This window comes from Nycticebus coucang, chromosome 2, assembly GCF_027406575.1.
Source record: "Nycticebus coucang isolate mNycCou1 chromosome 2, mNycCou1.pri, whole genome shotgun sequence".
Classification (NCBI taxonomy): Eukaryota; Metazoa; Chordata; class Mammalia; order Primates; family Lorisidae; genus Nycticebus; species Nycticebus coucang.
Genome location: NC_069781.1, coordinates 38666609 through 38777848, shown reverse-complemented (window position 1 = coordinate 38777848; position 111240 = coordinate 38666609). Strand labels below are relative to the sequence as shown.

General features: G+C 41.6%; 1 protein-coding gene across 4 annotated transcripts; it reads left to right on the top strand.

Annotated features, from left to right (window-relative positions):
- The first annotated feature begins 21066 nt into the window (after nt 1-21066).
- Nucleotides 21067-70938, top strand: TGFBR1 (transforming growth factor beta receptor 1). 4 transcript variants are annotated; one of them, XM_053567734.1, is made up of 9 exons: nt 21067-21235; nt 46597-46836; nt 49132-49374; nt 55101-55331; nt 59357-59524; nt 61249-61405; nt 63484-63608; nt 64585-64715; nt 66467-70938. In XM_053567734.1, the coding sequence occupies exons 1-9, from the start codon at nt 21151-21153 to the stop codon at nt 66590-66592; spliced, it is 1506 nt and encodes a 501-aa protein (XP_053423709.1). In that variant the 5' UTR covers nt 21067-21150; the 3' UTR covers nt 66593-70938. The 4 variants fall into 4 exon arrangements, with proteins under 4 accessions (XP_053423709.1, XP_053423718.1, XP_053423738.1 ...); XM_053567743.1 differs by having other exon boundaries at nt 21078-21235; nt 49144-49374; XM_053567763.1 differs by lacking the exon at nt 21067-21235 and adding an exon at nt 21887-21987.
- The last annotated feature ends 40302 nt before the right edge of the window (nt 70939-111240 follow it).

The following is a 111240-nucleotide window of genomic DNA, read 5'->3' as shown; positions in this document are numbered from 1 at the left end:
GGCTTCAGCGATTCTCTTGCCTCAGCCTCCCGAGCAGCTGGGACTACAGGTGCCCGCCACAACACCCAGCTATTTTTTTGTTGCAGTTTGGCCGGGGCTGGGTTTGAACCCGCCACCCTCGGCATATGGGGCCGGTGCCCTACTCACTGAGCCACAGGCGCCGCCCAGCATGGCATTTTCTGTTCATCCATGCACTGTGGCTTTCTTCAAGGCATCCCCACAAGCAGGAGAGAGGCTGACTTAGAAGTTCTGCCATTGATCCTACTCTGAGTTTACCTCCAACATTTCCCAGACTGCGGTGATATGTGTTTTGGTGTCCCACAAAGCAGAGTCTGAGATGAGGACTTGATGCCAGTGACTGAGAGAAACCAGACTAAGAAAATGAGGAAAGAAAAATGTAGAAAGAGAAAAAGCCCATGGATAGACACATTATAGCACTCACTGCTGTTAGCAGTGGGAGCTCAGTTCCTCCAGGACCCCAAGAAGTGTGTAGGATATCTGCCCCAAGTGGCTACTTGATGGACAGGAGACTGAGGCATTTGTTCACTGGCCACCACTGTGCGTTGGTTGAGGGATGCCCATGGTCTCCTAACATCACGCTCTGATGTTAGGAGAAGGCCCTGGCCCAGAATGGAGGCAGACGAGAGGCGTGAGTCTTGGGGTGGAACACCAGCCACAGGAGCTGAGTCAGACTGCCTATCTCAGCTATGACTAAAGCCAGAGATTGCTATCCCACCCCTGCCATCTCTCCAGCATTGTCCCTAATTACACACATCCTTATAGACCTCTGGGGAAGTATAGTAGTTAAGGTCCATTCAAAAGAGAAACAGCACTTGGGGTTTTTGAAACAGAAGGAATTAGAAGCAGACAATTAGTTACACGAGGGATGGAAAAGCCCGGAAACTGAACAGAAAACAGTCAGACTGTCCAGTATTACCAAAAGAGAGGCAAGTGGAGGAGGAAGCGGGATCAGAGACCAAGAGTTGGACCGGGCAAGGCCGGGAGTCATAAAAGAGGACGAGTCACAGTCAGAACTCCACTGGAGACAGAGAGAGTGGATGATGAATACCTTGCTTCTTGCCTTCCTCTTGGTTTCCGGTCGCTGAGCCTGCCTTTGACTGCAAAGCCAGACGTCAGCTGACCCAGCAGCTTGAGAAGCACAGCCTGCAGGGCAGCAGTGGAGACGGGTGAGGGCAAACAGGCCCAGGACAGAAATGAGGAGATTCCATAACTTCCTGATCATTAAAATCCAGTCTACTTTAAGACTTCTATCTCCAACTCCATTTAAACCTCTTCTCCCTTCCTGGCCCTTACACAGAGCACCCTCAAGCTGGAATCCTGACTTCTAGAAACAAAGATGGGAAAGGAGGGTGTTTGGGGTCTGAGATGTCCCCCCCTTGCCTTTTTCCAGGCCCAGATCTTCCCATATATTTGAGGTGGGCCAAGGAGAAGAAACTCAACAAGAGTCTCTGCTCATCTGGCCACAGCTGCAGTCCTTTCCGGGTTGGCCGTTACTGCTTTTCTGGCTAATGCTGGCCATTGACACTCTCCCTGTGGTGGACATTTAAATGTTGAACTAGTCCTCTGGAGCACCTGTGGGCCCAAGGCCAGTTATCTCCTGAAATATCCACTGAGCCCAACCAGAAATTTTCCTTTCTAGGGCAACTTTAGGCGTACAGGAAGCTCCCCCTTTACCCCTATTATTACTTTGAATTATGCCAATTACTTCTAACCTTACTAAGACAAGTCAAAGGCAAATTGGAAAATAAGATTCAACTTGGGAACAGCATACTAATTTCCCCTTCTTTCAGGGACCCCCCCCATGGCTGATTCTTTGGACTCTCCCCAGTAGTTGACATAGAGAGGGGAGTCACCTTTCATCACAAATACTGTGCTCCCCATAAGGCAGAAGAGTCTGGCCTTGACTCCCCTCTTTTTCCTCCTCCCAGCCATCTCATGAAGACTGGAAAGCAGGGGCGAGGGAGGCCTGATAAGGGTGGATCTGACCCTGTTTAGTAAGCCTTCTAGGAGGGGAATCTGGTGATATGGTGGCAACTCTATTGAGAAGGTAGCATGCTTAGAACCCCTTTGTCCTCACTTCTGGGGTGTAGCTGGAATTCCCCACAGGAAAAGTCCCATAAACATCCTGTTGCATTTGGATGGAAAGGGGGCAGGATCACAAAAACCAGGAGGAAGAATGTCCAGAACGAAGGAGCAGCACATGTAAGGGCCTGGAGATGCAGAGCAGCGTGGAGCATCTGCGGGGCAGGGGGAAGCGGGCGGGAGCTGAGTGAGAGCACGTGGGGAGGAGGCAGAGCCAGAGAAGGAGGCTAAGAAGGCAGCTGCAGACACCGGATCTTACAGATGATGTAAGAGGTTTAGGTTTAGGGTTTATGCTGCTTGCTCTGAGAAGCTACTGGAAGCAGTTTATATGCTTGAACTGATTTTTTTGTTTTTTGAGGCAGCAAATTCTGTAACTGGATATGTCACTCTGATGCTTTCCACTGTCAGAAAAAACAAAAACAATGCTATGTACACAAAGAGAGTCTCACAAACACATATTCATCTCCTATGGCTAACAACGCTCACTGCATTGTTGAGATAAACACAACTATTTAGACTTTTTTTCTCTCCTCAGATCCATTAGGTTTAACAGTATATGAGCTGATTATTGTTTTGAAAAGTCCACTGTGACCTCCAGGTGCTAAGTGGGCTGTGGGGGAAATGCTAAGGACACGCAGACCAGTTAACAAACTGCAGCAGTGACTTAGATTAGCGATGCTGATGTCTGGGCTCTGGTTGAAGCAGTGCAGGAGGTGAGGGGCAAATTTGGGATAAATTCAGGAGGGGATCCTTGGCAAAAGTCCTGCGTGACAAGAGAGAAATTCCTAGGATTTGGGCCTGCACTCCCCATGAGGCAGAAGCGTCTGGCCTTGACTCCCCTCTTTTTCCTCCTCCCAGTCATCTCATGAAGACTGGAAAGCAGGGGCGAGGGAGGCCTGATAGGGGTGGATCTGACCCTGTTTAGTAAGCCTTCCAGGAGGGGAATCTGGTGACATGGTGGCATCAAAGCTCCCCTGATATGAGAATGACTCACGAAGAGCAAGAATTATTTGTGGTTATTCTGTTGTTTTTTTCATTACTATCGCCCCAGGAGCTAGAAAATCATCTGCCCCTGGTGCTCAAAAAGTATGTGTTGAATAAACGAAAAACAATAGCTGGACAAGGATATAGCTGAGAAACTTACCGGACAAACCCTGCTCCTGCCACCTGCGGCTGACTGACGCATTTAACCCCTGTGTGCAGACAGTCCCCGACCTGACGATGGCCCAACTCAAGATTTTTAGACTTTATGATGGTGTGAGAGTGATACACGTTCAGTAGAAACTGTGACTTTGATTCTTGATCTTCGCCCAGGCCAGTGATATGTGGTATTATACTCTCTCACGGTGCTGGGCAGCAGCAGAAACTGGGGCATCCACAGGGCACAGAACCAATTCCACACTGCGCTGTACTCGACAAACTACAGGAGCTATTCAGAACTTTATTATAAAATTCTCCTGTTGGCCATCTGATGACCATAGTGATACTCAGCAGTGAGGCTACGTAGCACTTTTTCTAGGATGAGTTCATGAACTTAACTGTTCAGCCTTGTAGGCTGTGTGTCAGATGGCTGCCCAACACTGCTAAGGTAAGTGTTCTGGGCACATTTCAGGTAGGCTAGGCTGGGGTGGGTTAAGTGTATCAGATTTATTTTCAACTTATAATGGGTTTACTGGAACACATCATCAAAGTCCATCATAAAGAGTACCTGTATATGTTTGCAAAATACCTATTTAGAAAACGGGATGCTATTCCAGTTGTAATCAGCTAATAACCGATATCTTTCTGGATAGGGACAGCAAAGACTCACTTTGCTAGCAGAGGAACAAGTTCTTTCTGTCCTCCTATGGGTCCTACCTCTGGGGGACTTGGGAGGACTCCACGGAGCAGCAGTAAACCAGTTCCACAGTGGAAGGAACTCTGTTCTTCACCGTGAGCCTCCAGGAGTGTCCATTCCCCAGCGATGCAGCTTCCTGGCCTCAGCTGCCTTGAAGCCTCCAGTGATGAGGAAGGTCTACACGGGCCCTGGGCCTGTTGTTTCAAGATAAGGGGTTCCTCTTTACTGCAGTTCCTCCAGGGACCCCACACGCCCAATCAGAATTTGCTTTTTCAGTTGAGGAAAGAGACCACTGAACGCTCTGCACTCTTGGAATCTTGCTGCAAGTGGAAGGAGCCTCTCTTTTACCTGCCTGCTGTTCCCTTCTTCTTTCCAACAGCCCAGTTTCGACAGAAACATCCTTTTTAGCAGTTCTTTATTAAAGGGAATAATAAATAGCCAACCCATTCCAATGTCCTGACATCTTTTGACCTCAGACCTCTTGAAGCAGCTCCTCACTATCTTCCTTGCCCTAGCCAGTCCCACATTGAAAGTCCATTACTTATAAAGTCCTCATTTGCAGGTATCAATTTCTGTATTATTCTTTAGTTATGTTACAGAAGCCCAAGTCAAATTAGCGTAACTAAAAAAGGACAGTTGGCCTTTGTACAAAGGGTGGGTCTGGCATCAGCAGGCTCACTGTGTTCAGATAAACAAATGATATCGTCATGTCTTTCTCCTCCCTTCTCCCAACCCTTCCCTACGTCAGTGGTTCTCTGTGCTGCACTTCAGATGGCTTCATCCCGGCAAGGACAGGGCACAGGAGGCACAGCCACCAGAAGCTCCTGGCTTGTCTTATTTAGCTCAGCTCTGCCCAGGAAAAAAGAAGACTCCCCTCCCCTCCCCCTGCTTTACTGGACATAAATCCTGGTCGACTGGCCCTGCTTTTGTAAGTTTCCTCACTGAATCTCAGCAGGTGGGGGACAGTCAGGGCTAGGTCCCATTATCATCTTCGTAATCAGGCAGCAAGGATCTGTGATTGGCAGTCCCACTGGAATCAACTGCATGGTTGGAGCAGGGGAGGAGCAGATCTCTAAAGGAAAGAGGTGGGGACAGTTGTCCCTGTTAGGAAGGAAAGAGAAGGCAAGCCGGCAAAGACAGTGGATCTTCTTCTCGTGAGTCAGATTTAACACCAGGACCCAGGGAAAGAGTGAGCATTCAGAGGCTTGTTTTTGTTGTTTTCTTTCTTGACTTAAACAAGAAATGACTTCAGTGGACAGGAACTGTAATGAGGAAGTGAGCATCACTTCTTTCTTCGTGGAGAGGTGTGCTAAGGGGAAGTGAGGCGAGCAGGCCCCACCTTTGCCAGCTGGGCTCCGGGCGGCTCTTGGAGAAGGAGCCATCTCAGGTGATGACTCCCTGTCATGGATCAGGCCTTCCTCAATTCTGCTCTGTCCAATTCTCCAAAGCCAAATAAATAGGAAGTGTGGCAGACGGATTCTTTATAGTAGCAGTACGCTTGGGTTTGTTTTCATGGGCATGAGTCCACTGGAAAGCAATTATTTTCTCTTGCTTCTTTGCTGCATCAGAGAAATGGAGTGATTTTAAGGAGAGATTTCAAAGAAACAATACTGTAGTTTACAAAATGGGATCACATAGTGACTGGCAAGTTGGCTATGCTAAAATGTGGTGACTTGCTCTGACTATAGTGTCTCTTAGAATCTTAGCATGCCAGAATCAGAAGGGAGCTTGAGATCACAGCCAGCCCTCTCATGCTGCAGAGAAGGAAACTGAGGCCCAGAGAGAAGAACAGAGTGGTGTGAAGGACCCAGTGAGTTACAGGCAGAGTGAAGTACAATGCTGAGGTCTTTGAAATCACCGTACAAGGATCTTTCCATTAAGTCATTCAAGAATGCTTAATAAAGTAAATAATGGAGTATCTGCTACAAATGTGCTTCTAAATGTCCTTGAAAGCATTTGATGGGAAATTTCAACCTGGTGCTGCAAGTGAAATTGCTAAATGATTTCGATTCTTGCATGCCAAAAATATCTCTGCAAAGATGACTTTGGCATGGCTTAAACACTGGGCACTTGAATTCAGCCATGAAGGTCATGCCATCTGTGATTCTGACTGATAAAGCCACCTGAGTCCAACCTGGGATTCAGGCTCCCCCAGTCTCTGGAACACATTCTATTTCAAGAGGGAGAATCTTTGGAACCTACTCTCAGGAGTCTGTGTGTGTGCAAGTTCCTTGAACCTGGATGCCTCAGTCTTAATGGCAAATTATCACCTTATTCCTGATAACAAGCCTCCAAGAACTTACGGAATAAGTTCCTAATAAACCCCCCAAGAACAGGAAAAGCCAGACCTTGAGCAAAGAGGTTGCAAAGCTGTACCGGCCATCTGGACTGTCGTTCAGCGTGCCATATAGCAGAGGGGAAGGTACAGGGTCTAGTGATCTTGAAAGAGAGCTTACTTACTCTGGCAGCATCAGAAACCAGTGTTCCTCTGCTTCTTACCCTTGGGCTGACAAGAATCAGGGGAAGAGCCAGATGTAGTAGCTCATACTTGTAATCCTAGCACTCTAGGAGGCTGAGGTGGGTGGATTGCTTGAGCTCAGGAGTTCAAGACCAGCCTGAGCAAGAGTGAGACCCTGTCAAAAAAAAAAAAATAGCTTGACATTGTGGCAGGAACATGTAGTCCCAGCTACTTGGGAGGCTGAGGCAAGAGGATCACTTGAGCCCAAGAGTTTGAGATTGCTGTGAGCTATGACATCACGGCACTCAACCCCAGGGCGACTGAGTGAGACTCTATTTCGAAAAAAAAAAAAAAAAAAAAAAGAACTAGGGGAAGAGATTTGTGTCTGTGCTTGGGCCAGGGCACCAGAAGAAGAGTGCCTGCCAGGGCCCTGTGTGGAGAGGGTAGCGCAGGTGCTAACCAGACTAGAAGAGCCCCAGCAGAGGTGAAGCCTAGTAGTCCCCTCTCAGCACATCCCCCCAACAATTGCCCACTGGTTCAAGCTTCTAGACCCCCTAGTCTAGCTATCCCATAGGCTCTTACTCTCCAAGTTCCTGTTCTGACAATCACAAGCTCTTCAGTAATAGCCAGTGTCTTCTTTATCTCTAGCCCCCATTGTGCTAGACACAAAATATGTTAGATTTCTTAAGAATAGTTTGCAGTCACTTCCCACCTGCTTCCTTCAGACTGCCACTTGAGCACAAAACTGTGTGGGATGGCAGCTTCACAGAAGAAATAGACAGTTGCAAAGATCCCCAAAGTGATAATATTATCTCGCATGTTTTACAGTTTCACAGTTTGTCAGACATTTTCTCATGGATTACATACATATCAGCTGGTTCTCACAATAAACCTACTATTCTGTATATATACCTATATGTTTGCCTATGAAGTATACATAATATACCTACATAACACACATGTAATTGTCATGTTTGTATCTCTCTATATCAGAAGTACAAGGCTTCAAGAAATGCAATGACTTAATCAAGGTCATATAACAAGTCAGAATGGATTACCTCTTTCTGTGTCTGATGATCTCATGGGTAATATATTAATTGTGATTATGTCTGCCTTCCACTTGAGTCTGTGAGCTTATTAGCATAGGCTCCATGGCTTATTTTTTGTCCTACATACTGATAGATACAGACATGTGACTATGTGCGTATAAATACGTTTCATGTTGATGAGCACTGAAACACCAGCCACATGTCCACCACTTAGATAAGAAAGCAGAATGCTATCATTACTGTCCAATGTGCCTCTTTCCTGTGTCTTTTTCTCTCTCAACCCACTGACCACTATTCTGAATTGTATTATATCAATGCATCTCAAAAAATATATTGTTCACCTATCATTTTAAATAAAGGAGTAAATGACTTATCATCACACCAGCCCCCAATATACCCAGATGGTGTCCTAGACACAGTAGGTTCTTAGGCTGGCTTGGCTCTAGCATGACCCAGAAGCATGATCCACCTCCTTTCCATCATTTCCAAGGGCTTGCAGAAGTCTGGTCAGAGGTCATAGTTGGGTCCCGGGGAACAAAAATCATGGAACACAGCATCTCTGGGCACCCAGCTGGACTGCTTTCCAATGCTGCCGCTCCAGCGGTATCCTCTGTAGCCACAAATATGATCTATTCAGGAGGAAAGTCTTAGTGACTGCCTTACTTGTTCCGGAGTCCCATTTTGGAGATCAAAGCTCTCTTCCCCCAAGGACTTCATTCCGGGTCATTAGTGACAAGCAGCCCCTCATCCTCTAGCTCCAACCCCTCATTCCACCCCATATGCTTATTGACCCTTCATTAACCTAACTTTCATTTCTTTCACCTTTCTCTCTCAAATTCCTGGAGAATGTATGCCCGTCTTAACAGACATTTCAATATGCAAGCAGTTTATGAAACTTTGCCCTTAATAAGTGGCAAAGTTAATTTACTACATTCAGGCCACAATTTTTTAAAAAACGAAATAAAGCCAGGTAATCCTAGCACTCTGGGACGGTGAAGTTGGTGGATTGCTTGAGCTTAGCAATTTGAGACCATCCTGAGCAAGAGTGAGACCCCCATCTCTACTAAAAGTAGAGAAATTAGCCGGACATAGTGGCAGGTGCCTGTTGTCCCAGGTACTTGGGAGGTAAAAGAATCACTTGAGCCCAAGAGTTTGAATTGCTGAGGGTGACAGAGGGAGGCTGTCTCAAAAACAACAACAACAACAACAACAACACATGAAATAGAACAAGCAGCCAAGATGCCAAAAATAGGTTCCAAGGAGTAAGTGTTAATTTTGTGAAATTTTTGTTTTAGTCATATGTGTGTGTGTGTGTGTCCCTGGGTTACTGTGTAAAATCTATTTCTTACTGTAAATCATGTTCAAAAAATGTTTTCCAGCCACTGCCCAAGAGGAACCTTGCCAGGGACATTGGTTTCTTACTCACCTGCCACTTATTCCATCTCTCCCCTTCAGGGAGATAGCCTTGTGGTTTGGACAGGCCGTAGGAGTGGCCACAAATGGCGTAAACCCATACCATAATTTCAACTCAGTTGCTACCATGATTGGTTCAAAGATGGGCAATAATCCTAGACCTAGACGAACTTGGACATGTCATTTCCACGCCACAGTGGGGGGACACATGACCAAATTAATGCAGGGATCCATCTTCCAGTAATCCAACCAGATCCTTTGATGGGCCTGGAAATCTTACAAAGACATGCTTTAGAGAGGCCCCATCTTGTCCAAAACACAAAAGGCTGTTCATTGTTCATCCACCCCTACCCCAGACCAGAACTTGCTGGAGAGGTGGGGAGGGAGAAGAAAAGACTGAAAAACAAACAAACAATCGAAGACGCAGAGTAATTTCTAAATGTCATTACCAATAACCTACTTATAAAAGTCATAGTTTTGGTCCCTAAAGGGAGCTTTGTAGGTGACCACAGGTCTCTTCAAACTCTGGGCTTCCCCAATGAATAGTTTACATACTGAAAAAACTGGGGCACTTAGGAGGCTGAATTTCTAGGAAAACAGATTGGGAGTCACCAGCATGTCCCTGTCGGGGCAAACTGGGGACACATTTAACGCTGTCAAGGGAGAAGCACAAGCCAAAGGGGAGAAGACCTGGGGCAGACCCTGAGGGGCACATGACAGTGCTTTCTACTGGCAGGGAAAGAGTGGTCGGAGAGAAAGCAGATGCCACTGCCCTGGTCCTGTTGCATCGTGGTGGACACAGATAGCAACAGTCTTCCCTTCAGCGCCTCTCTGCAATCTGGTCTACATTCGTGGACCAGACTCCCGGGGCTTTTGTGACAAAGCTCTGGGCCCTGGGAGAAGTAGAGAGAGGTGACTGGATAAACTGCTAAAGGGGCCGAGGCCCTCTCTGAAGGAAAGAGGACATCCCGGGAAGGGGATGAGGTGGCACAGACCACGTTTTGAGAGAAGGTTTAAATCTAAACCCTCTAGTGTCACTGAACTTTTTCTTTTCAGTAAAAACTGAAATGACTTTTTTGGTGATTTCAGGGGGGAATGAGACTTGTTTCTCTTGATGAAATGTTATGACGAGAGCAGGAGGAGTGGTCAGCTACCTGGAGTATCAGTGCTCCGAGACAGGTGATTACTTGCCTGTAGCTGCCTCCCTCATAAACTGTGAGCTCCTGGGGTGGGGGAAAGAGTTGGGCTGAAAGCAGGTGATCTGGGAGTGTTTGAGGGAGGAAGCAAGAAAGGATGAGTGGAAAGATCTGCTTTTTATATTCTGCTCCCTTCAGGGGCATCTGCCATCCCCTGCCTAATCCCAGGAGAGCCAGGGAGCCTGACCCCACATTGGCTTTCTGTTGAAACCTGGGAAAAGGGAACCATCTCAGGAATAATATGGAGCCTTCTGTAAACAATACTCTAAAATAGGGTATGGCACAGAATCTCCCAGCAGCCAGACACGTGTTCTATGAGGTTGGTGGGTTTCTGGTGTTTTCATTTCCCTTACCTTCATAGTTACATTCCTTTGGAAAGTACAGAATTATCTCAACTTTCTTACTGGAAATGAGGAAAGGGTTTGGGTTGTATTCAGGGGGCTGACGGAGGAGTTGAGAACTGTCCCTGGGGCTGGGCACGGTGACTTGGCGAGAGCCGGGAATGCTGGTATAACCTGCCCTACCCACGCAGGGCTTGTCCACTCAGGGCTCAGGCTTTCAGAAATCCTTCCTAAAAATTCATCTTGGCTGATTGCTTTTGGCTCATGTGAGATGTTTCCCGGAGTCCAGCCCAGCCCAGTTGCTGCACCGTGCAGATGCCACAGTTCTTCAAGAAACAACCCGCCTTCTCTTTTTCTCAGAATCTGAAGATGGCTGGGGCTCTGGGACTCTGCTCTTTCCTGGAAATGTCATGTGACCTCCTGATGAGCTCACGTGTGGAAAATGGCATTTACCTTGGATAAGATGAGTCGTAGAACTTTTCTTCAATCTCTTGGCTGGTCCAGCAATTTCTGAGCTGACTCCTAGCACTGATAGTTGGGGAGCACATGGAGGGGCCGAAAACAAAGAGGTCAGGAGTCCTCAAATGCCACAAGTCTTCAGCTGGAGTTCTGGGATGTAGGATGCACAGTGGCTGGGATGGGGGTTCGGCTGGTGGGGAAGGTGGTAACCCTTTTCCCCTTGGGATGGGGCAGTCAACAGCTGTTGATCCTCCTAGTAATCCTCCCTAGCGTCCTCCCCAGTAATAGGAACCTGGTGTTAGTAGCTTTGGGAAATGACTCTCCTCAACCACCTGTGCCACATCAGTCTGGCAGGGTTCCCAAACACAGTGTCACTTTAGTCCTGACCTCCCCACAGAAGAGGGAGGAAGACAGAGGTGCCCTGCCTCACAAGTGCCCCAAGCTGCTGGCTTCAGAGACTGATAAAAGGAAGTGGTTCTCAAGCTAGGGCGGTCCTGCACCCTGCGCCACTGGTGATGGAAATGTAGGGGCAGTTTTAATTTTGTTGTTGTTGTCACAATGATTGGGGAGCACGTCTGGCAACTAGTGGCCAGGGGTGCCAAGCATCAGCAATGCCCAGGACAGTGCCCTATAACAAAGAATTGTCCTACTCAAAAGGCCAATAACTTCTCTGTTGACAAACCCTGGCCCAGCTGGGCATCTGGTCCCCAGCTGGGCTAATCAGTCCCCAGGTTTTGTCTAAGAATGTCTGGCCAGAGAAGGTCTCTTTGTTGGGGTTGCCCAAGCTAGGGTTAGCCTGAAGCAGCTTGGCCATTTTCTCCTGTCCCATAATGCAGGTAAGAAGCTATCTGGAGGCAAGAACAAGCCAGCAAAGAGAAATGCTGAGCTGAGGGATGGAAATGAGAGTCTGAGAGAGCCATGCCATCATCTGCCCTTATTCTTGTCACAGCTTACTTTCTTTTTTGTTTTGTGTGTGTGTGTGTGTGTTTTGTTTTGTTTTGTTTTGCTTGAGCTCTTTTGAATTGGATTCCTTTCTTTTGTAACTCAAAGAATCCTAACCATTCTGAGGCTTCAGGAAGCAAAGCTCCTCCTCCCTGGTGACTGGTGGAGGAAATACAGATTAGAAAGCAGCTTTAACTCTCCCCATTCTTCCCAAACCTCTCTCCATACTTTCTACAAGTAGGAGACAGGTCTGGAGAACAGTCACACAGCTAGTTAGCATCAGAGACCGCACTAGAAGTCAGGTGTCTTGCCTCGAAGCTCAGAACAAACCCTTGTTTAATAAAGTCAAATTTAAGCTCCTGTCCTTGGGGTGGGGTTTGACTCCGGCCTTAACACCCCCCTCGGCACTCAGGGGAGTGCTCAGATACGCAAAGGGGAACTTCATGTCCACTGGGAACTTTCACGCTGGTTGGGGCCACCATTGCAGCAAAACTCTGTTGATTTGGTGTAAAAAGGAAGCTATTCAGATGGAACTGGGCACATGAACTAAAGGGCAGAGAATTCAAGCTTGCTGAGGTGCGTCCTGGGAACTCCAGACGCATCGTCTCTGCTTACTAGGATCTCCTGTGTCCTGTGCAGAAGAACGGCAGGGGACAGTTGGCATCCCTCTTTGGCCCACAACGTTCTTAGCGGCTCCTTGTGGCCAGGGCACTATGTTTAGATGAAGATGGGATCCTCTTCCCTTACCATTCGGTAGGAAGGATTTGTGCAAGCCTGGTGCCTGCCTGATAGCAGAGGCTGCCCTGGGAGAGGTGGAGAACTCACTGGCTTTTTTTTTTTAGTTTTCCTATTTTTATTAAATTCTAACTGTATACATTGAAGCATTTATGAGGTTTAATGTGCTGATTTTATAACCTGCTGGCTTTGAAGTGCTTTCCTGATACTGGATGGACTGTCAGGATGTCACTGGCAGGATTTTTTGCAGCAGAATGCAGTCTTATCCGGTACAGCTGTTCAAGCAAAAGTGACTTGAAACTACAGGACAAGAGAAATTCAGCTTCGGATGTTATCTCCACTTCTCTAGGTTTGAGAACATGCTCCCGGGCTCACTCTCCTCCTCCTGTCAAGTTATTTCTACAAATGCTTGGATTACTGCACCACATTTTTTTAGTGTCTCTGAATGTTTTGTTTTCTTTTGACTGGAACTTTTGTTATGAATGTCCATCTTTACATATGCTGAGGACAGAGGATTTGCTCTCCCTGCCACTGTTTCAGAGTGATTTCGTGAGGTTTTCTTTATTTATTATCAAATTAATATGAATACCAGAAAACAGAAGGAGATTCTTCTCACTGTGTACATGAATTTGTGCATGAGATTGTGAGTTTGTGCATACTTAACCAGGGTCGTTCTCCTTGTTTATTTTTGACTGTTTGAGTTGTCTGATCGTTGTAGTAAGCTCCCTGCGGCATTCTGCTGTGCTTCTGTTGAGTTCTCTCATCACACGTGAACACGGATGTTGCTTTGATGTAGCACTGTACATATACAAGTGACTTTGTGTGTGTGTGTATGTTTGTACAATGAAACTTGTGCGGGTCTCCTACAAAGAGGCCACACGGGCATGGCCTGCATCTTCTTTTTTTTTTTGAGACAGAGCCTCAAGCTGTCACCCTGGGTAGAGTGCCATGGCATCACAGGTCACAGCGACCTCCAAATCCTAGGCTCAAGCGATTCTCCTGCCTCTGCCTCCCAAGTAGCTGGGGCTACAGGCACCCGACACAACGCCCAGCTATTTTTTGGTTGCAGCCGTCATTGTTGTTTGGCGGACCCAGGTTGGATTCGAACCTACCAGCTCAGTTGTATGTGGCTGGTGCCTCAGCTGCTTGAGCCACAGGCGCTGAGCCATGGCCTGCATCTTCTATGGCCTTCTCCCTCCCCCCTTCTTTGTACCTCTTCAAAACAAGTGATTAAAAGGAAATTTGAGCCAAAGGGAAAGGGTAGTGGCAATCTATTAAAAACCTTCAATTTATTTTGACAAGGGAATTTCCCTGACTGACCAGTGAAAAAGCCAGGCTCTCCATAAAACAAGGTAACTGTGTAGTGGAGACCCACAGGGAGGAAGATTGTGAGGCAATGTGCCTGGTCAGGCAGGCAGCAATCAAGGGCACAGTGACAGATGACATGCAGCCAGTCAACCCTACAGGCTCTACCAGAGAAGCAAGATGTGTGGACAGAGAGGGAGCAGCAGGTGCTTGAAAAGCACAGTCAACTGCATTAGAGCGGTTGGTCTCCATGGAACAAAACTCACCAGATGGGCCCAGTTTGGGCCTCAGAGTCCAGTCTTGGAAGTGAGGAAAATAAGAGGGAGGTTGGGCCAGACTTGGAGGAATTATGAGCAGCACAAGGGACCAAAGCAGCAGCCTAAGTGTGGACACAAGCAGAGGCCTAGGGGAGGCCGTGTCCCAGGGAGTGACATTGAGACTGCTTGACGTCCAGGTGCCTGAGGGCAGGACTGGTGCCAAGAACTGCTGCAAACAGGCACAGACTGCAGTTGTGGGACTGCGTCTCAGGGCCACAGGGAGCATGTTCAAGCCTGCCAGCCCCCAGCCCCTAACTCAGGGGGCCAGAAAGTCTGAATCCCATTTTAGTTCTCTAAGGAGGTAGGAAGGGTGGAGAAGGCCGCAGGATGTGTCTCCAGGGAAACAGATAAAGCAGTGGGGGGTATAGAGAGCTTAATACACTTTTGCCTGTCTTTGGCAGATCAAGCAGTCAAAAAATAATACAAGGATTAACTACTAGGATTAAATACACACACACATACATATTTGCACAAATTAAATATGTATACACACACGCACTCACACACAAATGAATGTACACAAAAAGCACAGTCCACTTCTGTTTTCTAATAGCTATGGGACAGTTATAAAATGAATCATAAATGAAGAAATAAACTCCCCAAAACCAAAAAAGTATTTATCCATGGGTCAAATTCTTTATACACAGTGTGTTTAAAGTTTAGGCATTGATGACAAAAGTCTAAGGGAAAACAAAACAATACAAAACACAAAACAAAATAAAACAGAACATTTTCCTAAAGTAACCCAGCATTTGGGGAAGCCAGCTTGGAAGATGGGGGTTAGGACAGACAGGCTGTGAACATATTTTTAATGTTAGAGAAGCTGCAGAGACAATGCCAGAAGCTGAATTTCTCTCGTACTGTATTGGCAAAATAGCTTTTGTTTCAATCCTTTTTAATACCTGTGCCAGTTATAACTGTGCTATGCTATACAGAGAATCTGATAATGATTTCTGTAAAATGGAGACAGGTAGTAGTATTGCTCTTGATAATTGGTTGGTTGAACCTCCTTGGAGAAACTCTAAGGCTGCAGGGGAACTGTATCTCCCTGAATGCATTTATGAGCTGGCAAGAAAGTAAGAGATCCTCCGGCCAAAATACTAAGTGAAAGGAGAAACTCGGGAGTACTGCAACTGGTTGCTGCTCCGAGGGTATTTATTGAATCAATGAACTTAAGCCTCTGATGTCTGGTCTCACAGGGCACCAGGAATGGAGAAGCAAGGATCAGGGGTCATCCAAGGCCCTTGAAAATTTTCCCTCATAAAGCTGAGATCCCAAAAGAACTACACCCCCAGTGAAGAGTGAACTAGAAATAGCTATTAACCCCATCAATCACCAGATCACAAGAACCTAGATGTTGAACAAAAAAAGAAAAATAGTGCTATCAATGAGAATTTGGAACAACAATATGTCTGTCTCTCATGTTGTTTAAAGCCTAGATTCATATTATGTGTGTAGTCCAAATAATAAATCAAAAAACTTAGGCCAATAATGCAATTTCCAGTCATCGGAGACTAGTAGTTGTCCAGGTGGCAAAAATAGATGCAAACCCTCAATAAAAATTACTTAGAAATAAATTTAACAAATGTTATGGAAGATTCCTACCAATGAAAACTACAAAACATCACTGAGAGAAATTAAAGACCTGAATAGATGAAGAACTATACCATGTTCGTAGAAGAGAGGACTAAATATAGTAATGGCATTGATTTTCCCCAAATTGATTTATAGCTCAATGCAATTCTAAAAAATCCCAGCAAGATTTTTTTGTACCTATTGACAAACTATCACTAAAATTTACTTGAAGCTGTAAATATCTTAGAATTGGCAGAACAGTGTTGAAGAAGCAGAACCAAGTTGGAAGACTTACTCTACCTGATTTTAAGACTTACCATAAAGAAATCAAGAGAGTGTTATTGGCATTCAGACAGACAAATAAATAGACCCACAAATGTAAAAATCGTTTTTGTTTTTTGGAGACAGAGTCTCACTATGTCACCCTGGGTAGAGTGTCGTGGCTATTTTTTTGTTGCAGTTGTCATTGTTGTTTAGCAGGCCCTGGCTGGGTTTGAACCCACCAGGCGCAGTGTATGTGGCTGGCACCCTAACCACTGAACTGTGGGCGCCGAAATGATTTTTGACAAAGAAACTAATGTAGTTCAATGGGAAAAGGAAAACCTTTTCAACAAATTATGGGTTGAAAGGATGTCAGAATAGAAAAAACTCAACTATGATTCATAACTTATGTTTTAGATAAGAATTAATTCAAGATAACTTAAAAGACTTAACGATAAAAGCTGAAACTATAAAACAGCTAGAAAAACGTATAGGAAAATATCTTTGTTACTGAAGTTATGGCAATGAAAATATCCTGTGTGATACTATTATGGTGGATTCATGTCATCGTATGTTTGTCAAAATCCACAGAATGTGTGGCATCGAGAACAAACCTAAAGGTAAACTCTGGACTTTGTGTTGGTGTAGGTCCGTGGATTGTACCAATGCACCCAGAAGGTGTGCGTGAGTGGGAACAAGGACTGTAGGAGAACTCTATGTCATTCCAACTCAGTTTGCTGCGAGCCTAAAACTGTTCAAAAAAAGTCTATTTTTAAAAAAGAAAGCAGCCAGAGAAAACAGATTTCCTACAAGGAGAAACCATTAGACTATTATCTGGAAAGCAGAGAAAGTGAAATAGTATCTTCAGTTATTGAGAGAAAATAATTTTCGACCTAGAATTCTATGTCCAGTAAGAACACTGTTCAAAAATGAGGATTAAATAAAAGCATTTTCAGTCAAATGAAAGCTAAGATTTTCATGATTCTTCCTAAAAAAAATTTGAAAAGACAAATTAATACTTCAGGCAGAATGAAAGTGATTTGAGATAGAAAGCTGGGCATGGGGGCACATGCCTATGATCCCAACTGACTCCAAAGGTTGAGGTATGAGGATCATTTGAGGCTGGAAGTTCAAGACCAGCCTGGACAACATAGTGAGGCCCCCATCTCTTAAATAAGTAAGTAAGTAATAATTTTTTTTTTAAATAAAGTCTAACAGGTAAAAGGAAATAAAGATCAGAGAAAGTAGTAAAAAGTTTGTAAAAATCAACATACTTATGATATCCATGACTCTTTGCAATGTGAATTTGCTGTTCTTTTTATCAAAAGATTAGAGTGTATTTTCCCACCCTTTGCTCAAGTCAATGGGATGTAGCAGAAATGATTTTGCATCAGTTCTAAACCTAAACCTAAGTCTAAAAGCTTGAGTGGTCTTTCTCACTTTTGTTATTTTTGGACCTCTGAACTGTCATGTTAACAGGCCCAGGCTAGCCTGCTGGAGGATGCAAAATCACATGGAAGAGCTGGCTGAGATTATTACAGGCCTGTTCAACCCTCAGTTTATCTGTCACTTAAGAGTCACTTAACAGAAAACTCCTATGCAAACTCAGCTGAAATCAGCTTAAATTAACCAGACCAGAAGAACTGTTCAGACTACCCACAGTCTCATGAAAAATAGCATATGGTTATTATTCTAAGCCACTAAATTTTGAGGTGGTTTGTTATTCAGTTAGGAGCACTAAGAGTTAGCAATAATTAATAGTGGTATAAGTCAATAATATCTTGTAAGTTAAAAAATAAGAGAGAAATAAAATATGAACAATAAATAGGATAGACAGAAGACTAGGATCTGAAGTGTTCTAAAGTTAAAAGAAGGGGTGTGTTTTTCTCATATAATAAGAAATAAATAAGCCTTTTAGAGCTGGCAAAGTCACTCAAGAAATTTATCAAGAACTCAGGGTCTGCATTTTTCTCTTTGCTACCCCTAATTTGAACTGTCACTGTTTACAATGTAGCTGCTGTTCTTCCAGGCATTGCAACTATGTTCCAGGCAGAAGGAAAGAGAAAATGTGATTAGTCTTTCTCTTTTTGGGGGGAAACATTATCTTTCCTACAAGCTCCACCTTGTGGGAAATATACATCTGCTTATATTTTACTGGCCATAATTCTGTCACATGGCCATACCTCAGTGCAAGGAGCCTGGGAAATTGATTTACTTTTTTCCTAGGTGAACCACTTTCCCAAAGAAAATCATGATTCTGTTATAAAGTGATTGTAGGAACGTATACAACTTAGGCAACTAGCAGTTTCTGCTCTTTATTTTGGCAAAAATATCCTACTTAAGGGAAAAATTCAAAAGGAAAAACAAAACATCCCTGGCATAAAGATTGAGAGGTAGCATTGTGCAAGGTATGAGATATGGGAGAGAGTCTTCTAGGTCTGCAGCTGACTTGTTAGGGGACTGAGTCTGAGCTTCTTCCCCCTTAAGTCAAGACATTGGAATAAACAACCTATAAGCTTTTTTGAGAACCTTTAGAGAGTGTGCAGGGAATTAACATTTATAATAGATTCCTTATGTGTATTTGCTCACTTAGACCTCACAACGAGTAGATAAGTATGTGTCACTATCTCACTTTACACTGGGGATGCTAATTCCCAGAGAGATCAAGTAACGTTCACAGTCCCACATCCAGTGAGTGGCAGAGTGGGAGGTCCAACTAGGCTCTGTAGCCCTCCAAAGCCAGAGGCTTCTTTCCACTGCCCATCCTTTCTCAAAAGGCAAAAAAGCTCATGCATTTTTATGTACTGAATTTTAAGTGAACCAGTGTCTAAACCAGTATCTTCTGAAGTTGGCCTAGTGCCACCTGAAGTAGAATCTCCTGGGGTGTTTATTACAAAGGCAGATTCCTAGACCTCATCCATATGAACTGAAGCAGACTTTCTAAGGACCAAGCCCCGAGAATCTGCATTGTTAAAATCTCCCCCAAGTAATTTGGATGTACTTTAAAGGTTGGGAACTATAATTTTAAACTTGTAACTTATTGTTCCCTTCTAATGTAGTTTATTTATGGATCTGTGGCTCATGGAAATTTCCTTCGAATATCAGGAAGATAAAATTCAAAAATAGTCTGTTGCTCCTTCCTTGTTCCTCATTTCCTATTGAATACACTCAGTTCCATGGAAAATGTTAAGGACTGGAGGCATGTCCTAGAAGATATCCTAACTCTGATTAACCTAGGCTCAGTAAGGCAAGGATACAGATACAGAACATGAACACAAATGCTGATTAGAATCATACAGAGCTAGAAGGATGGAAAGGAAATGCCATTAAATAAATATTTACTATGTTCCGGACACTGTACCAGACACATTACGTCATTTAGGAGACTCAAGACATGTGATTCAATCCCTTTTATTTATAAACGGGGCAGGTGCTGTTATTATTTACATTTTAGAAATGAAGCTAATAGCCAGAGCAAAATACTTTCTGAGATGAATCATTCATTCATTCATTCATACCATAAAAATCTCACTAGCTCTTCTTCTGCAAGAGACTGGGCATAGAGCAGAAAAAAGGCAAAATAGAGAGACCTCCGGCATCCCAAATCCCACTAAGTCTCCATTGAACAAGGGGAACTGAGAGGGCCCATTGGGCCTGGAGGCTGCCCGAAGCAGGCCCTCTGACTTGGGGGGCCTGAGCAAGAGAAGAGCTTGATGCTGGTGGTGCTGCTGCCCCCAGAGAGCAAGCTGCAGGCCTCTCAGCCTGGTGCACTTGCTTCACTAGTGTCCTAGCCTTAAGCGACAGAGCACCCGCTCAGACACCCCTGCCCTTACCCTTACCCTTTTACAGCTCCTGGAAGGAAGTCTTCACAGGTGGGGAAATGTCTAATTAATTCATAAATTAATACAAGAGGCGGGTTTTGATTGCTGCTATCAAAGTTCATTTAACTGCAACTTCAAATCACACAGAAAATAAAATTTTCTCCTTAAAAGGGTCTGCGGAAAAAGTGTTCTCTTCTATGGAACAGCCTCCTTGGCTGTGTTTGTGTCTGAAGAAAGGACTAGTCTGACAGGAAGAATTACAAATCTGGAGCTCATTTTGGCGTTGCAGAGGGAAGGTGGGTGGAGCTTCTCACAGTAAATTAGGAGTTCAGAATGAAAATGTAGTCAAGTTTATTTGGGTTTTCAGTGACACCTCGGAATTATGGTACAGGCGTGTCAGAGCCAGTTCCAAGTACTGAGGACTGCTCTCCCTCTGCCCGAGGGAGCTGAGTGCTCTGAAAGGGAACCCCTCTCCTTGGAGGGGTGGGAATGGGGACCCTCCCTTTCCAGCCAGGATCGGAGAGGGAGAGAGTGGCTTGGATGCCGGTTCTGTTCTGTGCCGGGCTGTGTCTGAGCCCAGGATTTGGGGTCCGAGGCTGGGATCTGAGGACTTTCTGGGTCTGGAATTGGGGATTGGACGCTGAGAGCAGGAGGAAACCGGAGACTGAGTCGCCTGAGAAGGGCTCTGAGGCAGGATCTTGCCAGTGGTTGTTGAAAGTTGAGGTGTGGATCTGGGAGGGAAGTTGAAGTGGACTCGGGGGCCTGACGATACCGCGGATCTGGGTGGTGAGCACGGGAGACCGCTGGCGCCCGGCTGCGAGTGGCGGTCAACGTGGGCCTGGAGCAGAACCACATTTTGGTGCCTAGAAGAGGCTAGAAGAGCGTCCAGCGGCCACAGCCTTTTTCCGAAAGCGACTCACACGGACACACCCTTGGCTCAGCCCCGCCCTCGGGGCAGAGGCTCGGCAGCTCCGGGGCCAGCCTGCTTCTGCCCCTCCCGGCCTCCAGGAGCCGGCAGCTTCCCGGCCCGGGGTAGGGGTCTGGAGGCGCGGCCCCAGGGCGTGGGGGCGTGGCCAGCGGCCGGCGCCCGCGGCTGCGGATTGGCTGCCCGGCGGGCCCGCAGGCGGGGCTCTCGGTGGGGTCCCGCTCGGCCGCTCGCAGCCGGCGGGGAGGCGGGGCCGGCGGGAGCCCAGCAGCCAATGGACGCGCGTCCCCGGAGCGGTTACAAAGGGCCGGAGCGAGGCCGCCGCGGCGGCGGGGGAGGTGGGGCGAGGCGAGGCTTGCTGGGGCGAGGCGGCGGCCGGGCCGGGCCGGGCCACGGGTGGTGGCGGCGGGACCATGGAGGTGGCGGCTGCTGCTCCGCGTCCCCGCCTGCTCCTCCTCGTGCTGGCCGCGGCGGGGACGCTGCTCCCGGAGGCGCAGGGTGAGCGACGGCGCGGCGGGCGGGCCGGGCCTCTGGCTCGCTCCTGCTCTTTCTCAAACATGGCGCGGGGCCGGGGGCGCAGGTGGCGGCGCCGGGGCCCGGGCTGGGCTTCCGTGGCCCCGCGCGTCTCGGCGGCCGCCGCGGGAGCCTGGGGCGGGGAGCGGAGGCGGGGCAGGGGCGTGTGTCCGCGCGCGGGTGGACGTGCCCGGCAGCCCGAGGCCGCCCCGCGCCGAGCTCCCCGGTGGCGGAGTCGTCCGAGGTCTGGGGCTGCCCTCTGGGGTGTGAGTGGGCGAGGGTCAGTCGGCCTTGCGGGTGAGGCTGGCAGAGCCGGGGCTGCCTCTGTGCCCAGCGGCACGGCGTGGCCTTGTCCTGGGCACCCGCGCCCCGGGAGCGTCGGAGCCCGAGGCCGCCGGGGCGGGGTTGGGGTCGCGGGCAGCTTCCCGGGCGGGACGAGAGCGCGGAGCCTCCGGGGCTCGCCGGAGCGGTGGGAGGGGGCGACGTGTGTCTCTGACTCCCCCGGGTCAGCAGGCTGCCCTGGACTTGGGCCCCGGCCCCGACCCTGCTGAACGGGGCTGCTTGTCCAGCCAGGGCGGCTTTGGAAGAGAGCTTGGGAGCTTTGTGTGAGAAGAAAGCAGCAAGACGCGCGGAATGTTTCTTCTTTCTGCGTCTGGAAGTGTTGAAGTGAATCCAGTAACCAGAAGGCTGTGGATTGTTTTCTTAGTAGGAACTTGAACGTTTGCTCACTCTGCGGGGTACGGGATTTGGGGGAAGGACTCTTAGAAATTGATCGAACGCTTTTATTTCCTCGAAGGAACGTCGCTTGTGTTCCTTTTCTTGAGTGACAGTGTTTTCAATCGGGCATTCGTGTAGCTGATTTTCAAGGGAGAACGTTGTTGGGTTTTCCAAACTATTAAATCAGGCTGAGGGTAGTTGGTTGTCATCTACCTCAGTTAAAGGTGGAGCGAAAACCTTATTAACAGCCAAACTAAATTATTAGGAACTAAAAGAGCCTTAGTATTAGCAACTAAAATACAGTGAAAGTGCATTTCTGTTTCTGAAATTGGACAATAAATGTGAGAAAAGAATTAAAAAAACTCAAGACTGAGGGTGTCAATTACTATTAGTCCTAATAGCTGTTGTCTATTAAGAGCTTACTGTGGTAGGCGTGAAGTACACCAAAGAACATCGTTTAATCCCCACAACTAAACCTTCAGAGCTAGTGGCATCTGTCCCATTTTACAGATGTGAAAACTGAGCTACAGAGAGGTTAAGTACTCAGTCATTAAGTGCCAAAGTTAGGATTTGCCCTTAGGGCTCTCTGAATATCAGGTTGGCTTCATTCTGACTCCCAGCACTTTTCTGAGTCCCTCTGGGTAGGCCTACCTTAGAGGAAACAATGGACTTTTGATTCTGACAGGCTCAGAATCAGTATAGTTATGTTTGGCCTGAGGAGGGAGGGAAGAACTGGACAGGCTCAGAATCAGTATAGTTATGTATCAAATACAAGTAACATTTCCACATCACTATTAATTTGGATAACATAGTTCTTTTCTGCCTAGGGTAGCACAAGAAATGTTCTTGTATTCCAGCAACAGTAGTGGACTTAGTTGGATATACAGAACCTTGTTCACTCAGCCCATGGCCTGGAGTTTAGCGTCTCCCTGGGCACATGCGCAGTACATAGCTGGTCCAGGTGCTTATTACTCTAAGCCCAGATTGCCTCAGCTTGTCTGGCTGCCCTATTGGTTGTGATGATGTTTCAGTCCATTGTTTTCATACATTCTGAAAAAGCGCAAATACCCTCCTCCCCCCTGTAATTTAGCTTTCTTTTAAAGACTTGAAGTTGTTTGTTATTGTCGGGGTATCAGTTTTATAGTTCTCTGCCTGGCTTCTGCTCTCTCCAACATAGATTTTTATGCAGAAATTGGGTCCTTGTCCCTAGTACACAGTTTAGTACCACTCTGTCTACATGTATATTCCATGTGAGAATGCTTTGCTTCCTTTCTGCCACTTTGTAGCTTTTTTCTTTTGAAAACATTCCTAAAAACCCAACTCTTTATATTAATGTGTCTTGAATGTTTCCTCCTTTCTTAGTTTGCAGCTTTCAGCTCAGACCTGCCTGTCATCCCCCAGTCAAGTTGCTTTCTAATGTTTCTCTCATCTAAGCTTTTCTGTGGCTTACTGCTGAGCTGATCCTCCTCCGCCATCTCCATAAAGTTTTGCATACTTTCCCATTTGTGTTCATCACTCCATTTGAGGTTTATGGTTAGGGCCATCTCTTGAGTATCCAACCAGAAATCCCATTTCACACTACTGCAAATCCTCAATTCCAGTAATTTAGGTTTTTGACTCCTGACTATTTAGCCTTTTCACTACATATTTAATTTTGCCCCTTTTGGGAAGTATGGAGAGAAAAGTTCTCAGTCCTGACTTCCTGTGCTACTTTAGTTCTTGAATTCTCTGTCTCCCTGAAGCGTACAGCACTTACAATTTGTATTATCCATTTCTATAATCTTGCACTGCTACTTAACTACACTCAGATATATTATAGGTCCCAGCAGTCAGTTTCTTTCCTTCATGGTATGGTCTCGGAACCTAGCACTGGGTTGTACATTCTGGTGCGTGTAAATGCTTGTTGAATAAATGAAGTCTATTTGATTAAGCATTCCTTTAGTATGTGTACTGTTAACATGTGAATTCTGTTTATGCAGTATCAATTTACAATTCTGTGTATATAGTTGGGAAAAGTTGTATGGTGTGGTGAAAGCCATCAGTTATTAATCTCAACTTCACCTCCAGTTATGCAGAAAACAGGTGTGATGCCTACTTTGCCTAATTTGTGAGATTGTGAACATCAATGAGAAAGTTGTATGTGAGTTTGTATATGTATTATTAGTGATAAGTGGAGCTGATGATCAAATAACACTTTCCACTGGGCAACATGTGTTTTGGTTAAAAATCCTTTCTGATGGATTTCTGATGATGAAGTTTGTTACCCTTGTAGTGCCAGTCGTGAAGTATTTTTAATATCATCCCTGTAGAGACTTATTAGTATTCAATGAGGAAAATGATTAGTGTAGGCTGAAAGGTGGGGGTGCCTAGAATTCAGATGGGCGGAGAGGGGATTTGATGAATGTTAAAGTTCCCCGTTAAGTTGTGTCCCCAATTGTCCTGCAGCCTTCTCAAGGGCAGGAATTGAAGCTTTTATTCAGCAAAAGTTAGGTTCCTTATTCTGTACTGTGGGATTTGGATGTATTAACCTCTTACCCTTCCCTCCCCTTAATCGTAAAAAACTCTTTAATATGTGACTAGAAATAAAGCAGAAAGGTAATCTAAATGGGATGAGTGAGGGAGAATAGCATCATGGTTGCCCCCCAGGTATTCAAACAGTGAGAATTACAAGTGTATTGTCAATTTCAGTTTACAGATGGAATAATGTAACTCAGATTAGGTGAATTGCTTAGGGTTGCACAGGGACAGAACAGAGACAAGAATTTTGATTTTCTGATTCCAAATGTTGTGTGCTGTACAGTGGTTTAGAATGTGAAGGACTTGGTGGGGAAGGAACGGGGTTAGTAGAGTAACTTACCTAAGTGAGGTTCGTCTTGAACGTCACACAATTTATGAAAAGTGAATTCTGAAGGTGGAGGGGAGGGGGAATGATTATAGGCCAAAAGTCTTCAAGGGAAAGATCAGTGTCTTTTTTATTACTGATAAAAGGACCTGGTATAGTCCTTACTGATTGAGAAAAGTAGTCTTATAGCAGTTTGGAAGATGGTCTTCGGGTAGGTAAGGTTTAATTGAATTGGGGTGTAATTTAAAGGCCTGGTTTATGTTTAGAATTTTAAATCTACTTGTTGAGATTAAAAAGGAGGATAAATCTTATTCCTATCAGGCGGGCTGCTCATGTGGGAAGACCCCTCTTCAAAGGTTCTAGGCCTAGTTGAAACAGCTATCTAGATTCAACACCATTCTTGTATGTCATTGTATTGATTGCATCAAATATGCTCATGTGTAATAGAGTCTTGAAAATGCTGTTATCCTAAGGATGACCCTTTTATCATGAGGATATGTCTCTTCAAACCACAGAGCCCCCTACAAATGTTGACAGACCACATGCCTTATTCTGTACTGTGGCATTTGGATTCTTGGTGGTGGCTTACATAATGCAGAGTTCTCTGAACAGATGGACTTTGGTTTGATATCATGTGATTGGGCCACATCTCTGCTTCCTGCTTCTGGAATTGAGGGCAGATGCTGGCATGTTTCTGAGGGATTTTTATGCTTTCTGCTGAAGAACTGGCTCAAGGACACTTTTGGAGTCTTCTCAAAATTTATGGTCTGTCTTGATATATCCTAACTCCAATAGTTAGGATAATATTTAATGCCTTTCTTAACAGAATTTTCTCAGTGTCAAATCCAAGCAGTCTCCATAAATGTTAAAATTTCCTGCTACTCTAAGTTAGATTCAATTTTACCTGTTTGGTTTGCTTTCAGCCCAAATAATGCAGGTGGGTTTCTCATGGCTATCCTTCTTCAGTATAAAGAAGGTTGAGTTTCTTGCCTTAGATATCACTTTCTCAAACTCTAGTGGAGGAAGTCTGATTGGTTTTATGGCTCCAGTTTTATAAAGCTCAGATCTGGCCTTTTGTAAAGCTGCTCCCTTACTTTGCAGCCTGAGAGCAATATACATGATAAAGAATGATTTCTGACTTTTTAAAAAATTGTGACTTAAAGGATATATGCATAGATTGCTTTGATATTTCCTGAAGGAATATATTACAAGACTGTGTCAGGCATTTTATCTACTTTGTCTCCTTTAATTCTCATAACCAGTCCTGGGTGGTAGTTGTAGTACGGAAACTTCTTACATATTTGCTGGTTAATTTCCAGACGATTCTTTGGAAGTTCCTTTGTTCCCAGTTCCAGGTGCCTAGAGCTCAGAAGATAGCTTTGATGACATTGGCTATAACCTAAGATTCTTTTCAGCTCTCTTCAACATTATCCAAAACTGTATTTTGTCTTTAATCTTCTAATCATAAATACATTTATAAACGGAAGACACTGCTTCAAATAGAATAGATGTAATAGTAGTCCAACCAGTAAGTGTCAAATGATTGGGTCTTACCATAAACCCCATCTGCCTGGGTAGGCAGAGTTGCCAGGATTTTGCTCAAAGAGGAACCTGGTTTTTATCTATGAAAGAAGAGCTTCTTTGTTCCCAGTTTATAGACCAGGAAACTGAGGTGCTATTAGTGAATGGTGGAGCCTGCATTTGAGCACTGCATGGTTTGTGCTCTTTCCTATACAAATGCTTCTGACCTATAGTGGGTTTACATGTATCATGCTGCTTTTATGTACAGTAAAGATATTGTTAGAGTCACTTCAGCAGAAAAGTTTCCTTTTTTTTTTTTTAAACACAAGAATTTGCGTTAGCTTGTTTTAATTACAGTTTGACTTTTCCTTTGCAAGTACAGGTTCCTTAGATACTTGCAGTCTTGCTTTGACATTTTTTTAGATAATTTGAATTTCACTAATGAGTCCAATGATAGTTAATCACTTAGTATTTGTATTAATTTGTATGTATTCATATCAGATTCCTTGCTTCTAAAAGTAACATAAGCATAGGACTGAAAATAACTGCAAATTTGAATTAGAGGGGAAAAAAAGCTATCCTCAGCTATCATTAACATTTTGGCTTATCCCATGAATTTTTTTTTAGCATAATAAACCATCTTTTATTCATTCTATTTCAGCAGTTTATCAAAGTTGATTAAGAAACGTTTTTAAGTTGACAAAGAGCTTCAGCTTATGGAAGAAATAGCTCATTTATTCTTGGCAGATATTTGGTAATGGTCAACACGATGGGAAGTTTAGGAAAAGTAAGAGGCAGGCTTGCTTTTAAGAAATAAGATGTTGAGGAAATAGGGCTGATACAGACTCAACAACAGCAACTCTGGGACTACATTACAGAGGTGGTAGGACCTGAGTTCCCTGCCTTGCGTGAGGGATAGGGCTTGGAATGCGTGGAAAGGATGGCATGTGTGGAGGAGCATGCTAAGTGTCAGGAGTTTTAAGGAGAGGAGTGGATGTTACCGATGTAAAAGATGGGCTCAGAGAATAATGGACCTTGGAAATCAGGCTGGTGGGTTTCAGCATGGAAAAAGAATGTGTAACTGTACTGCAGAAGGAATGAAGCAGGACAGCCAATTAGGGAGATTCTTGGAGTTAGCTTGATGGCATTGGGAATGGAGTGGAAGGGTGGCTCCTCAGTATTTCAAGGAAATGGGAGGAATTATAGCCTTGCCAGGCTATTCTCTTGCCTGCATGCTCCTTCCCTGCATACCTGATGGCTTCCTTCTATACCTCTTGCAAGTCTTTGCTCAAAGGTCGCCCTTTTCTCAGTGTTGCTTGCCCTGACCATCTTTTAAAAAATTGTCATCATGGCTTGGCGCCTGTGCTCAGTGGTTACAGAGCTGACCACATACACTGGGGCTAGCTGGTTCAAACCCAGCCCAGGCCTGCTAAACAACAACGACAACAAAATAGCCAGACATTGTGGGGGGTGCCTGTAGTCCCAGCTACTTGGGAGGCTGAGGCAAGGCTTAAGCCCAAGAATGTAAGGTTGCTGTGAGCTGTGATGCAACAGCACACTACGAGGGCAACATAGTGAGATTCTGTCTCAAAACGAACTGTCATTCTGCTGTATTTTTCTTTACTTTAACACTTAATACCTGCTAACTTACTGTATTTACTTATTTACTTACCACACATATTTATTTACTAGGTTTATTGTTCCTTCCTTCCTACCAGAATGTAAGCTTTGTGAAAATGGTTATCTTTTGTTTTGTTCACTAACGTATCTCAAGTGCATCGAAAGTGCCTGTGCATTATGGGCGCTCAGTAAATGTTGAATTGGCAGTGGGTCTTAGCTGTAACAAGGGGGATACAAAAATTAAGAGTGACTGCATGAAAAAAATGGCTCTAAGCTTTTTATACCTGGATAATGCCTTTAACTCATAAGGGATTATGGGGGGGAGAGAGAGAGATTAAGGGGAAATGAATTCTGCTTTGAGCAGGTTGTGTTTGAGGTGAAGTTGTTCAATAGGCAGCAAAAATAAAAAATTGGAACTTGGTTGGAAATAGGAGAGAACCTTAGGCAAAGAAATGACTATTAGTATTTCCCCTTCACTTTATTCTCTCCCTCCCTCCCTCTCTCCCTCTCCCACTCTCTTTTCCTCTCCCTCTCTTTCTTTCTTTCTCTTTGGATTCCAGTGGCCTAAAAAGCCACCTTAAATAGAGGATCCAGAGTCCTGCTCATTTCACTGGGGTATTTTTCCCTCCTTCACGTGTTGTTTTTTTCTGTGAATCACTTGTGCAGTTATATCTCTAGGCCACCTTTATTTTTTTCCATTTGGATTCATCCAAACTTAAGCTTGTTTTTCTTCCAGTTTTGAAGGCAGATTTAATTCGTGTGACTTGGTTGCCATAAATTTAATAAAATCTTTGTTTACAGGAGTAGGTATATAACCCCTGACATCATTTGTCTGGAATTAGAATTAGATCAGTGTATCTCTCTTGAGACTCACTTTTCAAAGGATAATAATTCCTAACTTATGGGATCACTGTGAAGATAGTGTACAGTGGGTATTCAATAAATGGCAATTGTTATATATTTAAATGACTGAAAGAATGTCTTTTGGAAGAAGAAATACATGTCTGTGTAATGAAAAACTAGAATTAATTGGTAGACTGAAAGGCAGAGTTCAGCTCAATATAAGGGAGAACTTTCTGTCTCTGGTAGCTGCCATGAAAAGGGACATTGTAAAATTAGTCGTAATCCCTGTCACTGAATATTCAAGCAGAGGCTGGATAACTTTCTGAGAAATTGTAGAAGGAATTTCTTGCATTAGGTGAGAGGGTGGACTTAATTGTCCCCAATCTCTATTTCTTCTCTAGAATTCTGTACTTGAGGTGTATAGTCCAAGCTTCCTTCCTTACTCTTTATAGCCAACTTAAGGGCTCAGCTTCTTCAGGATTCATGGCTTCAAGGTGGGCGCTATGTTGTAACTTTTTGTATGAGAAAAGCTTGTTTATTTATTTTAAAACTTTTTTTTTTTTTGAAAAGTTTATTGATTGACTTGTACTCTGGACATTTTCCAAAAAGGACTTAGAAAGCTTGAAATAAAAACAAACTCACTAAAGACAAAGCTAAAGACCATCAAAGATAAGAATCAGTAAGTAAAGAGGGAAAAGAAAGAGAACAGTTATCCATAAACTTAGCTGAGGAAAGCTTTAGCGATTGAGCACAGCACTCAGATCTGAGTTTTCTAGCAGCAAGGGCAAATAAGCAAGCCTGGTAACTGGCATCGATGAGTTTGTCTGTGATGAGATTTCCTGAGGCGGCTGCCACCTTAATAAAAATGGAGCTCCAAACACCAAGATGGCAGGGCAGGGAAAATCTCCAAGTGGTAAGGGAGAAGTTTTGTTGGACCTGACAGTGCTGATTCTTGTTCTCAGGCTCACTTTAACACATATGAGGTGTGACAGTTAAGTTCATGAACTTGCCACTGTGCACTTACTCTGGCAGCACTGTGCAAACAGCTCAGTAAAGTTTCATAACCTTTGTATATCAGTGTCTCACAGCTGTGTTTGTGTTGCTGTGTGGTGATGTCTTGCTGAGTGGCGTTCGTTATTGTGTGTTTTTGGGTGCTGTCGTAAGAATGGGAGAGCTTGAATTAGAGCAACAAACAATATTAAATTTCTTGTTCAACTTGGCAAGAGTGGAAGTGGTAACAGGGACATACTAGTACAAGTTTATAAGGATAATGCCATGAAGAAATTGGCAGTATACAAATGGATTAATGTTTTTCTGAGGGAAGAGAACTGATGTAGAGAGGTCAGTGGCCAGTAACGAGTAGAACTGACAAAAACATTGCAAAGATTCCTCGAACGGTGCATCAAAATCATCAGCTGACTATGAGAAGCAGGGCAGACCAAGTAAACATCCATAGAGAAATAGGACCATCTTAACTGAAAATCTTGGCCAACAGTTCATGGCTCTTGCATCATGACAATGCACCAGTTCACACAGCACTGTCTGCAAGGGAGTTTTTAGTAAACAACTAACTATATTGGAATGCCCTCCCTACTCACCTGATCTGGCCCCCAATTACTTTTTTCGTTACCCAAAGGTAAAGGAAATTTGAAAGGAAGACATTTTGAGGACATTCAGAACATCAAGGGTGATACAACAATAGTTTTGATGACCATTCTAGAAAACAGTTCCACAGTTGCTTTGAAGGGTGGGCTAGTTGCTGGCACTGGTTAATAGCTTCCCAAGGGGAGTACTTTGAAGGTGACCATAGTGATTGATACTCAGCAGTGAGATATGCAGCGCTTTTTCTAGGATGAGTTCACGAATATAATTGTCAGACCTTCTATTGCGGGTTCAATTTAGTGCTGCTGCCACCGTCTGTCTTCTCCACTTTAAGGCTCTGATCCTAGTATGGACACACTAGTCTTTGCCTAATGCCAGTGGAACAGCTTATGAAAGGCTAGGACATTTAAATCAGCTAGATGATAATGAATAGAGAGCAACATGAACCTGTTCAGTCTGGGTTACAAAGACATTTTTCTCATGTCCTTATCTTTTGGCCTGTCTCCATTTGGTAGACTTCATCCGAGTATTGCTACCAGAGGAGAACAAAGCCAGACATTTACCTTTCTTTAAACAGGTCTCTTAAGTCAGCAAGATCCCGAGTGTCTGCTTGGGTTTCATGCTTGAAGAACTGCATCATTTATAGGTGTGGATGTTGGTAATGATTACTTTTAGGAGAGACCAGAGGGTGTGGCCCTACTGTACTTGCCTCACAGTAATCCCAATTCATGTAAAAGATATGCACATACGTAAGTGCGGGGACTTTTTTTTGGTTAGAAACATTATGATTTTATCTTCATTTAAGGGTCCATTGGGAAATAAAGTGTACAATTTGGGTTTATCACTCTCCATGATTTACAGGAATTCACTTTCCTCTCTTTCTGCTAAATACTGAGCGGATTTAGATCTGTTCCAGTGTTTTCCTGTTTCACCAGTAGGACTGAACCTCCTTATTTTTGTTCAGTTGCTTCAGGGTAACCATTCCATTGAGATTTATTTCCTAGGTGTGAACCTCACTGATTACATAATAGGGTATATTTATAGTTGTAGGACACCTAGTGCCGGCATCCTATTTCATTTCTACAATGTAAGTTCCTTAAATATGCATGGAAATACAGATAGCCCTATGGGCAAAAGCAAAAACAAATGGCCTTTTCTTTTAAAAACCAAGATTAATATACACATTTGAGAGCACTGAACATGGTGGGTAGAGTTAAACTTGAAGAAGAGTAGGGAGCTATACAAGTGGGAACTGGCTTTTCATTTGTGTATACACACACTCATTCACAGCAAGTGATACAAGTATGCTTCGCCTTTTTTTTTTTTTTTTTTTGCTTGATGTATTCACTCCCAAATCGAACTATAATGTCTATAATGTGCTCTAATTGAGTCTCTTTGTTTAGCACATGGCTGTTGATTTGAGTGCTTTCTCCAATTGAAAAACCAACATTTTAATTTTGTTATTTGTTGTGCAATAGAGTTAAATAAAAACACCAAGATTATGTATTGTAGATTCCCTTCAACAATAATTATATATAATTATTTTACTAAAATAAGCAAGTTAAAGTAGTTTTACTTGTTTTTTTTTCTCATTTTACATTTGGGAAAAAATTACAAACCAAGGGCCAGAGTTTGCTCATGTTTCTCAGTGAGGAAAGATAAGTTTTTTGATTGCCATTCCCACCAAAACATTGGTAAATTAACATAGTGCTGTAGATTACTTTTCTGTGAACAAATGCTCTATTTTTTTCCTTCCCTTATTTTGCTTTCCTCTTTTCCACTGTGCGTTTTACTTTTGTTCTCTACTCTCTCACATACTCTTTCTCCCTACTATCACCATTGTTTCTTCTGTTTGATTCTTAAGAAAAAATAAAATAACAAGGATACACAAACATTTTCTCTAGATCTCATCTATCATTTAAGTTTTGTCAGATCCAGTCTGCCCTTGCCTTTTGATGGGAGAGGGAAAAGGAGGGAGGAGTTTGAAGGATTTTAGGCATCAGGCAGGAATCTTAGGGGGTACTCAGCAAGGACTAACTGGCTCAGAATTAGTTATGCATTGAGGACAGATGGTGTGTCCCTGAGGAAATGCTGTAGTCGCCCTAAGCAATTAGGTATTTCCATCCAATTTAGCTTAGAGTCCCTGTAACTGGCAGGGAAAAATGTCTCAGAGAAGAAATGGGTATAATCACTTATGAACCATTATAAACCATAGCCTAATAATTATTGACTTGTATATAGATGTTGTAATTCATCAATGTTGTATCTTCAATTCTTTGAGGGATAAATGACATCAAGACCCTTATACTTCTGACCCCGACAGACCCTTCTTATCTTTCAATAACCAACCCCCTGTTAGAGGCCTTCAGTAACCCAAGGTGCTATCTGTACTTGGGAACCCATATTCTGAGTGCCAAGTCTTTGGAAGTCTAGACTTTAAGGTCTGAAAACTTTATCAGCTTACTTGCAGTGGGTCCCAAGCTTCAGTGTTCATATACACATAGTCTAGTCTCAAAGGGCAAGTGTTCCCCTGAAAGAAATTTGGTGAATGCTAACTGCTTGCATCTTCATGTCCCGAGGGAGTCCACAACTCGGTGGTTAGAAACATTATGAAAATATAAATATGATGGAAATATTATAAAGGCTTTTGCATTTTGGCTGGTATTTCTATCCTTGCTTGGTTGAATTCAGCTGTGTTCTTCTGAGAGATGGCAGTGAGAATTGAACTGTATGCTTTGACATTTTGTTTGACAAGGGACATGAACATTTTAGATGGGAAGGCAAGAGCATTAGAGCTTGTGTATCTGTGTACATGTGTGACTCACAAGCCTCAGACTTCTGACAGTGTCTGTCTTTTGGTTAAGTTCAGTGACTTTTCTTTCTTCTGCATAGAGGTAGGAGTGACATAAAACTAAATATCAAAAGACAGTCAATTGAGAGTAAAATGTGTTTGCTTCTGTGGAGCAGCAAATGGGAAGGGTTGAATGTTGGGGAACTGCTACCTTTAAAAAAAAAAAAGAAAAGAAATGGTAACAGCCTTGTAGAACTATTTGTCATCATAAACTCTGTACTATCTAACTTCGATAAAAATAAAATCTAAATTAAAAGAAAAGGATAATTACATGGCAGCCATTAATCCATAAATGCTTAGTAAATCTGAAGGGTTAAGTTCTCTGCTGTAAAGCAGATTCTTAGATTGGATTAACACAAACACACAGAGGTCTGCAAATCTAGCTGTTTTTTCCAGGAGACACTTAACATGACACCAAAGTGTGAAAATAACAAAATAGAGAAAGGAATATCTGACAACAGCAAAAAGGTAGGTATGGTAAGATTAATACCTGACAGAATTCAAGCTACAAAGCATTAATGGGAAGAAAGAAGTCTGTAGTGTATTTTATATCGAAAAGAAGTACCATTCCTCAAGACAGGTCATTAATCTGTATGCAAGAAATAGCCTCAAAATGTGCAAGACCAAAACTGTTAAAAATACAAGAAGAAACTGGTAAAATTCATGGTTCATAGGTTAAGAAAGAATGATTTGAATAGCAATAAAAGAGATTTGATGTATTCCAATTTTAAAATCATAAACAGCATTGCTCCAAAATACTATTGGAGTTTTCTGGGAAATTGATTATGTGAAGTTTCACAAAGAATGCTCAAATTAGAAATTAACAGCAGCCGGGAGCAGCGGCTCACACTTGTAATCCTAGCACTCTGGGAGGCCAAGGCACGTGGATCGCTTGAGCTCAGGAGTTCAAGACCAGCCTGAGCAAGAGTGGGACTGCCCTCTCTACTAAAAATAGAAAAACTAGCTAAGCACTGTGGCACATGCCTATAGTGCCAGCTACTTGGGAGGCTGGGGCAGGAAGATGGCTCACACCTGAGAGTGTGTGGTTGCTGTGAGTTATGATGCCATGGCACTCTACCAGGGCAACAGAATGAGACTGTCTCAAAAAAAAAAAACAAAAAACAAAAACAAACAAAAAAACCAGCAAGTTTTTTAAAAAGGCAAAAATAATAATATGTCTACTTGGAAATGTAAGATTACTGTTCTTTTAAAGAAGAGTTAATAGCTGTAATTTAAAAAAATTTAAATAAATGGACAAGAGCCCTACATCCCAAAACTACTGGGAGTTTTGCTAAAGCAGTATCTAAAGGAAAAATTGAAAGCAAGAAGTTTGAAAGTCAAAGTAGAAAGGGAACAGCTAAGTAAATACAAACACAGGGAAATATAGAAAAAAAGTTTAAAAATAGATTTGGTCAGTAAAATATGAAATTGTTTCTTTATGAATGCATTATTAAAATAGATAAATATTTGACAAATCCAAAAAAAGGGACAACATGAATAGAAAAATGACAAAGAAGAATAGTGTCTTTCTGATGAACCTTAGTGTGTTTTAATGTAGTCCCAACTTCAGTTACTTTCTCATTAAGGTTAGTATCTTTTGAGTCCGGTTTGATTAATCTTTCTGGGCCCAAATGTCTTTAAAATGTTTTCTTATGTTTTCATCTGAAGGGTTTCTTATTTTACCTTTCATATTGAGATACATAGTCCATCCTGAATTTTTTTATTATGATATGAGTTATATTTTCTTTTCATTTTAAAAACATGGGTATCAGGTTGATTCAGAACCATGTCTTGGTAATACCTTCTTTCCCCCAGCTTACTACACTGTCACCCTTATCGTGAATCAAGTGGTTGTGTATGTATTGTATTCTGTTGCTGGAATCTGTTCTATGCCATTGGTCTGTTTGTCTGTCCTTGTGCCATTTCTACACTATCTTAATTATTGTCACGTTATGGATCTCGATATATAGCAGTGTAGGTCTTCCATAAGTGTTGTTCTTCAAGATTGCTTTGGTTATTCTTGAGATGTTGTTTTTCCATACACATTTTAGAATCAGTTTGTCAGTTCTCGCCAGAAAAAAACCTGTGGGGATTTTGATTTTGTTGAATATACATATCGCTTTATGAAACTTCGACATATTTATAGGTGTTGTGTCTTCCAGTTAGGAACTTGGCATGTTTGCTTCTTTATAAATAGAATTTTAAATTTTATTCTATCTTCTTTGTAATTTCTATCAAAAGTAATGTTGTGAACCTTTCACTGTAGAGATCTTAGCATGTCTTGTTAGATTTATCCTTAGTTTTTGATATTTTTAAATTTTTGTTTTCTATTGCTGGTTGAAGAAAAGCTGATATTTTTTGTATACTGAGTGACCTCATATGCAATGATCTTGCTAAATTTACTAATTGATTCTAATAGTTGACCTGTAGGTCCAACTTTTTATGTACAATTTATTTTTAATTTTTTATGTACATAATTGTCATCTGCAAATAATAAGGTCTATTTCTTTCTTTCCAATCTATTTTCCTTTTGTTATTTTTTCTGATTTGTTGTAGGCAGACGTCTAATATAATGTTGAGGATCAATAGTGATGGATATCCTTTTCTTATTTGTGATTTCAGGGGAAAGCTGTCAGTCATCATCATTAAGTGAAATGCTTGCTTTGTGCCTTTTCCTTAATTTGATTATTTCAATTGGTTCTTACTCTACAGTTTACTAAGCTTTTTGAGAGCTTAGTAAAGTATTGAATTTTACTTTACTCAGTAAAGTATTGAACAAGTATTGAATTTTATCAGCTTTTTGTTTAAATCACCCAAACTGCCAAACTCTCTTATTCCTACATATGCGCATATATATAATATTTTTGTATATAATTTTTCTGGAATGACTTTGCTGTCTTCATTAGCCTTCTCACATCTTAGTTTAGATGTCCTCTTTCAGAGAAATCTCCCTTTTCTGTTTTCTGGCTCTGAACATTACATCACCATTTATCCCTGGCACATTTGTTCTCTACATTGTGAACTTAAGGGCAAGAATCTCATCGTAATCCACTCTGCCTTCCTAAAGGTGTATTCTTTCTTCTTATGCAGGTTACATACGCTGTTCTTTTCTGAGAAAAGGTGTTCAGGCCCTGCTTTCTGCTTCTAAAATTATTAACTACACAGCTCCATGAGCTCATTTCCACTGTGGCCCCAGAAGGTCTTTGGCTGTTGGCTGGCCCAGGTGTTATGCTCCTCCTCTTTAAGTCAGTGGCAGCTGGGCGTGGTTACCACTTCCTTCTCTTACCACAGTTCTATTTCATGCGTCATTCTCCAGCCCAGGATGGTCTGCCACTTGCATTTATGTTCATCACTAGGCCTCACTGTCTCTGCAGCCAAGTCACACATGATACTGCCTACTGCTGCTCTTGTTTTCCAAAGGGAAAAAGTTGAGTTTTTCATCTTGTCCTATTTGGGAGTAGTCATTATAGATTTTTCAATAATTCTTTTTTCCTTTCTGTGCTGTTAGAATAAATCTACTTTATGTTGATGTAGGTCTTAGGACTTTTCTGTTTCTTTATCTATAGAATAAGGGGCTAGGATCAGATACTTCTGTTAAGGTTTCTTCTAGTGTGAACATTTCATAATTAACGAGTTATTACTTGTTGGTTAGGGGCATTACATATAAATGTGCAGGCTGGACGTGTTCCACTTTGGGTTGGAACTGAAAGCATACTTCCTGTAGGTGTCTCCTGTGCTGCTGCAGTGAAGTTCTTGAGCTGGCCCTGTTCAAATAGTCGTATTGCTGAAAAACCCTGTGTGAGTATCTGTGAGTGAAGAAAGAGAAGTAATAGATACCATGAATGTTGTTTATGTGCACATATTTCGCTTTGTCCTATGTTACTGCCTCCTGGAGCTGTCTAGCATCTAGAACGGGAACTGGCACATAGTAGGAGCTCTAGAAAAATGCTTCTTCGTTACGTGCTGGGCACTGTGCTAAGTATTCCCTATAATTGTCTCATTAAGTCTTGGCCTGAGGTTGGTGCTGCTGTATCAGTGGTTCTCAACCTTCTTAATGCCGCCATGTATTTTCATTGTTACAAAGGGGTCGCGACCCACAAGTTGAGAACCGCTGTGCCATATGTTAAATGGAAGTGAGCTGAGGAAACTTAGGTTCAAGTGAGTTAAGTGACTCCTCAGATTAAGCAGCAGCTGGCCAGCAGATATAGGAGTTGAATTTAAGTCTTTTTTGTCTCTGAATTCCATGAGTTTAACGCATTCTTTTAAGATCCACTAGCCAAACTACAGTCTAATAAGAAACTGTGTAGAAGTATGCTTACTTTGAGGGAAAATAAGAAATTCAGTGACTGTTTTAGCACTCACCATCAGGCTTCTCCACTGCTTGGAGCCTGGGGCAAGGCAGAGTGCACACATCTGCTGTCTATATTAACATTCCCCTCAACTCAATGAAGTGGAGCAAAAACAAGATTCATGGGACAGGATCTTAATTGTAACCACACTGCCTACAGCTTTACTTCCTGCCCTTAAATAGTTTGGCCAAGTCCCTGTGCTTAAACATGGATTCTAAACTATCAGCTCCAGTGGCTATACAGTCTTCCATTTATGATTGTATCGTAATTTACTGTCATTGTATTGTCATTTTTATAGGTTGTTTTAGATCAACCAACATCTGTGTGCTTATCTTTGCTCTCATCTCCTATCATTTCCTTAGACTAAATTCAAGGAGTAGAATTAATGGATTCAAATACAGCAACTTTTGAAAGGCTCTTACTGTATTTTGGCAGAAGTTTTGAAATCATCACCACAAAGTGGCTGAACTCCATAGGACAAATATGATGAATTGAGGTTTGAAGGGAGTGTAGGGAAAAGGGAAGGAGCATAGAAAGACATTTTAATTTTTCTTTGTAACTTTGAATAGGTATAATACACTCAGATTTTTCAAAGTTCAAAAAGATCAAGTGGGTGTGTTGTGAAATGCCCCCTCTCATCCCTCTTCTCGGGGCACCCAGTTCCTTTCCTTGGAGGCCAGTGTTACCTAGTTCTTTTGTGTCCTTCCAGAGAGCTGTTTCGTAATAGATGTGAGCCAGAATGTGTATACCTTTCTTTCTTTTTCTTCTTTCTCTCCCACATAAAGAACATCATTTTTTTAAATATGACTATATGATCTTCATTTTTTAGTGGTACTTTACCAGTTCTATTGTTTTATGCATGGGAAAGATTAGAAACAATCTAATATAAATATTTAGGAAATCGATAGTGTGTTTAAGCGGCTTTGTACATGTGCTACATTCCTTAACGTGTCAGAGGATATGTTCATTTGTAATTTTGAAAGTGTAATGTTGCCCTCCATTTATATGGAGGGAGAAGGTATTCTGGACAATGGGATATGTTACTTCAAATAGGCTGAAAGGAGATACCTCAGTGGGAATTTTGGATAATTGAGAGCACTGAGAAATAGGAAAAGGAAGGCAGGAGGGGAAAAAGAGGAACATTGCTTGATTGGCCATTTTATTGAGGATTCTGCTTGTAGCAACCCTGCCCCCCACCCCCCACCCCCATGGTAATGAAATGTTCCCTGGATTATTATTTTTTTTTTTTTAAGAACGATACACTGGACCTGTCCTGGGTGCCAGGTACTAAACAAAGATCTAGGAACACAAATATGCAGAAAGTACTGACCCAGTCCCTGGCCTGGAGAAGTTCACAGTGTAGTGGAGGAAACAGATAAACCATTATAAAATGAAGCGTACGGCTATAATTGTTGTACCTTGAAGATATGAACCTAAATTGAATTAATCATAAAAATGAAATCATGGATGTGTGAGTCTATGTAACTTGTAAAATAATAGAATCTTACTATTGTGAAGATTGTAGAATTTTAGACCAACCTTTCATTCAGTGAAGGATGTCCCTACTTCACATCTTTCTGTTGGTAATTAAACCTTTGGGAAGTCATGACCTTTGGAGGCAGCCAATTCCATTGTAGGGGCAAGCTATAGTTTTTAGGAAATGATTTTTTTTTTTTTGTAGAGACAGAGTCTCACTTTATGGCCCTCAGTAGAGTGCCGTGGCCTCACACAGCTCACAGCAGCCTCCAACTCCTGGGCTTAAGCGATTCTCTTGCCTCAGCCTCCTGAGCAGAGGAAATGATTTTTTTTACAACACAAAATTTTGCTGCATCGTGTTATCACTATTTGATTTAGTGTTATGGTAAGATAAATGGACTCCCTTGCTAAAACGAAGTGGTCGTCTCCACAGCTAGGGTACTTTTCAGTTCTGATTTTAATTCTGGACTCCTATTTGCATGGCAGATTTATATTCAAGTGACACTAATTATTATACTGGGTATTTGTGGGATTTTGCACCCAGTTCTCCCGGTTTCCCTATCCTATTGATACAGTTAGCATTAAATAATGTTGGCTCCTTTAAAATCTGTTGTTAAACAAATTCCCCAAATCTGCTAAGCAGATCTTTATACTGGACTTGTGTGATTTATTTTATTTTGAAACTAAGTGTGCTTTTCTCCAGTATCAGTCAGCAATATGTTAACTAATCCACGGAGCCTTGGAGACTGGAAAAGGGAAGTATTATGGATAAACACATGCTTAGGAATTTAGGATTGCCCATGCTTTTAATGTGTGGGTAAAATTACAAATGATATTTCTTAAGCGCTTTAAAAATGGCAGAGGTAAATGGAAATTATCTGGGGAAATGTCTGGAAAAATCAAATTTTCATTCTGAAGCTCTAAATTTAGGGGTGAAAAGTTACCTAACCTAGAGGGGAATTTATGTGACATGATGCTGTGCATTTTGACAGGCTCACTTTGACATTATTGCCACAGGGTTGAGAAGAACCACTGAGTGCTGCGAGCAACAAAAACCAAGTTGGGAGGGGGCGGCGAGTGGGTGGGTGGGGTTTTAGGGATGTCTATGAAGATAAGTAGCATATCAAAAAAAGAAGAGGAAAATCCCTGCAGTATGCTTTACCTCAGAGGTAGATAGGAAGAAGAAAAGAGAGGAAAGCTTTAGAAAAGAGAGCAGGCGGGTTACTCAGAATAAGTGGAGCAGAGGGGTGGGTTTGATGGTTAAGGGGCTGGCACGAGTGTTGTAAAGGATTTGTTAAACCATCTGACTTTTGCCTGCACCTTTGCCAAAGGTGCTGTGACCTGCTTTTAACTGTAGGTAAGCCGACTGAGTAAGGGCCATCATGCCTATTAGATCTCTTCCTGCCCGTTGGTGCATATTCGTAGTGTTTGGGAGTACTCTTACTGCAAAGTAAAGTAAGATTGTGCTGTAGTGGGCAGGTAAGGTCAGAGTGGTGAACAGATTGGAGTTCAGTCTTTGGTGAAAGATGACTCCTTCCTTTTTAATATCCCTCTCTTCCTTTTTAACTGCTGAGCTGTCTCAGCAAGAAGGAACTCCCAGTCCTTCCAGAGTCTTTTTTTACCAGTAAGAGTGTTAGAGGAATAATGTGGTATTTTGTTTTGAATATATTGGCTTTGCACAGATAGATAGGCCAAGCAGAATGTTTCCTAGAGGTGGTTAAAATGAGTTTTGGGCACAGGTGAAGGCCAGGAGGTTTGGAAATGTAGATCTGAGGTGTAGCAAAGGGCTGAGTAGCTGAGTGCAGTGTAAAGGAAGCATAGTATCACGTAAGCTAACAAGGAAAGAGCGGCACTGTGTCATATCCTGGTACACTTAGACAGTGTTGAAGTCAACCAGAAAGGCATTAGTGGTGAATTTCAATCAGAAGTTTCAGTGGAGCTTTGGAAGGATGGAGGAGGCCAACAAGGGTTGAAAAAGTAGAGAGTATTGGAGTGTATGCACACCAAGAGGGACAGCTTGTGTGTGTGCTGTCACTCTAGGTCTGGGGAGACAAGTCTGGTGCTAATTTCTGATTCTCCAGCAAGATAGAAATGTCTGATCAATATACTACACATAGGCTGTCTGCCACTCCATTTCTTTGGCTGGACATGGGCTTGTGAATTAACCCTTGGAAGCTCTGGTCTCAGTTAGAAGTAATAGTGCTTCCAGGTGTGACATCAAGACACAGTGAAACGAGGCAACCATGGAAATCCTTTATGGTTGGGACCAAGAGCCAGCAGAGTATTTCTTACCTTGGGATTTATCACCCTGAGGCTGTAATGCAGTGAAAATAATAATCCCGAGGGTCCTGCTATCTCTTTACTGTTGTCACTTCCTCTGACGTGCTAGATGTTTGGTTTCTGATGGTCCTTCATAGCATACCAACATCTGCAGACTTTGACAATTCTGATTTATTCTGCGGTATTTGGGAATTTCACTGCTAGTCTGTATTGCCTGGCATGGGACCGACGGTTTTCTGTGAACAAACACAGTAGCATTTCCTTTCAGTGTTGAATCATACTGAAATTTCTGTGCAGATGTTGTAATGAGGATTAAACTTAAGTTAAATTTTAGTTGCAGGGGAACCACCAAGTTAGATAATTCAAGTAGTGATTAAATCAATAGGCTGAGCATCCCTAATCCACAATTGAAATGCTCTAATATTCAGAATGTTTTGAGCACTTAATAGAAACTTCGTTCCATACCCAAAGTCATTAAAGATATTGTGTGAATTACCTTCAGGTTATATGAATAAGGTGTATAGGAAAAAGAAATTAATCTCCTATTTAGACATGGGTGCCCTTCCGATGATAGCTCATTATGTATATGCAAATATTCCACAACCTGAAAAAAATCCAAAATCTACTTCTGGTCCCAAGCATTTCTCTTCACTCAACTTTTAATATCTTTCTATGCATAGCCAAGTTGGTACATGCATAGGATACAGCAACTCATTCTGCCTTACTTTTCTGTCCAGAGGCTGGAGTTTTCTTTTGACCTTTATTGTAAAGTATATCCAGATTTCAGAATTGTTAAAGTGTGGGGAAATGTGCATCTCAAAATTAAGAAAGCTATGCCTACTGGTAGAGACTGGAGCATGGAAGTGAAAGAATATTACAGAGCTACTAAATATAAACAGAGAGTTTGGTTCTTTTTTTGGTGTGGGAAAGAGGGTTTGGTTCTTTGCTTTCAAGCAGAAAAGTCAATCAAGGGATTGAAACACAGCTATGCTATTGATCCACCTGGGATTCTTTAATGTTTAGGGTTACTTAGCAGAGAGATAGCAAAATAGAAAATATATTGATATGTATACATGTATATATTTTTTAAGAGACAGAGTCTCACTTTGTTTCCCTCGGTAGTGCCGTGGCGTCACAGCTCACAGCAACCTTCAGCTCCTGGGCTTAGGCGATTCTCTTGCCTCAGCCTCCTGAATAGCTGGAACTATAGGCGCCCACCACAACGCCCGGCTATTTTTTGTTGCAGTTTGGCCAGGGCTGGTCTCAAACCCGCCAACCTTGGTATATGGGGCTGGTGTCCTACTCACTGAGCCACAGGTGCTGCCCAAAATAGAAAATATTTATGTGTATTTCATTCATGTTCATGATGAGTGATGTAGTGGGGATTCACATCCATCTATAACCTGAACTGAATATTGTTATAATTCGTTTTGTTTCTCTTAAGTTTTGGTTTCTTCATTAATGAAATGACAGAACTAGATTAAAACTGGATGATCTTCCTGTGATCCTATCTAGTATTCTACAGTGGGATTTTAGGCACTATGGGAAGAGGTGTTCCTTTGGTGGCCTACCAGTAAAAACATGTTTGAAATAATGACATTTATCATATGTGAGAATCCTGTGCTTATATAATATTTTATATTAGTTTCCTAATGTGCTAATGTATAGTATCTCATTGATGATCTCAGTGAGATGATGAAATAAGTGAGGAAAGTATTATATTTACTTTACTAATGAGATGAAACTGTTGTGGTTAGTAACTTGAAAAGATATTTAAATTTGATGATCTTACTTGACATGCTAGCAACTAAGGATGAAATCCTACTACTGAGGGGGGATAAAAACAGTCAAATAGCTCTTTCACCTTTATCAAGCTAGCAAATTGTACATATTCCCAAGTTCTGATTTGAATGCCATGTGAAACTCTTCTTGATATCTCTTCTTCCTCAGCAGAATTGAAGCACTTTGATCCTTCTTCTTGGGACTTTTGAGTTTAATTATGTAATTAATTAAACTACCAGTGAACTACTTAATTAAACTACCAGTGAACTACTTAAGAGCAAATAACCTTATCCATCCTTACACCTCATAGCCAACATAGTAGCCAGCTTGTAGGGATGCTCAGTGAGTAATTGCAGAGTTGAATGTTTTTAGATTATCTTTGAAATGAAAATATTTTTAAGAAATTTGTATACAACTCTTAGACTCCCCCTTCCTTTCCTGATACTGTGATCTCTTGTTTGGGAAACAATGTTTTAGCAAATATTTTTCTGATCACAATCTGTCTCTTCTTAAGGCAATGAAAGAGACTTTAACAACAAACTGTAAATAGATTGATTTGTGCTATTCTAAAGGTATGCACAGAGAGCTGTGGAACATGTCAGAAGGGTAGGGGAAAGGTTTAGAAACATATCAGGGGAAAGATCTTGTTTGAATAGGGTCTTAAAGGATCAGAGGCAGATAAGAGGACGGGCTTAAACTAGGCAGAGAGATAGTATGTGTAAAGACCAAACTCATAAAAGACATGGTTATTATAATGGTGAGAAGTATATGGCCTTATACCACATTGGTAATGTGAAAGGTAAGTTGGAACCCTAAAGTAGAAAGAAATCTTAATTGTTAGACCAAGTGTTTAGCCCCTATCTTATATATACCAGGGGAGCTACTGATGCTTTTAACACTGGGAGAGTATTCATGGAATTATTTTTTGTATATAGCAGTTATCACCTTGTATTATAATGTTCTTTTTCACTAGTCATTGAAGCTCTTCAAGGGCCATTACCATCAGTTATTAATCTTTGTATGCGAAGCTTTTGGTAGAATAACGGGTAAAAGTAATGCTTAGGAAACACAGGTAGAGTAACTAATCCTGAGTGAAGAGGATTTAGGAGAGAATGACGACAGTCTCCCCAGTGGTAGCTTTAGTCCTAGACTTCTTTGTTCTGTTGAAAGCTATAGATCTTCTCCTTGAAAATGCAAACGCATGCATTCGGCCTGTGGTTTCATGGGACTCCGGTACCTCTGAAGCCAGTCCATAAATTCTTGATTCAGAATCCCTCCTTAGGAAGTTATGCCCAGAGAACCTATTAATATAATCACCATCAAACGTCATCATGAATAACAGCAAGTATCTCTTTTAACAGTCTTTAAATAGATTATGATGTATCCCTTTCTTGTACTTTTCTTGAGTTCCCTTTATCCTTAGGAAGAGATACGTCAAATTGCTATCTGAACTATTTATGAAGAAAACATGTTTATAGTGATAAAGGTAAAACTTTATCACTAAAAGACTTTTATCACTATAAATCTCTCCAAGAGAAATTAGGTGCAGATTTCCAGGTATCCTGTCCTGGTGGAGTAGCATAGATGGCTTTAATTTTCTCAACGTGATGTATTGACATGGTGAGTGTTGTCAATCAGGAAAGCTCACCTGGGCTTGGGTGTCCAGGGTTTTTATTGGGGCCAGGGACATAGTCTTGCAAGATCTGCATGACTGGTTTCAGCTACTCAGACTCTATCCCTCCACTGCAATAATAGGTGTTTGCTATAAAACATTATAGCATAAATTGTCTGATCAAGCTGGAATCACGTAACCCAAGGCCTCAAGCATATGAAAACATTCTTATCAGGGAAAATGTTCCAAAATCTCAGGGCTCATCTCCTAGGAACCAGCCAAGGCCAGTTCTGAAGACCATACTTTCTTGGGAATGTGCAGGGTTTGAGCAATTCAGGCCTGAGGAGTTAATCATTTCCTGTACAGCAAGTTAGCTGCTCAGGGAGTTAGCTTCCTTCCCGCCTTCCTGTCTGTCTGCCTAACCACCCTTTTCCTTGATGCTGTGGACCTTCCTGGGCTGATCATAGATGGCCATTCTACTTAATTTCACCTGCCAATAGGTAATCGGAAAGTTTGATTTAACATGTCTGTGCTTTACTACTTGAGACCATGGTGAAATGTAAGTGCCCAGTCTACCATTCATTCAACAAGTAATTTTTTTTTTTTGAGACAGAGTCTCACTATGTCACCCTAGGTAGAGTGCTGTGGTGTCACAGCCCATAGCAACCTCAAACTCTTGGGCTCAAGCGATTCCCTTGCCTCAGCCTCCCAAGTAGCTGGGACTATGGGCATCTGCCACAATACCTGGCTATTTATTTTTTTGGTTGTAGTTGTCATTGTTTGGCAAGCCCGGGCTGGATTTGAATCCGCCAGTTCCGGTGTATGTGGCTGGTGCCCTAGCCCTTGAGTTACAGGCGCCTTGAGTTACAGGCGCCTTGAGTTACAGGCGCCGAGCCTCAACAAGTAATTTTTGAATGTTGCACTGTGTCAAACTTACTGCTAGACAGCAGATTTACAGAAATGATAAATGCAAGTCTGGTGGCCCCAGGAGCTTACAGTTTCATAGAAGAGGGAAAAACAAAAGTAGCTACTCTGGTAAGCAGTGTGTGCCTTGGGGATCTGTTAATGTCACTGGAGAGCATGGTCGAGTGTGTGTATCTGTGTACTAGAGGGTGTTGGAATTAGAAGGCTTCCCTGAAGAGGTTACTCCTAGATTTGAGCCATAGAGATCAAATAGATACAAGTGGACATGGACCTAGTGTTTCTCAGTCATTTCCAAAGCTAGGTTGCCTATGCGGTAGGAGCATATTTGTGCTGTTAATGTTGTAGTCTGGATGGCTTCCCGGAGAGTTTTGGGGTCAATTCTAGCTAGAAGATACATGTTTTATGGTTTGCCCCAAGGGGAATAGGGAGTGTCTGGCTCAATATGAATCTGTTTCTATTACTCCATTACCATAAAGCCACTGAAGTGGCATTTCCAACTTAACAACGAAAGAGTGATAGTGTTTTCACATGTTGTTCCCCAGCGGAGGAGTATGTGAATTTATAGTTTGGGGGTGATAAGAACAAGTATAGCCATTAAAATTTAAATAAACTTTGTTTGAAATGAGGGCAAATATTTGCCTTACCTCAGTGAAATTGTATGTAACAAAAGTTGTTCTGTACTTGAAAGTAAGAAGTTTTTAGGGGAAAAAACCTGGGTCTAATTTTATGTACATTTCTTTAAGCTTTTGCATGGATGTGGTTCTCAACAGAATTTGGAACTTGTAAGAGAAACAGTTATTTTTTGAACAGTGCATGGAAATTGTGTGATAATAGGATCAAGAATGTCCCCAAAGAGTGAATGTTGGATATTTTCATACTATTAACCTTGAGATTTTTTCTAATAAAAATTTTTTCTCTTTTTTCCAGCATTACAGTGTTTCTGCCACCTCTGCACAAAAGACAATTTTACTTGTGTGACAGATGGGCTCTGCTTTGTCTCTGTCACAGAGACCACGGACAAAGTTATACACAATAGCATGTGTATAGCTGAAATTGACTTAATTCCTCGAGATAGGCCATTTGTATGTGCACCCTCTTCAAAAACTGGGTCTACAACATACTGCTGCAATCAAGACCATTGCAATAAAATAGAACTCCCAACAACTGGTAAGTTACTGGATAAGATTTTTTTTTTCCTGAACACTGCAAGTAAAGTCTTAAAAGTCTGACTATGATTTTAGAACTGGAAGGGATCGTAGGTATCATCTAGCCCAAGTTTAGAGGCAAGAAGTAACTTGTCCATGGTTGTACTGTTACAAGAGTAGCCAAGATCCTGCCTCTGGGGTATGTGTTGTTTGAGAAGCTGGTCCCAGAACAGAATTTCTCTGAGGTCTCTTATGCCTAAAAGGATAGCCTCATAAAAGCAAATTCTGACAAGCCCACAGCAGCACTGTGTCCTCAGAGTCCCCACCCTGTCCTCAGAGTGAATTTCTTCTCATGTAAGGCTTCTACCTTTTAAAGCGATCAGCAGCCTTTTAATTGGGCAGGGGTCGAGAGTTGAGAGCAGTGCTGAACAGTCCAGGTATTTTCGTTTTGTAATTTCACCTTGCTTATGATCTATATATATAAATTTATTCTACGTGATTTTGAAATTTTTGGTTCTTCACCCATAGTTTACATTTGAAAATGCCTGGGAAGAGCCATTTGAAAGCTTTATAAACTCTTTAATTTTAAGGTTCTTTTTTAAGATGAAAGTGTGAGCACATGAATTTAAGTCTTTCACCATTTTCCCCAAGTCCCAAATTCCTGATCTAATAGGAATGAACAAAGCAATAGAAAAATGAAGGAAACCTATATTAGTACTAGTGGAAATAATGGAATAATGTCTCCTACATGCTAACGCTTTTGAGGAACTTCTGTACTGTATAGTACAGGTGACACCAGACTAGTAAAGGGAGACTAACCGTGCTAGATAGAAGTGAAAGGACCTCTCAAAAAGTCCCACCAGTACCTTGAGATGAGGGGTTGAGGATGAGGTTAGGCTACAGGGGCAAACTCTCGATTCTCTTCTAGGAAGCACCTGGTTTCAGTGCTCAGAGGAGAGACCACGGTCTCACTTTTCCACTCAGATTGGTCCAGACCTAATTTAATAAAGTAAGAAGCAGTGTGGTAACGCAGGGGGGAAAGGCCATTCTTACGAGTTGCAGAAGGAAAGTCAAGCTCCCTATGGTAAGGCTCTGTCAGGCTATAATTTCTGTGTGACTTTTATGAAGGCATCTGCAGTTCTAATGTCAAAGAAAATGAAGTACTCAGAACTGGGTAAGTTAGAGTGGTTGTCATCTGTCTTGTGAAATAGTTTACCACATTACGGAGGAATATTCAGGCAGTCCAGTGTCTATTTTCAGTTTTCATTATGAAATGCTTTCAGATGAAAAGCTCAATTAATGAATGTTTTTTTAAAAATACAGTGTTAAGAGTGAACAGCAGACTGGATGCTGGAATTTTGTAGTCAAGTTTGAAACAAACTTAAGGCAAGACAAGCTTGAGAAATTGTGTTATAATTCAGAGAAAAAGACAATTGTTGAGCAAATTGAGACCTTTAAAGGATAGATCCAGATGACCCAGTTTGTTTATTATCAAAATTAAAAAAAAAAAAAGGCACAACAGCAGAAAGAGAAGAATATCAGGCAAAGCTAATGGAAAAATATTAACCCAGATACATATAATAAAATCTATCAATTCAAGAATTAAAAAATTACATAAGCATTTGGCAGAAATAAATGCTGGGCACCTATTAAAGGGGAAAAAGTTCACATTTTCTGCTTTAAATATCAGAGAACAATGAATTGTATATAACGTTAAATGTTGTCACCCAAAGGCAACAGCCATCTTTCAGTAATTAAGTATTTAATTTGCAAGGATCCATACGGATTCTTCCTGAAAGAAGTTACTAAAATTAGGATTCTCTGTGGTGATATATATACTAAATTGTGAGCTGTTTGGGGGTGGTGAAGCTATAGGTTTTTTTTTTTTTTACTTTTTGCCCATCTATATTTATATATACTTTTGCCTGCTACCAGCATATAATGGCCTTGGAACAAGAAGACAAGTCAAAAGTACTTTAAAAAAAAAAAAGACTTGAGAAGATGTTAATGGAGTTGTGCCAGGTTATTCGTTTATTGTGACCTGAGGTGATAAGTGGGGAGGGTGTCAGTGATAGCTGGCCTTGTGATTCTGGATGATGGCTGGAGAACATAGGAAGAGAAGTGGGTGCTGACAGAGCTGGGGACCATACAGGGAGGACCCCTGGGGGAGAAGACCAAGGGATTTGTGGGTTTGAGCCTGATGAGCTGTTGTAAAGAGGCTTTTTGACTAAGTGGGAGCAGTGGCCAACTGCAGAAATCATGGAGGGTTGGGAAGACGTGGGTGCCACCTACAGTGTTCTTGTTTATTTCACTTGAGGCCCTTTTTCAGTAAAGCCGTCACCTGGCCTTGGTCCTGTGGAACTGGCAGCGGTCATTGCTGGGCCGGTCTGCTTCGTCTGCATCTCTCTCATGTTGATGGTCTATATCTGCCATAACCGCACCGTGATCCACCATCGAGTGCCAAATGAAGAGGACCCTTCTTTAGATCGCCCTTTTATTTCAGAGGGTACTACATTAAAAGATTTAATTTATGATATGACCACATCAGGTTCTGGATCAGGTAATGTAATTGTTTCATCTTTTTCCTAAGAAGTCTTAAAATTTCACCGTATTTATTAATTTGCTAAGTTTGTTAAAATTTGAGATAGTGTAAACAATGTTCCGGGTTCGAGCCTCATAAAGGTCGTTAAGCTTGGGCTGTATTTGACTGTGGCTAGTTTAGTATAGACAGAATAGAACTTTTACTTTTGAAATGAGTCAGTAAATCAGCTCCATAGTTGTATAATTTCAAAGCATTCTCTCCTATATAATCTAAATTTGCTTCTCATGACTACGTAAGGTAGAAAGGATAAGGACTATTATTCTCATATAAATGAGGCTGAAGTTCAAAGATATTCAAACAGTCTGCAGCTACCCATTCTATTCAGGATTACTTGGCAGTGTTATTTTTATATTTGAAAGCAGGCATGAGAGAAATGTGTTTGGAATTATAAGGTTATTTGCTTCTTTTGACATTATGAAATTGCTGTCTTTAGTGCAGGTTTTTTTTCCAATTTTTATTATACTAATGAATTCTCAGTCATTTTCTCACTTCAGAAAAAATCTAATCACCTTGTGATTTAATATAGCTTTGTGTGAGTCTATGGGCCCCTTTGAGTTTGCTTTTCTCCTTTCTTTTTGTTGAGTTTTGTGAGATCAAAAATAGATTGGGTAATTGCCAGAATCATCCCAACGTGGATTTTGGAATAGCAATGCTGCGTGTTTCAACGAAAGCAGAATTTTACTTTTTTTTGCACATTGTTTGGAAGGATACCAAGAGAGGAGCACCTCTGTCCCCTACATTTTTGGAATTTGATACTTGGCCAGGAATTGATAGATCTGGATTCCAGTTCAAGCTTTGTCATTGAACTTGGTTAAACAGTGTTTCCTCTTTAGGCTTCTATTTCCTCATCAGAAATATGGAACAGATATTATTGCCAAGAATACTTGAAGTGGTTTGTTAAGAATTTTAAATGGAGGCGGCGCCTGTGGCTGAGTGAGTAGGGCACCAGCCCCATATACCGAGGGTGGCGGGTTCAAACCTGGCCCCGGCCAAACGGCAACAAAAAATAGCTGGGTGTTGTGGTGGGCGCTTGTGGTCCCAGCTACTCGGGAGGCTGAGCCTGAGAATCACCTAAGCCCAAGAGCTGGAGGTTGCTGTGAGCTGTGATGCCACGGCACTGTACCGAGGGTGACAAAGTGAGACTTTGTCTCTTAAAAAAAAAAAAAAAGACTTTTAAATGGGATGTGCTATCCTTCGAAAAGTATAAATCATCTTCAAATCAGAGCAAAATTCTGGATAAAGTGAAAATTTGAAAACATGTAAAAGGAACACTAAAGCAGAAGTTATGACTGGGCAAGAATGTAACACTGAAGCACAAAATCATATGTAATATTAAAGAAAACTTACAGAATGGCAAATGTCTATTTTAAGGAAATGAAGGATATATTGCTACGTATGCGTATCTGTTCATTCATTTAGGTATGAAAAGTTGGTTTCATTACCTGAAGTCTTCCGTAAAATTTTGCCATATATATTCAATAAATGAGCTCTGTTCTTGACCACTAGGACATATGCAGGCTTGGGTGAGAGCCCAGATCTTTTACGGCAACCTTAGGGACGCCTGAGACAGTTGTGGGAGGAAGGCAATGAGAGGTTGGACTGAGCTGGAGCAGCCTTAGTGCTGAAGATGTGGCAGTCTTTGTGTAGACATTATGGAGAGAGGTTATTTTAGGGCTTTGCTGCTGTTTCCCATTGATTCCTAGTTCACATCATTCCCAGAGATACCCTGCTGCAGAACTGTGATAAACAAGGACCAAAGTTACAGAAAATTCGTGTGGCTATATACCATTTTGAATTAATCCCTTAGACATGTTCTCTTGTCACCAGACTTATACCCAGGGAAATCACAGCAGTTTATACCAGTTGGTACAGTGGAACAAGCCTATAAATGATTAAAAGAAATTGCTGTGTGCATGGCAATTGATTTTTCTTTTTTCATTCTTTCTTTCCCCCCACCCCCTGAATACACTTTAGTCGTTTTTGTTTACTACTAAAACTCTGCGATTTCAAAATTAACATTGTGGCTGTGAGCTTCTTAATAGACACCAGAAAAGGTTACAACCTTCACATTATTCTGCTATGCTTTGCCCGAATGGACCTTTTTGAGTCAGCTTCATGCAGAGTCTTTTGCTCACAATTTCACTTGGGAAGACTCAAGTCCTCAAGGATCACAGTGCACACAGCTATCAGAGGGCAGCTCCTGGGACGCTTTTGTTTATTTTTGGTATGTCTTTTCCAGATTGACATAGGCAGAATTATCTTCTGAGTGATCAAGACGTACTTCCCATTGAACTTTTTTTCCAGTTCACATACAAACCAGATTTGGATTTCTGGAAAGATTTCAGTTGCTGAAAGGGAACAAAGATTATGATAGCTTCCTGACCCCCACCGACTTAAGTTTCCTTGCTTGTTCTATTCAGCTCTCTGAGTTGAGGTCTGAGTTCATCTTCAGCTCCAGAGGAGTCTGGGAAACATCAGTCTTAAATCCAGAGCTTTTCACCCTTGGGCTCATGATGATGGCACTTGAGCATGGCCTTCTCCTGCTGACAGCCTGCTTAGGGAGAGCATGATTTCTGAATAAGAATATGTTTGCCTTTTAAGATGTGGGCATGAAATTAAGAGTGGAATTTTTCTTTTTTGTATATATTTCTGGATCCATTGGGGACCACAGCTCTCTGTTGTCTGAAAGCTTTTCTCCCTCTTATGCCTTACCCTGCAAAAACTTGTCTGTATCGCTTGCTAGTTGACATGGCATCCTTGAGTTCTTTCATCTTTAAAAGGAAAGCAATGAACCCTGCCCTGCACTCGTCATTGGATTGTTGTGATTGGATTGTTATAAAATTCAGATGAGACAAAATCTCTTCACGAAAGCACTTGGTAAATCGTAAAGTTAATGTCCAAATGACAAGTGTTAATCTTAGTAAAAACATATTTGGAAGAAAAATCTGATATCAGTATCTATTTGGTGTGATACAAAAAGGCTGGGCACTTTTGCATAGCAGAATAATGTGAAGGTTGGAACCTTTTCTAGTGTCTATTAAGCTTTTGTTGTGTTGCGTTTTGTTTTGTTTTGAGACATAGTCTCTCTCTGTCACCCTGGGTAGAGTGCCATGGCGTCATAGCTCATAGCAACCTCAGTCTCTTGGGCTCAAGTGATTCTCCTGCCTCAGCCTCCTGAGTAGCTGGGACTACAGGAAAGCTTAGTTTAAGGCCTCCTTTCTTTATCATCGTTCTGTGTACTGAATTCCCTCAAAACTTACATACCCAAGCCATCTTTTGTTGAATGGTAGTGGAAAATGCCATCTGTTTCCCTTCTATTCACTATAAAGCCTAAATGCCACCTTATGCATGGGTCTTGTGCCTGTGAATACAGAAAATATCTATTTATAATACCTTTTTTAGTTCTTTCACTTAATGAGGAAAAGGTAAAACTAAACATTTCCTGTTTGGATTCACATGTTTACTACCCAGCATCATGACGTTGAGGAATATCCTATCTCTACCTCTCAAGGACTGTACTTTTAATAAGGAAGACAGGGTTCTGGCAGCCCTGACCAAGTGTGTGAGTGCGCATGCGCACATGTGCCAGTGTTTGAAAGAGCGAGTCCCTGGGCCAGTGCTGGCTGTGTCTTGTGCCTGCTTCTGATGCCTGCTGCTCAGGTCTTATTTTACTGCATGTCAGGCTGCTGGGCTGTTGGAATTTTTTCTTAAGCTGTTCTAAAGGTACAAAAGAGTAAAGCAGAGAATATAGTGATCTAAATTAGGTCAGCTGAATTTTGGTGAATTTTTTTAAATTTCAGAATATTATGGGGCTACAGGTGTTTTGGTTACATGGCTTGCTTTTGTACTGCCTGAGTCAGAGTTGTAAGTGTGCCCATCACTCAGATGGTGTACATCGTACCTGTTAGGTGTGACCCACACACACACATGCATGATTTCCATTGGGTTTTATTTCCATCTGTACACGAATGCTGTTGAGTTACTTTTGTCATTAGCAGATAATTGTAATTTTTATAAATGCTCAAGTATTCCTGTGAGCTGTTGTAACCCAATATAGATAATTTGATGAATCTAGATTTGGTTTCAGTTCTGCATCTAGAATCCAGTGGTAAGGGAAGACAGAAATTCCCCTTGCTCTGGTAGCCTTTCTTGACTATACCATTCACACAAGTCCTGAACCTGTCAGGCATTTTCAGGCTTCCTGCTTGTGATCCCTTTTTCTTCTTTATAACTTTGTAACTTCCAGATTAGCCTCCTGAAATTAACTCTTACAATACGCTTCTAAGTACATGTTATGGCCTTTAAAAGGTTTTAAGAAAATTTAATAAATTAGTTTTTATAGTAAGCAATACTTAATCAGGAATTAATTATTCATAGTACAGAAGAGCTCCTTGATTTAAATAAGAATTTGAAACACATCTATTTTTAACTTGCAGTCTCTTTATAAACATAAACAATTATTAATAATTGCTACTATTCTGCAAGAGGTAGGGAGGGTAGAGCGAAGGAACAAAAGGACCCATTTGAGAAAAAAGAAGAACAAAAAGTTTCTAATACTATAAAGACTCAACACTTGGATTTATAAGCATTTCACATCAGGGAACCAAAGAGAGCAGATTATTCCATTTACTGTCATTGGGTTAATTTGATCTAGCAAGCAGCTTTGAATAAAGATTATAAATGTCCATACTTATGTGTACATAGATTGTATAAATAAAATACTAGCATAGAGCATGATGTACACTGGCTTTTTACTCTGTTAGTGTCAGTGTAATTTAAAATGATAGTTCCTTAGCAGATGGGAGCTATGCTACTAAGTGATCATATCCGATATAGTGTCACTTTAATGTTACAGGTATGTAGTTAAATCCTTTTAAATGAAATAAGTATACCAATATTTTAAAATATATATTTTGAAATAAGACAAGTCAGTTAATGAAAAAAAAAAGTGTCCCGTTTCTAAGGTAAGTTACTTGGCATTGTTCTTTAGAAATACTGGTATTGCCTATTCCTAACAAGTAAATTTTGTGCCTTGAAATAGTTTCTGTGACGATTTTTACTGATTCATTGAAAGTTAGGCCAGGGCTTTCTGTTTCTGTATCCACATCCTTTTCTCTGCCCATCAGTAAAACCATAACCAAATTCATCTTTCTAAAATAGGATTTTAAAAATTATCTCTACCCCACCCCATTCATGGTCCTTTTTTTCAGAAACCTCTAACGGTTCCTTTTTAAACCTAAATCTCTCAGTGGCTATTTTGAACTTGAGCACTCTTTTCCTTCTGGTGACAGCTTATCTTCTCTTCCCTGCTTTGCCACACACAGGCTCTCTGGTTATCCCAAGTGTCCCCAAACGCACATCCTTCCTCTCCTTCTCCTGACCTTGCTTGCATCTTCCCCCTACCTCACCACCTAGAAGGGTCTATAATGGACAGTCAAAATTCAACTTACTTTACAAAGCCTACTTTTACCCTTCAGACAGGAGTTTCTGGATTCTCTTATGGTATTTATTATCTTATTTTCCTTTTTTCGTTATTTAATCGCAAATGTGGGCTATATTTCCCCAGTGAGACTGTAAAATATTGTAAGGAATAATACCTTTCTGGGTCACTCTTTAGTACCAAATACGAAACACATATTATTGTTGATAGATTCTGTGAAAAACTGTTTGTTTTTTATCTTTAGGTTTACCATTGCTTGTTCAGAGAACAATTGCGAGAACTATTGTGTTACAAGAAAGCATTGGCAAGGGTCGATTTGGAGAAGTTTGGCGAGGAAAGTGGAGGGGAGAAGAAGTTGCCGTTAAGATATTTTCCTCCAGAGAAGAGCGTTCCTGGTTCCGTGAGGCAGAGATCTATCAAACTGTAATGTTGCGTCATGAAAACATCCTGGGATTTATAGCAGCAGATAATAAAGGTGGGTAACATTTGCTTATATGACAAGATCTATGTAAGCATTTTTAAAGATATAGCTATGAAACAGCGTCAGATTCGATGAGAAAGAGATGTTTGCCATGTAAATTAGACTCATTAAGTCAAATACAATACATTAGAAACTTTTTAAAACAGGAACTTCTTAAAGATTTCACTCGTGACAACATGTTCCTAAATCTCTAATTGTTTTATAAAACGTAAACATTATCTTTTTTAGCTTGGTCAGATCTGTGGTCATCTTTTTCCTCCTCTCCCCTGTCATTTTCTTTAGCGTATTTATTTCTTCAAAATGTTAACAACGTTTAATGTTAGTTGGCGATTGTGGATGATTTTTATCATTTTCTTTTTGTTTCTCTGTATCTTCATAGTTATTTTACAACAAGCATGTATTGCTTCTGTATTTTTTAATTTTTATTTATAGAAAATTTGCAGGCACGGTGCCTGTAGCATAGTGGTTACAGCGCCGGCCACATGCACTGAGGCCGGTGGGTTCCAACCAGCCTGGGCCAGCTAAACAACAATGACAACTGGAACAACAACAAAAATAGCCGAGTGTTGTGGTGGGCACCTGTAGTCCCAGCTACTTGGGAGGCTGAAGCAAGAGAATCGTGTAAGCCCAAGAGTTTGGGGTTGCTGTGAGCTGTGATGCCCGAGGGCAACATAGTGAGATTCTGTCTCAAAAAAAAAAAAAAAAAAAAAGAAAGAAAAGAAAATTTGCAACATATAGAAAAGTAGAGAATTAGTATAACATTCCCTCATCATCTGGCTTCAGTAATTATCAGCTCACTGCCAGTTGTAATTGATCTCTGATCCTACCTACCCTGCCGGTAACTTCATTGTTTGAAGCCAATCCCAGAAAACATAACCCACTATAGATTAAACTTAAATAATCAGAAAACTTCTTTAAGAAACAATCATACTACTCTTGATGATTTTTAAAATGTCATTAAATATTTAGTCAGTTGCAAAGTTTTGCATTTGTCTCCTATTTTTAAAAATATTTATTTTTTTGAGACAAAGTCTTTCTCTGTTGCTCTAGGTAGAGTGCCATAGCGCCATCATAGCTTATAATAACCTCAAACTCTTGGGCTCAAAGGTTCCTCTTGCCTCAGCCTCCCAAGTAGCTAGGACTACAGGTGCCCAACCCTGTGCCTGGCTAATCTTTTCTATTTTTAGTAGAGACAGGGTCTCTCTCTTGCTCAGGCTGGTCTCCAACCCCTGAGCTCAAGCGATCCTTCACCTTGGCCTCCCAGAGTGCTAGGATTATAGGCATGAGCTACTGTGCCCAGCCTGCAGTAATTATTTATTCAAATTAGGATTGTAAGTCCACACATTGCATTTGGTTGCTATTTCTTTTATATCCCTTAAAATCTGTAGATTTCCCCCTCTGTCTTTTTTTTCTTCTCATAGTTTATTTGTTGAAGAAACTGGATTGTTTGTCTTGTAGGTCGTAATCACATTCTGCATTTTGCTACTTGAATTCCCATAATGTCTCTTTACTAGCTCTTTTATATTTTCTGAAAACTGGTAGTTAGATTGAGAGGCTGTATCTGATTGAACTTTATTGGTTTTCCCTGGAAAACATACTAGGAATATTGTATACTTTCTATAGCACCACATCAAGGGGTATGTAATGTTTATACAAGAGCAGTGGTGAGTGTAGGTAGCTATTATTAGTAGCTACTAACAATTCAATACTACTTAGTTTAAAAACAAAATTAATAAACAAAAGCAGTAATCACAGCCTGACTAAACCTTTAGTTCTCATTTTGTCTGCCTTTGGCGCCATTTAGCTCCTTCCCCACCTCTTAAGATAACCTTTACTTTATTATCTTCTATGACTCTAGACTTTCGTCGTTTCTTATTTTATTTATTTATTTATTTGCAGTTTTTGGCCCGGGCTGGGTTTGAACCCGCCCCCTCCTGTATATGGGGCTGGAGCCCTACTCCTTTGAGCCACAGGCACTGCCCTGTTTCTTATTTCTTAACAGTTGTCATTGTTTTCTGAAACTGATGGTCCTCTTACTTCATTCACATGAAGGTTCTCATTCTACAAATAGTAATTGCTTGCTCAAAGAACTTACCCGCATTCATGGTTCCAAACTCTAGTGTAGGTGGTTATTTTCAAATCTGCATTTTGAAGCTTACACCTCATGCAGGGTCTGTTTTCACCATGTTCCAAATTGCAAACACGCAGGCACAAAACGCTGGTATTGCTGTGCTCTGAACTTTCTCCAGCCAACCTGATGCTGTCATCTGGTGGTCACCACGGGAACTCACTGACCCTGCTGGCTTTCCTCTTTCTACTTTGTCAGGATGCATGCACTTTGTCCTGAACCTAGCCCTCCACCCCAATTATCTATCTTCCCTTCCTGATTTAGTGAATTCCACCTCAGCAGCCCTCTCTACACGCGGCCCCTTCTATAACCTCCCTTCTACCTCACTTGTCAGCAACCGCGAATCTCCCTTCCTTCCTTCCATCTGCCTGTCTTCCTGTGTATTTCTTTTGTTTGTGTCCAAATTCAGTATGATTAATAGGCCTATAAATAAGTTAGTAATGTTCCTAAATCAAGGAAAAGAAATTTGGATAATCAGTTTAGAGAGTTTATGAAAAACAAGTTAGTAAAGAACTAGTATCATGAATCTCTTAAGTTCTTTTGAAAGTACCCAAAATTCTCTCCAGAATCTTCTCAGCAGTTTGGTCTCCTTTCATAATCATTTCTAACGAGTTATTTTTTTCCTCAAGTAACAGCCTTCAAAATGTAGAATTTTTTTATGTTAATTTGGAGTTTTTATGTTTAGTTTGATAACTAGTAGGGAAGAAAACAGCCCATTTTAAATCTTCTTAACCGTCTTACAAAGTAAGGTACCATTATTGTTGTATTAGAGAAGAAACAGAGGCTTGTTGGTTGAGAAACTTGTTTGAAGTTATGTGTCAGTAATGTAGGCCTGAATTCCAGCCCAGGTCAGAGTGACCCACCTTGCATCTTTCACTGACTTGTGCTCTCTTGATGTTGTAATGCTTTTGCTTTTCATGATTTAATTAAGTATGTGGGTTTTCCAGCTACCTCTGGGTCAAATAGGCTTTTGTGGATAATTCAGCCTAGGAGCCTAGCCAGTATTTTTACCATTAGTCCTATGAGAAAACACATTCCAAAGTCATATATTGGGTGGTGCCTGTGGCTCAAGGAGTAGGGCGCGGGTCCCATATGCTGGAGGTGGCGGGTTCAAACCCAGCCCCGGCGAAAAACCACAAAAAAAAAAAAAAAAAAAAAACGGAACACATCAAAGTCATATATCAGCTTACAAAGGAACTTTTGGACCCCATATTCCTAGTTGTTTGCGTTCAAAATAACTTTGTAAAATTGGTTTCTGTCTCAGCTTTTCTAGCTTTTTCTTGTAATGTTTCAGTTTCTATCTCAGCGTTCCAGACCACTATTTTTGTTTTTCTAACCTAGCAACCTTGAAATCATCATCACCAATCACACCTTTGTGAACTATGTGTATCATCTGTCACTAAAGCTTGTCATTTCTCATCAGAACTCACTTTCAGTTTTGTCCCATACTATTCCCTTCCTTTTGTGGCCATGCTGGGATGCTTCTCATCTCTCTCTCCCTCTCTATGTCTTTTTTCCTTCTCTTCTGAAAACAGCCACTGAACTCCTAACCTGAACCAGGCATTTTTGTAGGCATTCACGTCCTATCCGTGTAGACTCAAGAAAGTTGAGTCTTTGAACTATAATTCCTTGTGACTTAAATGGAATTAATTATCCATGCCTTATCTCAAGAGTAGGGGGGGGGCTTACCCTGACGACCTAAAGGATATAGATGGTAAAGTATGAGACAGTCTGAATCCAGGACAGATGTGAAGGAAATGCATGCAGACTGAAGGTGGCCTCATACTGCAGTTGTGTAATTCAGGACTGAGAGTAAAAAATGATAAGATTTGAGTAAATAAATCATAAATGTTCTGCAACCCAACTGAAACGTTGTTATTCTGTTTTATAGACAATGGTACTTGGACTCAGCTCTGGTTGGTTTCTGATTATCATGAGCATGGGTCCCTTTTTGATTACTTGAACAGATACACAGTTACTGTGGAAGGAATGATTAAGCTCGCTCTGTCCACTGCAAGCGGTCTTGCCCATCTTCACATGGAGATTGTTGGTACCCAAGGTAACTAAGCAGTTCTATTATTTAATCTTTAAATTCCCATGAATAATGTCTACTAAGAAAATAGTCATCCTCGTTAGTATAGTAGTTAGTAAAAAAAAAAAGAGAGAGAGAAAGAGAAAAAAAAAAAATAGAAGACAGCCTAACAAGAGGTATTAAAGATGCATGTTTTAGATGAGAACATTTTATCTTTCTATTAAACCTCATATAGAGTTAGGAACCTGGGAATTTATTTAGAGATTGTCTAGTCATTGTAATAACGCTGGAATTTTTTTGAGGGTTCTCGAAAGTAGCATTCAGCCTTGCTGGTGATGTCTAAGGATCTCAGTTTAAAAATTGAAGTCTTTAAGTGAATGCATTTTTGTGTGCAGCGTCAAATGAACCATGAAAGTGCTTTGTAAACATCACCCTGCTGTATAAAAGTTATCTGGCCACCTAACAATGATATTTGACCCTGAGATGAGGAGACTTAATGAAATTGTTTTACAGTTGAAAAATTAAATGCTGTTTTAGTTATGAAATGTTTTTGCTGTGGCTGTCAGAGGCCAACATACCTTTCTCTTTAGCGATTGTCCCCTGGCTGCCCGATGGCTCCACCACTCTAGCTTCACTGCACACATGCTCCTTCACGTCTTAGCCACCCCATCTTTGTGGCTGTTATTATTATTGGTCACAACAGTTCTCTTGAGTTATATACAGGGTGGCCATAAAGTTCGTGTGCAATTGCCAGGCATTTTTTCAAAGTGCCTGTGTAATTCACATAGCATACAATTCACCCATTTAAAGTGTCCAATTCAGTGGTTTTTAAAATATTCACAGAGTTGCACAGTCAACATCACAGTCAATTTTTATCACTTCAAAGAAAAACCCTGTAGCTATTAGTCGTCACTCCACTTTCCCCTAAACTCTTTATCCCTGGGCAACCACAAACCTGCTTTCTATGTATAGATTTGTTTATTCTGGTCATTTTATATAAATGCATCATATAATATGTGGTCTTTGATACTGGCTTCTTTCACTTAGCATGCTTTCAAGTTTATCCGTGTTGTAGCATGTGTCAGTATTTCATTACTTTTTATGGCTGAGTAATATTTCACTGTATGGCTTTGCCACATACATTTTGTGAATCCATTCATCAGTTGATGGACATTTCTCTTCTTTCCACTTTTGGCTTTTAGGACTAATGCTTCAGTGAACATTGTAGATGCGCATTTTCAGTTATCTTGGGTATATACCTAGGAGTTAAATTACCGGGTCATGTGGTAACTCATTTAATGGCTTAAAGAACTGCCAGGCATTTTTTCAAAGTGCCTGCACCATCTTACATTCATATCAGCAGCGTGTGGGGCTCCAAGTTTTCCTCATTATAATTATTGTTTTTAATAGCACTCCTTCTAGATAATACATTTAATTGTGAGTACATTCCAATTTATGGGAAAGGGGAATGACGATCCCTGTGCTTGCTTTCTGGGTGTAAGTTATCTGTGACTAAGATTCTTATAAAGAATTTATAATGTGCCTACACACAAACAGTTAACTTTCTTCACCTCTAGTTTTTTTAGTTAACTTTTGAAGCATCCAGTGTCTTTTTTTCTTTAAAGTTTAAGAAGTTTTGGTGTAGTGGTTTGCTTGAGTTCTTTTTAATAATGGCCTAGGTATTGTGTGTGGTGTGGCTGAATGCTTTGATGCTTTGATGACAGCAATCTGTCTCATTTCTGGTTCTTTAGGAAAACCAGCCATTGCTCACAGAGATTTGAAATCAAAGAATATCTTGGTGAAGAAGAACGGGACTTGTTGTATTGCAGACTTAGGACTGGCAGTGAGACATGATTCAGCCACAGATACAATTGATATTGCTCCAAACCACAGAGTGGGAACAAAAAGGTATACTTGTGAATGAATAGCATTTACTGTCTTCTGAAGTCAGCTTTATTTCCTTCTCTTTTTCATATGTATATACATTTTTTTTTTCTGAAACTCAACTCAAACTTGTACTTTATTAGATTGCCCACAGGTAGAAGATCTCATGGCTTGTGCTCTGAAGCTAAGGTTACCTGACTTAAAAAGATTCCTGCTGATGAAAGGTGGCCCTTCCAGAAAATATTATTTAAATTTTAATTATGTTAATTATAGTAACAGTAGTAACGAAAATTTGTAGGGTGCCTGCTATGTACCAATCATCTTAATAGATTATTTTAAATATATAAAACCTCATTTGATGCCTTCCTTAAATGCTGTGTTATAGCTTGCCTAGCTGTTTTCATATTTTTAGTTTCTGAAAATATGCCTTTCTCGTTTCCATAGAACTTTTGCATGTGCCATATCCTGGGGCATACTTTTCCTGCTGTTCCCCTGACTCATGCTCACCTTTCCTTTCCTATAGGAAGCCTTTTCTGGTCCTTAGAACTGTCAGGTGTCCCTGCCAAGGGCTGTCATATAGCACACTGAACTTGACCTTTTGCAGCACTTACCACATTATGTTGTAACTGTCTATTTATTTGTCTGTATAATCCACTGGACTGCAAGCTGTTTCAGAGCAGACTTGTGTTCCCAGCATCCATCTCAGTGTCTGCTACATAGTAGAACCTCACTAAATATTTGTTGAGTCCATGAATCTTCAAAAGAACCTAACAGGCAGGTGTCCTTACCCTGAATTCACAGTTGAGGAACCACCTTGCAGAGGTTAAGAATGTAGCCAACTTAATGAGGATGGTAACCTGAAGTGCTGAGATTTGAACCTGGGCTTTTCAGACCCCAAAGCCTTTATCACATAATGTTATCACACCATTTCTTCAAAACTACTACGTTGGCCATGAAAAGAGCCAGCAGCTTTCGTCTATCTAAATTGTATTTATGATTTGGGATTGCTGGATTCAGTGGGGACTCTCAGAATTCACAATTAGCCAAGGGGTGGTCGCTGCATGTCTTTATGGGTTCTGACCTTGACCTTAGAGTTTTTGAAGCTTCTGACCTTCTAATGTGGCATCAATGTGAGGACTGGCATTGTTCTGTATCTTTTATTTTCTTCTCTGGAATATGTTCCTGCCCTTCCTTTCATCCTCTTTCTGTGAGACGACATCTATATAGTCCTGCGTAGACCATGACAGAGCAGATGGTGTGTGCAGCAGGACGTTCACAGCAGTTACAGATGCACCTTTCTCAGAAACCAAGGTCCTAAGGCAGATAGCCTGACGCTGCTGTTTCAGCACCTAGTGGGATTTAGTTGGCATTAATATACAAACCAGTGTGGAGACTTAATATTTTCTCTTTTCTTTCTTTTTTTTTTTTTTTTTAAGAGTGTCTCACTCTGTTGCCCTAGAGTATGGTATCATAGCTCACAGTAACCTCAAACTCTTGGTCTTGAGGAATTCTCTTATTTCAGCTTCCTGAGTAGCTGGGACAACAGGCACCTGGCTAGTGTTTCTTTTTTTTTTTCTTTTTTTTTAAAGTAGTGACAAGATCTCACTCTTGCTCAGGCTAGTCTCAAACTCCTGAGCTCAAGCAACCCAGCCATCTCTGCCTCTCAGAGTGCTAGGATTACAGGAGTGAGCCACTGCACCCAGCTTTTTAATATTTTTCTTGAGTCTAATATGATCTCAGTTAAGTAATAATGTATGTGAATGTGTATAGAGAAATGTCTGAAAGTAAGGGGCTGGTTTTCAAAGAACTTTATGTACTTAGGGAAACTTCTTATAAGAAGTATGAATCGGGCGGCGCCTGTGGCTCAAGGAGGAGGGCGCCGGTCCCATATGCCAGAGGTGGTGGGTTCAAACCCAGCCCCGGCCAAAAACTAAAAAAAAAAAAGAAGTATGAATCATTTATAAAAACAACAGAACTACACAAAAGAGGGGCAGTCTAAAGGAAATAATTTTTTTTATTCCCAGGAGTAAAAGAAAATTTATGAAACATTTCAAAAATTATGTGGTTGCCATTCAATAAAATAAAATGTTGACTTTTTTTAGGTACATGGCCCCTGAAGTTCTAGATGATTCCATAAATATGAAACACTTTGAATCCTTCAAACGAGCTGACATCTATGCAATGGGCTTAGTATTCTGGGAAATTGCTCGACGATGTTCCATTGGTGGTAAATTACTTCCTTTTCTCCCAACAGTTTATGAGCAGAAATTGTTTAAGAATTGCCTTCTTTTTTATTGAATGAAATTGGATATGGTCCACAGCCTGAAACAAGTGGTCACGGAGAGTGCCAGAGAAAACAAAGGAGATGGGGCCTGGGGGGGACGGGGCTGGGGGTGGGGAGGACAGTGGTGTGGGGTATACAGGCCAGGAGGCCTCAGGCATTTGCTTCCTTTGCATTTGAATCTTGAGAACCATCAGAATCTAATCCCTTGTTATCTTGCAATCTAGTTATTTAGAACAACAGCTGTTTGAGAGGCCACCTAGGAAGCTGTTTCTAGCCTGTACCTGGGTCAAACTTATTTTTTTTCCTTGAGATTATTTGAGGTTATTTTCTCTAACTTGATATTTGGAGATTACATTACATTTTAAAGTAAGTTGGTTTTCATTTTTAGGTATTTAGATTGAGTACTTTTTAATGTTTAGTTAGGTTGTCTTTTATCTCTTAGGTTAGGCGGCCTAGGCCTGGCTGAGACGTAGAGCTTCAGGATTTTGAGGCACTGTATGGCTCCGCATTATTGCAAGTAGGACATGTTATTGGCAGATACAAGCAGAGGAAGAAAGGGACCTGCCCCTCAGGCTCGTCTGCTGGGACTATGTCCTATAGGTCCCTGTAGAAGTGAGAGACTGTGCACTCACAGAGCAACATCTCAGTTGCTACACAGCCTGGCTCTAGGAGAGCACGTCAGTCTAGTCGTCACAGCTCATAGTTAACTGGTCATGTACTTAGTTTTAAGGCGTAGGCCCAGTACCAATTCAGAGAGATGGATTGTGGATGCCCATGAGATAGAGAAAGCTGTAAGCACTGTCCCACATACCAGATTTAGTAATGGCCCATTGCAATAGGCCTTTCGGGATCTTTCTGATGGTTTGGCATTAGCTGATTAAATTCTTCAAAATAGAAATTTTCCTTTTTACCAATATAGGAATTCATGAAGACTACCAGCTGCCTTATTATGATCTTGTACCTTCTGATCCATCAGTTGAAGAAATGAGAAAAGTTGTTTGTGAACAGAAGCTAAGGCCAAATATTCCAAACAGATGGCAGAGTTGTGAAGTGAGTGTTTCTTTTTGATATTAGGCAGTTTTCTAAACTGCTTCTGCTTTACTAAGTTGAAATTTGCCATTTTTCTTTGAGAAAAACAGACAAGAATTCTCTTTTTTTTCTTTTTCATAGCACTTAACACAATGAATAAAAGCAGAATAATTTGGCTTTCATGTTCAATTTTAAGCATATTGAAAAGGCCATAAAGAATTTGCAATGGCCATTAACATGTCAAAACATCGCTTAGATCTGCTAGGTGAACTAGGTAAGGCACATACTTGTAAAGAAAAAAAAAAAAGATGAAGTCTCACTCTGCCACCCAGACTGGAGTGTAGTGGTGCTACACTCACTGCAGCCTCAAGCTCCTGGACTCAAGCCACCCTCCTGTTGCAGCCTCCCGAGTAGCTGGGACCACAGGCCAGGCACATGGTTGTTTTTTTTTTTTTTGAGACAGTCTCAAGCTGTCACCCTGGGTAGAGTGCTGTGGCGTCACAGCTCACAGCAACTTCCAAACTCTTGTGCTTAAGCAATTCACTTGCCTCAGCCTCCCAAGTAGTTGGGACTATAGGTTCACAACGCCCAGCTATTTTTTGTTGTTGTTGTTGTTGTCATTGTTGTTTTAGCTGGACCAGGCCAGGTTCGAACCTGCCAGCCTTGGTGTATGTGGCCAGTGCCCTACCCACTGAGCTACGGGTGCTGCTAGGCACATGCTTTTTAAATGAATGCTTCCCTTCAGCCAGGGTGTCACAGCATGGTGGGATGAGGACCAGCTAAACAGCAGCAGACCTGTATTCCAGACCAGTCCTGGCTACCATTTAGAGTCTGAGTATGAACAAATAACTTCGGTTTTTGGATCTTAATATTCTTTCAGAAAATTAGGAACTTGGATAAAATGATAACAAAGATGCCTCAAATTATTTTTCAGTATTTTTTATGATTGTCTAGAGCAGTGGTTCTCAACCTTCCTAATGCCGCGACCCTTTAATACAGTTCCTGTGGGTCGTGACCCACAGGTTGAGAACTGCTGGCCTAGAGGTCCATTAACCAGGAATTTGGGGAAAATGTTTCCAGCAATGTCTGAGTTCCTTAACTTTAGCTCTCACCAAGAGTTTTAAGTTTTAGAGATGTTTTCCTAGTTATAAATTTAAAGAATGTATAAGATGAATTTTATTTATCTCTTCTTAATTTCTAGCTGTTATTATTATAATATTGGTGAGGTAGGACATATTCTTCCAGATTTGAAGTTTTGCAGCTTAAAAAGGCTATGAAAAGCTGGTCACCTCAGTATTTTATTATTTTACTTCTTAAAGTAATGTGGGACTCAGTAGAACCTCTGCTATCAAGAGAACTTGCTACCACCAACAAAATCAAGTATCCAGGCTCAGGGGAAATACATCTCAGCATGCTCAAAGAATTTGCATGTGACATAGTTTAATGAACAAAAGTAGAGCAGATTTTTGTCTTTTGAAAATTCGCTCTGGATACATCACAGTACAAACTTAAATTTTCAGTGTGAGTCAGCTTCCTTCTTTGCCTTGCCCAGCTCTGGTGTAGGATTTGGCTTTTCCAGGTCTGCTAAATAAGTTACCCCTTGTCCATCTACCTCCCAGCAGCCGGCCACAGTAACCTTTTGATGAAAATTTAGGTCGTTTCTATTCATTTGCTACCTCTGTACATGTGTCACATATAAAGAAAACTGACAGGTCACTGGAAAGTGGAGCATACATTAAATTTTTTTTTTTTTTTTTTGTATTTTCTTATAGGCCTTGAGAGTAATGGCTAAAATTATGAGAGAATGTTGGTATGCCAACGGAGCAGCTAGGCTTACAGCTTTGCGGATTAAGAAAACATTGTCACAACTCAGTCAACAGGAAGGCATCAAAATGTAATTCTGTGGCTTTGCCTGAACTCTGCTTTTTTCTTCAGATCTGCTCCTGGGCTGTAATTTGGGAGGTCAATTATTGTACCTCACTGAGAGGGAACAGAAGGATATTGCTTCCTTTGCAGCAGTGTGATAATGTCAACTAAAAACTTCCCAGGATTTCTTTGGACCCAGGAAACAGCCGTGTGGGTCCTTTCCGTGCACTATGAACACTTCTTTCCTAGGACAGTTACAAAATATTGTGTAGTCTACCTTAATTTTTTTATTAACAAAACTTGTTTTTTAAAAAAAAAAAAGATGATTGCTGGTCTTAACTTTAGGTAACTCTGCTGTGCTGAAGATCGTCTTTAAGGGTAAAGGAGCTGGATTGCTGAGTTATAATGAAACATTTCTTATTTTTAAAAGAAAGTGATTTACTCCTGGTTAGTACATTCTCAGAGGATTCTGAACCACTAAAGAGTTTCCTTGATTCAGACTTCGAATGTACTGTTCTATAATTTTTCAGGCTCTTAGAACTAACACTTATAAAACTCTTATCTTGAGTCTAAAAATGACCTCATGGTAGTGAGGAACATAATATATGCAATTGTATTTTGTATACTATTATTGTTCTTTCACATATTCAGAACATTACATGCCTTCAAAATGGGATTGTACTATACCAGTAAGTGCCACTTCTGTGTCTTTTCAATGAAAATGAGTAGAACTGCTTAAAGTCTGCGTGTCAAAACCAATAATGTTTGAATCTGAAAAGTTTATTTATTTGGGTAATCCAAACTTTTTCTATTTTGTTTTTTTGAAGGGTTTTTGTGGTATGTTATCTGGAATTCCATTATGAAAATGCCTTTCTCATACCAAAATGTGCTTAAACCACTGAAGAAATGAAGTGGTGTTAACGTAGTGTTATCATGTCATGTTTGAATATTCTCACATCAAGCATTTTGATTGCGTTGTCTGAGTATACTTAAAAAAAAAAATCAAGTGGCACTCTAGATGCTTATAGTACTTTAATAATTTAAAGTTTGTAGCATACAGACTAATTTTTCTAAAAGGGAAAGTTTGTCTAGCTGCTTATGAAAAGTTGTGTGGTATTCTGTAAGCCATTTTTTTCATTATGTTCAAAGACAGTGTTATTTTTTTAAGAAATGAATTACATTTAAAGTTAGAATATGGTTAATGTTAAATAATAGGCCTTTTCCTAGGAAGGCAAAAGTAGTTAATAATTTGAATAGATAACAGGTGTGCGAGAGAGTCACATTTGTTATGTAGGAGTCAGTGTACGGTGGGTTCTCTGTCTTTGTAAACAAGTTTAGAGTTAGTGTGGTTTGGAGGTCTCACTACACTTTGAGGAAGGCAGCTTTTAATTCAGTGTTTCCTTATGTTTGCAGATATCACAACTACTTAATTTACTTGCATTTATGCAGTTAGTTCAGTGCACCCTTGATATTTGGGAGAAGTGGTAGCTAAAGAACATTCTGAATATAGGTTCTCCGTTTGCAGATGTTTTCAGGCAGATTAAATGTTCAAAGCAAACTTGTTGCGGTCTTCTTATATTAAGTTGAAACTAGCTTATAATAACTTCAGTGCTATAAAGTCTTTGTAGGGCTTTTACAGTTTTCAAAGTCCTTTTAATCACTGTGATCTTACTCTGAGGTGGGGTGGGGGGAGGGAAGAACTATCATAGCTGTGAGGCAAGACTGACTTTATAGTGCTGTCAATTCCCCAATAAGAGGGTCAGAATCACCTTTACAGTATTCTGGTCAGGAAGAGGTAGTGGCCATTTGCACTGAACGAGTTGCATTCTGGTAATGTCTTATCTACTATACATAGAATAAATTCAAAAGACTATTTGGTCAAAACCAAAGTAATTTCAGAAGGAATGACATGTTACATAGGAATTTAATGTCAATTTCATGTGTTTCAAAACATGGGGAAAATGTGCTTAGAGGCTACTATTTTGACTACAAATTTGAGTTTTTTTCTGTAGTTACTATCATTTCATCAAAGCAAATGAATGAGTTTGAGAGGTCTGTTTTTATAGTTGTGTTATATTACTTGTTTAATAATAATCTCTAGTTCTTTGATCAGGTACTTTTTTTTTTTTCCTTTGGGCCATATCTAAGCCTACCAGATCTGCTTTATGAAATCCAGGGGACCAATGCATTTTATCACTAAAACTATTTTTATATAATTTTAAGAACATACCAAAAGTTTTCTGATGTAAAGTTGTAATACCTAATTTCTCACTTTCGTATAAGGTAATCAACTTCTGCTGAAGATATTCTTTATTAAATCACAGATTGAGTTACAAGTATACCGTTCTTGCCTAAGTGGATAAAATATACTTTTGATGAATCAGGGTATTTTGTTTAAGATTGGAATTTAGTTCTAAATTGAGTATACATTATTACTGCAGATAATTCCTTTTTTGGCTAGGGACAGACAGCTTGATAAACCCCAATTGGCTAATATTGAACGTGAAAGTAACTTAAAAGATGAGATGGATTATGATTACTGTGGCCATAACTGCAGATAAATGTTATTAGAGTAATCATTTTTTCATTTGGAAACACAGTCTTTTTTTATACTGCCTAACCTAGGATGCTCACCTTCCAGTTTACAGCTTGGCTGAAACATACCTTCTGGCAAGTCACCTGTCCACATTCATTGTGTCAGGAACCTGAAGGAGCGGGTCTGGGGGGAGGATGACTTAGTGTGGGCATGGACGTCCCTGCTGCATTCTTCCTGCCTTCAGCTCCGTTTCTCTCAGCCTGCTGGGCCCTGGCTCAGAGACCATTGCCTCCCCCAGCCTTTTGACTAAAGAGCTGCTTCTGAGACCTAGAGTTAAAATGACTGAAGGAAGTTGTGGGATATACTTCTATTTCCTTGAATCATTAGAGGTGGCAAGGAGGGATCTCCCAAGTTTGGGGATTGAACAGATGTGGCTCGGGGTGCTCCTGCTGGTTGCGCTGCTTTGACTTTAGCCTTGGATGAGGAGCGGGATGGCAGCTGTGGCAGTGGGAGTTACACCAGAAGCAATGGCCAGTTGTGACCCCCACAGGACAGGGTAAGGCCTAAAGAGCTGAGCCTGTAATCCTGCTGTAATGACAGTGCTCAAGAAGTGCCTTGAGTCAGTATATAGTGCCATGGCCACCAAGAATTTCAGATTTCTGTTCCTGTTACAAAATTTAAGTGGTAACTTGGCCATTTTTGTAGTCCACGCATGAGTTGCCCTTTTCTTCTCTGTGTCTGAGAACTATCGGGTACGGACTAAAACAACACGGCAAAGAGCTAATTAAAATGCACAACAAAATCAATACCCATTAGACACGTCATATCCAAAGCTTATTTTTATCCTTTCACTGAAAGAAAAATTGTAAGTCAACTGTTTCTTTTGTTCCTTGACTGTGGCAACGTTCTGGCTCCAAATTGTGGAGATTCCAAATAACGGTTTTGTTATAGGTCAGCAGAAAACGTCAATTCAGATATTTTGAGATCCTAAAGAGTAGCTCTGTACTTGCACTGCAGCTTCTTGTGTCTGTTTTGGAATGCTGGAACACCCGCGTGCCCTCTCTGAGAATGCTGAACTTCTTTCTAAGGATTGTCAGTACATTAGCCTTTCAATCCCATTATGCAATCTTATTTGTAAATGTCAACTTTAAAAAAAATGGTTAATAACATTCAACCTGTTTCTTAAAACTTAAAAGGAACTTCAGTGAATTTGTTTTTATTTTTTTAATAAGATTTGTGAATTTAATATCATGAACTGTGTTTTGATATCCCTTTTTCACGTTGTGCCAATGGAATCGGATGTTTGATATTTCTTTATATGTCAAGGAGATGCTTCAAAATGTTAATTGCTTTAAACTTAAATTACCTCTCAAGAGACCAAGGTACATTTACCTCATTGTATATATAATGTTTAATATTAGAACATTCTCCAGGTTTGCAGTTTTATTTCTATAAAGTGTGGGTGTTATGTTGCTAAATTACATAAATGGTACTGTATTGTTTATATTTGTACCCCAGATGACATCATCTATACTTTGTGTTTTCTGTATTTTATTGTATTTGTGCAAAATTCTTTTGGTTTTATCAGTGTAATCTCCGCCCTTTCAGATATGTACAGAAAATGTCCATATGAATTTTCATTTACGTTGAATGATTTTGAGAAGCCTGTAAAGAGGAGAAAAAAAATAAGCTGCATTTCCCCATACGTTTTTAAAAAATGTATATTGTATTTGTAGTAATATTCTGAATGAGCTGTAAATAGGAAATAGAAGAGTGACGCTTATGTTAAGTCCTAACACTACAGTAGAAACATGGAAGCAATGCAAATAAAATACTTTTTCCTCCCCCAAGTACCAGTGGTTTATTTTAAAACAAAGTGTGCACATTGGAGTGAGCCATGCTCTTATGAAATGTAGTTGCTGGAGATGGCGACTGGAATCTTTAGGTTCTAAGAGTCTTTAGAGGTTTTCCCAACCCTACCCACTGCAGGTTATAATGTTGTGGCATACTGGGACGTGCCCACCTGCGTACAGGTCCCTCACACTTCCCCCTCTCTGGGGGTCTGAGTCTGCCAGTGAACAAGACCTGCCTACATGCGAACTCCTGACCTCTGTTGCCTTCAGCGCAGCATGTTTGCTAAGTTTGTTAAAGTGGTATTGTTATTTTGATTCATAAGGTTTTTCAGTGATTTTCAAAGGAAAAAATAATGTGTTTTCATCTTCTTTCCTAAATTTAAGGATTTGTGAGAATGGGTATAATTTATTGTGATAGGCTTTTTTTTTTTTTTTTTTTAAGTAGATTTGAATAGTCTGTCTCCTGGGGGTGAAACAGGGGAAATCATGGTAGAGAGAGGAGATGTGCTCCTTAAACCCTTGACAGAATCCAGGAGTTTTAGAGATGGTATCACTCATATGTCAGAGACTAGTCGCTTCAATTTAAAGACTGATCTAGGGAATTTTTCTCTTTCTTCATAGTAAGACACGTCACTGGGGATATGAAGCTTTTGTTGGAAGTTGGAAAAAAGTGAAATCATTTTAAAAACATCGTAGATTCAGAGAAACAGCAGAAACTAGCTTTATGCAGGTCCCTTCTGCTTTTGTATTTTTACATATATGGCCTGATGGAGATATCTGGCAACTGTTTTTGGTTTTGTAATTGAGAACTTAGAAAACAGTGGGGAAAATGGGTAGAAAAAGTGGTATCACAAAAGTAGAGTTCAGCTATGCATGGTTTAGCCATGTATGTTTTTTAAGAATCATAGGCAGGAAATAATAGTAAGTCATTATGAAAATAATGAATTTTTTGTGAGTGAATTATGAGCAGGGAAAAGGGAAGAAACTCAAGATTACGTAGTACTTTCTTTGCTATTGTGAAAGAACAGAATCAAAGTGTGGAGGGTTTGGCAACCTTAGTATTCCTAAGAGGAGAAAGATAAAAGGTTAAGAGAGTTGAAGATAAGTAGGAGAAATATTGAAAGGAAGGGGTGAATTGATAGTTTGCTTGGTAATTTTAGACTTCTTAAAAAGAAAAACTGGGAAGGTTATTAGAACTATTGCTTGGGAGGGACGATGGGGCATGTCTGATCTCCTTTCTCATGGTTAGCAACTCAGTTTTAGGGGATCCCCTTGGCCAAGAGGGGGTCCATTCAGTCAGCTGCTGGGGGAAGCCTTAAAATTTATTTAAGTTCACAATACTATGCCATAAAAGAGCTCTCAGTGAATTAAAATCACAGAAAGTATGGTCTCCAACCATGTTGAAATTAAAGGTCAACAACAGGAGGTTTGCAATCCTCAAATACTTGGAAATTAAACCATACATTTCTAAATAACCAATGTATTAAAGGAATCACAAAAGGGAAATTAGAAAATAATTTTAAATGAAAAAGTTCAGCATGTCAGAATGTATAGTAGGCAGGTAATACATTGCTTAAAGGGAAATTTATAGTTTTAAATATTCTTATGTAAAAGGTATTTAGAACCTATCGAGATAGATGCAAAAATCCTTAAAGCACAATATTAGCAAACTGAATCCAACAACAGTTAAGAAGATTTATACACCAGACCAAATGAGATGTATCCAAAAATCAATTAATGTTATACCACATTAATAGAAGAAATAATAAAACCCAACTACACAGACACAGAAAAAGCATTTGACAGAATTCAACACCCCTTCATGATGAAAACCCAAACCAGGAATAGAAAGCACCTTCCTTAACCTAATGAAGGGCATCTAGGCAAAACCTTTAGCTAATATAATGGCAAAAGAATACTTTTCTCCTTACATCAACAAGTCAAGAATATCTACTCTCATTGTTTTCTATTCGATGTCATGGAGATCTGTCCAGTTCTTGTACCCTGTTCCTCCTGCAAAAGACTAAAGGCATCAGATTGGGGGTGTGTGTGTGTGAAATTGTCTTTATAAGTAACATGATTCCTTAGAACATGATTCTAAGGAATCCATCCAAAAAAATCTACTAGAACTAATATATTAGCCAAGTTGTAGGATACAGATCAATATAAAAAAATTGCAATTATATTAGCAATGAATAATTCCCTCAAAAAAACAAACCCCTCCAGGACAGCACCAAAGAAAATACAGGAATAAGTTTATTTCACTGAGAAATAAAAAATATTGCTGAGGGAAATTAAGAAAGACCTAAATAAATGGAGATACCTTCCATGTTTGTGGATTAGAGAATTCAATACTGTTGTGATAGCTGTTCTCAAATTGTTCTGTAGACTCAGCTCAATCCCCATCAATGTTATAGCAGCAATTTTTTCTAATTGACAAGCTGATCCTAAAATTTATATGGCAATGCACAGTATCTAAAATAGCTAAAATGAAAGAGAACAAAATTAAAGGAATTAGCCTACCAAATTTCTTTTTTTTTTTTTTTTTTTTTAGTAGAGACAGAGTCTCACTTTGTGGCCCTCGGTAGAGTGCCGTGGCCTCACACAGCTCACAGCAACCTCCAACTCCTGGGCTTAAGCGATTCTCTTGCCTCAGCCTCCCAAGTAGCTGGGACTACAGGCGCCCGCTACAACGCCCGGCTATTTTTTGGTTGCAGTTCGGCCGGGGCCGGGTTTGAACTAGCCACCCTCGGTATATGGGGCCAGCACCTTACCGACTGAGCCACAGGTACCATCCTACCCTACCAAATTTCAAAACTTACTGTAAAGCAGTGGTTCTCAACCATCCTAATGCCGCGACCCTTTAATACAGTTCCTCATGTTGTGACTCCCAACCATAAAATTATTTTCGTTGCTACTTCATAGCTAATTTTGCTACTAGTAGTTATGAATTGTAATGTAAATATCTGATATTCAGGATGGTCTTAGGCGACCCCTGTGAAAGGGTTGTTCAACCCCCAAAGGGGTCATGACCCACAGGTTGAGAATTGCTGTAAAGCTACAATAATCAAGACAGTGTTTACTGACAACAGCATAGGGAGAGCAGTGGAACAGAATTAAAGAGTCCAGAAATAAACCCTCATGTATATATGACCAATTTGCTTTTGGCACATATGTCTAGATAATTCAGTTGGAGAAATGGGGCTGAGACAGTTGGATATCTGTATTTTAAAAGAAAGAAAAAAGGGAGAAAATTAATTATACCCTTACTTCCTTGCAAACCTGAAGGTAGAGCTAAAGCTATACAGCTTCTAGAAGAAAACAGCAGAAAAATTTGGAGATCTTGGTTTAGGCAAAGATTTCATTATGATATCAAAAACAAAATCTATTAAAAAAACGAGTTGATAAATTGGACTTCATCAAAATTAAAATCTTTAGGGCTTTAAAAAGCACTGTTAAGAGAATGAAAAAACAAAAACAAACAACAAAAAAAAAGAGAATGAAAAAACAAGCCAAAGACTGAAAGAAGATATTTGTCCATATATATACATTTACTATAATAAAATTGCATTCAGAATATATAAAGAACTCTTATACCTCAATAAGAAGACAACTTAGGGGTGGTGCCTGTGGCTCAAAGCAGTAGGGTGCTGGCCCCATATACCGGAGGTGGTGGGTTCAAACCCAGCCCTGGCCAAAAACTGCAAAAAAAAAAAAAAAAAAAAGTTAATTAAAAAATTTGTGAAATCAAACTTTATTTAATAGACATTTTCACCAGAAGATATGTAAATGACTAATAAATACAATTTTTTATAAAGAGCATTGATGAAGTTCATGCTATAATGAGAACTATTCCACGCTCACTCAAATGACTAGAATTAAAGACAATTCTAAGTATTGGTGAGAATGAGGTAAAAAACATCCTCCCACACTGCTGGAATGTAAAATGGTATAGTCCCTTAGTATAAAAAACAGATCGGCAGTTCCTTAAAAAGTTAAGTATAAATCTATCGTATGACTCTGCAATTTCGTAGGGTTGCCAGGTAAAGCACAGGATGCCTGGTTAGATTTGAATGTCAAACAACAAATAATATTGCATGGAACATATTCATACTAAAAATTTTGTTGTTTATCTCACATTTAAATTTAACTGGGCAACCTGTATTTTCAGTCACTACATCTTTTAACCCTAATCTAAGAAAAATGAAACCATGTCCACCCAAAGACTCATGGGTGAACGTTTGCAGCACCATCATTTGTAACAGCCCAAAACAGAAACAATCCATCTGTCTACCAACTGGTGAACTGATTTTTTAAAAAGTGATGCGTTTACATAATGATTTATGGACTGATCCCTGCTGCAATGTATGGATCAACCTCAAAACCACCATGCTAGGTCAAGAAAGCAGGATGAAAAGGCTGCAGGGGTCACGGGGGACCTTTGGGGATGATGGAGAGAATGTCCTAAACCTTGATCTGTGATGGATGCACAACTCCGTAAATTTACTGCACATCATTCATTGTACACATGCAATGGGTGAATTTTATGGTGTGTAACTTATACTTCAATAAATCTGTTCAAGAAAAAATATAAAATTCACCTTCTGCCTTTCTTGGCACCCAGCATTCTTCACGTGCCAGCTCTTGTTCCCCATGCACCCTGCTTCCTGCCTTTCTGCTCGGCTCTGCTTTCAGTTGGAAAGACGCTTCCCTCTGCCTTGCTGACCTGAATTATCCACAAGGCTTAGGTCAAAGGCATTTCCTCCACCACTCTTCCTCATTCTGCTTCTTGGTAGAACATGATGCTCCTTGGCAGCGTCTCCAAATCATTTAGTTCCATCTCTGGTTGCACTTCATTCCCATTTTGACCCCCTTAGGGATTTTTAGGAGCCTCTCTTTCCTCCCTTGAAGGAAGTAGATGGTGTCCGTGCTTCTCCCTTTCCAAATACCTAATGTAAGAATTAAGAAAATAGGTTCCATGGTTATTTGCACACTAACTCTGCTGGATCCGTGGATGTCCAGGGAGCCTGGCATGTTTGGGGGGGTGCTCTGTCTGAAGTACATTACCACTTCTTAGGGGCCTTCTCTACATGTTCCCCACCATGCTCTGTTCCTGGTGCCACATCCTATTGTACCCAGGCTTCTTTCTAAGTGCTTGTATTAGTTTTGCATCCTTGTGCGGTTCCAGAGGTTGCCTCTATACTAGATATGAACACCCTGAGAACAGCACCCACCCATGACTGATTTATTTCTGTGAACCTCTTGCCTAGCCCAGGGCTCGGCTTAGAGTGGGCCCCAAGAAGAGCTTGTTGAATGAATGAACATCCAGTTAACAGAATCCTAAATGAGTATGAACTGACATGACAGGACGCAGGATGGAGATGGATATTTGCTTTCTAGAAACAGAGCTCCTCACCCTGTGCTCCCCAAATGCCGGGCCTGCAAGTCTTTCATAAAGGCATTCTTGACCTTGGCTTACCCTCAGATCTTTTTGTTCTTCCTTACCACCCAGCCAATCTCTGGCCTCCTTTCACTATTCTGTTCATTGATTCCATCAACTACTTCCATTGTCTTTTTTATTATCTGTATTTTTCTCCAACTTGATGTCATTCTTTTTAAAACCTTGAGCTCTCCTTAGTCAGAACCTAGCACCTTTTAGAAAGATGGACATTTAGGATCTTTGGATTTAAGTTAAAGTAGAAGAATATTTTTATATTCTCAATAAATATTGTACTTTGACTATATAACAAGTCCTATACATATTATTTACCTTCATATTTCTTTTCATGGATGTGGACTGTTCTTAAAAACAACCAAAATTCTTAGTAACAGCATTCTAGACTTCAGCTCAGCTTATGGGCCTGGTGACCCAGATGATTTTGGAAGTCTTTTCAGCTTCAAAATGTTGTGATTCAAATACAGTTCTTTATAGGTTGTACATTTAAGCCAACAAGTGAATGAAGTCTTGATTTTATGGGAATGTTCATATTTTCAACCTTTACTTTAAAAATGGATAAGACTTCGGATTATCAGGTCATTGCACCTAAGTTCTTAAAGAATGTGTCCTACATGTGATTAAGTGGGATCCAGAAATCTAAATCCAACTTGCCAAATACAAGTTGGGTTTCACAGGATGACTCACAGACATATAGTTTGATTCCTTCTAGAGTCTTTGATGGCTTGGCTATGTTGAGTCATTTCAAAAGCCAGTTGAATGGGATCCGTGACCCTGGGTGTAAGGGACCTTACATGGTATCTAACACAGAGTAGGCCCCAATAAGTATTTGTTGGATACATCCACGCTTTCAGAAGTCTTACTATCTAACTCTCTTGGAAATGCAGGCATCCTTCTGTAATTTCCAGAATAAAGGGCCACATTGCCTTTCTGTTGACACATTGTCAGCAATCAGGATGTATTCACTGTGTTACCAGAACATTGTTATTTTTGGAAAGTAACACTTATTTTTAAATTATTTATAGTTGGGTAGTGTGGCTCACAACTGTAATCCCAGCTACTCAGGAGGCTGAGGCAGGAGGATCACTTGAGGCCAGGAGTTTGAGATCAGCCTCGGCAACCATTACTAAAATTTTTTAAAAATAATACATACATAAAAAAAGAAACATTACTTCCAGCAGAGCAAAATATGTCACCCTATAACTCCTTCCCATTTGTCTTCTAGGGTTCCACATTCTGAGGCTTTGCCACAGCACAGTGAGTCAAAAATTAGAACCAAGTCCCCTGGGGTGGGCTTTTGTCTGTTGGGTGAACAGACTCCCATTTGTTAAACTGTTGTTCATAGTTTCCCAAGAATCTCTCTGTATGATCCTGATTTCTCACTCATTTGTATGTATTGCCAGTCATCCATGTGCATGGGGTAAGATAACCCACATTTCAGGCCTTGTACAGATCTCAAAAGGTGGTTAACAAACAAAATAAAAAGCCTTCCCAACTCAGCTTGTTCTCCAATAAATCCTCAATAGGTGGCAGTGTTGGTCTTTTACTGGTTTTTGTTCTCTTGGTATTTTTGGTCGGTTTGTTTTGTTTTCATATAAGAGAATAGTTGAGGGTTTTTGGTTACCTTTAGATTGAGGTTTCCACAAATGTGGTTCTTTTATACTTAATCAGACTTTTTTTTGCTTGGGGCTTTGCCAGAAGCAGTGTCTCCCGGGTAGGCTAAAAATTAGGTATATCTCCAAACTAACATTCTGTCATTTGAAATTTCTTCATCACAGAAGTTATATGTGGTTATAAAATTTCAAAAGTTGCAGAAGTAAAGAAGTGAATGAACATTTTCCAGGTGTTTTGCTATATGTACAAAATGCGTCTAAATGTAAAGCATACAGATATACTCTGTGCAACATTATACAAGCGGGCCCATAGTATCATATCACTCTGCAACTCGGCATTCGCTTCTGTACGTGGTGTGCATTCTTCCATATGATCTTCATTCTTCCCACTCTCATGCCTTATAACATTTACATTCTGTTCTAGAATTATACTCAAGTCTTCTAGGCTTGAACTCCTGAATAAAAATACCAATAAAAAAACCAATAAAAATAGTATTTACCATCTTGTGGTTATGTAAATATTAGTCACTGAAGAACCAAGTGTGATCAAATCTATAGAGAAAGAATATTCCATGTATTTAACCCCTGCCACACAATTAACGTTTAATCCTTTGCCTTTTCCTTTAGTCTTTACTCTCCTCACTTTTACTCAGCGATCACTACTTTCTGTTTATTTTAGTATCAGGTTTATTCCTTTAGTTTTGCCCAAGTATTTCTTTGGGCAAGTTTTTCATTTATTTATTTATTATTATTATTATTTTTGCAGTTTTTGGCCAGGGCTGGGTTTGAACCCGCCACCTCCGGCATATGGGGCCGGCGCCCAACTCCTTTGAGCCACAGGTGCCGCCCTCCTTGAGCAAGTTTTAAATTTGAGTGTGTACATCATACATTTTCCTTTCCAAGCTGCTTGTTGGCCTGACCTGGAGTATAATTTAGGCTCAAATCCAGATTCCACTGGAATTTTGAAGGCATGATTTTAATGAATTTCTGATGGGAAGTTTGATGTTCGTCCTCATTTCTTTGTAGAGGACCCTCTTTTTTTCTTTCTGGAAGCATTTAGGACTTTCTTATAGTTCTCACAGTTCTGAAATTGCTACAAGTATCTTAGGTAAGGTTTTTTTTCATTCTTCTTGGGACTGAGTGGGCTTTTTCAGTCTGAAGGCTGTGTTTTTCCCCAGCTCTGGAACATTTACTGTCTTTGATTTGATGCCTTCCCTTTTCTTTCTCTTTCTGCTGAATTAATGGATATTGACTTCGGAGATCTTTCCTCTATTCCTAGACTTTTATTTTTTGCTGCTTTGACCTTCTTCTTGGATTCCCAGAGATTTCATTGTCTTCCAGACAACTGGTCTGGTTTTTAATTTGGGCCATTCTATTAATCCTTCTGTTTGGTGGATTTTAAAAATTGTGACCATTTTAAATTTCTAGAAATAACTGCTTGTTCTCCGATGGTTCCTTTTTTGTGGCAGCTGGCTCTCATTTTAGAGATTTCACACACTCTCAAATCTCTCTAAAGATCATAACTTAACATTCGTTAACATTTTCTACTGCATCCTGTTGTTGTTTCCCCCAGGATGGCTCGTTTTGTTTATCTCCATCATGCTATTGGTTTTCCTCAAATGTTTGGGGATCCATGGCAGTTCATGCACTTTAATAGATGAAAGCTTAGATGAATCTGTTGAGACAGCCAGAGTGTCCTGTTTCCCCAACACACCTCTCCCTTGAAGAGGAGGGCCAGCTCCAGATTCTTCTAGGTGGTTGGGCCATATTGTTGGCAGGTATCCGTGGTCTAGATGGTAGCGGGTAGCCTGAGATGTCCTCACTTGCCCAGTGTAAGAAGGGATTTAAATAATGGACTGGAATACTTAGTCTTAATTTCCTCTTGGGCAGAGGGATTTCCATCCCTTCCACCTTCAACTTACCATACGTGTCTCTTATAAAGATCTAGACTGACTTTCAGCCCTTTTCTTGTCCTGGTTCTTTTTTGAGGTTGGACACTCATATCAGGATCCCTTCCTGTATAGATTGCCCCATATTTCTGAGAATAATTCTTGGATCCTAAGAATCTAAGGGAGAAAAAGTAGTGCTAGTTGCTCCTTAGGGGTTGAAGGGGTTGGGGGAATGGGAGGGACGTGGACTGGCCCAGCCACTGAATGCAGTCCTTTGCCTGATTATTCTAATCATTGCTGTGTGGCCTACTCTTGCTTTCTGTTTCTTAGCTCTGAGTTTGGAGTTTCTCTGGGGGGTCCCTTGAGAAGGAAAGTTTCTAGGACTATGGTTTACTTCTGCTCTTTCCCAGTCAGTCCTATCCCATCTACTTTCTAGTTTCTAGACTTTCTACTTTTCTATTTTCTCAGACTTTCTGATCTGTTGGCAATCTGTCTTGTTTTCTTGTGCTAATATAATTTCATTCTTTTAAAAATACATTGTGTTTTATTCTCATGGGTCCGTGGTATAGTGGAGAGATGGATGCATGTACTCAACTTGTGACATCCAATCTAATGTGTTTTTCAAAATTAATTTTTTTAATTCATGTGGTTCAAAAGGTACAAAATGATGTATCAGATAGAAATTGTCCCTTTTACCTTATCCCATAAAAAGACTGCAAGTTTTCCTTTCATATTTATTCTGCCTTTCTTCCTTTAGAAATAAAGCCCCCAGTTTTAGGCAGGTTCATGATTGCTAAGGAGGGCATCTCCTAGGTGTGTGCCAGAGATTGAGTTCAGGTCAGCGGTTGGTGAGAAGAAGCAATGTGCTTGACATTCCTGCAGGGCATGGATATGCTTGCCTCTTGCTTGATTCCCCCCTTCCTATTGGCTGGATTACAGACGTGGTGGAGATCCATGCACATCTGTGCAGGGCAGGGCAACACTGTAGGGGTGGCTGAGCAACAAAATGGAAGGAACCTGGGCCCTTGAAATTTCATCACCATTGTACCCGCCCTGTTATGGGAGAGAGAATAGAAACATTATCTTGCTTAAGGCTTGTATTTTAGGATCACTTCTTACGACAGCTTATCCTATCTCCTAACTGATGCAATCTCTAAGCTATTCAGCTCTCCTCCTTGGAGGCAACTAATGTGATCATACTGCTGGATTCTTCCAGGGATATTTCATGCATAAATGCCTGCATGAATGCATGATGCATATATACATAAACACATACATACATACTTATAGCACCCTCTCCATTTTTACATAAATGGCACTGTTCCAAATAGCTCTTCTAATTCCAATCCAATTTTTCTGCCACCCGCATCCTCCCTAGCTCTTATTTATTTTGGATGGGAAAGAGGTTGGTGGATGACTTGTAATTATCCTACAGTTTTAAAAGAGAAAAACATAAATATGAACTTGCCTGATGATTTTATTACCTATTTTAGGGGTTACATAAAATAATTAAAGTGTTTTTGTCTGACAGGATCTGAAAGGGTTTGAGGCCAAGCTCTATTGGGAGGAGGATTGTTGGTGACCAGACTCAACTCGGCTTCTCTTCTTGCTGACACTTACCATCCCCCTAGCAAACCCCAAACTTTGTAGCTTATGGAACCCACTCCCCTTTGAGGCAGTGTGTTACTCAAGCATATCCTTCAGGGACTCATTACCCTTTCTCCACTAAAAAAAAGAGATTTATTGAAATGCTTTAGCCATACAGAATAATCCCCTAGTAAGGAGTTCCAGCAAATCAGTAAATTCCTTTCTCTTCTTTCCTTTTTCTCCATCTTTCTGGGATCTTTGAGTGACAGGCTTGGTGCCATAAGTGGATGCTCATGGACCCAGCCATTGGGCCAGACCTGCTGCTGCCTATGGAAAGCCCTGCGAGCACATGGCAGGTGTTTTGCTGAAGAACAGAGCCAATTGTCAAAGGCTTTTCTCTCTGTCCATCTTTCCTTCCCCACGGCCATGTTCCCACCCCAGTCTAGTGCCCTGAATTGACCTCATGAGAGAAAGCCCTAGAGATTGGGCAGTATCTCCTCTGAGCTTCCTCTCCTTTCTAAAAAGGAGGGGAGAGCCAAGAATCCACTCAGGTTGGAGGGTAAGGGCAAAGGCTTATATGGGTGGTAGCTGAGTCTCCGTGCTGAGAGGCAGCTATGTCTGCCCTTGGCCATTGCGGTATTGTCAAATTTGCATCTCCCTGATTTTCCTTACTCCTTCCTCCTGTCCAAAACCTACCAGCTCAAAGCTCCTATGCTCCACTCCAGGTAGCTCCCTCTGAAGCCAGCAATGTCTGCCTCTCTCTCCTCTCTCTCTCTCTGTGTCACACACGTACACACATTGTGTCTGATTCATTTCTCTGATCCCAGAGTCCATCATAGGGGTGCTTAGGAGCTTCTTATGGGTTGAATAGCTTTTTTTAATTTTAATGTTATTTTCTAATAGATAGCACACTTAATTCATAAATCAAAATACCTCTCACTGAGATGTCCCTCCCTTGGTCTAGTCCAATTTGTCTCACCCCAACACCTCCATTGAAAACTGTCTGTTACATTATTTATCCTTCCATTGTTTCTTTGTTCTTATTCCTCCCTCCTTTCCAACACCAAAGATAATGTTCTGCTCTTATTTTCCCATTATAACCTGGAAGTTTTTAAAGTAATAAATTTAAAATATTTATCCATTTTATTTTTCACAATAAAGCATGTATAGCTATAACCCCATGCTTGCTAGAGTAACTTATTTATCTCCAAAAAACCCAAACAAACAAAACATATGCATCCATGGCCTCTTCCTGGAGGAAGATTTCAGGAGAGAAATTGTCCTGGTGATGGTAGAATCCTTAGCTCCAAAGAAAACCAGGCTTGGGAAGCCCAAAAACCCAGGAACTCTCTTACCAGGGGGCTCTGAAAGCTGTGAGGGGAGCCAGCCCCAACTTGCACTTATGAGAAAGAAAAAATAAGCATTTTTCTGAGTTAGAAAAAATAAAGCATGGCTCAGAGGACCGTCCCCCACCCCTGCGTGACTTCCGGGTTGTGTTTCAATGAGTTCGACTTGAACCTGCAAAGCAGGGGCTGTACACTGAGATTTACGTCGAGGAATTGGCTTACAGAATTATGGAGGCTGACTAGCTGAGTCCAAATTCGAATCTGGAGAGCAGGCCACTGGGAAAGGCAGGCTGGGACCCTGGTACAGGATCTGAAGATGCCATCCATAGGCAGAATTTCTTCTTCAGGAAAGCCTCAGCTCTGCTTACCTGATTGAAATCTCACGCCCACCAGGCTATCTAGGACAATCTCCCTTACCCCAGTTAGCTGACTAATGCCATCTACAAAACCCCTTCCTAGCAGTACCTAGACTAGCCCTTGTTAGAATTACAGAGGACTGTAGCTTCGCCAAGTTAGCACCTCCACCTGCAGATCACAGTCGTTTAGCTGGGGAGACTGTGAGAGCAGAGGTTGTGTGTGTGTATGTGTGTGTGTTTGTGTGTGGCCGCTGGGGAGGGGGTGTTAGAGCCTTTTAGTGTTATTTCCCCACATGATAATATCTCAGGGTAATCCCTGTCCCAGTTCCTTACCTCAGCAGAAGGAAGCATTGTTTTGTCAGTGTCATCTTGATTGGTACTTTCCTCACAAACTCTTGGGAAGTGACCCCGTTAACCTGTTTTGCAAGTGAGGAGCTCTCTCCTTCATAAACACAGGAGGAGCCATTGAGATTTTTCCCTTGTCCTCATCCTGGTCGCTAAGGGGTTAAACCTGCTGCAGCTTCTGCTGACCCTCAGCGGTTTCAGCCCGAACTCCCCTGGCCATTAATCATCTGGGGGCCCGGGAACAACACTTACTAGCAATTAACCTGCAGTGGAGGGAGCATTGTTTCCCCCGCCTGCACCCCTCATCTGCACGCCCAATTACTCTAAATTAACATTTACCAAGCAAAGTGCCTGTTAATTGGAAGGGCAGCGGAAAGAAAGGCCACACACCTCCCCAATCTAACTTAATAACCTCAAAAGCAGCCATTAATTAACGAGGCTGCCTTTCCATTCAGACCTTGTTTAGACAGTTAACTGCGTGTCTGTGTTTCTGAGCTCAGCCCTGCACCCCACCTCCTGCTGCCCCACTGCCAGCAGCTCAAAAGGTAAAAAACAGTCATAAATACAACTTCACTTTGAAGAATGTCTGCACTGGCCAGGGGCCTTAGGGATTCCCAGAGACAATCTTCTTAGTGTCCAAAGAGGGAAACAGGCCAAGCAAGGTCCCAGGGTCCGGGGCAGACACTAGCTGGGGGCGTCCCACTGGGCCTCATCGCACTCCCCGTGTGAACCCATGTGGCAGCAGCTCAAACTTCAGGTTTGCGGATGGACACTCAGGAATCTCTGGGCTGGGGAAGCGGAAGGAAGGAAGGAAGGAAGGAAGGTAGGCGCCTCCCCACATAGAGCGGCCCCCACCCCAGCCCAGCGAGCAGAGGGGACCGTGGACACCCCTGGCAGACCTCACCCTACCTGCGTCTGGGCCCCACCCAGTCCTGCCAGTCCCCATGCTCACAGGCTGTCCTGCCCTCCCTCCCCAAGAAGAGTCCCCTGAGGGGTGGGGGTGGGCTGCTGAGCTCCCCTTCCTGAGGCCTGGGCCCAGCCTGCCCCGCCTCCAGGGCTCCTGGGCTCCTTCTCTGACCCAACTCCGTCTCCTGTATCACTCCTAGATCCTCCCTGCAGCCCTGGAATTCTCCTGAGAGACACCTACCCTAAAACAGCCCTGCTCTCCCCACGACCTCCTCCAAATGGACATGGCACTCACTGCCTAGTTTCACCTCCACTACTGCTGCCATAGGTGACCTCTTGCCTCAACTACCACCTCCTTCCCCACAAACATCCTTTCCCAAGTTCAAAATAACCTCCCTGTTTCTAATACAGGAAACACACTTTAGGTTTTTGTTTTATTTATTTTTTTGAGACAGAATCTCACTCTGTCAGCCTAGCTCACCGCAACCTCAAAACTCCTGGATGCAGGTGATCTTCTTGCCTCAGCCGTCCCCGTAGCTCGAACTGTAGGCCACAACACCCAGCTGATTTGGGTGTCTCACTCTTGCTCAAGCTGGTCTTGAACTCCTGAACTCAAGAGATCCTCCTGCCTCAACCTCTCAGAGTGGTAGGATTACAGGTATGAGTCACCCACTGCACTGGGCTTCAGTTTTTATTTTTCATACGACCTTTTTGTGTAAATTTCTATGTTGATCACTCCCTCTGTCCTTCCTTCCTGAATTCAGCTTCTGTGCTGGTGCTGTGTTTTACAGGCATTTCTTCTGCCCGTATCCTCTGGGCCCCCTCTCCTCCCTTCACAGATCCTCCATGGGCAGCCTCATCCACTCCGTGGCTTCTGTTACTAACTAGATGAGGAGGAGCAGGGAGGGGGATGACAACCATGACCCCGGAATCTCTATATTGGGCCAGGATCTGATTTCCAAGGCTCAGACTCAAATCCACTCACCTGGGAGACACCTCCTTTGAGGCATCTCCCACTCCTCATGTTCAAAATGAGCTTATTATCTCCCCCTTTCCTGCTTCTGCTCCAGGGCTTCTCTTCCCATTAAAAGCGCTATCATGCACACCAGAGTTGGCCTGCCCATCTCTCAAGTCCAATCAATCAATCTTCAGTGCAACAAACCTCTGCTTTCCACTGCGTTCCCTTAGCTGTGACAAATTCCAGTCTTACCTCCTGAGAGGCAGAGTTATCCTGCTAAACCCATATTTTGTCAAGTCACACCCTTCAGAAGGTCAAGCTGTTTAGAACATCTCATAAGCCAGACTCCTCAAGATCACCAGCTAACATGATACACTGGGAAAATTCCTGAACTCTACCAGCATGCTAATAATCTAAGCTCAATTTTCTCATTAAATAAAAAAATAAACACGCCCTCAACAATGTTGACTCTTAGAACTTGGATATTCTTTTCCTAATTAAGTCTTGTCACATTTCTTTGAGGTAGGTAGTATTGTCCTCATTTTACAAATGAGAAAATTTGAGTCTCAGGGAGTCCAAGTTCACAAGAACAGTAAGGCAGGATTTGAACTCGGGTCTGACGTGCCCTGTATTCTTTCCAAGATCCCACAGCTGAACAATTTGAGGGAGCAGAGGTGGGGGATTCCAGTGACTCAGCCACCCCTCTGACCAGCCACAGATGCAAATGTCTTTTTCTGTGTGACACTGGGCATGTGAACCTAGGGCCTCAGCCCCCACCTGAGTTCTGGTCAGAGAGAGCCTGCTCCCACACCTTGTCTCAGATGGAATAGGGGTGACAGATGAGCAGAGGATCAATAGCCATCTGTCCAGGCTCCACTGACAAGCTAATCTTTTCAGTAAACATTTCATTAGCTCCTGCCAGGCTGCTGCACCTGCCCACAGGAGAGGCCAACGAGGTGGGGGAGGGGCCCCTGCTTTATCCTGTGGCTTCCATGTCAGCAGGGACTCAGCTAGAACACCCCTGCTGCACACTGGGGGAATCCAAATCATGCCCAAGGTTTTCATAAATTCTGAAGACTAGTATTGGTTTCCTCTGGCTCTTTCCCAGAGAAGCTTTCGTGACCACCGCTCAAACGAGGCCTCCCTGGACCATTTCCCATTATAAGTTCTTACAACAACTTTGGCTTTGTCTCCATCAGACTGTTACTATTGCTGCTGCTGCTGCTACTGATAATGTCAGTTGTATTGTATATTACATATATAACAATACACGCGTACAAGCGATGATAGCAAACATCTACTGAGCACCCACTACCTGCTAGGCACAGTGCTGAGTGTCTTACATGCATTCTCCTTTGTAAACCCTCAACAGCCCTACAATGTAGGTGCTCTCTCCTATTTTGCAGACAAGCAAGGAGTCTCTGAGGGGTTACTGGAGAAGTAGCAGTGAAAGCCTGGGCTTATCTCACCCCAAAGAAGGAGCTCTTACTTACCAACTGTGCAATTGGTGAGTCTCCTGACAGACTGTGCGCTCTGCAAAGGTAGGAAGTAAACCCACTGGCTTCACCACTGCGTACCCCGTGCAATGGTAGTGTTTTTTTTTTTTTTTTAAGTGATCTAAGGTATTGTATATGAGTTTGTTTACCTGTTATTGTTCCCAAGCCAGTGGAGATATGAAGCTGGTTTTTGTTTATTATCTTTGGGGAGAGAAAGGACACTGGGATTTGTTTTTTCATGCTCTCTGCCCCCCACCCCCCATTCCTAGGAACAGAAAAAGGAGAGATCCTTAGTTTTGCTATGAAAATTCACCACTATCCTCCTCCCAGCTTCCCCAGACTGCTTCTGGCAAATTCAGCTAGTTTGGCTGATCTCTCACTTAGCTCCCTTTCCTCTGCTTCTTAGAAGCAAATCAGGTCCAGAAAGTTTGTTTATGTTAGCCCATATCCCCTGCCATGAACCCCCTGCTCTGAACAAGGATTCTAGTTTTGCACATCAGGGGGTACCCCTCAATTTTGAGAATTATGTCTATTTGCTGTGTTGGGGGTCTGTGGCCTCTCTTTTTCCTCCTGAGATCTCCCCGGTTCAATCTCCTATTTTATTTCCATGGCTTTGGACAGCTCTTACAAATAATTTTAGGTAGCTCTTACAAATAATTTTAGGTCTAGAGTTTGGGTTGTCTGTATATTTCAATAAAAATTGTTGCTTTTGGATGATCTCCAGGAAGAGAAAAGGGAAATGTTGGCATCCTGCTGTGAGTTGACCCAATGGGAATTGAGGTGAACCCTGTAGCTGGCTGTTGCTACGTCAATTGTTATGTATTGGCTCTTGTTTCTGTGGTGAATTATCTTCCCTTATAATTTACTATTTTTTCCTTCTGAGTATTTATTTTTTGTCTTATTTTCTCATGTCATCTTCTAATATATTGAATAAAACATACACATCTTTCCTAACTTGCTGTTTGTCTTAGGGTATTGAGATTTGTGGTCCCACTTGTTCTGAAATCCTACGAGTGTCATCAGCAGGGCCAAGAAAAGAATTCTCCAACAGGTGCTGAAGGGGGAGGGGGTGAGGCTCTGAACTGTGTCTCTGCCAGAGAATCTCCAACCAGTCTGCCCCTTGCAGAAGATCCCGCTTGGGTCAAGCTCTTTTGTATTAAAGTCTGCCGGATATTCCTTTTGTGTTTAGTGAAAAGTTCTGGCTCTGACAACTCTGTTGTCAGGAGGGAGGCTTGATCTGGGAAAACTGACCCCGGGCTTGACAATAATTAGTTCAGGTTAATTATTGGCAATCTGTAGATTTGCAGAATGGGAGCCTAAGTTTTCCCTTAAGCTGGGGCCTCTAGAGGTTTCTTTTATGAGCTCTGACCCCTGAGGGAAGGCTTAAAGTAATGAATTTTCCTGTAATCAGATTTGAGGGTTGTTCCCTGAGCCATGCAGTCAATTGGAGAATTGAGCACTGACTGGTTTATTTGGCCACAGTATACAGACGATGCTGCTGCATCTGATAAACAGGCCATGAGCCACTGAAAAAGTGGCTGACATTTTAGAGATACCTACCCCTGGTGTTAGAGCAGTTTTATTTTTGAGGAGATACCGCCTGGGAGCTATTCAGAAAAGAGTTGGGTAGTTGTCTTTTGAGTGTGAGGGAGTAAGAGTTCTCCTTATTCCTGAGGGGAATCTTGGGAGATTTGCCTTAAACTTGAACTTCTTTCCTATGGGAGCAATGCAGTTTATAATATTTTGTTTAGTATTTATTTAATATTTAAATATTTTGTTCAGTATTCATTTAGCATTCATTCATTTGTTCGTCCATCTGTTCATTCATTCCATGGAAGGCACTGGGGATGTAGACTGCATGGCACATGGCTCGTACAGGCTCCTGCATCATGGAAGAAAACAGATGCTTTGTGTGCATTTGTGCAGTGTGAACCAGGGGGGTCACAAGGAGAAAACCCCCAGAAGCCAGGCAGGCCAAGGGGGTGAGTCGGTATGAAATGAAGCTCCCAGGCCCCCCTAATCTAAGCCACAGTTGCCTCTGAGCTTCAGCCAATTGGTGCGGACCTTGTGGCCCACTAGCACATCTTCCAGTTTTTTAAAAAATTTAGGCCGGTGCAGTGACTCATGCCTATAATCCTAGCACGCTGGGAGGCCAAGGTGAGAGATCTCTTGAGTTCAGGAGTTTGAGATCAGCCTGAGCAAGAGTAAGACTCTGTCTCTACTAAAAACAGAAAAAAACTAGCCAGATGTAGTGGCAGGTGCCTGTAGTCCCAGGTAGTCAAGAGACTGAGGCAAGAGGATTGCTTGAGTACAAGAGTTTGAGGTTACTGTGAGCTATGATGATGTCATGGCACTTTACTCAGGGCAACAGAGTGAGACTCTGTCTCAAAAACAAAAAGAAAGAAAATTTAGAAATCCAGATTTTTTTTTTTGCTGTTTTTTTGCTGGGGTCAAGCTGGAGCCCTACAGCTTTGAGTCACAGGTGTCACCCCAGATTTTCTTTTTGATAAAAACCTCTATTTAAAAAATTTTGACTCATATTTTTATTAAGCAGTGTGTGGGCCAGATAGCACATTTCAGCAGTCCACATTCAGCTCATAGGCAACTGAATGTGACCATACGTCTGTAGATATTCTGTTTAATAAACACACCTACAAACAAGATAAAAAGAAAACTTCTCAGAATTCAGAGAACAAATTTTAGAGGATGGAAGTAAAGCTGGGGGAAGGAGAAAAATATTTGTACCAGAAGCCTATGGTAAAGTGACTAGCACAATCTGTCTTAAGAATAAAAGGAGATTACTGCCTCCTGGAAGTTAAGGCAAAAATACCGGGTATTGGATGGCACCTGTGGCTCAAAGGAGTAGGGTGCCGGCCCCATATGCCGGAGGTGGCGGGTTCAAACCCAGCCACGGCCAAAACCCGCAAAAACAAAACAAAACAAACAAACAAAAAAACTCAGGTATCAGCCGGGTACAGTGGCTCACACCTGTAATCCTAGCACTCTGGAAGGCCGAGGCAGGTGGATTGCTTGAGTTCACAAGTTTGAGACCAGCCTGAGCAAAGTGAGAGCCTGTTTCTACTAAAAATAGAAAAACAGAGGCAAGAGGATCACTCGAGGCCAAATTGGAGGTTGCTGTATATATATATATGTGTCTATATATATACAGGGCATTGTCTGATAAAAGGACATCTGCAATGTATTTGATTTTTTCTAATGTGATAGACTAATTAGATACAGTAAATACTATTCATTACCCAATTTAATTAAACACCGATGGCAGGTAGATGAGAGCATCTCCATTTTTCAAGGAAAGAAACTGAGGCCAGGAGTAGTGAAATGACTTATGAAGCTGGGGCTTGCACTTGTAGCCAGGTCATTGCAACAAGGCATTTCTCATAACACTAAAGTGGAATAAGCTGCTTTGGGAGATGCTGAACTTCATACCACTACAGGTTTATAAGCAGGAAATGGAGGAGTACATGATGTTGATGCAAGAGGGAATTCAAGCATGCAGTGGGAGTCAGACTCGAGGAGATTGTCACAGTAATGAGCCTAGCTTGGGGAAGGGGCAGCAATACTCCTGGGACCTGTCCTGCCCTTCACTCCCCCTTAGAAAATTTTTCCTAATGTTGAGCTGAAATCTGTTGTCATGGATCCAAGCTCTGCCCCTAGGACAGCCGGAAGTGACAATGACAGCTTCTAACATGTGCCAGGCTCTGTGCTGGGCTCCAGGGCCATGGTGGTGACTCAGACTCCAAGCTGGGTACACAAACAGGCAAATGGACAGTTGTATTAGTTTTCCTCCTACCCTGCTCCACTTCCTCTGGCCTCTGGAATTCTCCTGAACCTGAAGGAGGCAGTTCCCAGCATGCTAATTTCTTCCCATCCACTTCAAATGCCTATTTCTTCTTAATTAAAAAAAGTTTGTTTTTTTTTTGGTGGATCTTGCTATCTTGCCCAGGTTGGTCTCAAACTCCTGGCCTCAAAGGAGCCTCTGGCCTCAGCCTCCCAAATCACTGGGATTACAGGTGTGAACCACTGAGCGTGGCCCATCCTACTTCCACTTTGCTGATAGTTTTTTCTGGTACCAGAAGACTTGGGTGGGAATGGGGTGAACCTGGGGAGTGATCATTAGCAGTAAGGGATGGGAGTCTATGGATAACTGTCACAAGAGCCCTGTGTCCCCACGGGAGGACTCTCAGGCTGGGCTTCACAGTTTTTCAAAGAGTTTCCCATAGCTGCCTTCCTTGGCTTTTGGAAGCCAATTCTTTGTCTTGGTTTTTTTCATTTCCTTTCTTTGCTGTCAGAAATCACCTTCCAAATAAACTCCCTATACCCAAGTTTGTTCCTGCTTCAGGGTCTGCTTTGGAGGAAACTTAAGGAAATTAAAACTAAAACAGACGCTCCCCCATTCTGCAGAAGGGAAAACTGACATCTGGAAAAAGGACAGTGATTTGTCCAAGCCACCCTAATAGTGAATGGCAGAGAACGTTTTGATTTCAGGCTGGTGGCCTGAGCTGAGCCCCACTGTATCCCTCCACAGTCTTCCCAAGACCTACACCTGAGCTGAGCCCCACTGTATCCCTCCCAGTCTTCCCAAGACCTACATCATCCTTCAGTTCTTTTTCTTTATAGAAGAATTCAAAGGTAACAAAGTCAGAATTTGGGGTTTTTTCCAGATCTGGAATTTTTTCTTCCATTATATTTCTGGTATTGCCACTAATCTATTCTGTTTTTTCCATCTGTATTACCTTTTTTATTCATCGGCTGGATATACGTTATTCAAAGCCATCTCTGTTATTTGCTTTCATCTTTTTTATTCCTTAATTTTATTTCTGGAAATGTTTTGTAAGTCTGTCTGCCTCACTGGTTTGGTTTTGTGCAGTGTTAAGTTTGTTGCTTCTTACTTTTGACATTTTTTTCTTTTTTGACTATCTTAGCCTCTTGAGTAACTGGGACTACAGGCACCTACCACCATGCCTGGCTACTTTTTCTATTTTTAGTATAGAGATGGGGTCTCACTCTTGCTCAGGTTGGTCTTGAACTCTTTGAGTTCAAGCAATCTGCCCACCTTGGCCTCCCAGAGTGCTAGGATTACAGGAGTGAGTCACTGCGCCCGTCCTGTCACACAATTTTTGTAAGGCTTCATGTTGTTTGTTTTTCTATTTATTAGCACATCCTTGAGTAAAGAGATCTGTCTAGGCCCAGTGTTGGAATCTTCTAGAAGTGAGCATTATCATTAATGTCCTCTTAGTTTGCTACGAGTTGGCCAGGTTTCCTTTCTGAGCTCAAGATGGTTGGTGCATTACGTACAAAGCAACTGATGAGTTGTCAGGGAATATTAGTTTCTTCTTCTAGGGTAGTGTCCCATTTTAATCTCTCAGGAAGTATAAGAGCCTTTCTAAATCTGAACTTGGTAAAAAGCTTTTGGAAATGGACTTTCCAGCCAAAGTAGTGGTGAACAGTCTAGGGACCTTGTGCTGCCTTTGAAGGCTGAGGTGCACCTCATTTGGAAGGCACAAAAATGGCAAACCGTGGGTCTGCTCTAGGCCAAGGGGTACCTCTGACAGAGGCCAGTAAAGGGAGGCAGGCAGTCAAGGGGCATAAGGACAGGGCCCTGACTGCCCTCTGATCCCTCCCTGGAGTGAATCACGTGTATGCTTCTGACTTGGGATTGTGCTCATTTCTTTTTTTTCTTTGTAATTGCACGTTTTTTCTTTCCCTTTCAGTAAATCTTGTGAGTGATAGGAAGGAAATTCTTGAGATGATGTTTCCATTCAACCTACCTCTTCTCAGTCACTCACTGACTTCAGATGGGAATTCTATGTCTAATGTAGATTACAAGCATTTAGAAATAAAGGACAGAGATTCCAAAGGGATTCTTTCTAGAGAGATGTGAGGCTCTCGAAAATGTCATTCTGGGTTAATTCTAATAAAGGAGATGGGAGAGAGGCAGCCAGCGACACCGGCATGGTGCAGGGAAAGTGCTGGCTCCAGAGACATAACTGCTTCATTCCCAGGAAGGGATGAGAAAGAACACACACGCATGCTCGAGAGACAGCAGGAACATCTAGCGACAGGGTCAGGATGATAGCCCAGGGAGGCTGAGACTTGTGAAAAATGACTGAAGGCTTTGCTGGCTCTGCTCTGTGCGAGCTCAACATGCTTCTGTTGTATTCAACAACTGGCAACAGAGCCCTCCACCCCCACCCCCAGCAGTGGTGCATTTTTCCTCTGAGCAGTATGGGGTTGCTCTGGTGGCCTCACAGTGCCATTAAAATCTTGGATGCCTTCTGTCCTTTGCTCTGCCATCCTTTGTGGGTAGCTTCCACTTAGGAGGCCACTTCCTAGCCCAAGATGACTGCCAGTGCACCTACCAGATCTTTGTTCCAGGCAGGAAGAAGAAAGAATTGGGGAAGAGCAAAAAGGGTACCTTCCATATGTCAGCTATCTCCAGAATAATTCCTCTTCTCCTCCTCCCCGGGGACTTCTGTGTATAACTAACTGACTGATCACCCCTATCTACAGAGAAGGCTACAAAATAACTTGGTCAATTTTTGTAGCTGGGCACGTTGCCACAGCCAATAATATGAGAGTCTGCTATTAAGAGAAAGGAGGTATAGGAGATGGGCTTTTGATGCACTCTGAAGGGGCCAATGCACAAGGAAGGAAGGGCAGCCGGGTGCATGGAGTGCTGTTAAAGGCAACAGAAGCCACAGTCAATTCACTTTCCTCTCTTGTCACCGTTAGAGGAAAGTTCATACCCAGGATAGTCCAGGACATAGAGCAGCATTTTAAGTGATGATCGGTCCCAGCCTCTGGGTAAGTTTTGGCACAGGGCAGTGAAAGGGACCAAGACTGAGAAATCCTGGGGAATTGGACAGGGGAGGGGATTGAACAGGAATTTTGTGAAATGTTTCCATACAATGTGCTGGACGTTACATGAGGAAACAGCTCCCTGATCAAAAAATTGAGGAAAGTCGGGCGGTGCCTGTGGCTCAAAGGAGTAGGGCTCCAGCCCCATATGCCAGAGGGGGCGGAAAGCTATAACCCAGTTACAACCTAAGAATAGGGAGAAGAGGGAAAGAGAGGGGAGGGAGGGGGGAGGTGGGTAGAGAGAAGGGGATTGGTGGGATTACATCTGCGGTGCATCTTACAAGGGTATATGTGAGGGTAGAGGGAAGGGGATTGGTGGGATTACACCTGTGGTGCATCTTACAAGGGTATATGTGAAACTTGGTAAATGTGGAATGTAAGTGTCTTGGCACAGTAACTGAGAGAATGCCAGGAAGGCTATGTTAACCAGTGTGATGCAAGTGTGTCAAACGGTCTGTGAAGCTGGTGTATGATGCCGCATGATCATACCTATGTACACAGCTATGATTTAATAAACAAACAAAAAAACAAACAAACAACCCAGCCCCGGCCAAAATCTGCAAAAAAAAAAATTGAGGAAACTGGATTCAACCAAATTATGCAGTTCATTTGCTTGCAGAAACATTTGGAGTCATTAGTATGCTCATTTGCCTGGTCATTTTTTTTTTTCTTTCTAAACAGCATATCCCCAAACTTATTTGATCATGTAACTCACTTCCTACAGACAGCCCAATGGTATAAGTGTTCCACAGGGGAAACATCTGGGTAATAACAGTGTGGTCAGAGGCTAACCCCTTACTCTCAAAGTGTTGCCCATGGACTACCAGTATCAGAATCTTTTGAGCCCCATTTCAGAACTATCAAGTCGCAATTTGAGGCCCTGGCCTAGGAAGCCTGCATTTTCTAAGCTCTCTACGCCATCATGCTCACTGGAGTTTGAGTTCCACCAGGTGACAGAGCTGAACCTCCACTTTACAAATAGCATGACTTGATAAATTTATATTCAGGTACCTCCTCCTGGCTCCCTCAAAACTCATTTTTCCTATCGCCATTTGGTACCTGGATAATTTTCTCAGCTCTGTTCAAAGCAGCTTGCATTTATCTTTATTGCTGTTCTCTCTTTATTGATTTACTTCCATCTCTGCAATTCGTCAAGCTTGGATTGCATTTTAATCTTGTCCTCCAAAGTAGCCAAGATCCCTTCCAGCCTCGTATCACCCAGAAATCTGATTAGCTGGGTCTCAATTCCATCCTTCAGGCCATTAACGATAATATTAAATGGTCCTGGTTTAGCAAGAAGGTCTTCAGGGTTCTCAGTAGATATATGGCTCCCATTTCTGCCACTAGCTTCTGCTTGGTATAGTCATAGGTTGGGGCCACACCCAACATTTCACTTGTAAGTTCTTGCTTCCTCATATACAAATCCATGCAGTAGTGAAAATCTATGTAGACAAAAAAAATAAAACCTATTAATTAATTAGTTAATTATTTCATTCATTCAATAAGCATTAGAGCAGCAAATGTCTTTAAGACACTAGTTTTTCCCTCTCGCACCAATGGCATGTTGACCTCAGGGTAAAGGAGATTATAGCAAGTGTGTGCACAGAAAGATCAATTTTTATGTAAAATGCAACTCAGTTCCATCTCCTAGGCATACTGTTCTAGCTGGAGCCAACCTCTAGATAAGAAGCTTCTACAGAATAGTGCAGGAAGAGCTCACTTTTCTGAGCATTTCCTACATTTCAACTGCTGTGCTAATTTCTTTAGCTGTGTTAGCTCACTTCCTGCTGATAATACTCCTATGGGGTGAGTGCTATTGTCACTTCCCTTCTCTAGATGAGCTGTCTGAGACACAGAGAAATCAGATAATGTGCAAAGGGGCCAGAATTGGTAAGAATCAGAGCAAGAATTCAAACTCAGCCAGACTGGCTCCATTGGCCACTAATCCATACTGTTGTAGCAGCACCTGAATGGATTGTTTAGTGAGAAATGCCTACCCAGTGCTGGGAACCCAGAAATGATTTAAAGGGGTCCTCAAACTATGGCCCGTGGGCCACATGCAGCAGTGTGATTGTATTTGTTTTTTTTTTTTTTTACTTCAAAATAAGATATGTGCAGTGTGCATAGGAATTTGTTCATAGTTTTTTTTTTTAAACTATAATTCGGCCCTCCAACGGTCTGAGGGACAGTGAACTGGCCCCGTTTAAAAAGTCTGAGGACCCCTGGATTAGAAAGACTGACCCTGGAACTCATGGGTTTTCAAAAGATTCCTCATCATCCCTGCTAGTGTTCCCAAACACGATCATGCAATATTCTTTGCCCTTGTTTTATAGAGGAAAAAACAGAGGTACCAAAATATGTCCACCAGAGTCCAGCGCAGGTCCAGAAGAATCTTCCCGCCGTGAGGTTTGCCCCAGCGGGAAGACGCAGAACAGGTGCCATATGAGAGGACTCTTGGAAAAGTAGGTGAAGCAACAAGCATGGGGGAGGGTCCAGTAGTCAGTTGTTTCTGTGGCCCCATTCTCCAACTTGTAGCAAGCCACGCCGACACTGTGGCGCCGACTACGCTCCCCTTCTTCAGAGGAGCCTGAGTCTCCCTTGGCGATGGCTGAGCTGAAGTGACCTCCCTCAGGACTGGGCCAGGCCTGATTCCGGCAGCTCCACACACAAGACACAGCCCCTGCCCGCCGAGATGCAGGAGTGGAGCAGACGTCAGTCTCGGGGCAGAGATGGCACCAGAGCTGTGGGGCTCCAGCTGGCGCGTAGCTGCTCGCCTAGTCTCAGGGGCTGCAGAGAGAAGCAAGCTTCCTGGAGGAGGGGGCGGAGAGCTGGGCCCTGCTGGTTTAAGTGATAGTGGAGGTGTGGGCTGGGTGAGGGACAACAAACACTCACGCCTTGGGGGCAGCTCTGATGGCCGTGACTTCTCAGACAAATGCCTCCAAAGCCTCTGACATAAATCCATTTTTCACTTCATTCCTTCAGACTCAGCCCCTCAGCCAGGCACTCAACAGCTGCTTCCTGAGCTGCTGTACATCTCATCAGTCAGTTGAGGCCTGACAGTCAGGGTCCCGGCCCCTAGAATAAAAAGCTGACAGGGCCATCCCTTCCTGACCAGGGAGAGGAGGGCGGGAGGCTGAGGGGCTTTTGTTCTCTTAGCTATGACCTTCAAGTGCCTGGTCCATCAGCCACAAGAGGGCGACTGTCACCCACACAACAGATATTCCCAAAGAGCCCAGAGCTTCTGCCTGGGAATCTGGGAAGTTGTGACAGATGACTTTGTTAAGGAAAGATGATAGGATTCCCTGCCCCGGAGCGTTTGAAAGCCTCTCTGGAGGTGTGCTCCTGTCCTAGGGAACAGTCTAGTGTAAGAATGGCGCACGATGACCACCACTGGCTCTCCTGCTGATGTTTGTCACCAGCATCCTTCCTGTCTGGACAGAGAGACTGAGAAGAAGGGGCCCCCAGAGGGGGATAGATCTGACTCCCAGTGGCACAGAGCAGCATCCCCCAAGAGGGAAGCGGCTCGTCTCAGTTCACAGGTTGACAACTCTGGGTCTGGTTCCCACAACGATTTGGTGTGTCACCTAAGGTGTGTCTCCCTGTCTGTGCAGTGGGAAGGTAGGTGGGGTCTCTGTGCCCTTCCAACTCTGCCTCTCCAGGATCTGTTGACCTGGGAGATCACTGACACAGGGAGTTGGGGAGCTCAAGAGTAGCTCCTGTACTGTAGTGAGGGGCTGGTGGATATAATATGAATGTAAAGATGGATAGATGGATGAACAAACAGATCACCAAACTGTATTTCAGATCTGTAGCTCCAGTAAAGTAATTAATGCGAGGAAATATTAGGGATTCAGAATATGTTTTTTTTTTGAGACAGAGTCTCACTATGTCGCCCATGTATAGTGCCATGGCGTCACAGCTCACAGCAATCTCAAACTCCTGGGCTTAAGCGATTCTCTTGCCTCAGCCTCCCAAGTAGCTGGGTTTACAGGTGCCTGCCACAATGCCTGGCTATTTTTTTTTCTTTTTTGGTTGTAGTTGTCATCGTTGTTTGGCAGGCCTGGGCTGAATTCGAACCTGCTACCTCTGGTGTATGTGGCTGGCGCCCTAGTTGCTGAGCTACAGGTGCTGAGCCCAGAATATTTTTTATTTATAAAAAATTTATATATACACACAGAGAGACACACATGCACACAGAAGGTGCAAAAAATGCATACACATTTTAAGAAAAATAAAGGGATTAAAATTGTAATATTCTCTATATACCACTAACATTTGTTATCATGTATGTTGTTTCTTGTATCTCTTATAACTATAGAAATCAAAAGTTCTTTAGTATAACAAGTAGTTTCTCTATCCTAAATTATGTATACATTTTTTTGCACCCTCAAGGATTCTTCCCTGCCTTCTCCACCATTACATGTACAGCAGTAGAAGCAGTGACTTAGCTTGAGAGTGAAATTATGAAACTGTAGCCTCGGCAGCTCATTCTCACCCTCTCCTACTTCTCCCATCCCTTGGAACTGTCATGGCCTCCCTCCCACTTCCCCCAGATCTCCACTTCTACCAGCTCCCTCCTCTTGGCTTCACATTGGCACAGTTCTTCCTAGTTTCAAATAGGGCTTTCTTTGTAGTCTTACCTCAGGACTCAACCTGTTGCCCCGTCATGACACCAATGCTACCTGCCTCATGGTCTCCTTGTCTCTTGTCTAAAAGGAAGACTGGATCCCATCATTCTTTTGCCTAAAGGTATGGGTGGGGCTTCTCTGCTTTTGGATAAAGCTTGGCATCAATGCCCTGAGGTTATCACCACTTCCTAGAGTAACAGTGAAGACCAACAGGCTCGTTGCTAAGTGCTGTGCACAGACTCCCGTTTCATCCTCATAACTGTCCTCAGAGAGTGGGCCATGCTGCTGCCTGCAGTCTGTGGATGGGAGAACTGGGGCTCTGAAGTGACCGAGTTGGAGGGGAAGGAGTGGGAACTTGTACTGTTTTCTAATCACAGAACAAGGCCACCTCATCACTTTGGTAAACTTTCTGAGATTACCCTTCACCTTTGATTCCAGGTTCCTTTGGTATGGTCTTCCTTATGAGACACTTTGTCATGAGTCTCTCTGCCTCTCTTACTAGACTGGGAGCAATTCTAGCACAGGGCTGAGGCATAGATTCTCAGAAGTTGGTTGGCTGCAATCCTACTACATCCTGCTAGCTTCCCTGTACCACTTGCCTCTTTCCCTATCCCCTTCTTTAACCTCCCTGCATCTGGGTTCTGCACGTGCCACTGCTCCAGCCTGGCCATGTCTCCAGGCATGGACAACCTGTGGCCACATGTGATGTCAGCCTTGGTCCTGCTCTTGGCCCTCCTTCTGGCCAAAGCACTCTCCTCTCCAACACGCTGACCACAACTGGTCCAAAACACTATGACAGTGTTTTGCCTTCTATCTCCACAAAATAGACTTGCTTTCTACCTTCAACACTCTGATCACAAAGTTCAGGGCTGGCCGCAGCTGTGTCCTCACCACCTCCCGTCCAGTATCTGACCCACCCACAGTTCCTACTGGGGACGTAGGTGCCATTCCATAAAAAGAAGCTGGATGAATATTTAAAGGGAAGCAGTATATTAACAACTTATGTGGATGCTGTACTGATCTACAGTGAAATATTCCTCACCTCTCGGTGAAATTATCATTCCAAACCATGGAATACATTAGGTTTTATGATCTACTTGCTTCTTTGGAGAAATACAAATCTTAAAATGTCATCTTCATATGACAGGGCAAAGAGTCCCTGGGGACACAAGATGTTTCAGAACATTAACTGAGAATCAGAAATAGTTTGTGATTAAGATTGGGGTTTTGTTTATAGGCACAAATAAATCCCAGATCTAGGGCTGACTTATAAAAATCTGTCTGTGATGAAAACTCTGATCTCAAGCAATGAATGGAATGAGAAAACAATCTGAATTTTAAAAAGTTATTTGGGGGCAGAGTTGCAGTCTTCAGAAGCTAATTTTTTTGGTTTGTGTGAGAGTCTCACTCTGTGCCCCTGCTATAGTTCAGTGACACCATCGTAGCTCACAGCTACCTAAACTCCTGTGCTCAAGCCATCCTCATGCCTCAGCCTCCCTGGTAGCTGGGGCTCCTGGTGCCCAGCACAATTCCCAGCTAAAATTTTTCTATTTTTTGTAGAGACAGAATCTTGCTCTTTCTTAGGCTGGTCTTGAATTTCTCGACTCAAGTAATTCTCCCACCTTGGCCTCCCAAAGTGCTAGGATTATTGGTGTGAACCACCATGCTTAGCCTAAATAATTTTTTGAAGTGTATAATACCTATACTGCTTATTATCAAATTGCTTTTGACCATGTGATTTGCTCCTAAGGTCTTGACATGGAAGGGACTCAGGACAGTGGGCACAAAAGGAAAGGAAAAGGCTCAAGGAGCCATGCCTTCTGGAGGATGTAGGGATAGATTGGAGCATCTTGGGACAGAGAACAAGTAGGCCTTTGTTTGATACTTGACTCTTAGGGGTAAAATCAATGCTAAATTATGATTTTTAAGCAGATTATGTTTACTTACAAAAATAATTAGTCATTAGTATCTCTTTGCTAATGGTTTAAAACTGTCTTAGCTATGCAGATATTAACAGGTAAAGGGAGTTCTATTTTTAATATTAATTTAACAAACATATTGCATATCCACAATATGCCAGGTAGACTAGACAATGGGTTTTGGAGGGGAGTGGTGGGTGGATGAAGAGAAACACAAAAATGAATAAATTAAGCTCACCCATTTCAGCAAGCTTATTATATACTTCAACATTTTCCCATAGTTGCTTTATATCCCTCTCTATTTATCTTTGAATTTTTTTTCTTTTTTTGCAAAACCCTTTGAAAGTAATTTTCAGGCATCATGACTCTTAATCCCTGTATATTTCAGCCTAAATTTCTGCTTTGGACTGAATTGTGTATTGCTCTGACTTCATATGTTTGAAGCCCTCACCACTAATGTGATATTTGGAGATAGGGAAATTGGGAGATAACTAAGGTTAGATGAGGTCACAGGATGGAGGCCCCATGATAGGATTAGTGCCCTTTACATGAAGAGACACTATAGAGCTTTTGTGCTCTCTGTCTCCCTTGTCATGTGAGGACATAGCGAGAAGGTGGCAGTCTGCAAGTCATGAAGAGGGCCCACCAGAACTCAATTATCAGGTGCCCAGACCTCAGTCTTCCAGTTTCTAGAACTATGAGGAAATAAAGTTCTGTCGTCTAAGCCATGGAGTTTATGGTATCTTGTTATGGCAGTCTGCATAGAGTAAAACAATCTCCTAAGACTAAGAAAGTGCTCCTATATAGGGAGTCCATAAAGTTTGTGTGCAATTTAAAATAGCATGTGAACTTTATGGACAGCTGTATTATCATCTGGTATTGTAACTGCTTCCATGAACAAATTCAGCAGACATGCTTTTCTTTATCCTTTCCCTTAACTAGCGACTTCACTTTTTGTGTTCTTTCCCAGAAATGGTGGATTTTCTGCAAGACAAAGGAGCTGGGATTCTGAAAGCTCCTGAGCAGACCACCACCAGCCCCCAAAGCACGGAGGAGCCCCTTGTTAGTTAACACCACGATCTGCCCCAAGGCATGTGACCACTTCTTTAAAAGCCCATAATCTCTTTTAGTTGGGGAGACGGAGTTGAGGCAGTTTCACCCATTCTCCTCACAAGATGTCTTTTCTATACAAAATTCCATTTTTTCCTTGGCAATCCTTGTTGTCTCAATAAATGGATCTCTGTGCGATGAGTAACCAACAGGACCTAGGCCAAAACCCCCTTGCAGTTTCAGTAACGCTATTATTAATAAGAAAATTCATAATAATTCTATAATATCGTCTAATGTCAAGCCTATAGTCAAATGTTCTCAAGATGGGTTTTACAGCTGTTTTATTTTAATCTACTCTGGTTTTGTTGTTACTGTTTTAATTACTCAAAGTAAAACTGACCTGGAATTTCTGTTCACTGTAGAGAATTTGCTTGCATTGTAGAGTCCTATTTAAGAGAAAGTCAGTAGGCTCTGCAGAGCTTGCCTTGTACTTTCTTGTTAAGTGACATCAAAATACCATGTCTTATAAGAAAAGCTAGACCCTTGCCACTCCCCTTTCTAACTGCACTTGGGAGGAGCTTAGGCTCTCCTGAAACCCACTCAGGTGTGATGGAATGAGTGCAAGAAATAAGGCTCTTTGGGGTCTTCTGCAGTTGCTAATTTTGAGTTGATATCATTTGGTTTAGCGAAAATTTAAGTGTCTACCACAGGCCAGGCCCTTTCACATGTATTACCCGTGTGTATGCTCACAGACTCTGAAAGTAGAGTGGGTCACCACGTCTCAGTCTGGAGCCCTCGGAGTGCAGAAAATGTTCTTTATTTCTTTTAAGTTATCTTTGAGTTCTGTGAGTTCTTATTTCTTTTAAGTCAATTTTGAGTTCTGTGAGTTCTTACTTGCCGTGATTATTTTACCATTCTGCTTCAGTATTATTGCCCCCCCTCTGTCTTCTTCCTTCCTTCCTCTTTGTACCCACTCCCCATAATTGCCTTGACCCCCTTTCAGTCCCCTTCCACTCTGCTCTTGTTGCCTTCTCAGCTCATCCCTGCTGACTCCCCTCCCCTCTGCTCTTCTCTCTCTTGCACCGTCCTCCTCGCTTTGCCTTCTTAACCACATGGAGCTCACTGAGGACAGGGCTGTGGCCATACTAATTAATAACAGTGAATGCCCATTTATTGAGTGAATGCAGGTGTTGGATGATTTTAATCAGTCCTTATTGCAACACAGGAGGCAAGTTTATTGGTTGTGATGCTTTAGGCTGCAAGTAACAAAATACTCACCAACAGTGGCATAAATCATGAGACATCTATCCTTTACTTAACGGGATGGAAGAGGAGGATGTTGCTGGCCTTAGTTCATCTGTCCAGTGGTGTCATCAAGGACTCCAGCCTTCTGCTGTGCTCTGAATTGTTCCTTGGGCTTATTCCTTCAAAATTGCAAGATGGCTCCTGGGGAGGCAGGGTAGAGGCTTTGAGAACCTTTCTTTTCCTCAGCTTGTCTCTTTTTTTTTTTTTTTTGTAGAGACAGAGTCTCACTGTACCGCCCTTGGGTAGAGTGCCGTGGCGTCACACGGCTCACAGCAACCTCTTAACTCTTGGGCTTACGCGATTCTCTTGCCTCAGCCTCCCGAGCAGCTGGGACTACAGGCGCCCTCCACAACGCCCGGCTATTTTTTGGTAGCTTGTCTCTTTTTAGGGAAGGGATATCTTACCCTAATCATGCCCCCTCCCAATTCATTGGTTGAAAATGAGTTACACGGCCAATACAATGTACAAGGAAGGCAAAGTTCATACAGAGAGTTCTCTTATAATCCATACCCAGTTTCCCCATTAGTCTTATTTTAATATGGTACTGTTGTCATAGCTAATAAACCATTATTGATACATTATTATCAACTAGAGTGCAAATGTTATTCAAATTTCCTTACTTTTTACCCATTTTACCCAATGTCCTTTTTTCTGTTCCTGGATCCCATCCAGGATATCATGTTACATTTAGTTGTTGTGTCTTCTCAGGCTCATCTTGGCTGTGATAGTTTCTCAGACTTTTTTTGTTTTTTGATGATCTTGAAGGTTTTGAGGAGTGCAGGTTGGTATTTTGTAGGATTCCTCTATTGGAATGTGTCTGATATTTTTCTCATGATTAGATTGGGGTCATGGTTTTTTTCATTTGCTTATTTGTTTTTTGAATCAGAGTTTCATTTGTTGCCCTCAGTGCAGTGCCCTGCCATCATAGCTCACAGTAACCTCAAACTCTTAGGCTCAAATGATCCTTTTGCCCCAGCCTCCCAAGTAGCTGGAACTATAGGCACCCACCACATAGCCCTGTTATTTTTTAGGGACCAGGTCTTGCTCTTGCTTAGGCTGTTCTCGAACTCCTGAGCTCAGGCATTCTATCCACCTTGGTCTCCCAAGGTGCCAGGATTACAGGCGTGAGGCACTGTACCTGGCAGGGTCATGGGTTTTGAGGGAGAAGACCACAGAGGTAAAATGCCATTCTTATCATATCATATCAAGGGTCATCTTATCAACATGACTTATGAAACTGATTTTGATCATCTGGCTGAGGAGGTGTCTGTCAGTTTTCTCCATTGCACAAGAAAAAAAAAAAAAAGAAAGTTACTCTTTTTTCCCCCTTTCCATGGTGTACTCTTTGGAAGGAAGTAACTATACACGGCCCCAATTAAAGCACCCTTCCACCTTTTTGAGGGTAGGGTAGCTCCATAAATTATTTGGAATTCTTTTGCATGGGAGATTAATCTATTCTCTTCTCTTCCATTTATTTATTCAATCATTGATTTACATCAGTGTAGCCCCATGGATATTTATTTCATACTTTGGGTTATACTTAAGTACTATATTTATTTTGTTGCTTTTGTGTCCCATATTCTTCTTCAGTGTGGCTTTTGTTTAAAGCACTCCATCACTTTCTGGCATTATCAGATGCTCCAGGCCTGTCTTGTTCATTTCCTGCCCCAGTCCTAGGATCATCCATTACTCAGAGGAACCTCACTTTCTTTTATTGGAGAATAGTGTTAGAAACCAAGATCTAGGTGCGGGGTGTGCTTGTTGCTACTCAGGTGTCACTGCTCCTGGAGTGTCACTGTTTCTAGGCTCTCTCAGCTGATAGAGCAAGGAAATACATGTGTGTGTAGTAACCTGGTATCCATCACTATTTCTGTGCATAACCACCTGAGTTTACGTTGTATTAAACGTGAGTTCATACTGTCAGCTTCATTGCTGCGTGGATCATTCTAGACCTCTCCCTTCGAGTACCTATAAACTCCCAATCCAAAAGTGAGAAATCTGGTTTCTACCACCTGCAACCATTTACTTAATTGTTCAATTCCAGTATACATGTGTACTGTTTTCAGAAGTGTTCACCTGTACCCTCATGATAAACAACTTTGTCACCGGAGTACAGGGCTTATATGTCATTCCCTCAGCCTTTTGTTCTCCAGACCTCACTCATTTTCAGAGTTACTTAGGTGAGTACCTCATTCTCTCAGTAAAGTTGTATCAAACATTTGTATAGATTTCCCATTTTCTCCCTGCTAGGCAAATCTTCAGTCCACCCAGAGTCAGCCTCAGATAGTCTCCTGGGCCCTGCATTTCTCCCAACCTCTCTTCCTCTTTTCTACCCTTGTGCCCTCTGTCCTGAGACCCTGCTTTCCTCCTGTTAGCCCTTCACCTGGTGTGGGCCAAGGAACACGTTTGGTCTCTATCCTGAAGGAGCAAAGGTGAGTCTCGAAATCAGGGACTGTCTCATAGACCTGTGGGGGAGCAGGTTGTCCAGAACAGAGACCCTAGAAATGAGAAAGCCTTTCTCTTTCTGACGTTCATGGCTGCTTACAGCATTACTCAGGTGTGTTGTAATGACAGTTTAACTCCCAACCACAGACATGAGGCTGGAAAGGAAGAAAGGGCATGAATGGGGATGGAGACCACCATCCTGCCACATAGAGGACTGTGAGGATGGGTTGCAAGGCTGTGTGGGACTCAGCCATGCGTAGCCACACCACAGTTCTGTGCGATATAGCTTCTCCCAAGTCAAACCATTTGCAGTAGCAAGATTTTATTCATCTTTCTCTACTATGCTTATTTTAAAAACAAATCAGAGTATTAGAATACTTTGAAAAATCACCCATTCCTCCCTGTAAGGTGATCTAAATGCCCTTCTAATAATCCTTGTGGGTCTGGGGTGGGGGCGCTGAAGTTTGAAGTGACATCTTTCATCAGTTCTGTCCCTGGGGATAAACTGGGAGCCTGACAGCTGATCACTTCTTGCCCTGATAAGCACCTTTCTTATTCTAATTATACCTTTCCCTAAAGTAACTTTTCCAGCTTCCCCCCTCATCTGCCCCTTACATCCCCATTTAAAAGGAGTGTATTCAGACAGCTTCTGAACAATGATGCTTTGGGATGGTTTAATTGAGGAAAGGAAACCTGTGGAGAGTCTTATCTGGGGTGAGTGTCTCGAGCATCCAAGATTATCACCCTGTCACCCTGTGACCCATCTTCTTCATGCCACCTTTTAATTTTGGTAGCAATTACAGTGTATATGGATAATGCCCATTAGCATATTCATGGTCATCTCTTCATATTTATTGTCCGCACAACTCATTAATCTTCATCTACTTTGTGTGCTTGACAGCTCAATCTATTTTGCAATCTTTGGGAAGCCGCTATAGCCCCCCAAAGCCTTTGTTTTCCTGTAAATAAACTGTGTTGAGGACCAGAGGACAATGGTGCATCCTGTGGTGATTGACACCAGCCATGGCTACTAATCAGGATGGGACTTCATTGCCAGCTGAGTCGAGTGCATTATGGGGCCATTGTTCCAACGCTGCCAGGGCAAGAACACACACAGCCAGTCACCTTCGCAAGATGGGTTGATTGTTCTTCAAGATTAGACTGAGTTGCCTTATTATCCATCGCAGACAACAAGGCATCTCACCCAAACAGACGCCTTTACAGGAGTGGCCAGTACACCGGCCAGATTTGAATTGCTAATGCATAATCTGCCCAGCACAGATGTGCAATGAATATTTGGATGTTGTTTTTCCCGTCAGTTGAGGAGGATGAATTGATGAGGTGATGAGTATTCAATGATGGGTCCTGGATGTTGGCCAACAGCAGAGTTTGAGCACTTGCATGGATGATAATCAGGTTACTCCCTAAAGTGCCTTTGCCATCATTCAGCATCGAATTCTAGCTAGTGACAGTCTAGGAGGGCATATTTCTAGTTGGTGGAAAGTTCTCTTTCTTTTCTGGTCCAAGTAGATGTTTTGTAATGTTTTTTCAGATGTAGGGGAGATAAAGAAGTTGCCTTTATTTTTTACCATTACCTGCCAACAATAATGCAATAATGCTACAGGAGCTAACTGCTTGGGTTTGAATTTGATTCCAGCATTTTCTAGCTCTTTCTGCCTCAGTTTCCTCATCTGTTGAAACAGGCTGAAAAATTTTAACCACCGGTGTAGAACTATTGTGAGGTTTAAATCAGTTGATATACGTAGACTAAGTTCTAGAACAGGGCCCAGTACACAGTAAATGCTCAAGGGATGTTACCTGTTACCTCCTATTGGTCATTTGCTTTCTCTCAATATTACTGTGGTCAAATAGGTTGGGTACACTGGAGATAAAGTTAAGCCATCTTTGTTACCTCAGGATGGCTCGTGGACTCTACTATGCTATGTTGCCTGGTACATTTCCAATAGAATGGAAACTTTTCTACACTGATATGATCATGGAACCCTTTTGCCCTGAAGTATCTTCTATAGCTTATTATTCCCAGAGTATACTATCAGTTGAAAACCTGTCCTAGAAGATGATAACACATTTATAAAACTTTGATAGAAAAATATGTTACTTAAGCCTTTTGGGAAAAGTAGGACCCTGCAACTGTGTTCACTCCCTCCCCCCCCACAAAAGACTTTTATATACAATCAAGATATTTATATATGAAGACAATGGGAATTATGCAAATGCATGTATTTTCTCTGAAAAAATGTTACTAAAGATATGCTCCATAGGAAGGGAACAATGAGTCTGAGGTAGGAACTCAAGAATGGCACATAGGAACTGGTAGGAAGCAATGAGACCAATAGACTGTATTGAAATAAGTTCTGACAATTGCAGCAAATGTATTGCCAAAATTAAAATTAAAAGATTAAAATATTTGAAAGAAATTATTTAAATTGAAATAATGACATACATCAATGGAGATCGAAAGAATGGAGAAAGAGGGAAGGGAAAGCAAGTATCCTTTTCAATAAAGAAAGAAGGTAGAGGGCGGCGCCTGTGGCTCAGTCGGTAAGGCGCCAGCCCCATATACCGAGGGTGGCGGGTTCAAACCCGGCCCCGGCCAAACTGCAACCAAAAAATAGCCGGGCGTTGTGGCGGGCGCCTGTAGTCCCAGCTACTCGGGAGGCTGAGGCAAGAGAATCGCTTAAGCCCAGGAGTTGGAGGTTGCTGTGAGCTGTGTGAGGCCACGGCACTCTACTGAGGGCCATAAAGTGAGACTCTGTCTCTACAAAAAAAAAAAAAAAAAAGAAAGAAGGTAGAAAGGGTCTACATCTCTATACACAGTTGTAGTAAGAACAGCCCCACTAGTTTTTAACATTAAAACTCAATACTATGAGATATAAGAAAAAAGCCCCTTAAATCCAAGGCTTCTCTGCTTATTAGACAAACCAAAAAATATTTAAAATTAAAATATGGGTAAAATATGATTATTTAAACATGAACAAAGAGAAAGATCTGAGAATATTATTATCAAGCAATGCAGAATTATGAAAGTCAACAAGTATAAAACTGTTAATTTCATTTTTATAATCTCCAGTCCCTTACACAAGGTAAGTCCTAAATATATGTTAGTAAGATCCATTGAGGAAGTGAAAACAATGGATAAAATGTTATGTGGGAAGGGAAGGCTTGGGTGTAAGGTTTTTTTAATTTTTAAAATATAATAGTTGACACACATTATTTATAGGGTACATGTGATATTGCCTTAAATGTGTAGAATGTGCAATTGATTATGGCAGAGTATCCATCATCTACAGTATTTATCATTTCTTTTTTTTTTTCTTTTGAGACAGAGTCTCACTCTGTTGCCATGGCACCAGCCTACCTCATGGCTACCTCAAACTCTTGGGCTCAAGGGATCCTCTTGCTTCAGCCTCCTGAGTAGCTGGGACTAAGGCTCCTGCCACAACACCCTGGCTAGTTTTCCTATTTTTAGGAAAGACAAGGTATCACTCTTGCTCATGCTGGTCTCAAACTCCTGAGCTCAAGAAATCAACCTGTTTAGGCCTCCCAGAGTGCTGGGATTACAGGTGTAAGCCACCACACCTGGTCAGTATTTATCATTTCTAAGTGTAGGAATTTTAAGTCTTATCTCCTAGGTATCTTGAAATACACAATGAATTATTGTTAGCTATTGTTACCTTATTTTGCTGTCCAGCATTAGAAATTATTCCTTCTATCTGTATGTCTGCTTCCATTAACCAACTTCTCTTTCTCTACCTGCCCCCCCCAAGTCTCAGTCTCTGTTAACTATTGTTCTATTCTTTTCTCCATGAGATCAATGTTTTTAGCTCCCACATATGTGATATTTGTTTTTCTGTGCCTACTTAGTTTCATGTAACATAATGACCTCCAGCTCCATCTAGGTTGCTGCTGCAAATGACAGGACTTCATTCTTTTTTATGGCCAAATAGTACTCCATCATGTATATATAATACATTTTCTTTATCCATTCATATTCTGACACTTAGGTTGATTCCACATCTCTGCTATTTTGAGTAGTACTGCAATAAATACCTGGTGCAGACATCCCTTTGATAAACTGATGTCCTTTCCTTTGGATAAATGCTGAATAGTAGTATTGTTGGATTGTATGGTAGTTGTAGTTTTAGTTTTTTGAGGAATCTTCATACTGTTCTTCATAGTATATTACTAATTTACATTCCTACAAACAGGACATAAAAGTTCCCTTTTCTCTACATCCAGTGTCTGCTATTTTTTGTATTTTTAGTAGTAGTGATTCTAACTGGGATAAGATGATACCTCATTGTGGTTTTGAATTGCATTGTCCTGGTGATTAATGATGTTGAGCATGTTTAAAGATACCTGTTGACCATCTGTATGTCTTCTTTTGAGAAATGTATGTTTGTGTCTGTTACCCCCTTTTTAGTTTAATATAGTCCTTTTCATCTGTTTTTGTTTTTGTTACCTGTGTTTTTAAGCCATAAAATTTCTGCCTATACTAACTTTTCTGGAGTACGTCTTTTATGCTTTCTTTTAAGTTTCATTTCTTAGATTTAAGTCTTCAAATATACTTTGAGTAGAGTTTGAATATGGTGAGAGGTAGGGGTGTCTAGATTCATTCTTCTACATATATTTAGTTTTCACAGTACCATTTATTAAAGAGTCCTTTCCCCAGTATGTTTTGGTGCCTTTGTCAAAAATTAGTTGGCTGTGAAACAGATTTATTTCTGATTCTCTATTCTATTCCATTGGTTTATGTGTCTGTTTTCAGACCAAAACTATGTTGTTTTGGTTAGTATAGCCTTGTAATATATTTTGAAGTCAGGTACTGTGATGCCTCCAGCTTTGTTTTTGCTTAGAATTGCTTTGACTACTTGGGCTCTTTTTTGGTTTTGTGCAAATCTTAGGATTGGCTTTCTATTTCTGTGAAAAATATCATTGGTATTTTGATAGAGATTGCATTTGATAGATATTGAATATATAGATGAATTGATAGCATGTTCATTTTAATTATTATTAATCCTTCCAATCTGTAAGCATGAGGTGTCTTTCTATTTGTTTGTGTCCTTTTCAATTTCTTTCATCAGTGTTTTGAAGTTTTCTTTTTTTTTTATTTATTTTTTATTTTTTATAATTTTTTTTTTTTTATTGTTGGGGATTCATTGAGGGTACAATAAGCCAGGTTACACTGATTGCAATTGTTAGGTAAAGTCCCTCTTGCAATCATGTCTTGCCCCCATAAAGTGTGACACACACCAAGGCCCCACCCACCTCCCTCCTTCCCTCTTTCTGTTTCCCCCCCCATAACCATAATTGTCCTCATATCAAAATTGACTACATAGGATTCATGCTTCTCCATTCTTGTGATGCTTTACTAAGAATAATGTCTTCCACGTCCATCCAGGTTAATACGAAGGATGTAAAGTCTCCATTTTTTTTAATGGCTGAATAGTATTCCATGGTATACATATACCACAGCTTGTTAATCCATTCCTGGGTTGGTGGGCATTTAGGCTGTTTCCACATTTTGGCGATTGTAAATCGAGCTGCAATAAACAGTCTAGTACAAGTGTCCTTATGATAAAAGGATTTTTTTCCTTCTGGGTAGATGCCCAGTAATGGGATTGCAGGATCAAATGGGAGGTCTAGCTTGAGTGCTTTGAGGTTTCTCCATAATTCCTTCCAGAAAGGTTGTACTAGTTTGCAGTCCCACCAGCAGTGTAAAAGTGTTCCCTTCTCTCCACATCCACGCCAGCATCTGCAGTTTTGAGATTTTTGTGATGTGGGCCATTCTCACTGGGGTTAGATGATATCTCAGGGTTGTTTTGATTTGCATTTCTCTAATATATAGAGATGATGAACATTTTTTCATGTGTTTGTTAGCCATTCGTCTGTCGTCTTTAGAGAAAGTTCTATTCATGTCTCTTGCCCATTGATATAAGGGATTGTTGGCTTTTTTCATGTGGATTAATTTGAGTTCTCTATAGATCCTAGTTATCAAGCTTTGGTCTGATTGAAAATATGCAAATATCCTTTCCCATTGTGTAGGTTGTCTCTTTGCTTTGGTTATTGTCTCCTTAGCTGTACAGAAGCTTT

Coding starts and splice junctions, on each gene's coding strand:
- TGFBR1 (XM_053567734.1), top strand. CDS start 21,151: ATGGAGGTGGCGGCTGCTGCTCCGCGTCCCCGCCTGCTCCTCCTCGTG. Junction 46,837..49,131: donor AATAGAACTCCCAACAACTG/GTAAGTTACTGG, acceptor ATTTCACTTGAG/GCCCTTTTTCAGTAAAGCCG. Junction 49,375..55,100: donor CACATCAGGTTCTGGATCAG/GTAATGTAATTG, acceptor TTTTATCTTTAG/GTTTACCATTGCTTGTTCAG.